General features: G+C 52.9%; 5 protein-coding genes across 7 annotated transcripts; all 5 read left to right on the top strand.

The window, feature by feature from the left end:
* Positions 1-10,988: 10,988 nt before the first annotated feature.
* Positions 10,989-33,138, top strand: NDUFS2 (NADH:ubiquinone oxidoreductase core subunit S2). The gene is made up of 14 exons (XM_074938400.1): positions 10,989-11,144; positions 12,763-12,869; positions 17,147-17,337; positions 21,050-21,170; positions 22,133-22,245; positions 23,144-23,218; positions 24,106-24,183; positions 25,077-25,162; positions 26,054-26,173; positions 26,705-26,834; positions 28,206-28,301; positions 29,082-29,165; positions 32,269-32,326; positions 32,941-33,138. Exons 1-14 carry the CDS (start codon positions 11,059-11,061, stop codon positions 32,976-32,978), a joined length of 1,383 nt encoding a protein of 460 aa, XP_074794501.1. The 5' UTR covers positions 10,989-11,058; the 3' UTR covers positions 32,979-33,138.
* Positions 33,139-37,128: 3,990 nt separating this feature from the next.
* FCER1G (Fc epsilon receptor Ig) lies at positions 37,129-58,624 on the top strand. The gene is made up of 5 exons (XM_074938414.1): positions 37,129-37,399; positions 49,582-49,673; positions 50,908-50,955; positions 54,210-54,230; positions 55,227-58,624. Exons 1-5 carry the CDS (start codon positions 37,345-37,347, stop codon positions 55,281-55,283), a joined length of 273 nt encoding a protein of 90 aa, XP_074794515.1. The 5' UTR covers positions 37,129-37,344; the 3' UTR covers positions 55,284-58,624.
* A 16,121-nt stretch (positions 58,625-74,745) lies between these two features.
* LOC141976960 (interferon-inducible GTPase 5-like) lies at positions 74,746-76,053 on the top strand. The gene has a single exon (XM_074938134.1). It carries the CDS (start codon positions 74,746-74,748, stop codon positions 76,051-76,053), a length of 1,308 nt encoding a protein of 435 aa, XP_074794235.1.
* A 4,954-nt stretch (positions 76,054-81,007) lies between these two features.
* On the top strand, positions 81,008-94,230 carry LOC141976961 (intelectin-like protein). Of its 3 annotated transcripts, XM_074938135.1 has the most exons (9): positions 81,008-81,112; positions 82,263-82,326; positions 82,789-82,938; positions 84,871-85,118; positions 85,495-85,653; positions 89,722-89,842; positions 91,018-91,155; positions 91,438-91,541; positions 93,959-94,230. In XM_074938135.1, exons 1-9 carry the CDS (start codon positions 81,062-81,064, stop codon positions 94,109-94,111), a joined length of 1,188 nt encoding a protein of 395 aa, XP_074794236.1. In that variant the 5' UTR covers positions 81,008-81,061; the 3' UTR covers positions 94,112-94,230. The 3 variants fall into 3 exon arrangements, with proteins under 3 accessions (XP_074794236.1, XP_074794237.1, XP_074794238.1); XM_074938136.1 differs by lacking the exon at positions 91,018-91,155; XM_074938137.1 differs by lacking the exons at positions 81,008-81,112; positions 82,263-82,326 and adding an exon at positions 82,428-82,581.
* Positions 94,231-113,325: 19,095 nt separating this feature from the next.
* Positions 113,326-139,479, top strand: LOC141977021 (Fc receptor-like protein 3). Its single transcript, XM_074938230.1, is given in 14 exon segments — positions 113,326-113,361; positions 113,363-113,420; positions 115,318-115,575; positions 116,958-117,224; positions 127,209-127,493; positions 128,310-128,597; positions 130,298-130,585; positions 130,978-131,280; positions 132,253-132,357; positions 132,786-132,813; positions 135,439-135,536; positions 136,366-136,434; positions 139,211-139,242; positions 139,348-139,479. Coding segments are annotated over 14 exon segments (2,247 nt in total).
* The last annotated feature ends 584 nt before the right edge of the window (positions 139,480-140,063 follow it).

Below are 140,063 nucleotides of genomic sequence, written 5' to 3'. Positions count from 1 at the left end.
TAGGCCAAGCTGCCCACGCCCTGGCCCTGACAGCTTGTATGGACCACTGTAACTGCAGGAATGGGTCTGCCGTGAGAGGAATGGACCCAGCAGCCCAGCCACTGCCTCTGGAATCATCGGACTCACCTGAACGGGCCGCCCACCGTCAGGCAGCAGGACTGGGGTGCACAGCTGACCATAGTGAACCAGCTACTCCAGAAACAAGTCGACCAGCTGCATGCAGACAGCATTGCACTCCAGGAATGCTTTGAAGTGGCCTGCCCTGAACAGGGTCCTATGTTCCCCTGCCAGAACGTTTTGATGGGTCCTGCCAGCGGTTCTGGGCTTTATGTTCCTTTTCCTGACGTGCCCCCAGACCTGTGCCTCTGATCTGTCCAAGGTGAGTTTGGGCGTCAGCCTACTGATGGGAGAAGCACTAGACGGGTCCTCCCCCATGATGGACAGACTGGTGCTGTTGAACTGGAGTCCTTTCCTCCAGTCTGTGTCTGTAACATCCAACGATCCGCACCGGGCTCCAAAAGCCAAGGCTGCTCTGCAGAAACTCCGGTAGGGCAGGGTACCTAAGCGGTGCACTTCTGCAGTCTCACAGCAGATATCGAATGGAATGGGGCAGTGCAACGGCCTCACTTTCTGTGGGGTTGGCTGGCAGAAATAAAAGGTGGCCTGTGTGGAGATGCCCGGAAGTTGAAATGCCTGTTCTTTGTATAGCTAACCAGCCGTGTGAAAGAAGGGGGGAAAAAAAAGGGGATCCCTGTAAACGCCCCATCCACGTGTTGTTCCCTTGATGCCCATAGTTCCTGCCTAACCGATGCAGTAGACGTAGCCCTGAGGAAAGGGAATGCTGCTGTCAGCACTGTCTGTGCTTCTATTGTGGGGAGTCGGACTGCTCTATTTCTGTCGGTCCCACGTGAGCCCCAAAGGGTCCAGGAAACAAGGTGGCCTAGGCCTGCTAAGGGGAAAGGGCCTAGGCTCTGAAGAAAAGAGAGTCCCCCCCACTTCAGTCCTGAGTGGGACTCGTCCTGCATTCCATCAGGACATCCTTCCCTTGCAGGTACCTGATCAGCTGCACATGCCCCAGACAGACAAATGGATTCTGCTCCAATGGGCTCTTGTCAGCAGTTCCTGAAGAGACAACTTCATGGACGTGGCAACAGCCCCGGCGCTGCAAATCCTTTGGCAATGCAAGGTCGTTCCAGCGAGACTACTGCTGGGTCTCCTCTGTCTTCAGCCCTTCTGGAAGCAGCGATCTAAGGGCTCCGCAAGACAATAAAGTTCAGCACATTTCAGTCCCTGAACTTCCCCCGATTCTTGGAATTCCCTGGCTGACCCATCATCCCCTCATCCACTTGAAAAAACAAGAAATCTGCTTTCCGGCTGCATTCTGTGTACAGAGGCTGGTAAATGCTGTTCCAGCACTTGGATCTTGTGAGGTGCAGGCAGGGGTGATGGCCCATGCAGGGGAGGCCTCAAAGCTACATCAGATCTTCCCCCAAAATACCAAGAGGTATGTAAGGTCCAGGCCATTCGTGACTGGACTACCCCCCACATGACCTTTGACTAACAGGCTTCTTAGGGTTCATCAGTTTTTATCAGCAGTTTATCCCACACTTCCCAAAACAAGGTGGGCCCCTCACTGCTCTGCTCCAGAAGAATGCCCAGTTCTCATGGTCCCCCAAAACCCAGTGTGCATTTGATCAGCTGAAAGTCGCCTTTACCACTGCACTCCTACTGGCCCACCCAGGTGCCACGTGAGCCTTTCTGGTAAAAGCCAATGCCTCTAATAAGGGAATTGGGACCCAGCGACACGGACCTGAACAAAAACTACACCCGTGTGCCTATTTGCAGAAGCTTACCCCAGTGAACGTAACTATGGGATCCTGGATAAGGAGCGCCTAGCCAATAAGGTGGGATTGGAGGAGTGGCAATGTTATTTGGAAGGGGCTCGCCATCCAGTCCAAATATACACTGACCACTGAAACTGGAGTATTTGTGCAGGGCAAAGGCATTAAACCAATGGCAGTTCTGGTGGCTCTATTCTTTTTGCAGTTCGACTTCATCATTATGTACCACCTGCAATGGCAAGGCTGAAGCCCTGTCCTGGAGCTTTGATACTGAAGCACATGGACCTAACCAGGAACCAGCCCACATCCTCAAGCCCCACAAATTCCTGAATGTTGCTCTTCCCCAGAACCTAGTCACACTGATTCATTCTGCCTTGGCCTTGGCAATTAGAATAATAGAATATTAGCGTTCGAAGAGCCCTCAGGAGGTCATCTAGTCCAACCCCCTGCTCAAAGCAGGACCAACACCAACTAAATCATCCCAGCCAAGGCTTTTTCAAGCCGGGCCTTAAAAACCTCTAAAGATGGAGATTCCACCACCTCCCTAGGTAACCCATTCCAGTGCTTCACCACCCTCCTAGTGAAATTGTGTTTCCTAATATCCAACCTAGACCTCCCCCACTGCAACTTGAGACCATTACTCCCTGTTCTGTCTTCTGCCACCACTGGGAACAGCCAAGCTCCATCCTCTTTGGAACCCTCCTTCAGGTAGTTGAAGGCTGCTATCAAATCCCCCCTCACTCTTCTCTTCTGTAAACTAAATAAGCCCAGTTCCCTCAGCCTCTCCTCATAAGTCATGTGCCCCAGCCCCCTAATCATTTTCGTTGCCCTCTGCTAGACTCTCTCCAATTTGTCCACATCCCTTCTGTAGTGTGGGAACCAAAACTGGACGCAGTACTCCAGGTGTGGCCTCACCAGTGCTGAATAGAGGAGAATAATCACTTCCCTCGATCTGCTGGCAATGCTCCTACTAATGCAGCCCAATATGCCATTGGCCTTCTTGGCAACAAGGGCACACTTCTGATTCATATCCAGCTTCTCATCCACTGTAATCCCCAGGTCCTTTTCTACAGAACCGCTGCTTAGCCACTCGGTCCCCAGCTTGTAGCGATGCATGGGATTCTGCCTTCCTTAGTGCAGGACTCTGCACTTGTCCTTGTTGAACCTGCCTGACGAACTAGCTGCCATCGACAGGAAACCACAAGACACTTGGGAGGGGGTCTGTGACATACCAGGGTACAGTCCAGACCAATGAATAGCTGTGTCACACCTGCCCTGTAACCTCAGGTGCCCTTTACACTGCTTTGCTGCTGTAGCCTCTAGCTTGGGCGACTCACAGCCTCCAGCGTGCAAGTCACTCCCAGCTATGTCTATGTGTGTGCTGCAACCAGCCAGTCACACCTTGGCTCTTACCAACCTTGGTTATACTGCAGGGTGACACCTAATCCTAGATTTCCCCCCGAAATGTCCTGTGCTGCCCAGCCCTCTCCTGGACAGTGCAAATATATTAAGTCCATTATTCCTTTAAGGGAATAGTATGGAAACAACTCGTTGCCCCAAATGGAGTTACCCAGACACTTCATCTTGAACACACTGGATTAGATAAAACAGTAAAACAAGTTTATTAACTACAGAGAGAGAGATTTTAAGTGAATACAAGTAATGGTATAAAAGTCATAAAAGGCATAAAAGTCAGAAATGGTTACAAGAAAAATAAAGATAAAACGCGCACTGGTGCTTAACTTTTAAACTAGGTTAGATTCAAAACAAAGTTTTTCTCACCACATGCTTTCAGCAGTCATTAGGTCAGGATCCCTCCCTCAGAGTCCAAAGTCTGCTTTCTTTGTCTCTTTGGGTGCAGTGAATGCAATGGACAGGGAGAAAGAGAGAGGGGTGCCTTGGGATGTTTGTCTCTCCTCTGGAAAAACATTTCTTGCTGAGACCCAGGAGACAAAGAGTCGATGTGGAAGGATGTTCCCTGCTGTTTCCCACCTGTCTGAACTTCCTTTGTTTTCTCTCCCTGCTTGATGACTGTTTACTGCTTAAATGCAAATTAAGACAAGCACGCATTCCTTCTTTTGTTTAGGACAAACCTGACTTCTGCCTGGGCAGGGCTGTGGGGTTTGGAACATGTGGTTCCCTGTCAATGGGAGCTGTGGGGGCTGGTGCTTGGGGCGGGGACAGTGTGCGGAGCCCCCTGACTGCCCCATGCATAGGAGCTGGAGGGGGGATATGCTACTGCTTCCAGGAGCCACATGGAGCAGGGCGAGCCCTGGACCTGGCTCTCCGGCGGGAGCTTGAGGGCCAGATTAAAACATCTGGAGAGCCGGATGCAGCCCCCGGGCCGTAGTTTGCCCACCCCGATCTAGACACTCCACCCCAACCTGGGACCCTATTGGATTTTATCATGGAGCTCCCAGAATCCAATGGGTTCCTGACAATCTTGACAGTGGTAGACCATCTCACCAAAATGGCCCACTATGTGCCCTGCACTGGGCTACCTTCTGTTAAAGAGATAGCCAAGCTGTGGATTAGCCATGTGGCTCTTCTCCATGGTCTACTGGATCGCATCACCTCTGACTGATGGTTACACTCTACATCCTAATTCTGGCGTAAGGCCCTATGTCTCCTGGCGGTCCAGCTGCTCCTCTCCACCACTTACCGCCCACAGTCCAACAGCCAGACGGAAAGAGATAATCAGATTTTAGAGTAATACTTACGATGTTGCATTAACCACATCTGCATGATTCGTCCTTGCTGTTACCCTGTGTGGAGTATGCATGCAATAACTCAGATCACGGTTCTTTGCCAACTTTACCATCTCCCTTTCCACCCACAATTACCTATGTCCTCTCCTAACCTGACTGTCTTGGACTTGGTGCAGAGGATTCATCAAATCCAGAAGTAAGGGCCACAACAACAAGCGACATACAGGCCTTCGTCAACCAGGCCCCATCTACTCAGTGGGACAAAAATTGTAGTTCTCGGCAGAGCATGTCCGTATTAACGTAACCTTGTATAAATTGTACTTCCAGTTCCTTGGCCCTTATCAAATCCTTTGCCAAGTTAACCTGGTCGCTGCTGAATTACGCCTACTCCGATCTCTCAAGATCTATCTGGAATTCACATATCCCTCCTGAAACCCCATACCGAATATTCGCCTCTCCCACCAATGCACGTACAAGACCACAAGGAATATGTCGTGCGTGAGGTCTTGGATTCTAAACACCAACAGGGTAAAGGTTTATACCTGACTGACTGAGAAGGCTATGGCCCTAAGGAGCGTACATGGGAGCCAGCGGAAAACATTCATGCACTCACCCTAATGCAAGCCATCCATGAGAACCACCCCGAGAAGCCTGGACCCACAGTGCCCAGAGGACACCTTTGGGGAGGGGCTGATGTCAGGCCTGTGGGTGTCAAACCTGCATCTATGGGGGTCCTGGGAATCACCACACTCCAATCCTCCACCCTGCAGCTCACAGACAGTTGCTGAGACCAGGGTCCATGAAGGCCAACTAGGTCACAAGCCCCAGCCCTGTGCTCCGATGCGGAGAGAACCAAGGATCCTGATTGGCCTGCAGCCCCTATTTAAGCCAGAGGAGGAAACAGGAAGTTTTCTATACCACTGGGCTTCACCCTGCCACGGAACCCCTGGTCTGGTTACTTGTTTCTGGTGCCTGGTTCCTGACCACCTGGTATCCTGACTCTTGGTAACTGACTCTTGACCCCTGCCCTCTGGTTTCCCTCTCGATTCTGATCTACTGGCATTCCAACCCAGTCTGATCCCTGGTAATTGGATCCTGACCTCTGGACCTTTGACTCGTGCCCGATGTGAACTGCTAGTCCAGGGCCCCCATGCCCTGGCCCTGCCAGTGGCCGAAACAGAGCACCCTTCTCCAGGGCTGTCCCTAGAGGGGTGTGGGGCCCGGGACACAGGTGCTGAGTTTCTATCTGCCATGGGGTGCTCCCCCCTTGGCTCCGCCCAGGGCCCCCACCACTCCACCCCTTCCCCAAGGTCCCATCCCTGCCCCGCCTCTTCCCACCTGCCCCGCCTCTTCCCCACCCAGTTCTGCCCCCTCCCCCAAGTGCGCTGCACCCTCGCTCCTCCCCCCAGTGCCTCCAGGTGCTGCAAAACAGCTGATTGGCGGTAGGCGCTGGGAGGGAGGGGGAGGTGCTGATTGGCAGGGTCCTCAGGTGGGCAGGAGGCGCTGGGGGGAGGAGGAGGTTGGCTTGACTCCCCCCGCCTGTCTCCTGCCTCACCTCCCTGCCCGCCTCCTCATGAAGCACAGGGCCCCCCAAAGCGCGAGGCCCAGGACGGTCGCCCCGATTTGCCATGTCCTAGGGACGGCTCTGCCCTTCTCGCAGGCTGGGCCCAGACCCAAACTCCGTCCTGACACACACACCAGCCCTGTGGCTCACCCTGCCCAGCATAGTGGGTTCAGACAAGGAAGGCCAGTGCAGCAGCGGTTCCAAGCCCCAGCGCTGTCTGCGCTAGTAACATTAGCCTGGAGCTGGGACCGCTGCCGAGAGGATTCTGAGCCAAACATGAGGAACATCTTTGCTGGGAAAAAAACCAAACCCACATTGAAGAGCTCAGCTTCTTTGGCCTGAGCTTTCCAGCCGCCTCCCCCTCGTGAAACCTGAGAGATTCTGTCTTCAGCTCAACCAAGGGGTTAGCCACCCTCCAGCTCTGCAACATGAAGAAACGTGACATCAAGAGATAAGCCCTGGAACACCTTCAGTGCAAGCCCAGGTGCAAATCGGCCTTCAGCTGTACTGGAGACAGGACGTTAAGACTCCGTTATTTATCCAGTGTACACGGTCCAGGCATGTGAAAAAGCAGGGATGAGATGGAAATCTGAGCTGGGCCTGGGAGCTCCAGCTTCAGTTGGGTGGGACGGAAAACAGGAGCTTTGTTGAGCAGGGAGATTGGCACCATGCTGACTAAAGCCTTGACCTGGGATGGACTCGGGACAGAGCAAACCCTGGGCGGATACTAGCGCTGTCTACACTGGGGGTTTGGTCAGCTTAAATACATTTGTCAGGGGGGTGGATTTTTCACAACAGAGTGTCGTCGCTGGGTTGATCTAAGTTCTTAGTGTCGACCAGGCAGCAGCGACTGTCAGTAAGAGCTGATCTCTCCTGCCCTGGGACGAAACAAAGAGGGGTGTGGCTCGGATGCCGCCTGGTTATAGCTAGGGGTTATGGCCAGGCTGAGTCCTGCTCCCCCTCCTGCTTAGCCGGCGTGATAAGAGCCCCCCCTCTCATTTCACCACTGCAAAGGGGGCCTGCAAGCCCTTTGCAAACACTCGGTGAGCTCCCAGCCCCTGGGGCAGGAGGGGGGTCACTAAACTGAAATCCCAGGCCACGCGGAATATCATGAATTCTAGGTTCAGTGATGGGGCCCCTCAGCTCCTCTGGGGGAGTCTCCAACTCCAGAGCAATGGGGATTGTCCGGGTGGGATTCTGCAAGTCTCAGCTGGATGGAGATGCCCGTGCCAACCACCCCCGGGAGGACTGTGTGCTAGGAAGGAGCTGGGAGAAGCACACTGCTTAACCAAACCCCCAGTCTCACTGTGACTGAACCCTCACTACACTGCCCTTCACTGAACCCAAACCTACAGCCAAGCCCAAGCTGGGTCAAACTGACCAAACCCACATGACCACGGGCTGGAAGCGGGGTGGTTTGGGCTTCTGCCCTGATTTCACAGGTGGGCAAACTGAGGCACAGAACATGGAAGTGGCTGGGCCAAGACCATACAGCAAGTCAATGACAGAGCCAGTATAGTGCCCAGGAGGCCTGACTGTCAGTCCTCCTCTCAATACACTGGAGAACACTTGTTCCCAGCCCCAGGAATTCTGTAGCCAGTAGCTAACACAGCTTCCAGCTAGAGAGTAGGGCCGGACCCAATGGTTGCTTCCTCTTGGAGCTTTCCAGATTATTTCCAAAACACCGTTACCAGGAGTCCGTGCCTCCTCCTGCATCAGCCTCTTTTGAGGGCATCAATCCTCTGGGGCCACCAATCATGGTGTGAGCTCAGATGCAGCCTAGTGGCATGGTTAAAAGGTGAGCAGGCCCCTCAGGTGTTCTGCAGAACACTTCCTTTAAGGCACAGCAATCAGACAGGGACCTGATGGCACCTTTCCGTGCTGGGGCTGTAGCCCCAGTGCTGCCCAGCCCAGCGGTGACAGGGCTGCACTAGTCTCAGATGCTGCGAAACACAGGGGCCAGCCTCAGTCCTGGCCAAGCAGCGGCCCCCTTGTTTGCGGTCTCAGCAAGGGTCCATGGCAACTCACGTCCCCTTCTGCCCCGGTTGCGGGTCGCTTGCCATCAGGACCAGAGCACAGTGGGCTTGACTTGGGTGCAAGGCTCCCAGCGTGAGTGGGGAATCCCCAGCTGGCGGCATTTGCCTCTTACTTTGCCCAGGTGTAAAGGCAGCCCCAGATCATGGGCATTGGGCCCAGTGGCAGCCGGCCACCCTACCGTATTTGTGGGTAAACAGAGGCTCCCTACAGGGCCCTGTCACTGGTGCTAAATTGAGCGGCAGCCACAGAGGATGTGCAAGGAAGGAAAAGGCAGAGGCAGCAGCTTCCTCTCCTGGCTGGGTCACTTGAGGCTGCCTGTGGGATTGGCTGACCAGGGCCCCCGTGCGCCAGCCCTTCCCGCATCCTACAGGAAAGCCAGGCAGCAAAGACCAGCCTGTCCCCTGGCTATCTCTGCTTCTCCCGAACGAACGGGGAGCCAGCCCCTGTCAGCGAGACCCCGGCTGGAGAGCCAGCGCTGTGGCCAGGAGGGCAGCGGGCTGAGGATGCTGGCCGGTGCGGTGTCTGTCCCAGCTGCACATGGGATGTCAGCACTTGAAGAGCGAACAGAGTCCCACAAACCACAGCCCAGGCCCCATCCCCTCCCCCCAGCCTCGTTAGGAATGTCTGCAAGGGATGAAACTGCAGCCCAGAGGGGGAGGGCAGAGGGCCTGTCTGGCACCGGTGGCTAAGGATGGGAGTAAAGATTTCCACTGACTCACCGCAGCCTCCCCAGCAACACAAGCAGCACCCCCGGCACCCCACCGCAATACAGCCCAATGACCCCGCTACACGCTACTGCAGAGTCAGACATACGTGCCACAACCTCCCAGCACATACAGCCCCCACCACAAACGGATACACACTGACACAATCTATACACAGCCCTGTGCCTGCAGATGTGCACGCCGCGCACAACCCCCATCGCGCACACTGACACAATCTACACAGAGCCCCGTGCACCACCCCCCATCACACACAGCTCTTCACAAAGCAGTTCCCCAAACCTCCTCCAAGCCATGCGCCCAGGATAAAAGGCTGCCAGGCAGGCGTTGGGTGCCCAGGGTTAAAAGCTGCAGGACAGGAGCCAGGCGCCCGGGATAGAAGGCTGCAGGGCAGGCGCCGGGAGCCTGGGGTAGACGGCTGCAGGGCAGTCGCCGGGCGCACGTAGCTGGGTAAAGACAAAGGTTAGGCGCTGGAGTCATGTCAGACGCAGCCTGAAGACCTGCTCCAGGAGCCCCCTTGTGGCCACCGGTTCCTGCAGCAGTGAGTTCCCAATGGCTGATTGAAGAACCCAACTGAAGGGACTTTTTCCTTTCCGAAGGCCTTGAGCTCACTCCACACTCAGCCCATCTCTCCATACTCAGCCCATCTCCTCACCCTGCGACTGCCTCCCTACCTGCCAGGAGAACGGCTGGGATGGCTGCTCCGTGTGCCCTCTCCAGGGCTGATTCAGTGCTTTTCCTGTAGGACAATCCCCCAGCAGCTCTGGCTCCCGGGCATCCTCGCTGACCCTCAGAAGAGCACAAGCTCGGGGTCCTGGCTGTTGCCCCGTGTGGTGTCTCAGAGGCTGCCTGCGCTGCTCCCACTGTTGAAAGCAGGGTCAGAGCAGAGCCCTTCTCCAATAAGGTCTGAGTGGTGTAAGGGCCTTGTCTTGTTGCCAGTCTCCCAGACATCTGCAGTTGGTGTCACAGCCGGTTCCAGCCCTTTGACATCCCAATCCGGGCTCTCCAGGCAGCTGACTAAATCTCCTCCTCCCAGATGCTTAGTGTGGTGGGTTTCACCCCAAGGGCAGCATCTTGACCCTGTGTCCCCCTGCACTGCCAGCTCTCCGCAGCCCCATCCCAGTGCCCAAGGGCGGCAGCAGCGCAGTTGCTGTAATCGGTGTAGATAATCTACACAAGGACAGACAAAGGGGGTTGAGCCATGAGCTGAACTGGCACTTCCCAGCTTAGCAGAAGGCCCAGTAAAGTCTGGGATCCTTTGCTGGTCTCTGTCGGTGCTGCCAGGTGGAGTCAGCAGGAACCAGCTGACAAGGATCCCTGGGAATCCCACTAGGCAGGAGCCCCTGGTCCTGCTCCTCCCACTCCGCGGGCCCAGCGCTGCACTGAGCTCCAAGCCCAGCCCTATGGCGCTCTGGTTCTGCATAGCCATGTGCCATTGGGCCTTTGAACGGACGTGTCCCAGAATCCCTGACACCAGCTGCCCCGTGACTCAGGGCTGCAGGCAGCTCGGACGGGGCGGGGGGGGAGCAGGGCTGAGAGGAGGAGGGGGGGCTGGGGGCTCTGCAGAAGGAGGGGCAGGGAGCTATGGGGGGCCATGGGAGGGGACCCAAAATCCACCTCCCACTGAGCACCCAGCTCTGGGGGAGCCGCACTCGGGGGCTGGGCCCAGCCTGTGGCTGCCCAGGCCCTGCCCTGGGGGCCAGCCCCAGGAAAGGCCCCCCCTGGTGCACTGATCATAGAGCCAGGCCAGGTCCCCCCATCCCTCCCAGGATGCCCATATCCAGCATGGCTCCTGCGGCTCTTCAGGCCGCTCCACTGGGAGGGAGACCCAGCTGGGAGGCTGCCAGTGCCCAAAGTAAAGATGGTGTCCCACCCTCACTCCGCATGGCGGGTTGTATGGGCAGTGAAGCCAGGCTAGTCTCCCGGATATTACCCATAGGAAAGATGGAGGCACCCTCAACGGAGAAGGACTCGAGCTGGTGACCCGGATGTTGCCCGTAATAAACATGGCGCCCAGCTGCGCTGTAGAGGGTGGCGGCGTCGGCCCGGTTTTCTGGCTATTTCGAAGACGCCCTCCTTTGCCCTCACTAAATATGGCGGCTCACAGCCAGCCTTTCCTACCGGGTTGAAGCTGCAGAGGGCGGCCGTGTACTTCTGTCCCGGCTCGCCGCGGCGCCGCTGGGAAGATGGCGGCGCTCAGGGCTCTGCGGAGGCTGCGGGCACCTTCAGGGTCATGGCTTCCGGGGCTCCGGCTGGGGGCACCGCCGAGCAGGTGAGACCCAGCCCGGAGCCTGCCCGCACCCTCGATCCCCCCTCTCCGGATCCCCCGCCCCCCCGCGACCCTCCCCCCGGGGGACTTCGCCTGCCCCCCCGCCACCCCTGGGGGACTTCGCCTGCCCCCCCGCGACCCTCCCCCCGAGGACTTCTCCTGCCTTCCCCCCGCCCCCCCGGGGACTTCTCCTCCCTCTCCTGGGATCTCCCCTTCTGCCCCCCTCGTGATCCTTTCCCTCTCCCCAGGGACCCTGCCCCCTTCCCCACCGGGAACCCCTCCCCTGCCTTCTCCCCCACGCCGGACCTTTCTGGGCATTTCCAAACACACACCCCCCCACGGCAGCCCCCCTTCCCTCGGGACCCCTTCCCTGCCTCCTGCACCCCACCCTCCAGATCTCTCCCCTCGGATTTGCCCTTGCCTGCCCCCATGACCCATTCCTCGGGGATCCCTCCTCTGCCTCTTGCCTCTCCCTTGGGACCCCTCTCCCATGTTCTGCACCCCCAGGATCCTCTGGACACTGTCATCTCCCCTGGTGTGGACCCCACCTTCCCTGGGATCTCCTGCTGCCCTCCCCAGGGAATCCTCCTCTGCCTCTTTGGCACCTCTCCCCTGCCTCCTGTTGTCTTGGGATCTTCCTCTTGCTCAGGGACCCTTCCCTTGCCCCCCCCAGGACCCTCCTGGGCATTGCCATCCCCTCCCTGGAGACACTGCTCTCCCCGGGGACCCATCCCCCTCCCCCTGGGCTTTGCTAGCTCCTCACATGGGGACCTGTTCTCCAGCCCCCTAGTAAGGACACTGTACTTGGATCTTGGTTCTTACCATAGATCTCTGCGTATGCTGTGGGGCTGTCCACTTTGGTACTCCTGCTGCTGCAAACTTGCCTCCTGCAGGAAACAAACTACCATGCTCCTGACTGGTTCCTGTCACTGTGTGGCTACTGGGTGGCTGTCATACAAACCCCCTAGCTTGTGGGGCAGTTGTACGCGGTGCCCTTGTGACAGAGTGGGCATACTGCGCATTGAGGCACGTTTGAGGTTTTCCTCAGACTTCCTTGCTGATGACACTTGATCTGGGGGACTAGCTAGCTCAGGCACTTGGGAATGAGCCATGAAGCTTTTCTCTGCATGGTTACCTCTTCGAATCTTGCCAGCGTAAGTCTGGACTTTGATGGTTTATGAAATGAGTGGAGAGGCTGTCTTCCTTCCACTGCAGGACTATCCATGGCACAAAAGTCACCACCCCATGGATGCTAACTGACCCCTTGGCAGAGAAGCAAAACCAAGGATTGAATGGGCCGTGGAGACTGAACTCCCCTCATCCTTAGACAGGCCCCCTTGATCGGACTTGAGAGCGGTTGGTGGGGAGCAATGTGTGGGCAGCTTGTACTGCTGCTCCCCAAACTATGGAGAAATAGGCTCCTGGGCTGCCAAACCGCTGCATTCCCAAGGATGAAGCTCACTCAGCCAAGACAGAGTCTCACTTTCAATCCCCATCTTCTCCCTTCCTCCCCCATCTGCCTGGCAACAACCCCTTTAAAACCCACAGAATCTGAGACTAGAGTCAGGCAGGTTGAATGAACTTGCCGTGTTTGACACCCTTTCCTTATCTCTGTGTCCAGAGGCTCAAAGCAGTGGCAGCCGGATGTCGAGTGGGCCCAGCAGTTTGCAGGTGCGGTCATGTACCCCACCAAGGAGACTGAGAAGTGGGTGCCTCCTCCCTGGAATGGTGAGTTCTATCGAAGGCGCCTGCCCCCTTAAATGCACTGTCATCATGCGGATGCTCTTGTATTGGTGGTTGTCATGTTTTAAGTTTGGAACCAAACCTGCCGCTAGGGTGTGCAGTCCCACCTCCGTGGACATCGCTGGACTTGCAGCTGAGTGGCCTTCTTGGGCCCCATCCTGTAGTGAGCTCTGTGTAGAGGGACCCCTGCATCTTCATGGAGCGTATTACCTTACATTGTCCAAGCTGAGATAGAGGGAAAACAAATGTGGTCAGCATGGAGGGAGCTTCCTTAGTTTAAGGTGATCTGATTAAAAAAAACAGACCCAGATCTATTTCTTTAAAGATTTTTTTTTTAAATTAGCATCTCCCTTTTTATAGAAATGATCCCATGGCTTTTATTTTAATGTAAGTGGAAACAAGATTTTGGATTTGACACATCATTTTGTTGCACCTGAAACCCAAACACAAATGCTCTGTGCATGAAGTGATGATGGGGACAGGTCACTTATACAGAGTGCTAGAGATCACCATGTAAGATGGGCTGATTTGAACCTATGTTTTAACACAGCTAAGCACAAGCAAAAACTGCAGGTCACGCTGACAGGATGGGGGGCAGTATCCTGGAGTGCAGTGACTCTGAATAGGATGTAGGAATAGAGCTGCTTGGATAACTGATGTGTGGGTTTGCTGGCCATGCTGGGGGGAAAAAATCGATTTGAATCACAAATTGTTTCAGTTGACCTGAAGCTGCATTCTCACAAAAAAAAACAAAAAAAAAAACAAAAAAAAACTTAGTTAAAAAAACTTGTGCTCAGCTCTAGTTCGGTTGGGCATTGCGTGTATGCGTATCCTGGGAGATGTGTGATGCAGTAGCTAAGAGGGCTTATGTGATCCTCTAGCTGTATAAGCAGGGGAACAACCATTACTGGGTACTGTGTGTAATACTGGTGCCCGTGCTTCAGACTGTTGACAAATTGGAAGAGTTTCAGAAAAGAGCCACAGGAATGATTCGCTGTCTGGCAAACCTGCCTGAGAGACTTAAAAAAGGTCAGTCTGATTAAGTTTAGTTTATCCACAGAAGGTTAAGGGGTCACTTGCTCAGTTACAGGCAGCTACCTGGGGAAGAGGTTTCTGATAAAAGATGGCTCTTTGGTTTGCCAGAAAAAGGCATAATTTGATCCAGTGGCTGGAAACTGAAGCTAGACTAAAGGGCTCGTCTACACTTACATTTTATAGCACTCTAACTTGCTGGCTCTGGGGGGTGAAAAATCACCCCCCTGAGCGCAGCAAGTCTGAACACTTTAAAGCGCTAGTGTGGACAGGCTCCAAGTGCTGGGAGCCACGCTCAGAGCTATTCCCCTCGTGGAGGTGGATTACCAGGAGCGCTGGGAGAGCTGTCTCCCAGCGCTCGCACGTGACCATGCTCACACTTCAAAGCGCTGCCGTGGGAGCGCTTTGAAGTTTCTAGTGTAGAGGTAGCCTAATTCAGACTACAAATAAGGCACGCATCTTTATTGGTGAGGGCAGGTAGCCACTGGAACAATGTACCGAGGGGTGTGGTGGATTCTCTGTCAGGAGAAGTCTTTAAGGTATTTTCTTTCAGAGATTTGTAGCTCCATCCCAAGATATGGGCTGGACACAGGAATCATGGAATGAAATTCTCTGGCTTGTGCCATGAGGGTCAGGCTAGAAGTTCAGAATAGTCGTTTCTGGTTTTAAAGTCCATAAAACATCCGATGAAGTGAGCTGTAGCTCACGAAAGCTTATGCTCAAATAAATTGGTTAGTCTCTAAGGTGCCACAAGTCCTCCTTTTCTTTTTGCGAATAGAGACTAAAACGGCTGCTACTCTGAAACCTCAGCTGCACTGGAACTCTCGACCCTTGTGCATTGCGTGTGAGATAAGACCCCAAACGCAGGAAGTGGGGGGAGAGCCTCAGTGGGAAGAAATCAGGATAGAAGCTTTCCCATTGCTATAATTCAGTGGTTTCCAAACTTTAACATCCTGTGAACCCCTTTCACTAAAATGTCAAGTCTCGCGAACCCCCTTCTAAAAATGAATATGTCCACGGTTTTTCTCCTTTATCTGAGTATAAATGATAAAAGCAGTGATCTTTTGAAATATAAAATTTGTTTTTGACATGCTTATTACACACTATTTATTAATTATTATGATCATTACAGTATTTTTATTACATTATGAAAACAGCAACACTCTTCGAAGATCTCACTTTCGTAGCTTGTATTACTTTGAGTAAGCCTGTTATAAGACAAGGCTCCTATGTTTCATCAGGGAGTATCAGAGGTGAAACAGCATGAAGATATTTAAGAAGCCAACTCAAAGAGTTCCCCCTACACAAGCATTCAGGTCTTGAGCAGTCCAGGCAAACAACGCACATTACAACAAAGCTTAAACTTGTTCTTCATAAGAATTTTCAAAACAATACTAGCTGCCTAGTTAAATTTAAAAACAGCAAAAAATATCTACCTTCCTTTCCATTTCTTATAAGGAGTCTTGAAGTTTAAATCTCCTCAGTGTGATAGATATGTTTGCTTTGATCTGCTTAGCTATTGGAAGTCCAGAGTCTCTGGGCTGCTGGACCCGTGCTGCCCAGGGACCCTAGCGACAACTCTGTCTGCCATTAGGAAATTTTTTCCCGAGAACCCCCTGTAATATTTCGCGAACCCCCAGGGGTTTACGAGCCGCAGTTTGGGAAGCACTGCTGTAATTTATGCTGCTGCTAGTTACAAGGAAAATGCGTTTTGTGTGAAGTACTGACTGGGATTTTTAGCTGGCCTGTCCCTTTAAGCCAAAGGTCCCAGTAGCAGGCAGACGGACCTGTGAATGCATTCGCTGTCTTTCCGGACACTGAGACATGCTGCCGATGGATTGAAAATCAATCATAGGCAGCCTAATGTATGACCTATAATATTTGTCGAAGGACAGCTGACTAGTGTGTCATGGTGTAAGCTGACTGCTACAGGGGTCAGGAAGGGATTTCTCTCCCCATGCAGAATGCATTAAGGGGCATGCTCCCCTCCTGTGAATGCTCTGGTCTTGGCAGCCGAAGGAAGAAAGAGGCAAATGCTTGTTCTGTGTGAGACATTGTTGGGGGAGGGTATTTGGGGAGGAGCTGGGTGGGCTGCGTGGCTGTGGAGTTGTCCTTAGCAGTTTGCTGCTCTTCAGGTGTGTTTGGGAGGTGGGGGGGAGTTACTGTGGTTTAGTGCTGTGTGTCCAGGTGAGCAGCTCTAGGCCTGCCGTTGTGGGAACCCCATACATGAGGTTCCCTGTGCTGAGTCACTGTGGGGCTGCCCGGGGCCTTTAACCCATCGTTGGGGCTCTGCCAGTGAGCTGGTGAAATTCCACGATGTGTGAATGCTACAGCGACTCCAACTGGCTTCACTGAGCTCCGTTACTTTGACTGTTGTGATTGTCCCCGGAGTTTATCCTCCGTCTCCAAGGGGCGGTGCATTCGGGTCACGAGTGTCCAAGAGAAACCTGAGCTAAAGAGACTCTTCTCGAGCTATCTGCAAAGGGGAAATGACTCAAGCTGGAAGAGGAAAGCCCCCAAGGACCATGTTGGGAATTCTCCCACTTCAGCAGCCCCAGGAGGCGTGCAGAGAGGGGAAATGTAGTCAATTTTTTTCATGAGACGCCTGCAAGATTTTCCTCCCTCTCCCCTGCTGGGCAGAGACCAAGTTTGGGACAGTTTGGCCCAGATGAGGCTTCCTCCTGGGTGGCCCCTCCAAGGCAAGTGCTGAGCTTCTGTGCCAAGAGCCAGCTTGCGCCCTTCGCTCCTGCTCTCCCTCCTCACCACAGCCGGGCACTCCCAGCCTCTAGACTCGTGGGGTGCTCGCTGCTCTTTAGCTTGCGCTGGGCACAGCGAATGGTGGGGTGCACTCACTTGGGCCAGCTAGAGAGCAAATGAACCCCCTGCATAATGTGAGAGAAGCAGGGAGGCCGGAGAGCAACAGGCGTGGGGCGGCAACTCCCACAGACAAGCCCAGTGCTCTGCAAGGCTGAACTGCTGGACACGTCTGCTCCTCGGCCTGTGGTTCCGCTCCTCAGTTTGCAAGGGAAGTGGCGGGAATCGCACTGGCCAGGAGGGGTGGAATAGGGCTGCCCAGCCGTGGGGCATGCGCCTTGGGGCCTGAATTCCCTTCCATCCCCAAGGTCTCGTCCTGCTCAGCCTTTCCAGTGCAGTGGGGCAGGAGGGCCGTGCATCTCCTTGGAGTGATCTGCCATCTCACGGCCTCTCTTGCTCTCCCCATGCCTGAGCAGACAAGGACCCTCCGGCAGAGAAGAAAGTCTCCAACCTGACGCTGAACTTCGGGCCCCAGCACCCAGCCGCCCATGGGGTCCTGCGGCTGGTCATGGAGCTGAGCGGAGAGACCGTGAAGAAATGTGACCCCCACGTCGGCTTGCTGCACCGTGGCACAGAGAAACTCATCGAGTACAAGACCTATCTCCAGGTAACCACGGGGGTGGGGGGCTGTGATCCCTGGGTCCCTGCCTGGACACCCCAATCCCAGGGCAGCAGTGTGGTCGGCTCCATCAGCCTGTTGCTCTCAGCCTAGTGCACTCCCGCAGTGCTCCAAGGGCTTTTGCACCCAGGCCTGCTGCTCCTCGAGGGCCCAATCCTGCAAGCCCAGCTCCCACTTTAGTCCCTGGGAATTCCCCGAAGTGGCTACATAATGGGACCCCAGGGGTTCAGCTACTTCCTGTGCTTGCTCCCTGCCTGCCCCATCCTCTGTGCCAGCCCGGATTGTGATTCTGGAAACAACTGATGTCCCAAAGGGAGGATTGTCTCAGGCCTTTAACCTCTTGCATGTGAGTGTCAAGTTCTCTCTGCCCCAGGAAGAGGTGGGGGCCAAATCAGGGCTTTGGGGTTCCCTGCTCTTCTGCCCCACAGCCCTACCCTGCAGTCAGCAATGCTGTCCCAGCTGCCCTAGTGCATTCCAACCTAGCCCCACCTGGCAGGCCGGTGGAGGCCCCTGGAGGCAGTCTGCCTTGCCATACTGCAGAGTGACCTGACCCTTTCAGCAGCAGGGGTGAACTCCCATGGCTGTCTAGTCTGTATTTGGGGGGTGTCTTGGGGAGCAGGGGGAAGCAGCAGGGAGTAGAGCGTCTCTCTTTAAAGAGAGACCGTGTTGTCCAGTGGTTTGGGTAGGTGAGCGGCAGCCAGGACTCCTGGGTTCCAGTCCCAGTTTGCTCACTGTGGGGCAAGTCCGTTTCCCTCTCTGTAAGGGGAAGTACTGCCTTATCTGACCTGGGGTCATGGACTCTGATTCCCATTTGTAAAACGCTTTGGGACCCTCAGGCGCTGTGGGCAGGGCGGTGGTAGGGAACGACAAGGTCCTGCCCCTTGGAGTAAAGAACAAGGGGTGACACAAGCAGGACAAAAAGCGCGCACGTGTGTGTGTCTTGTTTAACAAGAGACGTCAGCAGCCTCCGAGGAAGCTGGGAAGATGGAGCGGCCTGCCAGACTTTGCATTAGGACCTCGTAAATGGAGCTCCCTTGATTTACTGTCCAGATCTGATGTAACCTTTTTAGCTGCCGGGGAATCAGCACTTGAAGTAATCCAGCCCAGTAAACATGGGGTGGGAGCCAGGCAGAGTTATGGGTGCCAGAGCACTCTGGACGTACTCGGGGCTCGCAGCCAAGGCAGAGCAGCTTAGTGACATGCTCCCTTGGCGGCCCAAGCTGGCTGTAGCAGCGCACAGTGTAATGCCTGGCTGGCCTTCGGAGGCAGGCAATTCCCAGTGAGCGAGTCCCTATTCGTGCCCTGTAAATTGTGGGGGAGGCAGGCGGGAACATGCTGCCAGTTTGCCCACAGAGCGGGGGCAGGACCAGGGCGAGCGTTGAGCAACGGGGAAGCAGCGCTCCCCTCCGTCGGAGCAGGGAGGCAGCCCGCTGGGGGTGGACAGCAAAAGGTGTGAATGGTGAAGGCCTGTTGGGCTGGCGACTTGCTCTGGGGGCGCTGTTCAGCTCATCAGCGTTAGCCAGTGTTTGAGCCAGGCTCTGGGCGGGAGAGGGGCGCCTACGTCCATGGAGAGACATGCCAAGTTTCGCTTCCCTGTTCAGTTTGCTGGGGGCTGGTGCTTCCCTCATGCCAGCCTGTTCTGTTTTGCTTTCAGGTCCTCATATGCTGACTCAGTGCTGTTCGGAGGGGGTGTTTGAGGGCTAGAGGAAGATATGAGGGTCAGGATCCTGGTTCTGTCACTGACTCCTTGGGCAGGTCACTGCATACCTCTGTGTCTCAGTTTCCCTGCTTGTACACGAGGGATAATCACCATTCAGCCCTGTGGTAAAGGAGATCCCCTAAGGCAGGCTCTGCTCTGTTCTTTGCGGAGACCAGGAGGGTGACGTGTGCCAAGGACGAGCTGCTTCTGCTCTGGCAGAGCAGGTGGAGGGGACCGAGCACAGCTGGCATCCCGGGGCCGCCCAGAGGCTGAGCTGGGCAGAACGCTGGGGGTGGAGATGATCTGATAGTTCTCTTCCTCTGCATGCTACTGTTGTAGAAGCACAGGGAGCGTGTGCGGTACAGCTCTGTCTGGGGCTAGGCCAGCAGCTGGGGGCGGGAGGGATGGATTCAGATCTCACTGGTGCATCCACGTTCGCGGAGCTCCTCCTGCTTCACAGCGCAGAGCCCTGGTCAGTCGTCGGCAGCACTGAATCTGCGTGGCTTCCATAGCACCAATTCCCCCGCTTTACCTGCAGCGGTCGCCTGGTCCAGAGGAGAGGGTCAGCCGCCAGCTGTACCGTGCCAGGGATGCCGACTGCCTGCCCGAGTGACAGCAATCCGAGTGCCGCTGCCTAGGTGTGCGAGCCGTGTCCGTGCACGCCCTGTGGAGACTCAGCTCTGTGATCCGACCCCCTAGCTCCAGGCACCAGCCTTGGAAGGCTGTTCATATGGGCCTTGCAGGCAGTTCAGGGTTCGGTGGCGGGCAGGAACTTTCCTCTGCTCCAAGCTCGGCAGGTCGCTGTGGCTATTGACTTGTAAGTGAAGAGGAGGAAGTTGTAGAATGTGGAGAGCAAAGCCTTCTGGGAGTTGTAGTCATTTGTTGGACTGTAACTTCCTTTGGACTGTGAAATGTTTGGCTTCTGCGGGGAGCAGGCGTTCCTCACTGCAGTGCTGCTTTGGCCTTGGAGATTAAGGCTGAGGGAGACCTGCACCGGGGCTTTCCAGCCCCTCATGCTGATCTCGGTACAAAACCACGTACTTTGGTTCTCATCTCAACAAAGGAATTACACGTTCATGTAGAGGGGTACACGTGCCATGAGAATTTCCAACTGTCTAGGCCAGCGGTTCTCAAACTGTGGGTCGCGCCCCTGTAGGGGGACATGGAACAATGTCCAGGGGTGTGTGCACGGTGGGGCCCACACCAGCCCCCACAAGGGGGCAGGAAGGAAGTGCCACCCAGCCCCACTCTTCCCCCAGCTCTGCTCCAGCCCTGGCTGCAGCTGTGGCCCTGGCTCTGCGGCCCAGCTCCTGGGCCCCGCTGTTGGCCGCCAGGTCTGCTCCTGGTTCGGGGCAATGCGGGGTGCGAATACATTCTATTACTCGTAAGGGGGTGTGTGAGAGGAAAAGTTTGGGGACCAGTGATGTAGGCTTTAGGCTGGGCTCCTCCCTGTGCACAGTGGGGCTGCTCTCAGGCTCCCAGGGTGGCAGGCCTGCATGTATGTTACTTTGATTGTGCCAGGTCTTGTGGCTAAGCAGAGTTGGGTCTTGTCAGTCCTTGGGTGGACGACTCCCTGCTAGCCCTGGCGATGGTGAATCCACAGGGGGTGCTCTCCCCTCTCAGCGCTGAAGCAGTGCCCAAGGCACCAGGCTGCCTTTCGTCGAGCTGTGAAATTGAGTCCTGTCTGCTGGTGGTGCTCTGCGTATTTTGCGAGGCCGGGGTGCTGACTCAAGTGCTGTTGTCTGATCTCATCTCAGGGAGGCCAGAATGCCCCAGTGTCCCTGCAATTCTAGCTGGCTGCTAGGCTCCTCCTCTCCTCTGGGCAGTGGTACTGCGTGCGGTTCCTTTGCTCAGGGGTGGGTGAAGGGATCCCCGCTTTGTAACTGGCCCCACGAGGGTTGGCGTGCTCCCAGTGCCAGGCTGTGTCTGCAGGCAGTGGTCCTGCCGAGTGCAGGGTTAGCGAGTGCCAGACAGGCGTTTGCAGGCTGTTCTCTGCCGCAGGCTTTGCCGTATTTCGATCGTCTCGACTACGTGTCCATGATGTGCAATGAACAGGCCTACTCCCTGGCGGTGGAGAAGCTGCTAAACATCACTCCGCCCCTGAGGGCTCAGTGGATCCGAGGTGAGTGATCCCCTCCTCTTGACCTGCGTCCCCTTCCTGAGCTCACGTTGGTTGCCTTGGCTCTGTGGAGGCGGGTCCCAAAGACAGTCAGCTCCTCCCCAATCCTCCTCAGTATGCCCCTCCCTACCATACCTGTCCTGTGCTTTCTAGCTGGCACGCTGGCAGGGCGTCTCCAAGGCCAATGCCCGTTTGTTTGTCCAGGTAGCCAGCTGGGCACTTTCTAGGAGCATAGGAGTTGCCAGGCCCCTTTCAGTCAGTAGCTGGCTTATGCCCTGGCGCTTCTGGCCAGAGCCAATCACCCATAATGCACTGAGGGAGCAAGACACTCGAGGCTATTTTAACAACTGGGGGTCCCATGCCCAACACTGCCCTGGGGTTCCCTGGCATTTTCTCTCCCTCTGGTGGGCGTCAGGAGTGCAGGTTCGGGGGGGAGAAGCCTCTGGGCTCCCCTCTGAGCTGGGGCGAAATTCTTCCCTTCATACTGCACCCCTGCTCCCACATCACCCGGTGCCCAGCCCCTCAGAGCCCATTGGTGCTGTTCTGAATTAGGCCAGAAGAGGACACGAGGGAGAGGGAGGGAAAAAAAGGCAGGCTTCCTGCTGCAATGGGCTGGGCACCTACCTCCTGCTGCTGCGTCTTTCCTAAAGACAGATCTGCCCTGGGCCCGTGAAGGGTTTAGCCCATGGCTGGCACTGCCCCTTCCCCGTGTGCACGGGTGTGTCGGATGCACGCTGCCCGGTCCTCCCCCTCCCCTGTGTGTGTGTGTGTGTGTGTGTGTGTGTGTGAGTGAGAGAGAGAGAGAGAGAGGTGCACACTGCTCTGCCCGTCTGTGTGTTGTTGGGCACATGCTGCTCCGCCTGCCCCTTTCCACCTGTGTCTGTCAGGTGTATGCTGCTCTGTTTGCCCGTCTCTCTCTGATTGGGGCTCTCTCTTCTCCCCCTCTCTCCTGCCCCCCCCCCCAGTTCTCTTTGGGGAGATTACGCGGCTTCTGAATCACATCATGGCTCTCACTACCCACGCTCTGGACATCGGGGCCATGACCCCCTTCTTCTGGATGTTTGAGGAAAGAGAGAAGGTAAACCCCACAGCTGTCTCTAACTGGAGCCAGCAGCTCCATCACGGGAGAAGGACAGGGCAGCCAGAAGCCAACAAGTTGGTGGCCCCTCTTCTCCAGCATCCTGTCTCTGCAAATGGGCCACGGCACATGTCTCCTCAGCCAGTGCCTAGCCCCGAAATGCAGCTAATGGGCCAGTGCTGTCTAAGGAGATTTCCCTGGCCCAGCCAGGGAAGGTAGTGCCCAGTGTCACCGGGGACCCCTGGAGCTCAGTCCCAGGCAGAGCCAAAGGCCCCACATATGGAGTGGAGTGACTGGCCCAGGGAGGAATTCCCCCTCGGCCCAAGGCGCGTGCTGACAGCAGCCTGAGTCAGACGGCGCTGCCCATGAATCAGCTGCTAGCTCAGCCATTGCTGAGGATTCTGCAGCCCAGCCCAGCCCAGTGCTAAGCAACTCTGTGCCAAAGGCCAGGGGTAAATTGCACAGGCCCCATGTATCCTGCTTTGTCTTTCTCCGCTACGGTGCTTCCCCGGGCGGCTCTGCTGCCTGGCCCTGCTTGGCGCTGGCTGGGGCTCAGCTGGCAGCCTTGGAGAGACGGACTCCTTTCCCCCTTCTGTGGAACACGCTGGTGCTTCCTAGTTCACTGAAGAGGCCCTGGAATGGGGTCCTTCCAGGGTGTGACCAGTCCATGCCAGGGCGTTGGCAGGGAGAGCCGTTGGCTGTTCCCCATGTCCCTGGGAACAGTATCTCTGGGGTGCTCCGTGGGATGCATCCTGCAGGGCCGGGATCACCCCAGGGCTGGGGGGGGCGGGGGGGCACTTTAAGTCTGGCCGGCCAACCTGGTTTGCTCATGCTCGGTGCCTGGTGGGCGCGGGGTGCTGGGCGTGTGGGTGAGCAGTGCCCTTTCTGTCCCCTGCAGATGTTTGAGTTCTACGAGCGGGTCTCCGGGGCCCGGATGCATGCGGCCTACGTCCGGCCAGGCGGGGTGCACCAGGTACAGCCAGTGGCATGCAGCTCTCCTCTAGCGCTTCGCTGGCCCGGTCCATACAGAGCTGCGTCCGCCTCCCTCTGACCCCATGCGCTCAGCGTGGGGAGGCCTGGTTGGCCGCTACAGCATGAGGTCTGGGTATGGCCCCAGGCCCTTGTCTGTGGACCATGGTGCCCTCTCCCAGCCTCCTGCCTGCAGCTGCTCGGGGGAGCTGGGATGGGCGGAGCCGCAGAAGGAGCTTGTGCTGGATTGGGCATGGGCACCCAAGCGCCTCCCCCTTTCTTCAGTAGTGGCACTTCCTGCAGTGGCACCCTAAAGCCTGGGGCTCGAGGGAAGCCCCGTCTCTGCTGAGTCCCGGTCCAGTCCCGGCTGCTGAGAGCCCTGCAACGCTGGCCTCTCGGGAGGGCTTCTTGCCAGCCCTTTCCACTGCCAGGAGCTCCATTCAGGGAGGGGCTGCGTCCCCCTTCTGCCCCCTGAGAGAGAGGCCCCCGAGGGAAGATCACCTCACCCCACCATGGAGGGACTGTAAGGCAGCCAGCTGGAGATGCTCAGTGCTCAGGCAAGATGGCAAAATGAGACTCTTGGAGCTGAGTGTTTCACGCCCATGGCCCCGGGCTGGGGGAGTCGGGTCCTTCAACTCCCCCCATAAACTAGTGTCATAGGATCTGTGGCTGGTCAGGCCAAGGCCTCTTGTGAAGGCCAGTTTTGGTTTTGAATAGAAGTGGGGCTCTAGGCTGGGGTGGTAGGAAGCGGGGGAGTGACTGGGACCTCGTCAGCACCTCTCGGCTATGGCAGCAGCCCCAGGGCCCCCGCTCCTTAGGTGCTGAGAGATCCCCTGAGTTCTCCAAACTTGTGTGTGTCACTCGGATTCTGCCTGTGCTAACCCCCTACAGGACCTGCCCTTGGGGCTGATGGATGATATTTACGAGTTCACCAAGAACTTCTCCATCCGGATTGACGAGTTGGAAGAGGTGTGGCTCCCAGGATGAGTTGCCCTGTGAATTGGGGATGGAATTGTTCTCTGCAGTCAGCCCCTGCTGTTCCCCAGGGAGCGCCAGGGGTGCCTGCTTGGGACCTGGGAACGTTGGAATCCTCTGTGTCTCTTCCCCCCCCCCCCCCGCACCCCCCAATTCCCCTCCAGCCCCAGGAGTCCGCATGTCTTAAGGTTTGAGAAGGGTTTTGTGCATTCCATCCCCTCTCCCACCCTGGGTCAGGCCAGTGTAGGATTGGCCCCTGCACCCTCTGCCAGGTCTGTGTTGACTGATCCAGCCCCCAATGCGCTGCTCAGTCAGTCCAGACAAGGTTTCCTTGTAGTGAGTAGCTAATACAGCCACAAAGGGAGCACGGGGTGGGGTATGCTTTTACAGGGGAGAAGAAATCTGTGTGTGTCTGGGGGCAGAGAGGCTGATGGCAGAGCTAAATACTTAGCAGGCCCCACTGTGTGTGGAGATGCTATAACCTGGCGGCTGGGCTGCTCCGCTTGATCATCTCTTAGGTAATTTGTGGTCATTGACGACCTTATGGCACTCTTCCTTAGTCAAGGTGTTGATTCTGGTGTCCTAGGCAAGGTCAAACCTCCTGTGATTACATCACCATCAAGAGTGGGAAAAGCAGAATCCCATCTCCAACTGCAGGGGAAATTGAGGGAGGTACAGAGTGTGAAGTGAACATGGTCTGTTAACACTTGCTGTGTTCCACTCCAGAGCTAGCCGCATTCCAGCGATGGGGAGGGTGTATATGTGGGGTGAAATGCCTCCAGGTGCTTGGGTGCTGTATCGTACATGTGCCTGCGAGCAGCCAGGCTGAGTGTTCGGAATGAGCGCCGGGTGGCGTTTCCCTGTGCTCACTCCCTGTCCCCTGGCAGATGCTCACTAACAATCGGATCTGGAAGAATCGCACGGTTGACATTGGAGTCATAACCGCAGAGGAGGCTCTCAATTACGGTTTTAGGTACGGTCCTTGCCCAGGGCAACGTGTTGTAATGCAGGCTGGAATGGGGGTGGGAGCATCCCGGGACGATGAGGTCTGTACGCTCTGTCCCCTCCCCTATGGTCCGGCCTTGATGGTTTGTCAGTGGACGGTTGTCAGTGGTGTCGAAAGCAGCGAGAGACCCCAGTGCATGCGCTTGAGGAGATGCCTGTGGTCTGGGAGGGAAGCGGTCGTTGGGGCTGCTTCGGGCTTCCCCCCGGGTGCCCTGGAGTAGATACAGCATGAGGAGTGTCAGAAGCGCCCCTAGAGGTGATAGGGGGCTGCGTCTGGGGCCCATTCAGCTGGCTCTGTGCTGAGGCTGCGAGGCGGGGCTCTGCTGGGCCACTTGGGTGCTAGCTCCTGTTGTGGAGAGTCCCCTGGAGAGGAGGCCTGGCCTCAGTGTGTTGGAGCCCCCCCTCACCCCTCTCCCCCAATGTGCAGAGAGCCGGGCAGCTGGCTGGGGACAAAGGAGGTGGATGCCTCACTACTGCCGCGGTATACCTTGCTGGTGGTTTTCCCTTCGGCAGCGCCATCTAGTGACTAGACCCAGGCGAGCAGAGTCCTGAGATCTGTACCTGACTCTGCCCCTGGCCCCTTGCTGTTCCTCAGTTTCCCTAGCAATGATGGGCTAATAGCGGCCTGGCAGGGTGGGGCTTAATCAGCGTCGGAAGCTCTTACCAGGCTGATGCCAAGTGCCCAGGCTAAGGTAGAAACTTCCTCTGGGTGGCGGATTTGGGAATGGCCCCCTGGAAGGGTTACGCTTTTGTCCGCCGTGTCTGGGGCTGGCCACTGCCAGGCAAGGATCCCGGATGGGGTGGAGAGACAGCCTGGGTCCCGCTGCTCGGCTAACCCTTCCCTCTCTGCCCTTCCCAGTGGGGTGATGCTCCGTGGCTCTGGAATCCAGTGGGATCTTCGCAAAACCCAGCCCTATGACGTGTACGACCAGGTGGAGTTTGATGTTCCAATTGGATCACGGGGTGACTGCTATGACAGGTGCCTTCCACGTGTGGGGTGGTGGTTTGCTCTGGGGAGGGCCATGTCCCATGGTGAGCCCTCCAGGGAGGGGAGACTGACGCCAGGGAGGGCCGTGTGCTGTGGTGAGCTGTCTGGGGATGAGGGGCTGACCATGGGTAGAGCCGTGTCCCATGCTGAGTTCTACGGGTGGGGGCTAAACCTGGGAGGGCCGTGTCCCGTGGGAGGTGCTCATTGCTCAGGGACACGCCCAGAGGCTGCCCTTGCAGCACAGGGACCATTCTCAGGCTCACTCCTTTCCCCCTGAGGCATCTATCCGTTCTGCTGTCTCTGTGGCCTGAGCCACGTGACAGCAGCTCCCTTTGCGGGCCGATGGGGCCCAGAGCGTCCGTTCCATCGAGAGTCCAGCAGGGCTGGGCATCGCCTGCCAGGCTGTGTGTGGCTCAAGCCAAGCACCCTCCTCTGTGCGGTGCCCAGGGTTCCAGTCAGTCCTGCTGCCTGGCCCCCGGCAGGCTGGAATTGCCCGGGCTAAGCCTGATTCCGCCCCGGCAGGTACCTGTGCCGGGTGGAGGAGATGCGCCAGTCACTCCGCATCATCCTGCAGTCTCTCAACAAGATGCCCGAGGGGGAGATCAAAGTGGATGATGCCAAAGTCTCTCCTCCCAAGAGATCCGAGATGAAGGTAAAGGAACGCGGGGCCTCCTGCTCCTGGGGCCTCGACTCTCGGGGAGGGAACACACGTCTGTGACAGCCTCGGGGAGGAGGGGCTCATGTCTGAGCAGGGGACTGCGGGGCAGGGCTCCTGCCTTTGGGGTGGGTGGATGCCCTGAGGAGTCAGGACGCCTGGCTTCTAGGCTCAGCTGTGACACTTCCCTCCTGTGGGCACAGCGCTGGCCTCATGGGAGGGGGCACAGGGCTGCAGCCCAGCTGGAGAACACCGGTGCTGCTCTCTCGTGCCTTTCTCTGAGGGGGGTTCCTTTGGAAGGGGAGTGGGCCAGCAGCCCCACGGCGTGACAGCTGCCTGGATCTCTGGCTGGGTGAGTGAAGACGGCTGCAAGCCACCGGCAGCAGCTGGCCATGGGCGATTCTGGTTTCCCTTTGTCCTGTAGTGTGACTCCGCTTCGCTATGGAGCGCTGAGCCCTGTGGGTGCTGGGAGAGCAAGCAAATGAGAGGGCTGTTTGGCTATCAGATTCGAAGTTGTCCAGCACCTGGCACATCAGGGGCTGGGCTTGGCTCTCAGGTGCTGCCACAATATGAGTCACTGATGAGGATGAGAAGGAAGATGGGCTTGTGACCAGCACTCAACCTGGGAGACCTGGGTGATCTGGGCTGTCGCTAGCCCTCAGACTGCCTCAGTTTCCCTATCTGCGAAAGGGGGAGAATGGCCCTTCCTTTTTTCACCCTGAGTCTGCTGTGTGTGTTCAGCATGGGGCCTCTCACTCTGTGCAGCGACGGGGCTGCTCTCGTCCTACCGCAATACTCACAATCCAGATGGAAACTGCCTTCAGTTGGGGGCCCCTGGTAACACAGTTGCCATCTCTGGGATGGGGGCAGGTCAGGGGAGCTGTCGCCCACAGGGGAAGAAATGTCTTTGCCCGGATGGGACCCAAGATGGGGGCCCTGACCCCTTGTCACTAAAGACTGGGCTCCTGGGGATGGAGAAGGAGCAGTGCTGGTCCCGCACCCAGGCCTGGGAACTGCATTCCTGGTCACTTCCTGCCCAGAGCTGCTGGGTAGTGAGTAGTGATACGCACGGCAGTGTCCGTGCCCCTCGCAGGGCTGGGGAATCTCGGCAGCCGTGTTTCTGGAGGAGAGGAAGCAAGTTGCAGAGAAGCAAAGTGACTGGGCTAGTGTTGTGCCATGAGTCAGTGGCAGAGCCCTGGCTCCAGTCCCAGGCCTGTCCGGTGCTGCCTGTCCTTCCTGCTGGGGGTGTGTGTCCATGCTGGGGCAAGGACCCGTGGAAATGTTTTCTCCGTATATTGCTGCGTCTGTAGCTGAGGGCTGGGGCGGTCCAGGTCACCTGTCTGACGCTCTGAATTCCCTTCTGCACAGACCTCCATGGAGTCGCTGATCCACCACTTCAAGCTGTACACAGAGGGCTACCAGGTGCCACCCGGAGCCACGTACACAGCCATCGAAGCCCCCAAGGTACTCTGTCGGCAGGGTGTACAGCCCTTTTCCCTGGGCTCTCTCCTCCCTCACAGGGCAGCGGAGTCATGGCCCCCTTGGCTGTGCCCTAGTGTAGCCCTGGCTATGGGGGCAGGGGCATGTTCCGGTGCCATCACAAACCATGGGAGATGTCTGAGCTCCTGCAGCCACGTCCGGACGGCTGGGGGTGCATTAGAGCTGCTGCCCCCGCCAGTCAGCGGGAGCCTGGCTGGCCACTGCTGGCACTGCCCGGGGGAATGGGCTGGCACTAGAGGACAGCAGGAGTGTGTCGTTACTGGCTGGCAATTGCACTGGTGACATTTCATCGGCGCCCTCTGCCCCGGGGAGGGGAGGGTCGGATTCCCAGGAACGTCTCTGGGGCAGCTGTGGGTGTAGGCTGCAGATGGGGTCCTGGGGCTGTGCCAGTAGCTCACTGACAGGCCCAGCCCAAGACGCACCCCTCTGGCATGGGGCTCCTGCCCCTTTGCCCAGCATGACTCGCTGGTTCTGCTTAGTTATGTGATGAGCTGCTGGGTTTAGATGTGTCCCAGAATCCTTTGTGCCAGCTGCCTTGTGCCCATGTGGACTCCCCTGCCCCCCTCTCATGCTGCAGCTGGGACAGGCTTGCATCGCCCGACCCAGCAGGTGCAGGGGGAGGCCCTGTGGGAGGAGGGCACCAGATGCCACCCCACCTTGGGCACCTCTGCCCGGCGCAGCCATCTGGCTGTGAGGGCTGCAGAGCCTCTGCCTGCGTGGCCAACTCCCTACTCCGTCCTGCAGGGCGAGTTCGGCGTCTACCTGGTCTCCGACGGCAGCAGCCGCCCCTACCGCTGCAAGATCAAGGCGCCCGGCTTCGCTCACCTGGTAAGAGATTCCCTGGGGATGGGGGCTGCCGGGGCAGTCTGGAAAGGGGGGGGTTCTCGCTTTAGGGGTGCTGTGGGGACAGTCTGGTGGATGGGATGGGGTTCTCGCTCTAGGGGTGCTGCGGGCACAATCTGGGGGGGGAAGGGGATCGGGTGCCTCACTTAAGGGCACCGCAAGGACAGTCCTGGGCGTGTCTCGCTTTAGAATCATAGAATATCAGGGTTGGAAGGGACCTCAGGAGGTCATCTAGTTCAACCCCCTGCTCAAAGCAGGACCAATCCCCAATTTTTGCCCCAGATCCCTAAAGGGCCCCCTCAAGGATTGAACTCACAACCCTGGGTTTAGCAGGCCAATGCTCAAACCACTGGGCTATCCCGCCCCCTAGGTGTGCCGTGGGGGCAGTCTGGGGGAGGGGGTGGGGTGTCTCGCTTTAGGGGTGCCGCGGGGGCAGTCTGTGGGAGGGGGTGGGGTTTCTCACTTTAGGGGTGCTGCAGAGGCAGTCCTGGGCATGTCGCTTTATGGATCTGTGGGACTCTATGGCTCCCCATGTTGCACGGGGAGCCCCTGTGAGCAGTGACTCGGCGCTAGGTGCCCAGCACCATCTGAGCTCTGCCCATCCTTGTGGATGGCTTCCCCTGCGCTGAGCTGTGGGGTTATTCTGGGCCCCGAGCTGCTGCTAAGGCACGTGGCACAGAAAAGGGAAGTGCGGGCAGCCAAGCTCAGCCCGCCAAGGGGCTGCATTGGGCGTGGGGCCAGCCCGGGGCTAGTGGTGCTGCTGGCCAGGTTCAACCTGCAGATCTGGGTCTGTTGCTGAGCAGCTCCAGCCTGGCTCTGGGGGGCAGTGCTCACTGGGCCCCGTTGCTGTGCAGGGTAGCTGGGCCCACATGGGGGTGAGGCCAGTACGGGCTGCGACCTAGGGCTCCTGGGCTGAGGGGCGCTGATCACCGGAGTCCTGCGCAGCCTGATCTGCTCTTGGCTGAGGAGCAAGAAACGCCGGGTCCCAGCCTAGGGTTGAGATTCAGGACCTACCTGTGCAGGCCCAGTCCCACCTGCCATGAGAGGTGGTGGCTGTCGGTGGGGCTGGGGAGGCCGGTAGGGACACGCCCCAGGCAGTGGCTGTAGGGGAGGCCGGAGCACCCATCCTGGGTGCCAGCTGGAGGCGAGGGTGCTGTTGACACACACACATGGCTCAAGCTCAGAACACACTCGCCTGGTGAATTTTCATATACTGCGGGCTTGGCCCAGAAACTCTGCTCTGGGGAAGGTGCTTCCATTCAGGGACTCAGCCCAGCAGCCTGGTGTTCCTGCTGGGCCGGGTCACAGTGTGGTGCTGCCCTGCAGCTTCTAAAGCAGGATGCTTGAGAAAGGGGCCAATTGTAACTGCTGTTTTTGTAGGACCTACGCAAAAACAGTGCGCTTGAGATGTCATGTTTGTTATAACAACACAATTGGATTTAAGACCAATAACTAATACCTATGTACACACACGTACACACCAAATGTTCTGCAGCTGCTAGATAGTTACCAGTCCTGAATGTAGCTCGAGTTCGTGGCTTGGGTTCGGAGCTTGTGGCGGCTAACTGGCCAGGAAAGCCAGGCACAAGGAAGGGCTGGGTCTCTGTGGGGCATGCACCGATGCCCTTCCATGTTGGCAGCGGAATGTTACTCTCCAAAGTCTTCCCTCTCACCCATCCTTTTTGTAGGGTTGAGTTTGGATCCAGAGTCTATAGGTCTTGCTGTGTCACGCTGCCTCTGGGTCCGGTGTGATTGATCACCCGTCAATTGCAGACATGACTTTCAGCCTGGGACCTGGCTTTGATGTTCCTTCAATTGTACTTTTGCTCTCTTCTTTTGAGGGTGGACTCCTCTTACTTTGTCAGGGCTGTTGTCTGCATCTTCAGCCGCTGGTGTTTACACTTTATTTCATCAGGACGGGCTGGGGCTGGAGCTTGATTCCATCATCCACACATCCCTCATTCACACATCTAAACTACACGAATCAGATTACAGCAGGGTTTTGCGAAAATGAAGTGAGCATTTTAAAATGGAGTTTGGGACAAGTTAAAATGGAGTTTGGGTTACACCATGGACAAGTGGAAGGAATGGCAGACAGGGAACAGAAGTTACAATGTTGAAGCAGTGCAAGTTTCAGTGATTTACGCAGCAGTTAGATTGAAATTGAAACTCAATTAGCCAGTTATTGGGGTACCTGGTTTATGAATGAATGTAGTTTCATTCATAGAACTTTACTTATGAAGTTATGTTAATAAAGTGAACAATTAAAAACAATTTCATTGATCAGTTCTACGTGCCCACAGCTCGTAGCTCCACAAGCTGAGTGGGCTGGGCATGGGAGGCTTCCCAGGAGCAACCCGGGTGGCTCAGTGGAGGTCTCTTCTCTCTAAGCCAGCACAGGCCCCAGCACTGTGCTGGGGAGCTCATTAGGGGGCGCTGTTCCGTGGGAGTCAGCGCTGACCCCAGTTGCCCACCATGGCACTGGGGGAGTAGGTGGGGGGGCTAAGTGAGAAAGGAAAAGGAGCCCCCCCGCCCCAGCCCAACTCGTGAGATGAGACGGGTTGGCCTGGGTTTCCTGGCCTCATGGCAGCCTGGCCAGTGATTGTCCTGACCACAGCAGCTTGGGCTGTGTAGCTCTGCACTTCCAGACAGTTGCCTGGTTGCCTGTCTGCCAGGGGGAGGTGCCCCCCACCCCCAGCACAGGATTGTTCCCTGCAGGGTAATTCCAGGGCCTGGCCAGGCTGTTGCATCCCAAGTGCTGGCACAAGGGTGTGTCTTCCTTGGGGGAAGGGCTGTTCCGGAGCCTTGCTGGCCTGTCTCCAGAGCCCTTGCCCCGGCTGCTTTGCGGGGCCCCGAGGGAAACCAGAACGGAAAGCGGCCATTTCAGCTGGGAGGCAGCAGCTCGCAGGGCCAGCGGGCTCCGGGCTCCTGCCCCGCTCTGCAGGCAGACTGCTCTGGGAGGCTGCTGCGTGGGCAGGGGTCCAGCTGGCAGCACTTGTGTAGCTCTGCACTGGCTGGGGGCTCTGGGTAATGGAGCCAGCTGGCCTGGGTCCGGCTGCTCCTCACTTGCTGGCTCTCTCCCCCCTAGGCTGGCCTGGATAAGATGTCGAGGGGCCACATGCTGGCAGACGTGGTGGCCATCATCGGTATGTTGGGTGCTGGGGCTCCAGGGCAACGGGCACAGTGTGGGGGAGGGAGAGGGAGGTGGTGCGGGCAGCGAGCAGCAGAGAGGAGAGGGGGCCGGTGATCCAGAGTGGCTGGCATTGCTGGGCAGGCGTGTGGGTGCCAGCTGGTTGGGAGGAGCCTTCCTGAGATGCCAGGGCTAAGCAGGGAGCCAGATTTAGGGTGCTCTGGGCCTGGCACAGCCCTGCTGACTCCAAGCACCGTGCCCCCTGGCATCCTGGCTCCTCTTGAGCCAGTAGGGCAGTGCCTGCTGGTGTGCTGGGTGCCCCAGCTCCCCTGCAGGGGGCTTGAGGGAGTTTGGCTGCTGCAGGGGTGCTGTTGGCTCCCTGGCTGCTGGTGGGGGGGGCCGGCGAGAGCTCCTCTGGCCAAAGCAAGGCTGGCAGAACTGCGTGACGGGCCCTAAACCCCCAGCAATGCCCTGGCGCTGCTCCCATGCCCATCCTGCGTGACCCCCGAAGAAGGGGCTTGGCGTGGGGCAAGGGGCCTTGTGCCTGGGGCCAGGAGGGCTGGTTTTGCCTTGCTGGGTGCCAAGAGGAGTCTCTGCCCTGCCCCATCTAACAGCCCCTCTCCTCGGCAGGCACGCAGGACATCGTCTTCGGGGAGGTGGACAGATGAGCTGCTGGGCCTGCGGGCGGCTGTCTGCGAGCCCTGGTGCATCGACCTCTGCTCCCTGCCCATGTGCATGGTGCCTGTCTGAGCCGGACGTCATGCCGTGTGTGTGTGTGTGCACGCACATCTGTGTGCACTGGCTGCTCTCCGTGCATGGGGCTGCACGAATAAAGCTCTCTCTGCAGCCTGCTGCGGTTTGGTTCTTAAACTGAAACTGAATGAGGAATCGCCTTCTTCCCCCATGGCTGGAGCTGCAGGCAGCTTGCTGGTGCGGCGTGGGGAGGGGGGGTGGCTGCTTTGACACGGGGTGGGCAGCCTCCTTTCACCCGGGTCACAGCTCCAGTGCGGCTGTCCCCCTGGTGTCCCTCCTCACCCCCTGCACCTTGCCCCCTGCTCTAGCCCTCAAGTTTCCTCTTAAACCTCTCACCTCCTGTGCTTCCTACCCCCACTATCTGAACGCTGGGGAGCCGGGGGATGTGGTGAGTGTATATGTATGTCAGGGGGATCCCGGTCATAACGCAATTTGCTCTGGGCCGGGTGAAATGGGCTCTTCCCCCACCAGCTTCCTGTTGCTGTGGACGAGGAGCAGCTGTTCCCCCTGTGGGCTGAGACTGCAGCCTCGGTCCTGGCTCTTCTAGGCACGTTCTCCCCACCCCCACCTTGTTCTGAATCCCCCGGCGCAGCCTCTGGTCCCTGCGTCCCCTTGCCCAGGGCCCTCCCCTCCTGATGGAGGCAAGCTGCCCTGCAGCCCCAGCTGGAGCAAGGGGTGTTGGCGGGTCTTGAGGGAACGCTCGTTTCCCCCCGCCCCTCCAATACTCTTCCTCCAGCCTATCCCGGCCTGTAACGTCTGGCACGTTAGTGGCAGCCCAAGCAGCTCTTGCCTCTGGCCGGTGCACAGCCCGGCTCCTCGCCAACAGTCCTGCCCGCAGCGCTGCTGTGTTCTGACATCAAAGCCCTTGTCTAAGAGGAGGAGGTTGTAATGGACTTTGACGTAGTCCCTCTTGGCATCCTGGTTCAAATGTGAACGCTGCACGGTCACTGTAGCCATGGGCTGGGGGCTGGTCACTGAGAGATGTTACTTGCAGGTGAGGGTGCATCACACCAGGGGTTAGCTCTAGCATGGTCCTGCAGGGCTCTGTTCTCGGCCCCATGGGGTTTGGTATCTCAGGTGATGGGCTGTAGGAAAATAAAACACACAATCAGTGCTGGTACGACCGGCAGCTGCCCTGCAGTGGTGGAGCAGTAACCTGCGCCAGGTGCCGTACACAGCACCGGCTGGATCCCTTGCTTGGGTTGGAGCGATCCGCGTCCAAGGCCGTGCAGATAGGAACACAGCGTGGGCCACGCAGAGGCAAAGGGAAGCTGGGTTGGAATGGGCGATAGTGGAAAGGAGGTGGGGAACCAGCTGAAGATGAGCTCCCAGGGTGCTGCGAGAGCTGCTGCACTCCTCGCAGGTAGAGACGGGAGTAGGGAGGTGGTATCGCTTCTGGATACGGCAGAAGTCGCTACTTGCTTCATCCTGTGTGCAGGGCTGAGGCCCATGCTGCCAACAGGCTGGTGCCAGCTTAGAAAGGGCTCAGGAGAGAGCTGCAGGAATGATTTAGGGGCTGGGAAACCTGCCTGAGGGAGAGGGGAAGGACACTCAACCTTCCTGGGGTAAGATCAGCACTTACGAGGTGACCTGATCAGGTGGCCAGCTGCGTGTGGGCAGAGGGATGGGCTGCGTTGTGGCTCATTGCCAGCTGTCAGGTGTGGTCCTGGCTGGAGAGCTGGTGCCAGGCAGCTGGCAAATGCAAGGGGCAGGATTGTGGTGGGATGATAACGAAGACACCTGCACTTGGTGCACTGCAGTGAGACACAGGTGAGAAAGATGAGCCCTTTGTTATAGGTTCAACACCTTAGCCAGGGCCTTGTGGGAGAGCCCCCAAGCCACCCTACACCACTCCCCCCAGGAGCTCTCAAGCCATTCCTCTGCCTGGTATCTGGAAGGTAAAATCCTCATCCCAGGGTCATCTGAGGGCCCCTGGCTGGCATGCCACTGCCCGGTGCTGGGGCAGTAGAAGGACCTGAGCCTGCAACTCCCTGTCCTGGTAACACTGGGAACTGGCTGTGCTGATGGTGACTCATGGTCGGGGCCCTTCCTTCCCCTTCCCAGGCGGCATTTCATTATTATGCCATGTGTCAGAGAAGGCGTGTGAGGGGGCGGGGGGCTAACAATTCAATTGTCCCCTGGGGGCTGCAATCCTCTAGGGCTGAAGGGTGGAATCCTGCTTTACTCCCTTTTATCAGCTCCTGGCCCCCTCGGCTGGGCCACGCACTGTGGAGATGCATCCGTGGCACAGCTGGGGGCAGTAGAAGAGTGGGGAGGGGGCTTACAGCTGGGCCCTGGGCAGGAGCTCCCGGGGCCATTCCAGCACTGGGCTAGATTCAGGCTGGATTAAATCCCCTGGACACCAGTGTGGGGTGCCTGGGGCTCCCAACCAGCAAACGCCAGCTGCAGGCCTTGGCTGACTTGCTGCTCTGGTTTGAGCTGGCTCCTGTGAAACTCCTGGGGCTGGTCTCAGTCCCAGTGTGGGTACCCGGCTCTTGGGGGCAGGGGGTGGGAGCCATGAGGTTCAGTTACTGCCCTGACTCTGTTCATAAACTGGGGCGGGGTGGGAGAGGGGGACCCTGGGGTAGCGCTCCCATCAGATGTGGCTGCGCCGGTTATGTTCATGGCACGTTTGCAGTCCTGAGGGCTGGTTCCCCTTTTTAGAAGCCGAGATGCTGGTGCCTGCGGCTGCGGATGGATTGACCATTCCAGGGCCGTGCGGGCGAGCGCCCTGCACACCTAGAGGACTCGGAGGGCTGCAAACTCGTGCAAATGCCTCTGGCTGCAGATGGGCATTTCCTCCGAGCTCTGGAAACTGATGCTGAGATAAAGCCGCTCCAGGGCGTCACATGCAGAGATAATATTGTGTTTGTTGCAGCTGTGTCAGACTTGTTGTAACCAGCTGCTTCCCCAGCCTGCCCTGTGCTGGGGGGCAGCAAGGAGTGCCTGTACCCTTCTTTCTCCAATCTCCCTCTTCTCACCAGCCCCTGCATTTCTGCCCCCACCAGTCTCCCCAGGGGCGCCAGCCCTTCAGGGTGTGGCACGATTTTAACAAACTTGGAAAAAAAAAAAAAAGACTTGCTTTTTCCTTGAAAGTTGGATTTGCTGCTCAGCCCCACAGCCCCTGCTTGTCCTGCAGCCTGCTGGGCGGGAATGCCTTTAGCCTCCTCCTAGGATCCCAGGGGGAGGGTCTGCGTTGAGTCAGAACCCGACAGAGTTAAGGAGAGTCCAGCTTGGCTGGAGCTAGGGCCCCCATGCCCAGCCCAGAGTGGCCAGGCCCAGCTGCAGAGGAGAGGGCACAGGCTGGCCATGGGGCTTGGCAAAGGGTGCTCGAGGCAGCTGCAGGGAGGGAGGCAGACTGTTCCTGCCCCAGCCTGGTCCCGATTAGCAGAGAACTACCCCCTGCCAGGTTGGTACCTGCTAGGCAGGGCACCAGGGCAGGGGCACATCACTCGGGCCCTGAAGCCTAGAGGTTAGGAAGGACTTGGCCTGTGCGCTGGGTCTGGAGCCAGGGGGCAGCTGGTGCGGAGCTGGGGGCCCCGTGGGAAGGGCAGAGCACCTCAGCAAGGTGCTGACCTGGATCCGTTGCGACTCCATGGCGTGAGGTGTGAACGACTCCACCCGGGCTAGCTCAAACCCAGCCGTGGCACTCGGCTCTGGGCGCCGCCTCGCCAGGAACCTGGTGTGAAACCCAGCAGAGCGAAAAAGCAGCAGCCCCCAGCTGGGGCAGAGCGCAGTGCTTGGAGAGCGTTCTCTAGGGGGACCACACAGGGGCGATGGGATGGAGCTGGGCAAGAGCGGTGCCGGGATGGATTCAAACCAGCCTGAGTCACCAGCCCCCCATCCGAGCCCTAGCCAGCCCCCAAGGGCCCCTCAGTGGCCTGGGTCAACGACATCACCCAGCCCTTGGATACACAGTTCCACCAGCGCTTGAGCAATTACCAGTGGGCTCCCACCCTGCCCCTTCCGGGAAGGGACCTGGGCCCACGTGAACCCAGGCCAGTTCCCTAATGCAACTGCAGCCTGGAGAAAAGGGAACTGCCCAGGCTTGGGCTGTGTGAAGAGTTAAGGAGCGAGTGGGGAGTGCAGGAAGGAGTTGCTCTGTGGTTGTGGGGCGTCTTGCTGAGTCAATTGCAGCGCCCAGCCCCAGCTCACACCGGACAGTGTGTCTCCGCCGAGCAGCCGGAGTGGAGCAGTCGCTGCTGCCTTTGCCATCCCAGCCCCGGCGAGGGAGCGATCGGACTCGTGTGGCGGCTCCTTGGCTTCACCCCGCCGGCCAGGATGAAGATGTGGCTCGTGGCCGGCCTGCTGCTGCTCCTCAGGGCCGAAGGCGCAGGTAGGGGTGGGGGGGCCATTGCGGGTGGCCCCAGGGCTCTGGCCCTTCTCGCAGGGGCAGGCCTCGTGTGCAGGGCAAGCTGAGTGCACCCTCGGGGAGGCCGGGGAGCCGGCTGCTGGGGGTCCCGAGTCTTTTTAAAGCCCGAGAGCCGGAGGAGGCGGCGCCTGGCTGGGAGCAAGTCTGAGCCTGTGATTGGGCCTTGCTGGGTCCTGCCCGACCCTGCGCCTGGGGAGCCTTTCGAGGGCTGGTTCTGAACGGTCCCTGGAAGCCACTCCGTCCCCAGGGGCTCACGGCCTCGGGGGTGCAGGCTCTGTTGTGGGGATGGGGGCTGGTTCTGAACGGTCTCTGGAAGCCACTCCGTCCCCAGGGGCTCACGGCCTCGGGGGTGCGGGCTCTGTGGTGGGGATGGGGGCTGGTTCTGAACGGTCCCTGGAAGCCACTCCGTCCCCAGGGGCTCACGGCCTCGGGGGTGCGGACTCTGCGGTGGGGATGGGGGCTGCTTTCCCCTCTGGCTCTGGAGGAGCCAGCGCTGGGCCGGGCACCTCTAACAGGGCAGTGATGGTTCTTCAGACCTGGAGGAGTTGGTGACTAAGCACCTTGGAGGCTTTTAGGGGCCTGGAAAGGGGGCAGAGTGCGGGTTTGACTGGCAGGGCTGGCGTCTAAGGGGTCGCGCAGCGCTGGGGGTGGTCCTGAGGTGAAGGGGCCTGTGCCAAACCGGCCCCTCCAGGGCCGTCACACCAGGAGCACAGGGCAGCAACCTGCTTTGGCTTGAGCTTTAACTAGGGGCAGTTCTGGGGGCAGCTTCTTGCTTTGTTCTGCACCCGCCTCCCGCTGCAAGGCTGGACACCCTGTGCCGAAAGTGAAACCCCACCGAGCACCACCCAGGGCAGCCAAGGGCTGGGGCTGGGGCTAGGCAGGCTGCCTGGGGCCAGGGGCAAGCAGAAGCCAGTCACACCCAAACAAGTGATCCCCTGCCCAACAGCCCCTAATGACACCTAGCTGGTTTCACTTGGCTTGTTAATGGGAGCTCCACGAGCAGCTGTGGCCCTGGAGCGGGGCAAAGGCCCAGTGTTGTTCCCCCCCTGGCTTGGCATGGACACCTGCCCAGGCCCTGCAGGCAGCTGCTGTCCTGAGTTACGTTCCAGGGGAAGCTGGGCTGGGCTGGGGCCAGTTCCCTTGGCCCTCGTTTACACGCCCTCTGCATTTGCAGGCCACAGGCTCTCCACATACAGTCCCACTAACCATCCCGCAGACCGGCTGCTCCCTGAGGGGTCCTGTCACTCATGCACAGATGCACCCAGAGCCAGTGTGGCTCCAGCTCTAGGACTGAGGGAATCACATCCCAGCTCCCTGCCATCCTTGCTCAGCCCCATGCCACTCATCTTGACCCCCCTCTGCCCCACATGGCCCCTCTGCCAACCCCATCGTGTGTGTTATACACTCTCAGTGGAGAAGCCTCCCCTTTTCTCTAGCGTTTTCCCTTTGGGCTGAGACTCTATCCCCAGCCCTGTCCCTTCAGCCTGGACCCTACAGACCCTGGGGCACTATCCGAAAAGTCAAGGTTTGCACAGAAATCCTCCGTCCCGCATTTTCCCTCCTCCCTATCGCTGCCTGCAATGGGATTGTCGCCTGGCTGCCCCACCCCTGCAGGGCTGCTGGGACCCAGTGTGGGAAGTACTTTGGGATCTCTGAGGTCGAAGGCAGGTCATAAACGCCAGATCTTTCCCGTCCTGAGCTCCCCCCCGGGTGCCCAGTGTGTCTGGAATATGGAAGCATTCCAAGGGTGCCATCCGAAGGCAACACCTTGGGTCCTGCAACACCCCCCTTCGCTACCAGCCGATTGACTGAATCACTCCACTGTCTCCCCTTGAGATCTGGGGAATGGGTAGATGGGCCCTGGCTGGGGAATGGGAGCAAGGTGCATGGGGGGAGGGACTGGTTAAATAAGAATGGGAAGCCAGCCTGGCCAGGGGATGGGTGTAACCCCTTGCCTTGGATGTGTGTGTTCTGCCTCTGGTTTTTGAGGCTGGAAGGGTTGATAAGGGATCCTCATATGCCCCCGTTAGCCTATCTCGGGATCCAAACAAACAAACCTGGGGATGAGATTCCAGACTCAGACTTGGGAGATCGGCTGTATGGAAAGTAGATCCTGTCAAAGGAATGGGATATCTGTTTTTGATGAGATTACACGTTTGGTTGATAAAAGTAACAGTGTTGATGTAATGGACGTAATCTTCTGTGAGGCGTTTGGCGTGATACTGCATGACAGTTTGATTAAAAATCTGATAGGTCTCCAATTGTCATTGTAAATGGGGAATCGTCATCATCCGGTGTGTCAAGGTTCCTTCCCCACCCTGAACTCTAGGGTACAGATGTGGGGACCTGCATGAAAACCTCCTAAGCTTACTTTTACCAGCTTAGGTTAAAACTTCCCCATGGTACAAACTATTTTACCTTTTGCCCTTGGACTTTATCGCTGCCACCACCAAACGTCTAACAGGTATATAACTGGGAAAGACCCGTTTGGAAACATCTTTCCCCCCCAAAATCCTCCCAAACCTTACACCCCCTTTCCTGGGGAAGGTTTGATAAAAATCCTCACCAATTTGCATAGGTTACCACAGACCCAAACCCTTGGATCTTAAGAACAATGAAAAAGCAATCAGGTTCTTATAAGAAGAATTTTAATAGAAGAAAACGTAAAAAGAATCACCTCTGTAAAATCAGGATGGTAAATACCTTACAGGGTAATCAGATTCAAAACATAGAGAATCCCTCTAAGCAAAACCTTAAGTTACAAAAAGACACAAAAACAGGAAACTACAGTCCATTCAGCGCAGCTTATTTTCTCAGCCATTTAAAGAAATCATAATCTAACGCATATCTAGCTAGATTACTTACTAAGTTCTAAGGCTCCATTCCTGTTCTGTCCCCGGCAAAAGCAACACACAGACAGAGCGAGAGACTTTGTTTCTCCCTCCCCCCCAGCTTTTGAAAGTATCTTGTCTCCTCATTGGTCATGTTGGTCAGGCGCCAGAGAGGTTATCTTAGCTTCTTAACCCTTTACAGGTGAAAGGGTTTTTCCTCTGGCCGGGAGGGATTTTAAAGGTGTTTACCCTTTCCTTTATATTTATGACAGGGTGTGTTTCTAGTGAGGTCCCACAGGGATCAGTTCTTGGCCCTATGTTATTTAACATTTGTATCAATGACCTGGAAGAAAGCATAAAATCATTCCTGGTAAAGTTTGCAGATGACACAAAAATTGGGGCAGTGGTAAATGAAGAGGACGGGTCACTGACAGAGAGTGATCTGGATTGCTTGGTACTTGGGCGCAAGCAAACAATATGTTTTAATACGGCTAGGAACAAAGAGTGTAGCCGTACTCAGTGGTGAGCTGGAGCCGGTTTGCACCGGCTTATTGTTAACCGGTTGTTAAATTTAGAAGCCCTTTTAGAACCGGTAGTTCCGTGAGGGACAACCGGTTCTAAAAGGGCTTCTAAATTTAACCAGCCAAAAGTGGCGCCTTAGGCACCGACTCCACGGTGCTCCAGCCCTGGAGCACCCACGGGGAAAATTTGGTGGGTGCAGAGCACCCACCGGCAGCTCCCCGCCCCACCCCCGGCCCCAGCTCACCTCTGCTCCGCCTCCGCCTCCTCCCCTGAATGCGCCGCCCCGCTCTGCTTCTCCTCCCCGCCCCTGCCCCCCGGTGTGCAGGAACTCCTAGCTCTGTACCGGGGGAGAACAGTCATGTCTTGGCCTCTTCCTTTGGGACCTTCCGGTGCGTGCCTGTTCCTATGGTAACTCGTCCGTCCTGGGCTTGACAGCTTCCCTGGGGACTTACGCCAACACTTACTTCAGTGATTCCAAGAGGTTAAGGGATCCGTAGCACAAGTGAGCAGGGGTATATAAAATGGTGAGGCCAATTTAAGCAATATAACTGCCATTATATCACAATTATGTGCTTACTACACACCGATATACGTATGGTGCGGATAATACCTATTGGTAATGTGAGATATATAGATAGATATCTGCCGGCCCAGTGTATATTAGTCAACGACACGTACCTGTGTGCACACACTCACTCAGACACGCACAACCCCACTCACATGCACATGCGCACACACACACACTCACATGCGCACACACATAAGCAGTGTGTCAGGACCCTGCCTGGGGAAGATGCAAAGACACGGGGTTACATTTTTGAAGTTGCCTGTGTCCCTTAGCTGGTCCATTGACTCTCCCTGGGACTGTCAATGAGACTTGGGCCCTTCTGCAATGGTGACCACGCTGGGCGAAGGTGCTTCCTACACCCACCTCTGTAGAGGTCCCCTTGTGCAGGGCCCCAAAGCTGTTCGTGGCCCAGGGTCTGAGAGCCGGCAGATTTCATTACTGTTTCCCAGCAATGCGCTGTAAGGTGGCCTCTGACGGCAACACCCCGACAGCTCCCTGCAGCAGCAGATGACGCAGGCTCTGTGCGCCCCAAACCCCTCCCACCACTGCTGGAAAGCAGCTGTTCCTGGCTTATTGTTGCAAAGCAGACGGGTTCCCTCCTGGTGACTTGACATAACCAGCCCAAGGCAGTCAGTGCCCCAGAGCTGGCTGCACGGGAGGGAGCAGAGGAGTGCCTCACCCCCACAGAACCCTCGTTGGGCTGGAACAGCAACCGCAGGCCAGCCCAGCGCCTGTGTCTCCCGCCTGGCCTCGGGGCCTGCCTCTCCCCACTCGCTTCTGTGGCTGCTCCTGCCTCACCTCTCCCAGAGCTGCTCCTTCCCACTTGCTGGCCCTGCTTCTTCATGGGCTCCTGAGGCCACCCTGTGTCGGTTGACACCAGCCCTGAGTGGCCAAGTGGCCAGAGGTGCCCAGGTGCTCGTGGTGGTGGCACCGTGCCTGGGTGCTCCCTGGGGGCTGGCACTGAGTGTTTGTGCTGCATTATCCGGGAATTCGCGGAGACTTCCAGGCAGCCCCATTTAGCTGAAGTGCAGTCCGTGGTGTAACCTGCTGGCACTGGCACTGCTGCTCCTCTTTGCAATGATGCCTCCCTCCCCCCATTCGGTCCCTCCCGAGCACCCCCAGCACCCCAAGGCGGTTGCCCAAGCAGCTTCACAGGGTCCCTGCCCTGGCACATGGGTGGGATCAAAAGTTCACCTGCTTGAATGTTGGCAGAGAGACCAAACAGAAAAGGCCGCGGGCCCCGGTGATCCAGAATGTAAGTTCTGGTTACATTTCAGAGCCAGCAGAGAAAGCTCTGAGCATCCGCCAAGCCAAGCCAGTGCCCCACCAGGAAAGGCTGCAGAGGTGGGGTGAGCGATGCAGCTGGGGCTGGGACCTGAAACCAGAAGTGTGACTTTCCTCAGAGTACAATCTGGATAGGTGAATAGCGGTGTCCCCTCAATTCTCCAACCGTGAGTGCCTTTTACACTGTTTTGCTGTGAGACCACCCACTCCTGGCCTTGCTCACACACAGCCTCTAGCATGTACATTACCCCCAGCAACTTCCCAGTGCCAGACTTGTCTCCAGAAATGTGCATCTTGCACTGCTCAGCTCTTTCCTTCTGGACAATACAAGTTCCTAGAAAGTCCATCGTTTCATCCATAGAAAATTGTATGCACAGGCCCTGTTATCTCAAATGAAGTTTCCCAAACACTTCGATCCAAGCCCACACTGGTTTAGATCACACAGTAGAACAAGTTTATTAACTACAGAAAGATGGATTTTATGTGATTACAAGTAATGAGCCATAAAAGTCAGAATTGGTTATAAAGAAATAAAAGGTAAAACACAAATTAATACCTAACCTAACAAGCTAAGTGAATTCAAAGCAAAGATTTCTTTCACCACATGCTCACAGCAGTGTGGCTGGATTCCTCCCCAGCCAGGACCCTTCCCCCCATTCAATGATGCTTTCTTTGTCTTTCAAATGTTGTTGATGCTGTGAGTAGAGATGAAGGGAGAGATCATTTGGGGTGTCTGTTCCTCATTTTTATATCTTCTTTTCCGGGACTCCTTTCAGCTGCTAATCTGCTCTTCAGCTGGGGTTCAGATGACAACCAGTCTATCTACACAGTATCTCCCCCGCCAGCTGTTTGATTGCCAAGATGTAAATTTCTCACTCACACCCTTCTTCCTGCCAAAGAATGGCCACATACTCAGGTCATAGTCCCTCTGATTTTGTTGACAACTGGCTGAGGAATCTGATTGCCTTTTGTCTCTGAGGCTATGTCTACACTACAGACCTTACACTCACACAGCTGTAATGCTACAGCTGTGCAACTGTCAGGTCTCCTGTGTAGCCGCTCTATGCTGGTGGGAGAGAACTCTCCCGCCAGCATAATTAAACCACCCCCAATGAACGGCGTTAGCTATGTCGGCAGGAGAGCCGTCATAGTTCTGTCCACACTGACACTTTTGTCAGTGAAACTTATGTTGGTCAGGGGGATGTTTTTTTCAAACCCCTGGCTGACAAAAGTTTTGCTGAGAAAAGTGCTAGTGCAGACAAAGCCTCAGGAAGTGGTTTGGGCTGCTTCCCCAGATTTGAAATGTGCCTTAGCAACATCATACAGGAGAATCTTATAACTTTACATACAATGTTGCCATACATATTTTACCAGGACAATAATGATCAGCGAATTATGAGTTTTCTAGGGACATGTCACAAGGCATACTCTGTAAACAATTTATCATAGTTTTGTAAAAAGGATTGTCATAAATATAAAGGGAAGGGTAACCACCTTTCTGTATACAGTGTTATAAAATCCCTCCTGGCCAGAGGCAAAACCCTTTCACCTGTAAAGGGTTAAGAAGCTAAGGTAACCTAGCTGGCACCTGACCCAAAATGACCAATGAGAGGACAAGATACTTTTAAATCTGGAGTGGGGGGAACAAAGGGTCTGTCTTTCTGGGTGATGCTTTTGCCGGGAACAGATCAGGAATGCAGCCTCACAACCCCTGTTAGTTAGTAAGTAATCTAGCTAGAAATGCGTTAGATTTCCTTTTGTTTAATGGCTGGTAAAATAAGCTGTGCTGAATGGAATGTAGATTCCTGCTTTTGTGTAGATTCCTGCTTTTGTGTCTTTTTGTAACTTAAGGTTTTGCCTAGAGGGATTCTCTATGTTTTGAATCTGATTACCCTGTAAGGTATTTACCCTCCTGATTTTACAGAGGTGATTCTTTTACCTTTTCTTTAATTAAAATTCTTCTTTTAAGAACCTGATTGCTTTTTCATTGTTCTTAAGATCCAAGGGTTTGGGTCTGTGTTCACCTGTACAAATTGGTGAGGATCCTTATCAAGCCTTCCCCAGGAAAGGGGGTGTAGGGCTTGGGGGGATATTTTGGGGGAAGACGTCTCCAAGTGGGCTCTTCCCCTGGTCTTTGTGTAAGACGCTTGGTGGTGGCAGCATACGGTTCAAGGACAAGGCAAAGTTTGTACCTTGGGGAAGTTTTTAACCTAAGCTGGTAAGAATAAGCTTAGGGGGTCTTTCATGCAGGTCCCCACATCTGTACCCTAGTGTTCAGAGTGGGGAAGAAACCTTGACAAGGATGAACACAAGATTATAGACTGTCATAAGGCGCAACTGTGCTTCCAGGCCCCAGACTCAACCCGGGGAAAGTTGTGGTGCATAGAGGCCATGAGCCGGTGGGGGTGCGGGGCACAGCCATGCCATCTGATACATTGAAAACAAGCATCTCCTCTGCTGGCATGTCACGGGATGACCTGGGGCTGCTGGGGATGCAGCGCTCTCCTCGTGGGGCAAGCAGAGAAACCCCTCCAGATGTGTCTAGTGAACAGAGCTGTCATGAGCAAGGCCCCAGCTCAGGGCCTGCAACCACCGAAAAAACTCCCCAAACCAACTGATTAGTACTGTGACCTCATCCGCCAGGTTGCAATGCCACTCGCTCAAATGTGGCCCGGCCACCCCCTGTCCTGGCAGAGGGGCAGCCGGGCCAAACCTGAGCGGTGTGAGTGCCGGGCAGGTGATGGGAGTGAGCAGAGGCCAGTGCTGGGGAAAGCCACTGCAGTCCCGTACCAGCCCCTGGCACCCACAGCCCTGGCAGTGGCACTGCGTGCTCGCCTCTCCGGGGAAGGGCAGAGGATTCAGACCTTGTTTGTCAGCGAGGCCTGTTACCGCTCAGAGCCTCAGGTGCGATCACAGAGACAACACCCCGGCTGCAGAGACAAAACCCCGGCCGCTGCTGCTGCTTGTGGTTTCATGACGCTCTAGCGGTTGGCTAAAGCACTCGAAACAAGTTTCTGCCAAGGACGTGGTTTCCATTTCTGGCTTTGAGCTGCGAGAGGACTCTCCTGGGTGGCTTCGGGGGGGCTGGAGGGGAGTAGGGGGCCCAGGGGGGAGGGGCTTCTCATCTCAGTATCGGAGCCTCTCGTGAGACCAAGGCGGCAGGACCCTTCCTTTCTGTGCAGCTGGTTTCACAGTGGTGGGGCCGGGGGGCCTGTGTCTGTCGGGCACCTCACATAACACTTGTCTGAACCCCCGGGTGCTGCTGTGTCCTGGGGAGGGGGTGAGGGTTGGGCTACGCTGCAGCCATATTAGGTCCTCCCCCACAACGCCCCCTCCCCAAAGCTGGGTCCCGGCTCCGTGAGCCCGAATGCCCCTGCTGGAAGGACGAGCCCGAATGCCCCTGCTGGGGAGTGCACGGGCCCGGAGTGACCAGGCTCCAGCCCCATTCCAAGACTTGAAACGAGCCTGTGATCCGAGTGGCAGGCAGCGCAGGGAGCTAAGCGCTGGTACAGAGTGGCCCCCCTCCACCACTGCAGCCAGAGCCATTGGGATTTGGGGTGTTGTGTCCAGATATGAGGTGTTCCTGGAGCCCCCATCTCCCAGCATGCAGTGATGGAGGCTAGGGAGTCTCTCTGCCCTGGCCGTACGGTGCCTGCCGTACCCCAGTAAGCTCTGACCTCCCCCACTCCCCCTCTTCTCCAACTGTCTGTTCTCCGGGAAGGCCAGGCTGATTTCACCAAGGAGCCCTGCAGGACCAGCATTGTGCCCTGAGTCCCTGCCCACCCCAACATGGAAAAATAGCAGCTGACTGCCCCCAGGATCTCTCTGTGGACTATACATCAGTGCACTGGGAATCAGGACGCCTGGGTTCTGGTCTGCTCTCAGCTGGCTGGCTAAGGACCTTGGGGATGTCACTTCCCCCTCTGAGCCTCAGCACAAGGATAATGATTCTGACTTGCCTAGTGGGTGCTGGGAGGTTTCGCGGATATGTTTGCTAGGCACATGCAAAGGGCTGATAGTGCATTCAGCTCATAGATCTCTGAGCAACTGCTATAGGTGGGTGACTCAGTTTCCTGATTCCCAGTCACTCTCTAACCACTAGGCTGTGCTGCGTCCTGTAGCCTATGAAGTAGTGCTCTGAAGTGCATGTGCACCTGAACATGCTGATGAACCTCACCCCCCCCACGGACACATTTCAAGCTGTCAGCATTTTAATTCTGCAGCAAACCACACTGAGTTCCATTAATCAAAGAGTTTCAGAGTAGCAGCTGCGTTAGTCTGTATTTGAAAAAAGAAAAAAAGAAAAGGAGGACTTGTGGCACCTTAGAGACTAACCAATTTATTTGAGCATACGCTTTCGTGATGCATCCGATGAAGTGAGCTGTAGCTCATGAAAACGTATGCTCAAATAAATTGGTTAGTCTCTAAGGTGCCACAAGTCCTCCTTTTCTTTTTATTAATCAAAGAGTTAATCTACAGAATGCTTTTCCCCCCTGCCCTTCCGTCCACCAAAATAAACCCTGATATTTACCCAGAAATATTATTAATAGCTTTTTGCACCCATTTTCAGCTGTTTTTGTTGTTGTAGTAATAAACACTGATAAATTCCTGGGAAAAATTAAATAAAATAAAAACCGAAAACAAAGGGCCCTAACTAGGTCTCATGGGCCCTTCCTCTGTGGTTTATTTGTAGAGTAACTTCTCTGAAGGTTCCCAGATGCCTTAAGGCCTGAGGGGCCAATGCATTCAAATTGGTTGTTATTGCCCTGAGCTCTGCCAGCTTCCAGCATGCTGCGTTCCCCACTGTGCCCTGGACTCATGTCTGTTCTATGAAAGGAAACAGGACAAAATTCCAAGCTCCTTGTGTTGTTAATGGGAAGGTTTGAGGTTCCCACATCTCCCAGCTCCTTGTGTCAGGTGCACTTCACATCCAGAGCACAGGAGATCCAGCATCCTGGGCAGAGGGTGAGACAACTGGAGATCTCACAGCACTAGAGGGTTTGTTGCTAGGCAGGCAGAGGGTAATAATATCATTGCAGTTAGGAACAGAGGGCTGGAAACAGTGCATCAAGCACCTGTCCATCCAACCCATGATCCTGCCTCCAGCAGAGGACAGAACCTGATCTTTCCGAGGAAGGAGAAAGGCCACTTCCTTCCTGACCCCTGAGGCACAATGCCCTGAAGCATGAGATCTGATTGTCCTTATTTTAGCTAGTATAACTAGAATGTCCCTGCTGGCTAAAACATCATCCCATCTCTATTCAAACCCAGTGATACTCTTTGACTCTGCTAGGAGGATACTGTGCAAGTAAACGTATTTTTAGAGGACATGGAGGGCCAGATTTGGAGACTGTTCCCTTCACAGTGTCACTTTAAAATAACTCCAAACTTGTTAGTCTGGAGCCAAGCTCTTTAGCCATTTCTAGTAACAAAGCCAGAGCGCCAGGTTCCTCCCAGCAACATGATAGACCCACAAAGAACTTTGAGTCACTCTCTGGTTGGTTGAGCCATGAACATCTGAGGTGTAATCCTGGCTCCGCTGAAGTTAATGGCCAAACTCTCACTGACTTCAATGGGGCCAGGACTTCAGTCCTGGTATTGGTAGGGCCTAACGTGGTCCGGAAGGGGTGCCAGGTCTGTCACTGGCCAATGGGGAATTTCATTAGTTAGCACCAAACTAATGAAGGGATATGGTTTTGTCTGCGCCAGCTGTTTGGTCTAATGGCTGTAAGTCCACAGAGGCCCATTAGATTGTCCAGTCCTTCCCCAAGGGGCCAGTGTGGGATGGTTCCCCATGGGCCACTTTGTCCAGCCTGGTTTAAGTGAGGGGCTCAGGGCAGCCTGGTAACGAGAACCAGCAGTGATGGGTGTGGGGTTGCAAGGATGCGCACAAGGGTATACCGAGCTGCATCAGCAAAGGCACTGCATCACAAAGCAGGGCTATCTGTCTGACTGTGTCTGTCTATCAATCTCTCCCCATACATCCCCATCTAATCTATCTATCTATCTATCCCCATATACCCCCTCTATCTGTCTATCTATCCCCATACACCCCACCTCTCTCTCTCTCTTTCTCTCTCCCTATACACCCCCTCTATATCTATCTATCTATCTATCTATCTATCTATCTATCTATCTATCTATCTATCTATCCAGTTCCGGTGTGATCACATGTAAAGTGTGGTGTGGGCACTTCAGGGCCAGGAAGATGCAGCCAAACTGGAGGGAATTCAGAGAAAAGTGAGTTATTCAGGGGCTGGGGGGAGAGCGAAGGAGCTGACACTGTCTAGCTTCGCTCAGGGGTGCCCCGGGGTGGGGCTGGGTGGGTGGAACGGATACTCGTCTGCAGGTGTTTGAGGAGGGGAGGAGCTCCGAAGGGTGACTGAGGGGGAAGCATGAGGAAATTCAGCCCTGAGCGAAGGGTGTATCAGCCAGGGGAGAGGAGCCTCCCCAGGGAAGCGGTGGAAGCCCCATCACTTGGGACATTCAAAACTGGGCTGGCCAAATGAGGAGCGGGCTTCAGTGGCTGGGTGGGCGGCAGAAGCGGCTAGCTGCTGGGAGAGGCCTTTCCCACCTCGAGGGTCTGCGTTTCTGGTGGGGCTGGGGTACACCAAAATCCGGCTTGGATGCGACGGCTCAGTCCCTGACCCAGCAGGAAACCTCAGCCAGAGGTCCCATGTTTCCTGCCTTGAAGGCAAGCTGCCCGCTCACTCTGACGTGGGCGGCGCGAGAGCCTGGTCCTGCACCGATGCTCCAGCCTGCAAACCCTAGCGTTGGGCAGCTGCTCCACTCTCCAGCAAATGCCAGGATTGCGGTGACTCGTTCTGTGCCCTGGAATGCCCGTTCCTGCTGGGCTTGGTGGGACGATGGCGGTGCAGCCCCCCATGCAGCATTCCCTCTCCCCCTCACCAGAAAGCTAACGACACCTCTCCTCCCCGCAGAGGCGCTGACCGAACCCGGGCTGTGTTACGTCCTGGACGCCATCCTGTTCATCTATGGCATCATCCTCACAGTGCTCTACTGCCGTCTGAAGGTGAGTCCCGGGGCCTGGCCATTCTCGCCTCTCTTTAGGTGACCCCCGATGGGCCTGCTGCTCGGGGGGCGGAGGGTTACTGGGCCGGCCCTTCTGCTCCAGAAACACCATGGGGTTGGGAGGCTCCATCTCCTCAGTGGCTCGTGGTTGCTCAGGGGACAAGGGACTCTGCCGGGCAAAGCTTGGGGAGCCTCAGCAGAGCAGTGCTGCAGGGGGAGCGGCAGCTCCAGACCGAGGTGCACTGGCAGAGCCGTGGGGGAAGCTGGCCCAGGCTGTCTCACACCAGCCAGCACTGCTGGCTCTCGTGTTTAGGAGCAGCAAATTTACCTTTTGGAAAAAATGAAATGGTAGTAAAAAGAGATGAGAAAGGCCAGTTCTCAGCACTGCTCTGCTCCCCTTGCAACGAGCTGGCCCTTGGCCTCTCTGCTGGGGTTATTCTAGAGGAGCTCCCAGCCGGCACAGCTGACTCCTACGCCTCCCTTTTGTCAGCTACCAGCACAGGGGCTGGAGAAGAGGTGGGAGGGGCAGACATGAGGGGTGAGTGGCGTATGAGACACTCCAGCAATACCCAGCTGGCACAGGGGAGCATCACCCCTCCCTTTCAGAAAGAAGGGTGGCCCAATTGTTCAGGCTCTCGGGGGGAGACCTGGAGCCAGTTCCAGGCTCTGCCATAGGTGCATCTACACCGATAGGGTCGACAGGCGTGGAAAAGGCCGTGTTGCCAGGGGGACCATGGCAGCAGCTCAGGCCTTTGGCTGCCTGAGTACAAACCCACCCGGAGCCTCTGGGTTCGTCCTTGGGTGGCGAGGCCCAGCTGCTGGGGCTGCACTAGTTGGGGTGGAGCTAGTGCATGTCTGGTGGCCTGAGCTGGGAAGCACGCTCCCTGCTGCAGTGTGGACATACCCAGTGTGCCCTGAGGCAAGCCCCAGAGCCCCTGTGCCTCATCTCCCCATCTGTAAGCTGAACTGCCTCCCAGGGCTGTGTGAGGGAAACACCGCCAGGCGTGGGAGGTGCTTAGCTATGGCAGTGATGGGGACCATACCAGTCCCAGTGCTGAGGGATATAATAGCATGTGGTCCAGACTTAGCTGGTGCAGTTTAGTGCAGCCCCAGGGCTGCTCTATAATGCTGGATATTGGAAGTCCCCGCATCCCTCCCTTCAGCTGAGAATCTGCCCCCAAACTGTTTCAGAGGCTATTTGTTCTTTAATTCATGCTTTTCATTTCCTTTTTCAGCTCCAGATTCGAAATGCCTCAAAAGCCGTCCCCAGCACAGCCTATAGTGTAAGTCCTCTCTGCTTCCTGTCGGTCACTCCTTTGCCAGGGCCTTGTGGGCGTAGTAGACAGTTCAAATCATCCACTGCATCTCTTGCTTTCATCGGTGTCTCACCGACCCTCGGTCCAACAGAGCCCAGATCTGCGGGGCCCCTTTCCTTGCGCTGCACAGCACAGCTCTCCTCTTGGGGTCCACTGGGAGGAGTGGGGCCAAGGGGCTAAGGGCTTTGCTGGGGTGGGGGGTAATTTTGCATGGGCACATTGAGGATGAGTTTGTTCTGTGCTGATGTTTGGGGCCTTACACTGCAGAGCAGGGAGGCCATGTGGAGCAGTGGGAAACACTCAAGGGACCCTGAGCCTAATCCCACCTCTGCCACTAATTTGCAGTTTGACTGCAGGCAAGTCAGTTTCCCTGTCTCTGAATGTGAATGATGGCGCTGACCCACCTTTGCAAAGTCCTCTGAGATCTGTGCCTGACGTACCGGTGCTGTGTCACAATGTGTCCCGGGGGAGAGTCCCGGCTCTGTTCTAATCCTGCTGAGGTTTAGCCTGTTCCCTTCTTTTTCACCTTTGCCCTTCACGTCCATTCTTGTTTTTTTTCATTTGTTGTTCCACTTGGCTTCTGCACTTTGTAGCCACTCTTTCATTTGAGGGGATGGGGCTATTTGTCCTCAGTGGGCTTTGTGACGAAGTGGGACTGTTCTTAATGTTTCCTCTGAATAGTGTGGGGGTGCCTCAGTTTCCCCTAGGCAGTTCTTAAATATCTAGATGGTGGGATAAGGGTGTATGATCCTTGCAGAGCCCTAGAAGGCAGGTGTGTGCAGGGGTCTGGACATAGACAGTGGCCGACACCCTGTTTCCTGGCAACTGATGGCCTGGGCCCTTCCCCCCTGCCAGGTGAGAGCTAAAGGGTTGGAGAACAAAGGAATCAGGTGACCTCCTGGCCCGGGAAAGGGACAAAGCCCAGAGGAGGGGGGGCTGGAGAGAGTTTCAGTTTGAGTCTGGCTGGGGACATGGAGTGAAGTACAGACGTGGTTGTCTGGCTCACTGCCCCCCAAAATGGACCCGGCTGAGGGGTCCTGTTCTCTGCACCTACAAGCTCTGTGTTAGACCATGTTCCTGTCATCTAATAAACCTTCTGTTTTACTGGCTGGCTGAGAGTCACGTCTGACTGCGGAGTTGGGGTGCAGGACCCTCTGGCTTCCCCAGGAGCCTGCCTGGGTGGACTTGCTGGGGGAAGCGCAGGGAGGGGCAGAGGATGCTGAATGCTCCGAGGTCAGACCCAGGAAGGTGGAAGCCGGGTTAGCTGTGTGTCCTGGAGACAATCTGCTCACAGAAAGGAGACTTCCCCAGAGTCCTGCCTGGCTTCGTAGGGATCAGTTCCAGAGCATCGCCCAGGGACTCTGTGACAGGCTTATGCCCCTCCCGCCCCGTGGCACCTTTCATCAGCGTTAAACGCACACACATATAAAAAGACAGGAGCAAAGCTGGAGCGGGCAAAGCCCTGGAGGAGTTGCTGTAGTGTGTCCCGTGATGCCTGGGTGCATGGGCTAGGTGGGATATGCCTCTCCTCCTCCTCTCACCTGAGCAAGTTGAAATAGAGCCTGCAAACCCTCATTTCTATCCCCTTGGGCTGGGGAACAAGGCTCACGGTGCCTGGTGCCCGTCTGCCTAGGCATTCCCCATTCTCAGGCTGGAAGTGGTTTGTAAATGTTCAGTTAACTTGGTCGTGCCCCTGGTTTGAACCAGCTGCCCCGATATGCCTGGAGGCAGGTTGTGCTCAGGGTGTCTCCCTCTCTTTGGAAGCATGGGAAGTTTCCTGAGAAATCCGGCCGGAGATTTGAGACTCTGATCCCCCCGGAGAAGAATCTAAGCTTTTGGAGAATCCACCAAGTGATTCCAAACATCCTGAGGCTTGTGTGCCCCTTGCTGCAAAATGAGCCCCAGCCTGATTGGGGAAGCCAGAGAGACTGGCTGAGAAGAACTCAGCTGCTGGCACTGGCTGTTTGAGCTAGGAAGACAGCACAGGCCACTGCCAGGCAGCTCTGGTACAGAGCACGCACAGCAGTAGCCACCCTGTTAGCTATGTGAGAATAAACCACTGAGTACCATGAGCACCCCATACCAAAGGAAATGGAGAGGCCTCCGGGAATGGGCAGCGCAGAGGGTTTATAGCAAACACTTCATGCCAGACAAAGCTGATTGCCTTTTGCATGCAGTTATGAATTTCCTGGGTCAAGAGAATGCAGCAGAGGCTGGATTTCAGTGCAGTGTTTGACACATCCTCTGTCAAAATCTTCCTTGAAAAGGCCAGGTAAACTGGCATGGAGGTGGCACTGTCACATGGACTGAAAACTGGCTAAAGGGGTTAAAAAAGGCACATGATTAAAGCAATGGGCTGGGGGAGGTGGCAGGGATCAGCGCTGGGCATTGCCTCATTTAATACGTTCCTTAATGGTCCAGAGGAAGACGGCATAGGGCCCAGGACTGATGCATATTGATACTAAGTGGGGAGCAGCTGTGAGGCCATGGGAGGACAGAGGAAAATCACCCAACGCTCAGATAGAGTGAGTGAGAGAACGCAGGAGAGCTGCCCTGCTGTGGGGCGCCAGCCAGAGGAGTGCAGTGCCGTAGGGACACTGGTGTGATTCTGAGCTGTGTGCACAGACACATCATGTCTTGGGGGTCCTTTACGCTCTTTTACGGCCAGTGGCGAGACCAACCCCACAATATACGACATGGCAGCATTGTAAGCACCTCGGTATCGTGGAGATACTGGCAGAGGGCTAATTCAAAGAGGAGTGGGGCCTGAAAGCATTAATGGCTGAGTAAGGCTGACGGAGCTCCCTCTGTCCGGTGTGGCTAGTGGGGGGCAGGGGAACAAACAACAGGTGAAAAACACAAGACAGAAGGGGAATTCTGTGGGGGGTGGGGGAGGAATGGGATGAAATAAAAAAACTGTAGGCCCAGGATAGTTCAGAATATCCACTTCTGCATCCAGCCAAAACCACACGTGCAGAGGCAGCTGCATAGAAAGAAAGAAAAAGAAAGAAAGTTAACTTATTTTTCAAGCTTCCAAGAGTTCCAGCTTTGGGCTGAGTGTCGGAGTTGGGTGAAAGCTGGGGGTTGGTTGGTGCGGACAGGCCCCGTCTCCCCCCCAGTCTGTGTCATAACACAGTGTGGGGGAGGAAGCGGCTGTTTCTGTTATTTTGCTTCTTGTTCCTTCTGACTTATCTCTCTTTCTCTTTCTCTTTGTGCAACAGAAAGAAGAAGGGATCTATACTGTAAGTACCCAAACTTCCCCACCCTGTTTGCTGCCACATGCAATCACTTGCATAGGACTTGGTCCCTTTCACCAGCCCCCAAGGTGCCAAGAGGATGCAAGTGATATGGCACAGCTGTATTTTGAATTAATTAATCGATGTTATTCCATAATAACGCTGGTGTCTGCCTGAAAGTCATCTCCATCTGATGACTGTGGTAACAGCCACTGCAAGGGCTGTTTTCAGTCCATTGCCTATTAGGCAGGTATCCACATCACCAAACCACCGTTGGCACTAATTGGACCCCTCGCTGGTAGTCAGCACAAAGACTGAGCTTCCTGATAGTGCCCCTGTAGGGCAGGGCCATTGCCAGAGGGAGATGCTGCTGCTGCCTTGTGGGTGACCAGAGGGCACGAGTCTCGGGGGTGCCAATTTGGTCCCTCTCACCAGCATGAAAACGCTGTGTTTTGGGTATTTTTGGACGGGTCCCACAATGCAAACATCGGCTGTGCCGCTCAGACTCTGCTGCTTTGCTTATATCCGGGAGCCCTTTTCTAGGTTCTTCTAGGATATTGAGTAAGGAGCAGGAGGTTTTTCTGGGCAGCGTCACAAACTGGCCCCTGCTCTGTGCACCTGGTTCAGACGTGTATTAACATCTCGTGAGACCTGTAGGGAATGGCCGAGACAGCTGCTGATGTTCTACCTAGAGTGAAGGGCTGTCAGAGGAGTCTGAGCCCTGGGCACATAAAGCAGGGAACACTCCTGCACTGGGGGTGGGGTGGGGGTGGGATGGACAGCATGGGGCCTGGACAGGCTTTTTCAGCTCTAGTCTGACCTGGAGAGAAAACCCACCCTGCTTCTGGAGTTGGATTTGGAGCTCAGCCACCGGCTCCATCTCTCCCAAAGATTTCACTCCCCTAGCCTCAGGCTTAGTTAATTTGAATTATTTCATGAGTCCCATTTGGAACCAAAATCCTAATCCCCACCACCACTTCTGTCTCCTCTTCTTCCTTACAGGGGCTCAGCACTCAGAACCAGGAGACCTATGAAACCCTCCAGACCAAGCCCAATTAGGAGCCCAGCTGTAGCCCCAGGTGCAGCCTCTGCAGAAGGAGGTTGAAGGGGGAGCAGGTGTCCCAAGAGTGATTTATATGAGTTCCTCCCCAGTCTCAGCAAAGAAACAACTTTGTCGAAACCAGTGGTTCCCAGTTGCCCCCACATGCTGAAAAGCTGGGGGTGGGGGTGTTGCGCCCCTGCTCGTTTACATGTAAGACATCCTTCCCCTAGCTGTACATTGCTCCGAGACTCTGCAGGATCAGCCTTTCCTATCCCACCTCTCTTGTGTTTCCGGTGCTGAAGACCTGTAGATGTTCTTTCCCTTGTGCCTGTCACCAATGCCGCACAGCGAGTCTCCAGTGAGATGAAGGTGGGGTTCCATGCACGGTTCCCTTCAGCAGCAAAGCACCTTGTCTACCCTGTACAGTCAAGAACTATAATGCAAACACCTAAACCCTCCTGAGCATCTCTTGGAAACCTCTGGACCAATGGAGAATCATAGAATCGTAGGACTGGAAGGTGACCTTGAGAGGTCATCTAGTCCAGTCCCCTGCACTTATGGCAGGACTAAGTATTATCTAGACCACCCTTGACAGGTGTTTGTCTAACCAGCTCTTAAAAATCTCCAATGATGGAGATTCCACAACCTCCCTAGGCAATTTATTCCAGTATTTAATTACCCTGACAGGAAATTTTTCCTAATGTCCAACCTAAACCGCCCTTGCTGCAATTTAAGCCCATTGCTTCTTGTCTTCTCCTCAAAGGTTAAAGGAGAACAATTTAACCTCCCTCCTCCTTGTAACAACCTTTTCTGTGCTTGAAAACTGTTACGTCCCCCCTCAGTCTTCTCTTCTCCAGACTAAACAAACCCAGTTTTTTCAATCTTCCCTCATAGCTCATGTTTTCATCTTTGTCACTCTTCTCTGGACTTTCTCCAATTTGTCCACATCCTTCCTGAAATATGGCGCCCAGAACTGAACACAATACTCCAGCCGAGGCCTAATCAGTGCAGAGTAGAATGGAAGAATTACTTCTCGCTTGCTCCCTGGTAATGACAGGGTCTGTCCTGGGGAGCAGGGAATATTCCCTTCTCTGTGCTTGTAAGTCACTGGCTTTGGTCATGTGTTTTGGCTGCCTTGATGGCTTTGCCTTGGTGCACAGAGGCGGCCCACACCACAGTGTCTGTGCTTCCACAGACAGAGACTTAATACTATGCCGGCTCCCTGCTCCATGTCTGCCACATGGCCGCTATTTCCCTGGCCTGACCTCAGTGGTGGCTGCTGGTTTACCAGTGATGGAGATGTGGGTATAACATTTCCCTTAGATGGCCTGATGGCGTGGGGCTAAAGGGCGGCTCAGTTCAGACTCAGAGGAAAGGCATTTGCTAGGTTCTGCTGTCACCCTTTGGCTGGTCTTCCTTTGCACATGGGTAGGCGTAGTAACACAGGTTGATAAAGGGAGTGATGAGGCTGAGGATAGCACCTCCCTCTTTCACTGGAGATGTAAAGAGCTGAAAAGCTCTTGAAGCCAAGTGTTTGAGATCAGAAATAGAACTGGGCCAGGCTGAGATGCTACGATTAGCTTTCACCTCTAGGTTCCCAGTTCAAATCTCATCCAGGCTGGAGGTGCACAGATCATTGCCCTCTGACGGTGAATAAATACACCCTGGGAAAAGGGTTGGTAGGTTTCCGTCCAGGTCCCAGTGGAGCAGGAGGTAATGTACTTCTCCTGCTGGTACCCGCGCTGCCTCTGGCCCATCACTAGACAGAGGGCCCCCACCTCTAGGGTGGTCCTTCAGCAACCCACAGCAGTGAATTTACAGCACAATTTTTATAAATTATTGACAGGCCCAGATTTTCAGAACTGCCTGTGCATATTCGGGTGCCTGATTTGCACCTGCATTTACCGTAGCTGTGCCTGCAGTCCCTGTCGGCGCCCACACACCCATTCCCTGCTCCCTGTGTGATGGGCCATTTGTGTCCATGGAATTCTGAACCTCAGGGCTTTACATTTTAAAATTTCACCTTCCCCTGCTGAGTCCCAAGTTCAAGGCCTGGTATTTTCCCTGAAAGAACTGGTGCCATTGCTGATGGATAGGGCCGGTGGTAGGCACAGGAAAGCTCTGTGTTAGATATAAGTCATCCCATAAACTCCTGCAAAAGAAAGACAGGCCCCTGACCTCAGAGCTTCGCAGGTAAGTTGAAGAGGACCCCTTTTCAAATATTAGGTTTTCAAGTGCAATCTCATTTTGGGATCTGCCTAGCCCTGGCAGACGGGCACACAGCAATCCTGCCAAAAGGTGCAATTGCATCTGGGCATCAGTTGGAATCTTTTCATAAGAGCAACATACCTGGGTATCGCAACTAGGGTAAGCGCAGGGAATTTTTGACCATGCTGTTAGGGCTTATCAGAGCACATGATGGCAGGAGCAAATCATCCCTCTGTGTTCCTGAGCCATCAGATCAAGGCTTTCGTGTTCGTAGTTGAATGCTGCTCCCTTCCCATTGCTTCTTATCGTACATGGCTTGTTTTGGGTATTGCCTCTGGAGCACCTTTCTCCACTGGTCCAGCAACAAGCTCCAGAAACACCAGGAGAAGGTGTACATCAGTTTCTACCAATGCAAGGACAAAATGTTGAAGTGTGCAGAGCTGTTTATCCTTCTAGGAGCACCTGGATCTCTTTCTGCCAATGTAACCCTTGAAGAATAGACACCCCCTTTTTTTTTTATTGAGCTGAATGCTTAAAAATTTTATTTTTAAATAAAGCTTTAAGCAGCAGTATTATACCCCATGACATTGCAAAGCCAATCGGGTGCTTGCACTTGGAGAAGGTGGGATAAAAGCCATCCTTGGAATGTTTATGGCAAATACCGCCATGCACTGGGGACAAAGTGCCACCTCTATAGGAATTAATAAAGCAGAATAGGTCAGTGCCAGAGCTGGCTGGAGAAAGGCAATTCCCTCTCAAGACAACTTTTGAGGGTTTGAAACTTGGTTTTGTTCCGCATTGGAATGAAAACAAAACCTTTCCAACAGAATTGTGTCCAAATGTCTTTCTTCTGCTCGGAAAGGTCAGGTTTTCAATTCTGCTGTCTTGCTCTCTGACTGGATAGTCCATCCTGGACCTCAGAAACCTTCCACTCAAACTGATTTCTTCAGAATCAGTACAACTATGTGAAATGTTTCAGCTTTGACTAAACAGCATATTTGGATAAAAAAAGTTTATTTTAAAATGTTCCAGCCAGCTCTAGGCATGTCTGAATATACATAGTGCTACAGAAATTAAGATTTTTTCCTTAATGTCTTGAATGTATTGTACTATACTGGCTCATGTATTTTTTCGCTCATTAAAATGTGTATACAGGATACGGGGAGTATGCCCATCATTATTTAACCTACTTGCTATGAATTTCTTGTGCTCTCTGCCGTCTGTCTGTCTCAGTAGCCAGCTGACCTTGTGCTGACATCCTGCTAGGCTTTGGGTGGGTTTGTATGTGAGTGATAGGGATTGAGGGGGCACAGTTCAGCATGCTGTTGTGTAGAACTGTGCTGTTGGGGGTGTTTGTGTGTTGATTTGAGGTAGCCCTCTCATCTCTGCGTCAATAGCCCAGCATGTTAAGGTGGGTAAGGGTAAGGTGCAGACTTTTAGCTGAGACATACAGCAAGTGTCCTGGCCAGATGTGGTTGGCAGTGTTCCCCCTACTGATACTCACACCTTCTTGCAACTGTTTGAAATGGGCCATCTTGATTACATTGGCCTCATTACCACTACAAAAGTGATTTTTCCTTCCTTGGTGTTCACCCCTTCTTGTCAACTGTTGAGAATAGCCCACTTCCACCTTAATTTAATTGGCTCGTTAGCACTGACCCCCCACTCGGTAAGGCAACTCCCATCTTTTCATGTTCTGTATACTTATACCTGCCGATGTATTTTCCACTTCATGCATCTGATGAAGTGGGTTTTAGCCCACGAAAGCTTATGCCCAAATAAATTTGTTCGTCTCTAAGGTGCCACAAGGACTCCTCGTTGTTTTAGCTGATACAGACTAACATGGCTACCACTCTGAAACTGTTAACACTGGTGCCCAGTGCTGGCATTCAGCAAACCTTCACTTTTTGGTGCCCTTTCAGTGTCAAGGCCCACCTCAGCTATAATATTTCAAGAAAGAGTCCATTTCCAGCCCTTCTCAGTGGGAAGAAAACTTTCCTGAAGCTGATTATGAGGGAAAATTTTTTTGCAGATCATGAGTTATGCATGGTCTCAGCTACAGTCATATTAAGGGCAGCATTTGGGATCTGCAAAATCTGTGGGTCTCCCCATAATTTAATGTCTCAGCTTCCAAGCAGTATCTGAATCACATTCTACTACAGAGGTGGGCAAACTGTGGCCTGCGGGTCGCATCCGGCCCGCAGGAGCCTCCTGCCCGGCCCCTGAGCTCCTGGTCTGGGAGGCTACCCCCGGCCCCTCCCCCACTTTCCCCCTTCCCCGCAGCCTCAGGGTGTCATGCCATCGGCACAACACTCTGGGTGGCTGGGCAGCGCAGCTGCAGAGCCTTGGCCTGACCTGGTGCTCTGGGCAGCGCGGTAAGGGGGCAGGGGAGGTTGAATAGAGGGCAGGGGAGTTTGGGGGTGTGGTCGGGGGTGTGGATAGGGGTCGGGGCAGTCAGGAATAAGAGTGGGGGTTGGATGGGGCAGCAGGGGGCAGTCAAGGGTGGGGATTCCAGGGGTGGTCAGGGGACAGGGAGCAGGGGGTGGTGGATGGGGCAGGAGTCCCGGGGGAGCCGTCAGGGGGTGAGAAGTGGGGGGGTCGGATAGGAGGCAGGGGCCAGGCCACGCCTGGCTGTCTGGGGAGGCACAGCCTCCCCTAACTGGCCCTCCATACAGTTTTGGAAACCCGATGTGGCCCTCAGGCCAAAAAGTTTGCCCGCCCCTGCTCTACTACATGGCTTTCCATGAAAATGTTGAACTAGTCTCTGTAGACACGGGAATTATATATCTGATTCCCCACAGGGAATTCCCCTCTTAACTTCATTATGTTTGCCCCTCCCTCAGTGTGGAGTGGACACGCACTCGTCTTTGTAAACTGAGCCGAGATTTTCCAAGCACTTCAACCAAAACCCACTGTTTTAAGTCACATATAAAACAGGATTATTAACTACAGAAAGATCGATTTTAAGTGATTATAAGTCACAAGTGTAGAGATCAAAGTTGGTTATTTAAGAAATAAAAATAAATTCACAATCTGAGGTCTACAAACTAAGCAGGATTTGAATCAAGCAGTGTCTCACCCAGACAGATGTTACAAACAGGTCATGGATCCTCAGTACACTGGCTGGGACTCTTTCCCGACTCAGAACCACCCTCCTCCAGTTCAAAGTCTTTGTCCTCCAGGTGTGTTTCCAGGTGTTGAATTGTGGGGGGAGTGACTCCAAGTGATGATGTCACTTCCCCTCTTCTATAGTTTCTTCGCTGTGAGGTGGGTTAGTCCACCCCCAGGGCCTACACGACTCCTCCGAGAAGTCTCAAGGATAGTGGATTCTTTTCTTGATGGGTACTGATGAGTCATTAATCTACCCCATTGTTGTACCTAAAAGGCTGGTTGTGGGTTTTCCCAATCTCACAACTGTGATGGGGCAAGGTCAGATGGCTATAGAAAAGTAGTGGGAGATAGATATATTAGCTCCAGGCTAAACAAATCCCTGGTACCAGGATAAGTGAAATGGCAGCTGCTCCAGGTCAATTAAGACACCTGGGGCCAATTAAGAACTTTCCAGAAGGCAGGGAGAAGGCTAGGCTGATTGGGACACCTGAAGCCAATCAGGGGCTGGCTGAAACTAGTTAAAAGCCTCCCAGTTAGTCAGGTGGGTGTGCATGTCAGGAGCTGTGGGAGGAAGTTGCCCTGTTGGAGAGGCTGAGTAGTACACACCATATCAGGCACCAGGAAGGAGAACCTGAGGTAAGGGTGAAGTGGAGCTTGAGGAAGTGAGGGCTGCTGTGGGGGAAGTAGCCCAGGGAATTGTACATGTCATGTTTCTAAAAGGTCAGCTACCATAGCTGATACTATTAGGGTCCCTGGGCTAGAGCCCGGAGTAGAGGGTGGGCCCGGGCTCCCCCCCCTCACCTTTGCCCCCTGATTAATTACTGAGACTGGGAGACAACAGAGACTGTGCAAGGAAGGATAACTTCTCCTCACCTCCCTTGCTGGCTTATGATAAAAATGGCTCAGTAGACTGTGACCCTTGTCTCTAGAGAAAGAAGGGTTACGTGGAGGGTCACGGTGAGCCTCTGAGGCAAGCAAAATCCACCAGGAAACGTGGGACCCACGGAGGCAAGGACAGAGCTTTGTCACAACTGGTGTTAGAAGTGAGGTTTCGTTCCCAGCATGGCGGAAGAAAGAGATTTAAAAAAAAAAAAGTGCACTGGGGTTTTGGATTTTTTTTTTTGTTTTTTGTTTTTTGTTTGTTTGCTTTGTACCACAGTGGAGGAGGTGGTCAGAGCTCTGGTACAAGCCACGGCAGCCCAGCAGGAGGCCACCCGGGTTCAGGCAATGGCGCAACAGGAGTCTATACGGCTACAGCAGGAAACCAATCAATTATTGATGAGCCAGGTGACCCAAGATCGTGCCCTCTTGAGAGAGGCGGTGGACCAGCTGAAGATCCTCACCATCCAGGCCCGGGGGTCCGACGGGACACGAACCCTGAGGGCCACTGGTTGTCTGCCAAAGATGACGTCAGGAGATGACGTAGAGGCATATCTCCTCTCATGTGAAAGGACAGCTCAGTGTGAGGTGTGGCCCCAGGAGCAGTGGGCCAGCATTCTCGCCCCTTTTTTGTGTGGAGAGGCCCAGAAGGCCTACTTTGACCTGCCTTCCATGGATGCCACTGACTATACCTGGCTGAAGGCAGAGATCCTAGCACGATCAGGGGTAACGGCAGCGGTAAGGGCCCAGAGGTTCCATGAGTGGAAATACCAGGAGAACAAACCCCCAAGGTCCCAGCTATTCGACCTCATACACCTCGCGCGGAAGTGGTTACAGCCCGAGGTGTGCAGGCCAAAGGAGATTTTGTAGACCCTGGTCATAGACCATTACATGCGGGGACTGCCACCAGATCTCCGCAAATGGGTAGGCCAGAACAATCTGTCCACAGACGACGAGATGATCACACTGGTAGAAAGACGGATGACAGCCAGGGAACTGACCCGACTACCCAAGGAAGGCCTCTTTCGAAGCAAGCACCCGATCCCAACCCTGGAAGGTTGGGTAGCCAAACCCCCGGGAGTCCTAGGTGGAAGAAGGGGGGGGGCGAAAACCAGCAGGGACCCCAGAAGGAAGGGATTGGCCTGAGTGGGGGGAACCCCGGGACTAAACCCCCTAACCCCCGGGATAGGGGAGTGATTAAAAGCAATTATAGATGTTATGCATGTGGGGAGTGGGGACACATAGCAGCACAGTGTCCCAGCACCGAGGAGCTTATGCAATGTAACTTGGGGGATTGGGAGGTCCCATGCTCCCTTATCCACCTCGCGGGGGTCGCATTAGCCCCGCATAATTACACCAGGCCAGTGAGGATAAATGGCGCAGAGACTACAGCGCTTGTGGACTCTGGGAGTGCTATCACCCTCATATCGGGTAAGCTGGTAAAAAGTAGTCAGCTGCTACAAGCCAAACACGTAGCAGTGATGTGCATGCGTGGGGCTGTGAGCCGTTACCCCACCATCCCAGTGGAGACAGAGGTTCAGGGAAACCCCATTGAGGTGACCGTGGGTGTAGTTCCTAAACTCCCATATTCTATAGTCATTGGGAGGGACTATCCAGGGTTTGATAATTTACTCCCCACGGAGAGGCTGGAGGGAAGTGGGGACCCTGAGGACAGCGACTCGTCACCGGGGGAATGTCAACCTCCAATGTTCGCTGAGATTTCTCAGGATCTGTTCTCAGCCCCCTGAAAGACCCGGAAGACAAAAAAAGAGAGGAAGGCCGCAAAGGCCTTGGGAACCCGGATCCTGACCCAGGGCCAGAAGACCTCCCTAGTAGGCAGATGGATGCGAGCAGCCAACAGAGAAACTTCCACCGCAAAAGGTGAGCCAGAGGCTACCCCCAGTCATGACGGCGGCGAGCTGTTGGCAGGAGCTTGGGCAGGTTAATCCTGGGAGAGAGACTTTTGGGCGGGACCAGGCAGATGACCCCCGATATGATAACGCCAGGAAAGAGGTGGCCGAGATCGATGGGATACCCGTGGATGGGAAGGTCCGGGGTCCCAGACCTTACTTTATAGTGAAGAAAGATCTCCTGTACCGTGTGGTGCAAATGCAGGAGCAAGAGATATAACAACTTCTGGTGCCACGAAAACATCAAAAAGCCATATTGAGTCTCGCCCACAGTCACCTGTTTGGAGGACACCTAGGGGTAGAGAAAACCCAGGCACGGATCCTGCGGAGGTTCTTCTGGCCAGGAGTACATGAAGATGTCCGGCGATACTGCACCTCTTGTCCAGAATGTCAGTTACATAGCCCTCATCCACACTTGCAGGCTCCTTTGATACCTCTTCCAATAATAGAGGTTCCTTTCGAACGGATAGCCATGGATCTGGTAGGGCCCCTAGAGAAGACAGCTTGGGGCCACCAACATGTGCTTGTTGTACTGGACTATGCAACCCAGTACCCGGAAGCTGTCCCCCTACGCAACACAGCTTCCAAGGCAATAGCTAAGGAGCTAGTACAGATCTTTGCCCGGGTTGGGCTACCCAAGGAGATATTGACTGATCAAGGGACACCTTTCATGTCCAAGTTGATGAAAGATCTCTGTTCATTGCTCCATGTACAAGCCCTACGGACCTCTGCATATCACCCGCAAACAGATGGCCTTGTGGAAAGGTTCAATAGGACCCTCAAGGCCATGATCAGGAAAGTGGTGAGCCGGGATGGGAAAGACTGGGATACCCTATTGCCTTACCTCAAGTTCGCCATCTGGGAGGTTCCGCAAACCTCCACAGGTTTCTCTCCATTCGAATTACTATATGGGCACCACCCTCGGGGCATATTGGATATAGCCAGAGAAGCCTGGGAAGAGGAGCCAAATCCCAGAAGGAACATAGCTGAGCATGTACTGCAGATGAGAGATCAGATAGCCCGAGTTACGCCCATTGTATGGGAACACTTGGAGAGAGCACAGGAGACCCAACGAACCCATTATAAACACCAAGCGAAGCTTCGACGGTTCCATCCAGGGGATCAGGTGATGGTACTGGTGCCCACAGCAGAAAATAAACTGTTGGCCCAGTGGCAGGGACCCTACGAAGTAATCGAAGCCATGGGAGAGGTGAACTATAAGGTGTGGCAGCCAGGCCACCGGAAATCGGAGCAAATTTACCACATCAATCTTCTAAAACCTTGGCATGATCAAGAGGCATGCTTAGTCATGCAGGAGACCCTTCCCCAGGAGGATAACTTACACGACCAAGTGAGGATATCATCCGACTTGACGCCGATCCAAAAGATCGAGGCAGCCGACATGATTAATCGCAACCGAGATGTGTTCTCTACAAAACCAGGGTGGATGACTGAGACCTATCACCATATCCGCACGATCCCTGGAGCCAAGGTAACATTGAGACCCTACTGAATCCCAGCAGCCAAAAGAGAAGAAATCAAGGCCGAAGTAAAGAAAATGTTAGAATTAGGGTTTACTGAAGAATCTTACAGTCAGTGGTCCAGTCCAATTGTTCTAGTGCCTAAACCTGATGGTACCATGAGATTCTGTAATGACTTTCGCCGACTGAATGAAATATCCCAGTTTGATGCATACCCCATACCACGCATCGATGAACTGGTTGACCGACTGGGTAGTGCCCGATTCTTGACTACACTGGATCTGACAAAAGGGTACTGGCAGATGCCTCTGACCAAAGAAGCTAAAAAAAAGAAAGCATTCTCCACCCCAGGTGGGCTATTCCAGTACACCGTCCTCCCTTTTGGGCTACATGGGGCCCCAGCCACATTCCAGCGCCTCATGGATAAGCTGCTGCGCCCCCATACTAGTTATGCAGCTGCATACCTAGATGATGTCATCATCCATACGCCAGACTGGGGAACCCACTTGGAGAAAGTTGAGGCAGTACTGTGCACCTTAAGGCAGGTTGGCCTCACTGCTAATCCCGCTAAATGCGCCATAGGGCTAGCAGAGGCTAGGTACCTGGAATATATTGTGGGAAGGGGCATAGTGAAGCCCCAAACGAATAAGCTAGAGGCAATTCAAAACTGGCCCCGGCTGACCCGAAAGAAGCAGGTCTGTGCGTTCCTAGGCGTGGTAGGCAACTACCAACATTTTATTCCCCACTTCGCCACTAGGGCAAGTCCCCTAATGGACCTGGTGAAGGCCCAAGGTCCAGACATGGTAAAGTGGACCAAAGCAGCAGAAGGGGCATTCACAGACCTTCGGACGGCCCTCTGTAATGACCCTGTACTCATAGCTCCAGAGTTTAACAGGGAATTTATTTTACAAACAGACGCTTCTGAGATGGGGTTGGGGGCAGTTCTGTTGCAAATGGTGGGAGAAGAGGAACACCCGATTCTCTACCTAAGCAGAAAGCTGCTCCCAAGAGAACAGAAATACCCAGTAGTCGAGAGAGAATGCCTTGCTGTCAAATGGGCTATGGAGACACTGCGTTATTACCTCTTAGGCCGGCGATTTACTCTTGTGATGGACCATGCACCCCTCCAGATTTCGCTAGCGTCAGAGGCTCACTGTGACCCTGCACGTAACCCTTCTCTCTCTAGAGACAAGGTCACAGTCTACTGAGCCATTTTCATCATAAGCCAGCGAGGGAGGTGAGGAGAAGTTATCCTTCCTTGCACAGTCTCTGTTGTCTCCCAGTCTCAGTAATTAATCAGGGGGCAAAGGTGAGGGGGGGGAGCCCGGGCCCACCCTCTACTCCGGGCTCTAGCCCAGGAACCCTAATAGTATCAGCTATGGTAGCTGACCTTTTAGAAACATGACATGTACAATTCCCTGGGCTACTTCCCCCACAGCAGCCCTCACTTCCTCAAGCTCCACTTCACCCTTACCTCAGGGTCTCCTTCCTTGTGCCTGATATGGTGTGTACTACTCAGCCTCTCCAACAGCGCAACTTCCTCCCACAGCTCCTGACATGCACACCCACCTGACTGACTGGGAGGCTTTCAACTAGTTTCAGCCAGCCCCTGATTGGCTTCAGGTGTCCCAATCAGCCTAGCCTTCTCCCTGCCTTCTGGAAAGTTCTTAATTGGCCCCAGGTGTCTTAATTGACCTGGAGCAGCTGCCATTTCACTTATCCTGGTACCAGGGATTTGTTTAGCCTGGAGCTAATATATCTATCTCCCACTACTTTTCTATAGCCACTGGCCTTGCCCCATCACACCTAGGACCTTACACTGGTATAGCTACATATTTTAGGGGTGTGAAAAATCCACACCCCTGAGAGACGGAGCTACAGCGACCTAACCCCTGGAGAGAAAAGTGCTAGGTCGACAGAAGAATTCCTCCATCAACCTAGCTATCACCTCTGGGGAGCTGGGTTACCTACGCTGACAGGAGAACCCCTCCCATCTACGTAGGTAGTGTTTACACTGAAGCACAGCGGTGGTGCTGTAGCATTGTAAGTGTAGACATACCCCAAGAAAGGCAAGGGTGGTGATAGGAGGCTGCTAACCTGCCTCTGGGGTGCTGTGGGGGGTGTTCATTAATATCAGGAAGTTGAGCTATGATCACTCATTGACAGAGTCAGCGTCCAGGGAGAGGTGCGGAAAAAGCAGCATATTTTAGAGAACGGAGGAGGCTTGCAAAGGATTTATATGGCAGCCCCAGCCCTCTACACCCAGTTCACCCAAACTCCAGCCTGGTCCTATCCACCAGGGCTGTGCTGAGTATGACTCGGTGGCTGAGCCCCGCAGGTCTTTGGGGTACAGGACCGTGGAGGTCCTCGGCCCCCTTCAGGATGGAGTGGGAAGGTTCCCTACCTGCCTGGCCTTGGTGGGGGATGGGTGGTTAATGCTGGCTGCTGCGGTTTGGCGCATTGGCGCCCCCTACGTGAGACACCGAGAAGTGAAGTGACTGAACCTGCTGCCAGGCCGGGAGCCAATGGCAGAGCCAGGCACTGACCCCAGGAGTCCTGGCTCCCCGCTGTCTGTTCTTACCAATACCTATCGCCCAACCCAGACCCTGCCACCACCTCTGGTCCTCTGCATCCGCCCCTCCCACCTCCTGCTCCTTCCAACAACATGGCCCCTGACTCTTCCCCCTCCCCTGCCACCTGTCACCATCCTCCCCCCACCCCATCCTCCCTCCTCTCTAACATTGACTTCTGGCTCTCTTGGCCTCAGCCCCTCCCAGCTACTAGCCTCTCTCTGCCCCTCTCCTTTCATCGGCTGCTGCCTTTTGGCCTATTTCCCTCACAACAAGAGTGTGCTTTGTTCTCCCCACCTTAACAGCCCCCGCACGCCACCCCTGCAGTTACCAGTCCGTCCTCCTTTGCTTCACCGTTAAACACTGAACACCACAGGTACAACTGCTGCCTGGAGCTCCTCTCCTGCACCTCCACCTCCTGCCCCCTCAGCTGCCTTCCACCCCCTCTGCTCCACTGGACCTGCTCTCCCCACGGCCTCCAACAGCCGCTCCTGGCCAAACCTCAGGGCCTGGGCACACCCTGCTGGGCACACCAGGCTCTGCTGCTTTGGACGAGGACACCCTCTTGCTGGAATTCTTACTCTTCCTGGGCTTCCCTGCCTCTTTCTTCCCTGCCGCTCTGACTGGAGCATCATCGTCTCATTTGGTGCATGGCTATGCCTCCTTCTTACCCGTCTCTGGGAGACTGGCACAGGGCTCCAAGCCAGCTCCCATCTCTTCTTCCCCCTCACCCTTTCTCTGGGTGTTCTGATCTTCTCACACGATTCCATCTAGCTCCTATGTGCTGATGAACCCCTGCTCTGACTTTCCACAACTCCCTCCATCACAGGCTGACTCTGACCTCGCTCCCAGGAGATCTTGCTATCAGCTTCACCGTAACACGGCCTCAACTGAACTTCTGCTCTTTCCTCTCCAATCTCCTGGATCTCTTCCAACTAGTCCTAGCTGAGAACATCACTCTCCTCCTTGTCTCCCGTTAGCTCCTCCCTCTCTCTTGTCCCATCCATCCCAGTGTATCTGAAGCTTGGTGCTTCTTCCTCCAGAACATTTCTAAGATTTCTCCTTTTCTTTCAGACAGCCAAACCCATCATCCACTCCTGCGCCAGAGCCTGGTTGGTTTGTTATAAGAACATAGGAATGGCCATACTGGGTCAGACCAATGGTCCATCTAGCTCAGTATCCTGTCTTCCAACAGCAGCCAACGCCAGGTGCTTCAGAGGGAATGAAGAGACCAGGGAATCATCTATCTATAGCCGCCTCCTCTCCCTAAGTCCCACATCGCCCCATTTCAACCAATTCAAAACACAGCTGCTGTGATCGCCTGCCTGCTTTCTGCTCTGACCCCCTCTTTGAATATATCCACACCACGTTTCATTGCAGTCAAAATCCAGATGTCATGTGCTCGTCTTCAAGGCCCTTTGCAGACCTATGTGTTCGCTCTTGTCTCTTCTCGCAGTACCTCTGGCCTCCTCTGCTTTGCCTATGGGGCTGGGTCCATCCATCTTGTTCCCGGCTCTTTGCACAAATGTCTCCATACCTTCTGCAGAGATGCCCTGTAGGCCCGGATTACTTTCCCTGAGCTAACATGGAAAGTCACTAATGTCTCCTTTAAATCCCTCCCACAGGCACCCCTCCCACTACACCTACAAAAAATCAGTGAGGCTGAGTAGAGTGACACATGAGGGGAGGTAGCACTTAGTTAATACAGTAATAATAATGATAATTAGTGGTATCATTGCGGATTGTGGCAGCGGAGAGAAGCTCTAGTCATGGAGCAGGACTGTATTGTACAAACACAGAACAGAAAGACAGTCCCTGCCCCAAAGACCTTGCAATCTAACAGCTTGTCTACATGGGGTGGGGTTGGGGTTATGGGACAAGAGGGCAATACAAATTATGGGAGACAGAAGAGCACAAATGAGCATGACCTGTTAGCGTGACAGGCCGCAGTCTCATTCATAGAATCATAGAATCATAGAATATCAGGGTTGGAAGGGACCCCAGAAGGTCATCTAGTCCAACCCCCTGCTCGAAGCAGGACCAATTCCCAGTTAAATCATCCCAGCCAGGGCTTTGTCAAGCCTGACCTTAAAAACCTCTAAGGAAGGAGATTCTACCACCTCCCTAGGTAACGCATTCCAGTGTTTCACCACCCTCTTAGTGAAAAAGTTTTTCCTAATATCCAATCTAAACCTCCCCCATTGCAACTTGAGACCATTACTCCTCGTTCTGTCATCTGCTACCATTGAGAACAGTCTAGAGCCATCCTCTTTGGAACCCCCTTTCAGGTAGTTGAAAGCAGCTATCAAATCCCCCCTCAATCTTCTCTTCTGCAGACTAAACAATCCCAGCTCCCTCAGCCTCTCTTCATAAGTCATGTGCTCTAGACCCCTAATCATTCATGAGATGATGCTGGAATTAAAAGTAATATTGTCAAATGAAAGTTGATATACAGCTGCAATGGATGTGTGTACTGTGTCACTCAACCTTTGCTACCCTCGCTGCCTTAGACTGTAAACTCTTTGGGACAGGGATGTGTCTTCATATGTGTTTGTACACTATCTAGCTGAAGGAGGAATGTTCCTGATGGGGCCTCTGGGAGCTGCTGCACTATACAAATAACACACTCCTCCTCCCTGGTAGCCTTCCAGGACCAGGTACTCCTAATAATGATGCACTAGTACATTTCTCGAATGCCTTTTATTCCAAAGATCTTGACATACCACATTCTTATAGGCCCCCGGACATGCAGTCACCTCTGGGGTGGAGGGTGTCAACTGAGAGCAGCACAGCATGCTGCAAATCAGGGGGGAAGGGAAACGTTCCCCAAGGACAGAAGGGCTAGCACAGCTCCTCTTACACAAAAGAGCCAGGGGAGCTGTCATGTCCATGCAGAGCAGCGAGGGCCGGGACAGACTAAGATGAGTTGGTGGCCAGAGTATGAACCTGCGATTCCAGAGGATCTCAGAGTTTAGATCACTAAACCATCCTCTCCCATTTCAGCAAAGAGCATCAGATGGAAGGAAACCTTGCTCTGTCTCTTAATAAATGCATCTGAAAGCTTGGACCAGTAAATAGCAGAGGTTGGAGTTCATTTTAAAGAGGGAGGGGTGATTCACCCCGAGGAAAATCACCCATCCAAAATATCCTTCCTGAGGGCACTGAAGAGTTGCTTTTAATTGGCAGTCAGGAGGAATTTCCTGGCCTGCTTCATGTGTCTATACTCAGCTGCAGAGCAACAAAATTGACCAACACGCCAGGGCCAGAATGAGACAGGAAATCGTGGTCACTTTGCCTGCTCAAAGCTCTCTTCCGGCTTTTTCACTGCAGCCTATTTCAGGCCCTGCATTACTTTTATTTCCCCTTCATTTCTGATAACGTTACAGGAACAGGATGTTTGGCTCGGAGCTGTCAAACCAAATGCAGACCAGTGGTAATCACGAAAGACTCAGCCACCCTGGGAAAGGCTTGGCATCCTAGGTCCATTCGTCTTCTCCCCACTGCCTTTCTCCAGCCTTGCAGAGCTGCTGAGTCAGAGTAGCAGCTCCCACAGGCAGCACCTCTATAAGCCAGACTCCAGAGAACTTGCTTAGCATGTTGAGCCAGGACTGAGCGCCCATGCTCAGGGACCATTTAGCTGGTCAAGGACTAAGGGTCCAATCCTGTTGCCATTAAAGTCCATGGGAACTTTGGCACTGACTTCAAGATGAGCCAAATCAGTCCCTTAAAGAGGTCCTGCCCCTATTTGTGCTCACAGCAGTACAGCCTTGGGCTGCAGTCTCATCAGATTTCACCAGCAGAACAAAGTTAATGTGGTGGTGAGACCCCCCCGAGGGAAAACCCAGCTGGTACGGGAAACGGAAGGAGTGACTCAGGCTCCTTTCTCTGAGTCAACACTGGAGAAAAGCCCAGCATGGTGTCAGGGTTTGGTGTCATGAACCTAACGGATGAAATCAAGGTCTGGATCACTTGCAATTCCCATTAAAGAGCTAATAGGATTTTTCTCAAGAGGAGGGGATATGAAGTCAGTGTCCTGGCCGTATTCCACCTTGGGCAATTTGCAATCAGCTTCCTGAAATAGTTTAAATTGGATACAGGATCCATCATGCCTTTCTGTCCTAAGCCATTGTGCAGTGTTGCTTTGTGCTATTAAAAGCTGCTGTGTCCTACCCCAGAGTTTATGCGTGCAATCTGCAAAGTCCTTTCATACCTTTTAGGATGCAAGGTGGCGTATAAATGCAGGATATTGCTGTTAGGGACAAGTTTCAAAAGGATGCACCCCCCACCCCCAACACCCATACCCCTCTGAGTGATCGCCTTTTAGAGGGAACCTTATTAACCCTGGACAGAGCATCCTGCAGGTCCCCAGCCAGATTCATCCTATTCCCCACTGGTACATGAAGTGTGAGCAGAGTGAGGGGAAATGGGAAGTCGGCCCCCTCCCCCTTCTCCTCTTATATGCTCCCCTCTCTAATCTAACCTCCCTCTCCGCGAGTCACTGGGACTCCCCTTGCATTGCGCAGGTCCCTGTCCTGCCAGAGGCTGAGCCCAGTGCTGAGTGCTCCTGGGGGGAGGGAGGGGTTAACGCCCAGGATGCGCGTGTGTGCACTGCTCAGCATAAGGTCTCATAGGTGGTTTAATTACCTCTGGCCTGAGGCCAGGTCTGTCCACAGTTCTTGTCCTGGCACAGTAGAACCTCCGAGTTATGAACACCTTGCGAATGGAGGTGGTTCGTAACTCGGAACAAACCATTGTCCTTATTCTTTCAAAAGTTTACAGCTGAACCGTGACTGCTTCGCAACTTTGCCGTGCGGAAGAAAAATGCTGCTTTCCCTTTTTTTTAAGTAGTTTACTTTTAACACAGGACTGGACTGTACTTGCTGTCCCGGCTGCTGCCTGAGTGCATACTTCCCGTTCCAAATACGGTGTGTGGCTGACCGGTCAGTTCTTAACTCCAGTGTTGGTCACTCTGAGGTTCTACTGTATAACTCTTGGGGTAGAAGCGGCCCGCTCACCAGAAAAGTTATACAGGGACACGCCTAGTATATACTAATGTAAAGGTGCCCTCTAGTGGTCTATTTGATTCCCCTTCCCATATGGGAATAGCTATACGTACCTTTATAGAGGCCCACGCTAGGAGGGGTTCATTTGGTGGTTCAAAGGATTGAGACGATTGTGCTTTCGGGTATGTCTTGCTGGGTGATGAATGTTAAAAAGAAAGCACTGAAAGGCAGGGCTCTGGTGCCAATGAAAGAAACGCTAATAAAGAAAAGAAAAGAAAAGAAAAGAAAAGGCATTGGACTGTAGGCCAGACTTGACGTGAGCAATTAACGTGGGGGAGGCCTGTAAAACAGGATTAGGGAGGTAAGTAGATCGCCAGCCTGAACACACAATGTCTGTGCCAACTAAGGGCTTGTGTACACTCATGGGTGGCCAGTGGAGCCCCCCTTAGGGGAGGCTAGCCCCCGGCTCTGCCCCTTCCGCCCGGGCCCCTCCCCCGCAGCCGGAGCCCTGAGCCTCCCCCACACTGCCCAGAGGTGCCCCGAGGACCCCCGCCCACCTGCCTGGAGCTGCCCTGGGCCAGCCACAGCCGTGCCACACCTCCCCTCCCCAGAGCTCAAGCCGCTGCAGGAAAAGCCTCTCACTCTTGTCTGAAGAAGCTTTGAGATGCCTCATACAGGTTCTGGGGCAGCTGAGGAGTTGGTATGTGTTACTCAGCTTCTGGGGCTCAGCAGTAATCTCTCTGGAGTCCAGGGAGATGACTGATGAACCCAGGAAACTGAATAGCAGATACTGCCTCCTCAGCCACCCCGGAACCTGCATGTGGCATAATAAAGCAAAAACTCCCCTAACCTATTATACCCGCCACCCATATGTACACTTCAAATGCTACAGTCACACAGCTGCACTGCTGAAGTGCTTCAGTGTAGACACACCCTATGCCAGCAGGAGGAGGCTTGGTCAATGGCCAGGGCTCCTGGGTGCTACCGTAATACACCTAATAACTAACGTACAGCGCCTAGCTCCATGGGGTCCTGTTCCACGGCTGTGGCTCCTGGGCGCTGCCAGGCATCTTTTCACCATCCAGGGCCTGATTTCCCGTTACACCAAGGCCTCTTTGCAAATGCTGTGGCAGGGGAAAGGAGCCTTGGAGTGGGTCCCCTTTGCAGGAAACAAGCCCCGTGGGGCACAAACCCTGTTTTGCAGGTCACTTTTAATTTCACTTCTAACTCCCTGGTTAGTTAATTAAGGCTCATTAAGAGCTTGCAGATGCTCAGGTGAAATGGACGATTTAAGTCCAGCGTTATGGTTTGAAGGAGGAGAGTCACTAACTGTTTTGTTTGTACCTTCCCTGCTCTGCCCTGTCTTATGCACATATTGGGCGGAGGGATACCCATTTTATGTCGAATGGGCGAAGGGTTACCCTTTATGCAAATCAGTGATGAGTGTGGTGGCACCACAGCCCTGACATCACATAAGAAGGCACAGTCAGCCAATCAGCATGTGGCTATAAGATGTGATCCTATTCTGTGGCAGAAACCCCTGGGGATAAGACGTTGGGGGACCCTCAGGCAGAGCTGGGGACAGAGGCCGGCCCAGTGTGAATGGGAGTAACTTGCCCTAAGGTGCGGGAAGAAGCCTGTTCCCTGCTGGTGTATTAAACAACCCTCGCCAGAACCATTTCTGCACCCAGAGCTCCCTTGGGAGGGCAGGTGGGTGAGGGAACTGAGTGGCTGGGAGTGAGGACACCTGGGTTCGATGTACAGCTCTGGGAGGGGAGTGAGGTCTAGTGGTTAGATCAGGGTGGGACTTTCACCTTTGATAATGTAACTGTCAGAGTAAGGGATCCTCGCACAGTCCGAGCCTCAGTTTCCATCTTCTCTCAGCCCCACTGGGAGTCACCAACTTCCTCCTTGATGGCTCTGCCCCATTCTGTGGCACTGGCCTTGGTGAAAAGTTCCTCCTTGCTCATTACTTCACATGACCCTTTGGTGCAGCAGAAATGGCTTCACTTCTGCCCTTGCTTCAAGCCCACGCCCTTCCCCCAAGCCAGCCCATGCTGGCATCTGACGCTCTTAGAAGCCAGAGGACATGGAGGCTGGGAGGGGGGATCCCCGCTGAGCGGAGGTCTGGAAGCGAGGAAGAGGGAGGAGCTGTGATAGCCCAAGCCAGAGGAGATGGAGGCCTGGGTGGGAATCTCAGCTGAGGGGGAGCTGGATTTCTGGGAGATCAGAGGGGTGCCATTGGCTGGGCCAGAGAAGATGGAGGCTGGGATGGGGCTGGGTCTCTGGGAGGAGCTGCCCAGAGCCAAAGACCTAGATGAGGGTTTCAGCGGTTCAGCATTCCCAGGAACTCACACAAGAACTGGCCTTTCCCTCTGTGAGGCAGGGGCTGCAGCAGCTTGCCGGAGCTGACATGGCCTCACAGAGCAGTGAGGGCATCATCAAGCTGTCAAGGGAGGAGCTGGAGGCCCTTAAAGCTGCCTTTGAGGAAGGGAACCTCGCCGGAGTGGCCTCCAGGCTGCAGGAGATGCTGGAGTCGCTGGAGAGCATCCAGCTGGACGTGGGCATCACGGGTGAGACCGGCTCCGGAAAGTCGTCCTTCATCAACGCCCTGCGGGGCCTGGGTGATGAGGATGCAGGTGCCGCCTGCACCGGTGTGGTGGAGACCACCAGGGAGCCGACTCCATACCAGCATCCCCGGTACCCCAACTTGACCATCTGGGACCTGCCAGGGATCGGCACACCCGATTTCCATCCCGACGCCTACCTGGAACAGGTTGGCTTCTCACGCTACGACATCTTCTTCATCATCGCCTCGCAGCGCTTCACCGCCAGCCACGCTGCTCTGGCCCGCCACATCCAGGCCATGGACAAGAGCTTCTACTTTGTCCGCTCCAAGGTGGATGTGGACCTGGATTCCTCCCTCAGGCGCCGGCCATCCAGCTACAGTGAGGTGGGGGTGCTGCAGGAGATCCGGCAGAACTGCCTGGAGGGTCTGCAGGCCCAAGGCATCCGCTCGCCCCAGGTCTTCCTCCTCTCAGCCTTTGATCTCAGCAAGTACGACTTCCACCTCCTGGGGGAGACGCTGGAGAGGGAGTTGAGCCACCACAAGCGGCATGCCTTCCTGATGGCCCTGCCCAACATCTCCCTGCACATCCTGGAGAAGAAGAAGGCTGCCATGCTGAAGCAGATGTGGCTGGTCTCCACTGTGGCCTGCGGTGTCCACGCTGCGCCCATCCCAGGGCTCCTGATCTCCTGCGATGTGGACGTCCTCGCCAGGACCCTGCAAGGTTACTGCAAGAGCTTCGGCCTGGACGACGACTCTCTGGAGAAGCTGGCGGCAGAAGTGGGGCAGCCGGTGGGACAGATGAAGGCTGTTATCAAGGCACCACTGGCCAAGGAGATCTCCAGCAGCCTGGTGGTGCAGCTGCTGATTCAGGCAGGTGGCAAGGTGCCAAAGCTATCCAAGGAGGTGCTGTGCTCTGTCCCTGTGCTGGGCTCCATGGCATCTGGAGCACTGTCTTTTGCCACCACTTACAAGATGCTGAGGAGTTTCATGGATGAGGTGACTGCCAGTGTCCAGAGGGTGCTGATCAAAGCCTTCGAGATGGATGCTGAGCAATGAGCCAGAGAGGAGGAGAGAGAAAGATCAAGACACCTTCTATGGAGGGAAGTGGAGACAGGACCCCGACATCCCCAGGAAATCCCCTGAGCTTCCTACCAAATGTCAGAATTTCATTCCCTAGCTGGATAGAAAATACAGCAATGAATTTCTAAAGATTCTGTTGCAGTTGTTACTTTGCTTTTTAAACCTCAAATATCAGATCTGGTTCTCCTCTCACTGACACTGGTGCAAACCGTGAATCCATTGTAAATATGTTGTCATAAACTGGGGTATCGCCACTATAAGTAAACACCTAATTGTAAAATGGGCATAACTCTGTCGTAAACACTCCATTGTAAACCAGGAGGAACTCTGGTGTAAACTGGGAGGAACTCCATTGTACATACATAGTTTAAAGCTGTGAGGAGCGCCATTAGAAGAAAACCAGAGACAGATTTTAAGTGAGTACAAGCAGTGAGGCACAAAAGTCAGAAATGATTACAAGAAAAATAAAGATAAAACACTTACTAGTGTTTAATTTACCAAACTGTATTAGATTCAAGCAAAGTTTCTTGCCACATGCTCCAGCAGATTACTGACCAAACTCTCAGGTCAGGAGCTCTCCTCTGGAGTCCAACGGCTGTTCTCCTTTGTCTTCTTAGATATGATGCCAGAGACAGACAGGGAGAGAGAAGAGGGGTGTCTTGGGGTGCTTGCCCCTTCTTTTTATTGTCCTGCCCCCCCTTTGAGAAGCATTTCCAGCTGGGAGCAAGGCGATAGGCAGGCTGGTGGAGAAAGAAACTTTCATACTGTTTCTTCGCTACGCTGTAGATTTTTGTCCCTGCCCACTTCCTCGCCAAAGAATGGCCACTTAGCAGGTATGTCAGTCAGCCTTGTTGACAGATGGCTGAGGCGTCAGTTTGCCCTTTGTCTCTGAGGAATTGTTTAGCCGCTCCCTGGACTAATCTGGGAAACACACTTCACTTATGATTTCAGATTATGTCCATAACTTTACATATAATGCTGCCACGTGCATTTTGCCATGATATTACTGATCAGCAAGTTATCAGGTTTTAAATGATACTTCACAAGGCATACCTTGTACTGACACTCTTACAATAGTCTGTAGGGTGTGAACACTGGCATTTTCTGTCACAATGGGGCACTGACACAACCCACACATTGAGACACATGGGACTAAGGGATGCTGGTGAGTGGACAGAGGGGACTGGAGCAGAAAGGGTCTTGTACGGCAAAAAGGAGGCTGTGTGATCCTGTGGGGAGTGGAAGCTAGGGGATCTAGGTTCCAATCCCAACTCTACCACTGACCTGCTGGGTGACCATGGGCCAGTCCCTTCCAGTCTTTGTGCCTCAGTTTTTCTCTGTAAATTGGGATAATGATGCTGATTACTTTTGGAAAGCACAGCACTTCTGATCTGGGGATAACACGCGCTGTACAAAAGTGAACCATTCTAACTGAAAGATGAAAAATGACAAATTAAATAAATTCTTCTGATTGTTCTTAGTGGCCGGAGTCATTTCTGAATATCAAGTATGTGATGGCGTGGGAATGGTCCATAATATTTTGTATTAATATTATGTGTGCCTCAGTTTCCCCTATGTGGTGCATGGCTAACTAGGTAGTGGGAAAAGGTTGTTTGCTCTTTGCAGAGACCCAGTGATACCGGCGTGACTGATGTCTAGCTGTTTGGAGCCTGGGGCCCCAAGCCCATTGAGAGTCTGAGAAGACAATGGCCACTCCAATTGCCCAGACATTTGGAACCTAGTAATTAAAAACCATAGATGGCCCACCCTCCACAAGAAGCCAGCCAGGTGTGACCAGCTGGAGAACAAAGGGCTAAGGAGGTGAGGTCAGGTGACAATGTTTGCCCAGGAACCAGTGGTGCAAGTAGAAATCATTTCTTGCTGGTATTGCACTCATGGGAGGGACACAAGGGAGGGCATTTGACCTCCCCATGTGACCCTCCATGTGACTCCTCCCCGCCCTGCCCCCATGCTCTCCCCATCCCCTCTGACACCCCCCTTACCTGTCGAAAATTTTACAACTGTATCTCTTAAACAGATGCAGTTGTAAAATGATGCTTTGGGCCCCTGGTCCTCCCTGTACTTCCAGGAGTCATTGAGGACCCAGCAGCAACCCAAATTGAAAACTTCTTAAATGAAAGAAGGATAGGAAGGACAGTCACCCCACTTTCCCTTAACACACTATCAGTGCCTCCCTTATGTCCAAACTAAGCTTCTGCCAGCTTGCCTTTATCTAAGTCTTGCTCTCCGCCAGGCACTAGGAAAGCAAAGATGCTACGCCATCTGGGTTTGATGGAAAAGAGGCATAGAACTGTGTGTGCCATGTGCAGCGTGATAGTACGACAGCCCACATTGTTTTATCATTTTTCTCAGCATGACATACAGGAGGGGCAATCAAAATCAGCCTGGCAGAACATGCATGAGAACTGTCTCTGGACAGATAAGCAATTGATCAAAATCACATTCTCTGATCTCTTGGGGCCAAATCCTGTTCCCATTGAGATCAAAAGGAGTTTTGCTATTGAGTTCAATGGGAATAGGCTTTGACAGTTGGAGAGGAAAGAACAAAACCACTCAAGCAAGGGCTATGTTGCTTATACCGCAGGTATCAAAGGCTGCTGACTCATGTGAGAAAGTCAGCAGATATCTGATCTTTGTCCATTGCAAGGGAGAAATCAGCAATCAATCAGGCTAGAACAGTCTCTGTACCATGTCCAACTCATAAATCCTTCTGCAAAGGATCAAGGAGATATGAAGGCTCCAGACTACCTTAAAGTCCTCAGTCCCTTGGTTAGAATGCCCCCACTGGTATATGTTCATAGTCCAGAGGCTGGAGCAGGAAAGAAGCCAGAGCAGGAAAGAGGCAAAATGGATACGTTTCCAGGCCAGGGCCTTATAGTTTCTGCCAAGTGCCAAGTAAAGGGAAATCTGTTCTCACTGTGGAAGATGGTGTTTGGAGTCACATGGGCAAGTTACATGTCCATCACCCCCACCCCTATTCTTGTTAGAACATTCACAAAAAGTCCATTAAGTGTAGACAAGCGTTTTCCAGGGTCCATCGTGAGCTAAGTGTTCCTTAATGGGCCATTCAACTTGACTTGTCCCTGCATGTGCTGGCTAAATACCTTGTGGGTGTTACCACAAGAGCAAACACATAGTAAACATCGCTAATATTCATAACTTCAGATACCAAGATGAATATACATGCATAGAAATAACATAATCATAAGTACCAGCTATTTCACCTACATGACTATTCCCAAAAGAGATTCTGAAAAATCACACCACGTATCTGAGAGCCTATGTGCCAGCACCAGCCCCACTGGAGTTCTGTTGTCTGTTATGTTACAACAGAGATGGAGCCAGTGGCATGACTCCATTTGGCTTAAAAAGGCGAGGTTAATTTTTAGCTGTTCAGGTGTGACTGCACTTTTGGTCAGGTTAATGGACTGCCATGTTCCTTTGCAGTTAACTTTTTAATGTTCATAAACCTGGCATGTGCTGAGGTGGTTTAAAGCATAACACAGGCTTTTAAGTTTGCAAATCTGTGACCCTCTGCCTCTTTGAGATTTTATTAATTATTATTATTATAATTATTTGCTGGTCATAATGTGGGAGGGTCTCCTCTCTGCCCCCTGCTCATGAGGTTATGTATGCGTCTTGTAGCACTTGTCTGAACACCAACTGGAAGGATTTTTTTTTCAGTAAGTGTGGACTGATTCTTTTCTCTTAGAAGCATGTCATTTTTTCAGGTTCATACTGATTAACACAGAAAACAGGTGGGGCTGTTAAACTTTCTTCAAATTCCATAGAATATTAAGGTCAGCTAAAGGTAAGCCATTGTTTAAGTTTGTTAGCATATGCATTGTGCTGTTAAAGCCGTATAAAGAATGAATGCCCTCTCTAGCCTCATTCTGCTCCTTTAAGGAGCAGAGTGCAGCCCCACCCCTGGAGCCCCAAGTCTTTCCGGTACCCCGTACCCCCTAAAAATCTCTTGCCAGTACTGAGTACTGGAGAGTACCACCCTACTTGCACTACTGCCAGAAACAAAAACAAAGTATAGAAGAGGGGCCCAATGGGGATGTTAAGGGTGGGCTGCTAGAAGCAAGAGATGCTCCTGCACTGGGACTGAAGTGGGGTCCGAGGGCTCTGTGCTTTGGGCTGACCCAGATGGAACAGGCTGTAACTCTCTGTTCTCTGGTTAACCAAGGACTTGCCATGCTATGTTCCAGACAGCTAATAAACCCTGCTGCTTTCACCATGCTGGCTGAGAGTCACTGCACATGCTGAAGGTGGGGGTGCAGTGCTCCCTTTGGGTGTTCAAGTCTCTCTCAGGTGTTCAACTCAGGTGGACTCGCGGAACGGAGCTCACGGTGTGACAGAGGGATGCTCCGAGGTTCGGCCTAAGGTGGCGGTGAAGCCAAGTGGCTTCCCCTAGTGAGAGTGTGTCCCTAAAGTGGGTCTGGTGCACTGAAGGAGTCCTTACAGGGACTGTTCCAGAGCTATGACAAAGGGCAGAGACACTGTTTAAATGAAACCTAAATAGCAAAGTTACTGCTTTCACCTGCCTTGTTATTATAGCTGTGGAGGATCTACAGAGCTCCAGCTTCCTTCTTGGCTTCATCAGGAGCATTCAACTCCACCACCTGAATCAACACTCAGCCACAGTATGCAAATAATCAGTAATAATGCGGTAATGTCAGGCCTGTCACATACTAGTGCATCAACCCGGAGTTTCCTGGCTGGACTGGAAGAGGCTGTTTTGAAGGGCAATACATTAAGGTACCTAAAACATGAACTAGATCTGACCCTGTTTAGTGTTTTTACTGGAAACCCTCTGCCCAGCTTCTGCCTACGTGGCTGGAGAGTTCTGGTATTTGTAAGTTGTGTTTGCTTTTATTGAGTGGCTCTACTCTGTATAAATATTAGATTTGCGATTGGTGCATCAGAGGAATAGCTCTGTCTCTCTGGTCAGAAGCTTCTGATGCTGAAATCTGCAGTTAGACGCCTCAGCGACACTGGAACGAGGGACCAGGTGAGTCCTGAGCCTTCCCCTTAATATGTTCCTCAGTGATGTCACGTAGCAGTAGTTGTGATATATCTACACGACAAATAGTAGCTTTAAAAAGCCCAAGACGTTGTTGGTTTCTCTACATCTGTAAAATGAGGATAATGCTACTGAGCTGCTCTGTAAAGTGTTCTGAGATCCACTCATGAACAGCGCTGGGCATTATTATTACACAGCATCAGCATGGCTCCGTCTGGCTCCCCAGCACACATGAGCCTCAGTGGACTTATCCTCAGAGCGCCCAGTGAAGAAGGGACAGTTCTCACCCATTTTACAGCTGGGGAGCTGAGCCCAGAGAGAGCCCATCACCTGCCTGAGGAGTGAGTGACAGAAAGGGGAATTGAACCCAGCTCTCCTGATCTGAGCCTTAACTGGTTAGCTGTGCTGCAGGGCCCTTCGGCTGGGCTCATGACGGTGTGGCCGGGCTGTGTGCATTCAGCTTCCACAGCATGAGTGAAATGTGCTGGTGCCGGTTCTGCTGCAAAGCAAAGGGAGAGACTCCTAGAAAAAGGTCTGAGATGGGACTTGGGTACTGATCCCCTCGCTTCCCTTCTCTGGACCTGATCCCAGTGCTGACTGGAGCCAGTGTGAGGCATTCCATTGACTTCAATAGGCTTCAGGTCAGGCTCTATCTGCCTCAGTTTTCCCATCTGCAAAATGATATAATGAGACCTGTCCACCCTACAGGGGCGATGCGAGGCTCAGTTAGCAGAGGGAGTGCAGGGTCAGGGCTTGCTCTGTGCACATGATGAGACTTGGATTCCTCCCGGCGCCCCGTGAAGCACTCCCCTGGTGCTCCCCTCCCAGCACGGCTCCCCTGAGCTTCCCACCCCACAAGCCCATCACTGAGCCATCGCTGAGACCTCAGTGGGTTCTGAAGATGAAAACTGCTCCAAGGATGTCACTGCAAGGCCATCCCCACTCTGGCAAAACCCCACTGAACTCAGGGGCTGCAGGGTGTTAGTGCCATGGGCAGGTTATGCAGAGAGCCAACATTGCCCACAGCCCTGGGAGCAGGAGATTTGGGGAGGAGCCACCCCCGCCCTCTGTTCTGTGACACTAACTAGCACCAGCCTGGCTATTAACCAGATGATTTACTGTTTCCCCCGCTGCAAAGTCAACAATGAAGCAACTCGCTCTCCTGCTGCTCCTCATCTCAGTGACCAGGGTGGCCCCTTGCTGTAAGTGACTGTTTAGTTTTCCTCTTCTGGGAAATAATTCTCCCAAACTCTGACCCCGCCTCTCGGGTGATACGTGCAGGGGAAGAGCTGGGCGGGGTTGCTACAGGGAAGCCTTTGCTGATACACAATTGAGGCAATAACGACCCTAACTGGCAGGAAGCCTCCGTCCACCCGTAGCTCACAAGGAACCTGCTCCAGTGAATTTCTTCTGTCCATATCCTGGAGCCCAGGTTGGCAGAGGAGGGCACATAAAAGGTATTACTTTTATTACTCTGTGTTACGGTTATGCCTAGGTGCCCCAGTCCTGGACCAGGCCCCTGTGGTGCCAGGCGCTGTACAAACCCGGAACAGCCCCTAATGGCTGACAATCTAAGTATAAAACGTTTCACTCTGAAGCCGTTCTGGCCCCATACATTGTAACAGAGAAAACTCCTAACTAACCCCAAGTCACCCCCTGTGCAGCCAAGAGCGTGGGTGCTGCTGAACTGAAACTCGCCATCCGTGACCTGCTGGACAACTGGAAAGACACGTCCTGCTCCCAGAGTGGCCAGAGCTACCAGAGCCTGCCCCGCAGCTGCAAGGAAATTAAAGCCACCTGGGACGAGGCTGGAGGTGAGTGCGGAGGCGACATCCCCAGACCTGCAGAAGCTGCTTTGCCTCTGTTGGGTGCCTGCTCCAGACCCAGTGTAAAGGCCACAGCTGGGTCCAGTCAGTTCAGATGCACCCGCGCCGCTCTGTGCTGGGAGCAGGAGCACCTGTCTGCCTGTGGGCACAGTGGGGAACCGCATTACCAGGGCTGGCTGTGAGACACTCCGCTAGCCCTGCCAGCCCCAGTTGCAGCTGACAGCTCCCTCCTGCTCCAGCCTGTCTGCCTTGCCAGCAAACTCCTCAGGGCTCTCCCAGCCTAAACCTCCACAGAGCCTAGCCGGTAACTCAGTAAACTCCGGCCCCTGAGCTCTGTGGAGACGTCTCTCCGCAGTGCACAGCCCCTAGCACTGCACAGGACAGGAACTATCTTGACTGGAGCTAACAAGCACCTCAGTTCAGTCAAAGCACGGGGTCGGGTTAGATAAACAGTCAAACCAGTTGACTGGAGTAAAGCGAGAGAGGTTTTAAATGAATTCCCGTAGACGGGCTCCAGACAGAAAGGGCTCCCAACAAGCAAAAGTAAAACTACACTTTCTAACGGCAAAGACGTAACTTCACAAGGTTTGTTCCAGGTGTTTCCCGACCAAACTTCCTTTCCCAGCAGTGGTTGGCTACTTCTTAGTCAGGATCCCCACAAGTCCCAGGTTCTGCTTTTCCTTGTCTCCTCAGGTGAAGGAAACTTCACTTTATAGCCCAATAAGCCTTTGAAATGGATCCGGCCAGTGTTCCTGTTCCTGCTGGGGCGGGTGCCAGGCTGTCTTCGCCCCGCTGGTGATTTTTACAATGCAAACGAGTGACACGAGACCTCAGCTCTCTGCCAGCGCCCTGCTGCTTAGGCCCCCGCCATGCACAGCAGCTGCTGGCAGAGAAAAGCTTGTCGGGGCTCCTGCTGCCTTATCAGGGTCCAGCTGGTCTCCCCTGGCAGAGAATTTCAGAGGCACAAGTGGCACAGAGGCACCCAACTCCCATTGCCCAGCGTGTGCCTCTGAAAATCTCCCCTCCCCACCCCCATGGACCGTGGTGTGAGTCTCAGCTGGAGGAAGGGCGTGCAGGACTCCGACAGGGAGGCCAGAGGCTGCTTTTGGGGCTGAGTCCCTCCAGCGCCAGGTGACGTCCAGGCCAGGGTGGGTGCTCAGCCCCTTTGACAGTCCGAGGGTAGCCAGTGGGAGGCAGATTCTTTGCCTGGCTCAGTTCCACCCATTGTGCAGCCCCCAGATCGGGTCACGGCAGGCTCAGGCCCAAAGGAGGGACATAGCGTGGGGACACGGACAGCAGGAGGGGCAGGGGGCTCTGAATGAGGTCTGGGGCCTTTCCTTAGTACAAATTTCCCCCGGGCCTGATTCTCGGTTACACTTAGGCCTGGTCTGTGCATGGCATCTGTCCCGGTGTCACTGTGTCAGGCCGGGGGATGGTTTTTCCTGATATATTGATACCAATCCTGGCCCAGTGTGAACACAGTTATACTGGGAGAAAGATGCCTTAGACATGGATAGTCTATTTCCCTTCCCCTAGCCCAGTATAAACCCCCTTTAAGCCAGTATAAATTGTGTCCACACTAAGGAGTTGTAGCATTGTAACTACACCGATATCATTAAAGTGCTACAGCTCGTGTGTGGAAAGGCTCAGGCCCCATCACTCTGTCCTTTTGGAGTCCCTTTAATTTGCATTCACTTCCCGCTGCCAAGGGGGCTTTAGTGTCCCTGGGAGTCGGGCCGCTCTGCTCCTGGGTGCAGGGGCACGTCCTGCTCCAGTGACTCCGGGTTTGCGTCCTGCTGCAGCGCACTAGAAGCTCCTCACCTGGGCATGTTTCCCATTTAATGGCTGGCTCCGAGGGGGCCTTTCCCCGGCCCTGGCTGACCAGCTCGGTGGTCCCCCTTCCCACCCCGCTCCTTGCAGATGGGATTTACACCCTGCGCACTGAGAACGGTGAGACCTACCAGACCTTCTGCGACATGACCACCAAGGGGGGCAGCTGGACCCTGGTGGCCAGCGTGCACGAGAACAACGCCTATGGCAAGTGCACCACGGGCGATCGCTGGTCCAGCCAGCAGGGAAGCAACATCAACTACCCAGAGGGAGAGGGCAACTGGGCCAATTACAACACCTTCGGCTCCGCGGTGGGCTCCACCAGTGATGACTATAAGGTGGGATCCCCTTCTCCATGGCCAATAGCTCCCTGCTGGGGAGAGAGGGTGTGTTAGTGGTTGAATGCACATGGGGAGGTGGGGGACACAGGCATGGGGGTTATATGGAGGGATGGCCCAGTGGTCAAGGCACTAGCATAAGGCTTGGTAGCCCTGGGCTCCATTCCCTGCCCTGCCACAGGCCCCCTGTGTGACCTAGGGCAAGTCACCTAGTCTCTGTGCCTCAGTTCTCCCCTGTACAATGGGGGAAGGTGCTTCTTTGCCTCACAGGGCGGGTGTCACAATAAATATACCACAGCTGGTGATATGCCCCGGTCATGGGGGGTCTGGGTAAGTACCAGGGTTGAGAGGTTTCAACTGGGTCCTCACTTTTCAGAACCCTGGTTATTACGATCTGCAATCCCAGGACCTGTCCGTGTGGCATGTAACCAACAAGACGCCCCTGAAAGAATGGAAGAACAGGTCCATCCTGAGGTACCACACTGAGACTGGCTTCCTGTCCTCAGAGGGGGGAAACCTCTTCAAACTCTACGAGGTGATGGTACTGGGCTGGGGGCTTTGGGGGGGCGTGTGCAGGAGGGGCTGGGTGGCTCTGCTGGCCCCAGTGTAGATGGAGGAGCTGGGGTGGGGAAACCCTCAACACTCTATAAGCGCTCCATGCTGGGGGACTAGGGGCTGATAATGGGACAAGGAGCCTTCCCCTCGACACAGGCCTTTGGAATCTGACTGTGACCTTGGTGTGAGATGAGCTGGCTGGTCTCAGACAACTGCTGGTGTTCACGTCTCAAACCCGCCACCCCCTTGGCACTGACAAGCTGACAGACACAGCAGAGGCTGAACGGTCCACGGAGACTGACCTCACCTCACACCCTGGAGATGCGGGGCCAGTGAACACAGGTGCTCTGGTGCTAGACCAAGCCCTCGACCCAACCTTGAGCCCTTTGGGATTCAGGCGTCCTAGCAGGGGTATTTCCTCAGTGCCAGGGTGGTGGGCAATGGGGCTTGACAAATGGTGATTCTCACCTATTATCCTATTATTATTGGCCCACATTGTGCCAGCCCCTAGTAGACTCGCCAGAGACCAGGGCCCCACTGTGCTCGGTGCTGCACGGACCCAGAACAGAACAACAGTCCCTGCCCCAAACAGGCTGCGATAAATCCACCCCAAATGGCACCTTGACATGCCAGATTTCCCTGCCCACTGCTGGGATCACTGCTGTGCCCCAGGGCTGGTCCGTGTGAGCAGCAGCAGACGTGACAGAACAAATCACCCAGCGAGCATGTGTCAGTCAAGGCTGCCTTGTCTGTGCTGGAGCTGCCCTGACACAGGGATGGAAACTAACACTGGATGCTCACGGTGCAGGGATTTCCCTACACCCCCGCTATGGGGGTGTTTACCCCTCCTGAATTTCCCCAACACCCCCCCCACACCCCCAGTTTTGTGAACTAGTTACATGCAGTGTTGCCAATTTAGTGATTGTTTGGAAATGTGAATTGAAATTGAAACATTAATACACATTTTAAAAGCATATACAGTGTATGATAAAATACGTGTATCTGAAAAAGTATAATAGATTTGAAATGTATGAACATAGACTAGCTTCCTTATACAGCTGTTGTTTTTATGACCATGTCAGTGCATTCATTTCGGTGATGTTGGCCAACCTAATAATTTCAGATTATGATTTGTAAACAAAGTCTAAATGAGCTCTCCCTGACAGTTAGTGATGAGCTGGGCAGAAAGGCTTCCGGACCAGATTGTATTTACATTCACACTTAACCTACCCAGGTATCCAGCAAATAGAGCTGTGTTGCCCAAGTGATAGATTTTGGCTGGGGTTGGGTTACAAATCACTTGAATGAGGGGGGTAAAGAAATGTTGTTATTCTTATTGTCTGAGTAAAGGGCAGTAGAACTGTACTTAGCCTCTGCCCATTGAGGGCATCAAGAGAGAGGGTGGGGACAGGTGTTTTGCTTGTTGGTCTGCCTGAGTCACAAGTACTGTTTGATCTTCCCCTCTCCACTATTTAAAGACAGAGCTGATTAGGCTCCATAGAGAGTCTTTTGTTCTGTTAAGTGATCACTACAGCTGAAATCACTGAGAATCAGGTCTAAGTGCTTAGACCTGCTGTGGGACAGTGTTTCTGTGGAAGAGATGGCCCAGTCTGCTCTAGCAGAGAGGTTCCCCCACTGAGAGCTCAGCTGAATTCACTGAGAGCTGGGTGGAACCTCAAGAGACCAACTCGCAGAGGTCACAGTGGCAGGTGGCAGCAGAAGGTGACAGTGCAGGGCCATTGGCAAGAGAGCGATGGAGCGAACGGTGGCACAACGAACAACAGTAGCCATGGCCAGAGTGAACAGTGAGCAGCTGGAGGAACGAGCAAGGTGCCTTCTTGCCCCCAACCTGGGAGGTGAACTCATGTGAAAGCACCTCTGAATTCTGAGTCTCAACTGATCAAGGACAACACCGGTGAGTGTTAATGAGGCTGTTAAGAATGTTGGAGACACAACACAGTTCATGCGAACAAACATGGCCGTGGCATCATACTTTCTATTTAGGCAAGAAATACCACACACTGCAAACTGGAGGCCAATGTTAAGTGCATTGTCACTTGTTCATCCTGAAGTTGAACACTGGTTCTGAACAAGACCAGCAAATGCTCACTATCTTTCTGCAAGAAACTCAGCTGACTGGCTAGATGCATGTTGTACAACAGTGAAAGACTCAACAGCTGAAAAAGTGAAGAACTCTCTCACCGCATTCAAAAAATTTGCATACATGGCTGATGAATGCACCAGTGCAAATGGTCATAAAGTATTAAATCATTGTGTACGTTATCTTGATGTCAGTCATAGGCCAGTAGATGCATTTCTAGATGTTCAAGTTATAGAAGACAGATTGGGTACATCTGGGACAACCCACATCTTAGAAGAGTTAAATGCTTGTCAATTGGACCCCAAACAGATGGCTACTTGTACATTTGATGGAGCTGCAAACTTCTCTGGAAGACATGGTGGAGCACAAGCTTTGCTCAGAGAAAGGTGTAACCCTAGTCTCTCCTGTCCACGCTGCAGAGGCCATCTATTCCAAGTAGCGCTAGTACGAGCTGCAGACCCTTTAAAAGACATTTAAAAAAAAAACTATACATTTAATGTCTTTATTATATTCTTTTTTCAGCAAGAGTCCAAAAAGACTGAATATCTTGGAAAATATAGAAGATACACTGGGACTGAAGTTCAAATTAGTCCAACCTGGGAAAACCCTCTGGCTTTCTCATGAGCGATCCTTGGCTGTTGTCTTAAAATTATTCCAGCCATTGTTACTGGCTTTGGAAAGTATCTACCAAGATTGGGGAAGCGATAGCTCAGTGGTTTGAGCAGTGGCCTGCTAAACCCAGAGTTGTGAATTCAGTCCTTGAGGGGGCCATTTAGGGATCTGGGAAAAAAATTGGGGATTGATCCTGCTTTGTGCAGGGGGTTGAACTAGATGGACCTCCTGAAGTCCCTTCCAACCCTGATATTCTATGGGATGGATCTAAATAGTGAGGTTGGTGGATTACTTTTGCTTCTACGTTCAGAGAAGACTATTGCCATTCTCTCTCTTGTAAGTCTACTGTTGAAACCTCTTGGGTCATTAAACAATGCCATCCAGGCATCTGCTACAACAGTAGTAGATCTTTGTCCAGCAATAGAAGCTACCTTTGGATCAATCCGAGAGCTATCCATTGAAAAACTACTGGAAGAAGCAAAGACTTCAGTTCAGAAGTTGACTAATGAAGGCATTTATATTGAATCCTTAAGTGAAGAGGACAAGAAGTGTTTGTTAAGACAACTGAAAAAGTACACAGACTTGATTCTTAAAAATCTACAACAGCGACTTCTAGATTCTACTCAACCTCTTTGGAGCTTTTACAGATCCCTGTCCTATAAAACACGGACAGTTGAGTGGAGTGAGGCACGACCAGCAACGGGGCTGCCATGTGCTCAGGACAGAATAGAGAATTTGAACACAGAGTAGAATATCATACAAGAAATGAATGAAGATTTGACTTCAACTTCTTTTTTATCATCACTAGTGGCTTGACCCGATCTTTATGTTATGTTTCCTGGGCTGAAAGAAGTAGGAATTCATCTCTTGCCATTCCCAGTCACAACAGCTACAGCTGAGCGTTCTTTTTCATCATTGAATAGAATTTTGTGTTTTGAAAGAACTCGCCTTCTGCCTGATCACGTGAATGAAGTAATGAGCATATCAGCTGAAGGAATGGAAGTACCAGACACACGAGAAGCCACCAAAGATGAATGCATTGCATTCAAGAAGTTCATTAACAGAGTTGTGCAAAATTATAACAAGAAACCAAGAAGGATGTAGATGTCGTGCTTCACAGAAGGCTTCTCATAGCCAACTTTAATTTGTATGACGATTTTAAAATCTAATAAAATGGTCATGAAACAGTTTTTACTATGGTGCCATACAGCCCACCTTCACCCTCATGGTCTCACCCCTCATCGGCCCTGACTCCCCTCCCCCCGTACATTTGAAATGCACACCCCTAATTTCAATTCCTGGGGGAAACACTGTCACTGCGTTTGTGTCTTCCAGAAATACCCAGTGAAATACGGTGCTGGTGTCTGCAAGACCAACAATGGCCCCGCCGTGCCCGTCATCTACGACTATGGCGATGCCCAGAAAACTGCCAACTATTACTCTCCAAACGGCCAAAGTAAGTCTGGCAGTGAGCGTGCGGGTTCTGCCTCTCCCGCCGCACAGCCCTGCCCTGGGCTTAAATTCTCACTCCTGGAGGAATTCTGTGCAAAAAATTAAAAATTCCACACACAATATTTTAAAATTCTGCAAATTTTACTTATCACACCTGTTTCAATTATTTTGGCAATTTATTTCAAAAAACCTGTCAGCAAGTATGTCTGTAACAATACAGAAACACGAACATTTCCCCCAGGAGTAGAGACTCAAAGAAACCCCTATGACAACCCAGATCCTGCTTCTCTACCTCCTGTCCCCCAAAGCCCAACCGGGGGGACAGACAGTCAAACCCCCTTCCTCCCAGAGCATAGCCACAGGCCCCCCCAGCCAGTATACCCGAACCCCCTACCCCTCAGAGCCCAGCTGCAGGGCCCCCCAAGCCCAGGCACCCGCCCCTCTCCTCCTCGGAGCCCAGGGATCCAAAGGGAGACACAAGCTAATGCTGGGTCCCAGGCAGGGCTTGCACAGAGTTTCCTGCTCGCTGCCTCCTTCCCTTAGCTGCTGGGAACCCTCTAGGTCTCTCCCCGTGCCCCGGCAGTGTCTTCTATGTGCGAGCTGGGCTAGGCTGGATCCAGCAGCCCCTACTGGTGGCCAGCAGCACTGCAGCCCATTTCTGTGGGGGAAAGGAATTTTTGCTCAAAAAACATTAATTTCTGCAAAATTCTGCATTGCACAGTGCCACAGAATTCCCCCAGGAGTATTTCCTGGAGCCTCCCCCGCCACATCTCCCCGCCCACAACATGCTATAAAAGCTCCAGGGGGGTTGAAAATAATTACCAGGGCTCTGCCCTGGACAGCTCCCCTGAATTTAAGCCCTGGGCCTGTTGTTCCAGTCTGGATGATCTTCGTTTTAGAGAAGTGATACTCAGACCTCACAGATTCAGGAGTCAAATTAGCGATCAACATTACCCAAAAGAGCCACAGGGGTGTGAATTCATTGTTTTCTTTATTATACTACTATTCATATTTCAACAGTATGACAGGCAAAATATTTATATATTATTCTCACAGCAAAGAAGTTAATAATGTAGTGCCAATTGATAACTTAACTGGTTAATAACACAGTAAAAGCCTCCTGACTGGTTAATGACTCAGACGGGTTAGTAATTAAATCACACAGCTTTTTAATATCAGGTGCTGCCAAGAGCCACAGGAGATGCGTTAAAGAGCCACCGGCCACTGGCGAGCTGCAGTCTGAGTATCACCGATTTAGAGAAGGGGAAAACAATGAAACAAGAGAGAGCAAATGGAAAATCCCCAGGAGAGAGCACGGTGTGTGTTCCCCACTTTAACATGCTACATGGTAACTGCACACAAAACAACTCTTAGGAAGGTAAAGATATCCCTGCAAGTGACAGAGCTGTGACCAGCCCAGCTGAGATTGGTAATTCCTGATCATCTCTGGGTCTGGAGTTCCTGATCCTTAGTCCCCAGGCATTCCCAGTTCACACACAGGGATTTACAGAAGGGGACTGACTGAGATTGGCGCACTGTTCCTTCTCTCTGCCTCTCCATAGCAAACAATGGTCCTGACCTGCCCTTTTCTGTCACCAGCTGAATTCAACCCCGGCTACATCCAGTTCCGCGTGTTTAACACTGAGAAGGCGGCCATGGCTCTGTGTGCTGGGGTGAAAGTCACTGGCTGTAACACCGAGCATGTGAGTATCTGGCCAGCGTGGGGGTTAGCTGGGGAGCAAAGGCCCAGCTGATCAGCCTTGGGGCTGCCTAGTGTCACTGCCAGAGCTGGCTGGCTGCACAAGAACTGCTTTTAGCTCGGCACTGGCGCAGGGTAGGTCCAGTTTGTGCCCCCTGTGCCAGCAGGGACAGCTGTACCCGTGGAGGCAATCATCCCCCAGGACAGGCCAAGGGGGTGGATGATAAATCTCTCCTCTGGGGAGACTTGCTGGGAGGGAACAGCTCACAGGAGCGCTGATGTCAGAAGCTGCTGTGGGCACTTTGCACCACTGGGAAGTCTTCCCAGGTGTAATTTCTGCCAGCAGGAGCCAAAGCATCTGCCATGGGGAGCCAAGAGTGAATCAAACCCACTCACTGTCTGCTCCTGACCTGTTATACCAATAAATTAAAAACCAGCAGGATCTTATTAAAGGGGAAAAGGCAAAATACCACATTTATTGTGAATACAGAAAGAATCATAGTAAGCAATTAGTTATAGCTATAACATTCCATTCAATCTCATATTTATTCACACATTCATTCATACATACACACAGACACACACACACACACACACAGGTTCTGTAAGGTTGTTATCATAGTTACCAGCCTTAGAGTTGCTCATGCCAAGCCACTGGCCAGGTGGCCTGAACATGAGGAGGGAGCAGGGCCTTGTCAGATGCACATCTGATGCTCCTGGAAGTTGGTTTGCAGAATCAGAGCCCAAAGTTCTCACTTTCTAGAGTCCATTTTTATAGGCATTTCTTCCTATGCCAGTCTATGGGAATTGCTTCATCATGCTGTTGCTGAATCAATCAGCAGATGTCACATTCCTGACGGCTCAGTGCTGCCAGATGTTTTCTTGTTCTTTGGTTCTCCCATTCTTGAGGCTGTTGGGTGGATTCCAGTCTGCCCTCCGGGGGTCCTCTGGTTATTTCCACTTGACGCCTTCTTCAGCCGATGGACACTGCATTCTTAGGCTGGCACCTCCCTGATCATTCAGTTATTATCCACACCAAGCATCCATCCACATATATCATCTATCTCTATTTTAATCACAATTGTTAACAAAGCGAGATGAATACAACAAAAGGGTGGGGAGTCTCTGGCTGCTGTTTCTGTTGTTACAGAGTATTGCTTTGAGACTCTCTCTGTGTGAGTGGTTGTTGTTACGAAGAATTGCTTTGAGAACAGACTCTGTCTTAGAATGTACTAACACAATTAGCAGCTTGCAAGTTTCACACATAGAGGGAGAGAAACAGTACCAAAAACCAAGAGACCTCTTAATTAGTAATACCCTGGAATTTAAACTATGGGGAATCAAACTCATTTATGATTTTAATATAGAACTTCTTTAATATGATCCAACAGACCCACAGAGGTCCATGGGGCTCGGAGGTGTAGCTGGGGCCCTACCAAATTCATGCTCATGAAAAATGCATCATGGACCGTGAAATCTGATCTCCCCCGTGAAAGCTGATCTTGTGTGGGCTTTTACCCTGTACTATGCAGATTTCACGGGGGAGACCAGCATTGCTCAAATTGGGGGTCCAGACCCAAAAAGGGAGTTGCAGATGGTCACAAGGTTATTTAAGGGGGGTCCGAGTCTTGTGCTGTATCTACTCGGCCATGCTGCCTCCCCAGCTCAAGACTTGATTTCTGTTCTAGGGTGTGATACACACCAGTGCAGCCCCTTCCCCAGCAGCCCCTTCTCTGGTGCCTTCACAGATCCACAGATACAAGGCCACAAGGGTCAGTAGGATGGATCTCCTAGTCTGACCTTCTGCATAGCACATGCCAGAGAACCTCCCGCAGGGATTCTTTCATCAGGCTTTCTGGCCCTTGCCAACCTTCCCAGTGCAGGTCTCCCCCAAACTCCAATGGTAAGGGATAAATTGTGAGCAACTTGGGGAATGGGCCATGTTTTTGTTCTGTGTTTGTACAGCACCTAGCACCAGAGAGCCTACCCAGGACTGGGACTCCGAAGTAGTACTGCAATGCAAATAATAAATAACAACAACAAAACCCAATGGCCTAAACTGGCCTTGCCCCTTGTGCAAATGTTCACACCAGTACAAAGGGAGTGGCAAACGCTGGCATCTGGGAGCACTTTGAACCCACTTTGCAAAAGGGTAAATGACTCCACAAGAGTCAGGGCAATGGAGGCTCTGGTCCCAAGAGTTAGGAAGGGATTTAAACCCTCATGCTTCAAGCCATTAGCTGACCTCTGACTGCAGGGAGTCAGGAGGTAACTTTCTCTGTGGGCAGATTATTTGCCAACTGGCTATAGCAGGGTTCCTTGTACCTTCCTCTGAAGCAGCTGGCACTGGCCTGGAGACAGGAGAGCAGCTGGATGGGCCCCTGCTCTGCTCCTGCCTGGCAACTCCTGTTCTTTCCCCAGCACTGCATAGGTGGAGGAGGGTTCTTCCCAGAAGGGAACCCGATTCAGTGCGGCGATTTCCCTGCCTTTGACTGGAACGGCTACGGAACCCATCAGCACTGGAGTGTATCCAAGGAGATGATTGAATCCACAGTGCTGCTGTTCTACCGCTGAGTCCGGAAAGGCTGGCGTGACCCAGTGAAGGACGCTACTTGGCTCCAGCCGAAGCTGCTCCCTGGGAGGAGAATTATGGCCTCAGCTGTAGACATCTGTGATGCAAATAAAGAATGTGAAGTGGGCTGGGGTCTCAGCGTGATTTACTCCCCTTGAGACACAGAGAGGGCTGAGAGGTTCTGAGCTGTCACTCTTCTCGGGGCTGGATTCTGCCATCCCCTGCCTTCAGAGCGGGGCCTGAGGCTGCAATTCACAACAATCAGCTCAGCAGAGGTGAGGTCAGTTCAGCATCTGCGGCCCTGTTCTCTGCCGGGCCATGGCTGGGTTAGGCAGTGACCAGCCAGCTTTCAGAAAGCAAAGTCCCGTTTATTCACAACAAAAGCATTTCTGAGCAAACATCTCTGAACCCAGTAAACAACATATCCGAGGTCTAGTTCAGCTGGTGGTCACCACTGCCCCCAGGGTGACCATGTCAGGTTTTTAAGTACTTCAGATCCTGCCACAGGTCCTGTCTGGTCACCAATTCAAGTCAGTTCTTGGACCCTCCTTTGATCAGGCTGATCTTTTATACAGTATAGTTACTTTTTTTTTCTTATGCCTCTTGAACCAGGTCAGACCAGTCAATGATATTCCCCAGGTGGGCTAAACTTCACAAGCCTTGTTACTGGCATTGTTTCTGTGTTGGAGATTTGTATTAATTACCCACCTGATGTCTTTGTTTCCTTGGGAAAAAACTTTTATTTCATCCATGGAGCCAGGAATACAATCACTAGCCAGCCCCTACATGTACCGATCACACGGATAAAGTTGATACAAAAGTCTTTGAATAGTCCCTGTCTTTGTAGTTCTGCATCTGTCACAGACGTACTTTCTCAAGGTCATCCAGCAATCCACTGACAGAGCCAGGAATAGACCGAAAGTCTCCCAGTCCAATGCTCCATCCACTAGGCTATGCTCCCTCCCCTTGCTATAGGTGGGGCTGGTTGCGCACCCAATTATTATTGCCTCAAACTGCCCACGACAAGACCCTGTTCTCAGCTCCATCTAACTTTGCCAGACTTCAACCCTTTGGGCTGGAGTTTTCCATGCCAGCTGTCTGCCTCATGGCAGATTTTTTTTTTTTTATCATTACTATTTTCAGCCAAATGGTTCAGAGGTTTGTGAGACCAAGAACATTGTTTTCCCCACGTGATGCCATTCTAACAACATTTTAGCTGAACTGCTCTAGCCCGCCACGGCGTGGAGCTGGGATGGTCTTTGGGTCAGGGATGTGCCTTTTGCCAGCCTGGTGAAAATCAGCCCAAAGTCGGCCAGAGTATAAGCCTTTGGGAAAACTGCACTTCACAGGTGCTCAGTAGAAGCTTCTTTGATTGTGGCAACTAAATTCCCTGAAGATTCCCCTGAGGCAATCAGAGTCCAGACACTCCAAGAAGAGAAAAGAAGGTTTAAACTCCCAAAATAAGTAGTTAAATTCCTCTGATTGTATACACCGTTACTAGACTATAAAAACATACCAAGGAAGATGTGACCCGGGGTGCCTAGGGTAGCCCTCACTGAAAATGCCAAGGTCAGGGCAGGCTGCAAAAAGGAGAGCTGATTCTCCCAAAACTGGTGGGTAACACTGTAGTTATATTCACCAACCATCACAAACTGTGCTCCTGATCCCCGCCACTGGTTATCAAGAAGCTGAAAAAGAAATCACGCAGCCCCCTTTATTGCATTCCAGTTGTCTGGCTTCCTATCAGTACATGGGTCCAGCACAGTGAGAAGTTATTTCAAATCTCTGCTCACTATACAAAATGTTCTTCTGACCTACAGGGCCAGTCACATTACCAGGTCAATGTTAGTTTGGATCTTACCCAAAATACCACACTGCCAGCCAATCCTTTAGTACCTAGAACTAAAGGTTTATTATAAAGAAAAAAGAAAGAACAGGAAGAGTGTTGTTCAATAGTAAAGCAGTCACATACATACAGAGACTTCAAAGTCTATATATCAGGTTCTTAGCAGTATTGGTGTGTTTGCTGGCTTGAAAGTCCCTCTGGAATCATCCAAAACTTGGATGGGTCATTCAGTCCTTTGTTCGGAGCTTCATTTTGCAGAGAAGTGAGTCCAGAGGTGAGAAGCAGGATTGAAGACAAAATGGAGATGATGCAGCTGCCTTTTTATATCCGTTGCCACGCGGCTTGTACTTCCTTTGTCCCAAACAACAACTCATAGCACATGACATGGAAAAACCTTGGAGTCCCCTGTGTGTAAGGCATGCCCCTACAAGTCCTGCTGACTCTAAGGTGTAGCCCCTGCTTCTTTCAATGGGTTCTTTGTACAGCTGATGACCCTTGACGGGCCATTGAACAGGCTAGGCAGTGATGATGCCAATCTGTCTGGGGGTGTCACCCAGAAACACAGCACAAGTTTTGAAATACAGATATACCCCGTATATCTATAACTCACAATGCAAACGTGATACAAACATATAAACAAGCCTATCATACTTGGCAAATCGCACATTTCCACTGACATCTTACACAGCATATCTGGCATGATTCATTGCAATTTAATAATATTGGTATTAATAATAATATAAAGTGTCTCACATATTCCATACAGCATCACATAAGGTCTTTTATGAAAGCATGTAATGTTCTAAATTCAATAATTATCATGAGATATGTACATAGTCTGTGATTCTGAATCAATGTATTTGTGTCCAGAGAAAATTGCTCATAATCCGTGCTATGACTTCAACTACACCTCACAGCAGGTGGGTGAGCAGTCAAACATGAGGTGTTGATCATCGTAGTAGTGGAAATCTGGCTCCAGGTTTTGCATCTGTTGTTTGGGCTGGTGCTGCTTTGAGTTGGGGGGTCCTGGTCTGTGGGGAGTTTGCTTCTGATGATGAGCTTGGCAAAGTTGGGAATTGTTTAAAGGCAGAAGAAGGGGGTTGGGAATGATTTCTTTCAGGATGTGCTCCCCATCAAGGACAGGTTGTAACTGTTTGATGATACGCCATATACGTTTCAGTGTAGCGTGGTAGGTGACAACCCGGGGTGTGTAGTCATTGGGGCAGTTTTCTGTATTGAAGCAGGTTCTCTCAGGGTAGCTGGATGGTCCATTCCATGATGAGATCGACTTTGCTGGTGGAGTGTCCTTGTTTGGTGAAGGTGGTTTTAAGTGTGTTAAGGTGTCTATGCCGGGGTGACACAGCCCCCCACTCTGGACTGCACCCTGGTATGTCACACAGCCACACCCTAGCTCTCCACCTGGCCCCACTAAAGTCAGCAGCAGGAACAGGAAGCTGTCTGAACTGGGCTTGTTCCTGCTCCTGGCATCCCGACCCAGCTTGAATCCTAGCCTATGACTTGTGGCTCCCAACCTCCAGTTTGTCCCCTGCCTCTGATCCCCTGGTAGCCTGACCCGGCCTGACTCTGACTCCTGACTCATGGTTCTGATCTCCAGTTTGTCTCCTGCTTCTGAGCTCTTGGCATCCTGATGTAGCTGACTCTTGACTCCTGTCTTGTGACTGTGTGCTCTGGCTCTGGCCATTAGGTCTGGCTGCCCACAACTCAGCCGTGACAGCCAGACTAGATGATCAGGTCAGGATCGGGAAAATATTTTTGAACTAGTTAAAGTTGGTTATGATTCCCAACCCTCAGGTGACAGAATCTGTGTCTGTCTCTTGTAGGTGTATATCTGGCCCCTATCACTGCAGTATCTGAGCCCTCACCACTTTCAGGATATTTATAATCACAGTCTGCCTGTGAGGTAGGGGAGGGCTATTATAGGTTAGGGGAATGAGGCCCAGAGAGGCTGTGTCTTTGTCTTTTCTGCCAAACGAGGTATTTTTGTTACAGGACGATAACTAACGAGCCTCAGTTCTCATTGTAAAACCCTAGTGGAGACAAGGCACAGGCAGATTTTACTGTGACATAGCTGGGTGAGGTCAGCACTCCATGCTTCATCTGGGTTCGCCCTTGTGACGGATTGAATCACAGAAACCCCTTTGGGAGTGCCACCTGATGTGCCTGAGCCCGATTTCCCTGCCAGCTTGGGACTTCAGTACCTTGCCTTGTTTGAGCCAGACACACTAGCCTGCCGCAAACACAGATCCAAGTCTGAACCACATCCCCTTACAAGCTGCAGGCTTAACTAAAAACAGCTTAAGAAGTGCTCCTGTCTCCAGCACTCAGATACCCAGCTCCCAATGGTGTCCAAACCCCAAATAAATCCATTTTACCCAGTATAAAGCGTATACACAATAAACTCATAAATTGTTCGCCCTCCGTAACACGGATAGAGAAATATGCACAGCTGTTTGCTCCCCCAGGTATTAATATTTGCTCTGGGTTAATTAATAAGTAAAGAGTGATTTTATTAAATATAAAAAGTAGGATTTAAGTGGTTCCAAGTAATAACAGACAGAACAAAGTAAATTACCAAGCAAAATAAAATAAAACACGCAAGTCTAAGTCTAATACAGTAGAAAACTGAATACAGATAAAATCTCACCCTTAGAAATGTTTCAATAAGCTTCTTTCACAGACTGGACGCCTTCCTAGTCTGGCCCAATCCTTTCCCCTGGTACAGTCCTTGTTCCAGCTCAGGTGGTAGCTAGGGGAATTCTCATGACTGCAGCCCCTTCTGTTCTGTTCCACCCCCTTATATATCTTTTGCACAAGGCGGGAATCCTTTGTCCCTCTCTGGGTTCCCACCCCTCCTTCTAAATGGAAAAGCACCAGGTTAAAGATGAATTCCAGTTCAGGTGACATGATCACATGTCACTGTAAGACTTCATTACCCACTTGATGAGAGTGAGAGTGGCTACCCTACCTCTGCAGCCCAAGAGATGGGTGGAGGTCCCCCCTGGACTGTCTCTGAGGGAAGTCACACCTAGAGTGATCAATAGATACTTTACCAAGGTGATCAATGTTGGCTGCTTTGGATTAAAATTCACTCAAATCTTAGGTGCAAGAATAATGAAATGTTGTTATCCTTATTGTATGAGTAAATCAAAACAAAGAGGTAAAGTCCTCATGGATTATTTTGCTTTGAAATGACTTTTTGTTTAGAAATTTATTTTATTATAGTATACATTATTATATCTCAAATAGAACATTCAAAACTGAAACAAAACAATTTGATTTTATAGAAATGAAATGTTTCAATTGATCCAAAATGATTTTTTCTTTTTTTGAAAAATTTGGCTCATGGCAAACACTGGAATTGACCAGTCCACCTTGTTCTGGAACGAAACCCAATTTTGAAAGGTCAGAATTTCCTGCAAAACGGGGATTCTGGTTCTTGTGCAGCTCCACATGTTGCAGAATTCGTGGAGGTACAGCTAAGTTTGTGCTGCCACCAAGTGGCACTTTTATCACATCCCACTGAACGTCAGAGCTGGCTGGGGGTTGAGCTGTTCATAACAAATACCATTTCAAAGTATAATTTATAACCTTCAGCAACTGCTCTGAACAAATGCAACAAGAGAACCCAGATCTAGATCTCAGTTATCCTTGTTTAAATCCAGAATGACCCCACTGGAGTCCATGGAATTTTTCTGGATTTATACCTGAGTAACTGAGATCCAAACCTGACCAGCATTGGGGTGAAAATCCATTAGAGATCGGGGATCATGCAGACAACTTTCCTTCAAAAAGGTTAATTTTTTCACAAAACAAACTTGATTTTGTTTCAATTACCTCTCACTAGTCTGTCGCTCTGTTGATCTACCTAGGATTATTCAGCTGTGGAGAAGAATGTACCAAGACAGGCTGGGATCTCAGTGACACCAGCATGAATAGGGGTGATTTCTCACCTTTGCACCTGTGTAACTGAAGGCTGGGCAACTCTCAGTTTTTGTATCGATTTAATTCTTTGGTTTAGAAATTGATCAAGTTAAATCTGTGCACCTCCTGGTGCGGAGATGGACAGAGCCGTCTGAAGGTGCTTCCCAGTATGGTTTATTACTCAGAGAAGCTGATGCAAAGGTGTTTATAATGGGGTAACTGCATCCACACCAGAGGGTTGCATGCATTAAATTGCATCTGTTTCTAAATGGAACTAGTTAAAGCGATACAAATGCGGGGTGGAGCCAGCTCTGAGGTCAGACACTGGCCCAGAGAGGCTCTGTCTGAGACTTCGCACTTTTGTTCCTGGGTACCTCGTGGAGGGGCTGGGGTCAGACAGCAGAAAGCTGCTCATCTTCCCTTCCAAGGCCCTTCACAGCCACCTACCTGTTGTCTCCCACACACTGTCGAGATACGGTCTCATAGGCAGTGGGTATAAGAAGCCAGGGGAGACTAAGCCTCCCCAAACAGCCTGCCCACTGCCTTTGGAATGCGCCCCCTCTGAAAGGATTGGCGCCCTGGCCTTGGCCCCGGCCGTGCTCTGCCCCGAGGCCCTGGTCTCGCTCATCCTCTTCCCCCAAGGCGCCACCTCTTCCTGTCCCTGCTCCGCCCACATGGGAGCCTCATGGCAGCAGGTGAAGAGGTGCATGCGAGTGGTGAGTAACCAGCTGGCCGGCCAACCGGCAGGCAGGGGGGCCTGGGGTATGGGGCAAAGAGGTGTGAGCAGCAGGCGGCGGGGCCAGGGGTGTGGGAAAAGAGGGGCAAGCGATGGGTGGGGGTGAAGAGGTGCGAGTGGCAGGCGGGAGCCTCAGGGAAGGGGCCGAATAGGGCCAAAGGCGGTGCATGGGTCGGGCGTCTGGGGGAGCAGACTGAGTGGGGGTGGGCCTCGGGACGTGGCCACAGTCTCGGTGCTCTCAGCCTCCCCAAATGAAGGAGTTACATGCCATTCACATGTGGACTCCTGCCTCTCATCAGCCCGTGCTGCCAACCTCCAGAGTCCACTGGCTCCATCTTCAAACAAGCCCCTTGGTGCTTTCCCCAGCCTGCCCCTCCTGCTTGAGGGGAGGAGGAAGAGCTCCCTGAGTATCCGCACAGCCCCTTCATCATCCTCGTTCCTCTGCTTTGCCCTGATTCCTGCAGAAATCTCACCAACCCTCAGGCGGCTGGTGAGCGGAGATTGCTGCCCCTCACCCTGACCAGTTCTGTGCGCTCCCCCGTCTGTCTGTACCTACCTGTCGTCTCTTGCCCTAGACACAGACTGTGCATGGCTCAAGGCAGGGACCATCTCTCTGTTCAGCATTTGTGCAGCAACTGGCACCTTGGGGTCCAGGCCATGACTTGGGCACCTTGGCACTATGGTAATACAACAACAAGAGACTCACGTAGGGCAGAAGTCCTCAGACAGACACCTCACATAGGTGGGCTCTGCCCAAAGGACACTGCCAGCGGTGGATTCACTTGGACAGGTTGGCGGGCAGGGGGGACATGGGAGCAGAGATCACAGCCCTGGAGCCTCTGAGCTCAGGAGTGAGCTGGGGCAGGGGGAGTTGTATTGGGGAGGGGGTGATTGTTGGGGGACCACCTCCTTCTCAGCTGGGGTTTGTGCAGGGCAGGCTTTGTGCATGCTCACCAGATCCGTCCCCACAGGCAAGGTACAGCCTGGCCTGAGGGTCTCTTCGGCACCTAAGCACTGAACTGCTCAGCCGTGTCAGGGCTGCGGCAGCTGGGTACATGTCCACCAGTGTCCAGGTCTGAAGGCAGCACTGCCGCCCACCAGCAGCAGCGCAGAAGTAAGGGTAGCGTGATATTGACTGTTGAGGCACAGAAAAGGATTCTGCTTGTACTTCAGAAACTTCAGGGACACATCTTGCATCTTGCTACTTGATGAGCCATCAACCACTGCTGAGAAAGATACGCTCTACAGAGAAACATGCATGAGCCTAACAGGAAGAAGCGCAGTAGGAAAGGACTGACTGCATGTAAAAAGGTACATTTAAATTTGATTTACATTTATTTTTGAGGCCCTTACACTTGTTATTTATAAATGTTAGTGTGACTGGTTTCCTGGGGTACAACCTGGACTATGAGCCCTCTGTCTTACCAGCCTGGGCTCCCTCTCACACTGTGATGCTGTTGCTAAGTCACAAACCTCTATCAGGTACTGCCCTTATGCAACCTTTCACAGGCAAGGACACACCCAACAGAATGCTTCTCCCTGCCATTCATGAACCAGCAATAGAGAGGCTCCAGCCAATTCCCCCCAGCCTTGCACCCCAGAACTCTACCATCTTGAGCTAATCAGAAGTCTGACCAGTGTAAGTTCATTAAGTTCGCCACTTCTACAAAGGAAAGTGGGCGTGCACCAGCCTTTGAAACCTGAGCAGATCCCAAGCACGTCAACCCAAACACACTGTTTTAGGTAAAATATAAAACTAGATTTATTAACTACAAAAAGATAGATTTTAAGTGATCATAAGTAGTGAGCATAGAGATCAGAGTTGGTTACTTAAGAAATAAAATAAATTCCCAGTCTAAGTTCTATAAACTAAACAGGATTTGAATCAAGCAGTGTCACACCCGGATAGATAGTACAAGCAGGTTACAAATCTTCAGTACACATCCTGGAACTCTTCTCCACCCGGGATCACCTCCCCAGTTCAAAGTCTTTGTTCTCCAGATGTATTTCCAGGTGTTGAGTTGTGGGGGCAGTGCCAAAGAGCCACAGTAATATGTCAGCAGCCCCCCATAGGCTCCTGCTCCCAGCGCCTCCTGCCCACTGACAGCCCCGCTGATCAGCGCCTCACCCTCCCTCCCCGCATTTCCTGATCAGCTGTTTCATGGTGTGCCGGAGGATCTGGGGGGGAGGGAGAAGAACGAGGGCATGGCAGGCTCAAGGGAGGGAGTGGGAAGGGGTGAAGTGGGGTCAGGGCCTGTGGCAGAGCCAGGGGTTGAGCAGTGAGCTCCCCCCAGCACATTGGAAAGTTGGCACCTGTAGCTCCAGTCCTGGAGTTGGTGCCTATACATGGAGCTGCATATTAACTTCTGAAGAGCTGCATGTGGCTCCAGAGTCACAGGTTGGCCACCCCTGGTCTCGGTGCTCCCTCTGAGAAGTCTCCATTGTGTACTGTTCCTGGGATAGTCGTTGGGAGTGTGGATTCCCTTTCATGGGCCATCAGCACGTCTGGTTCCTCCACTGTTGCACCTCACAGGCTGTTTGTGGGTGTTCCCAACCTCACAATATATTTCACTAACACACACATAGCAAAATATCATAACTCCACATACAGTGATAGCACATACAATCCAACAGGATATTAATGTTCAACAGATCAAAACTTTTAAAATGATACCTCACAAGTCATACTTTATAAAGAACATAACATAATTGTATGACAGTGGTGAATATGGGGGTTCCAGGGTGCTGCTTCAAGGTACAGATTCCCACAGTTAGATATTCAAAATAGAAAGAAACTGTACAATAGAAACTGTACCCCTCTTCCCGTCAACTCCCCTCCTCCCCCCCGCAGTGTCCTCTATTTGGGAACTTGAAATGTGGTAACCTTAGACAGGGGGATTTCCCAGCATACTCAGCACTGGCCTCACACTGCTTCTTGGAGTATGGTGGGAGGTGGGGGAGGGTGTGGCAAATGCTGGGCACTTTGGGAAATCCCCCATGGAAAGCATGGAGGAGGGGCTGCCTTTTGCATTCCAGCTTTTAATACAAATTGCTGAGAATCCGGGTCTGGATCCAGAGTGCCCCAGCATCTGGGGTATTAGACTTGGGGCATTGGGCTGGCTGAGCCCTACTCACATGCAGGCCCTCACTTGGCGTGGGATCACTGAGATACACGCTGCACTGTGTGCGTTAGCTGCAGTAGAGTATCAGCTAGCGGGATAGGGATCTACCTCCAGCCCACACCAACGAACGTCACCTGGCCCTGGGGACCAGCCTTCATGGAACTCTGTTTAGGTCAAGGCTGAGAGGGAGGCTGGCCTTGTCCTTGGGGGGGCTGGGACATGGTAGCGCTGAGGGCAGTGCCCAGCTCTGCCACAGATGCTCTGTGTGACTTTCAGTAATTCACGTGGCCCCACTTCCCCAGCTGCAAAGTCTCTGGTGAGACTGTGAGCTCTTCAGAGAAAGGGAAGGGGAAGTGGTCAGTGGTATGTGGGGGAGAGCCTGGGTTTGAAAGAGATTTTCTGTCAGAATTGCACAGTGAGGAGTGTTGCTAGGTGCTGAAGGCTGGGATGCCATTGTCTCAGTAACACCGTTCAGACTGCTCAGTGCTTCTGTGCTAACAGCAGCGAAGGCAGCCTGCTCGTTCAGCAGACCTCGATGCTACTCATAAAGAACGACCAGCAGCACGGTCTGGTGACAAAGGCAGCTGGCCAGGTTTATTGCCCTCAAGGCACAGTCATAGCGCCCTGGCTCTGTGGTTACAGGTACACTAACACATGAGTGCCCAGTGGCAAGGAGCAGCTCAGTCAGCAGTGGGAGTCTCTGCTGTCCCCTCAGCCACAAGAAGGGTAAAGGTGAGGTACCCCCACATTTATAGACTGAGACAAACAACTGAGATAAACAACTTACTTACCACCTGAAGTATTCCATGACAGCCATTTGTTACCTCCCCTTGTTCCTGATATCTTGGACAAAACGTCCCTATTCAGTATTCTGTCGAACCATCTGATCTTGTACTAGACTGGGGTGACGCTGTACTAGCCAGAATACATTTACATAAATATCTAGTGCATAGTACACTAGCAACAACTTTGTCAAGTTCAAGTGCTGGATGCTCATCTGCTTTAATACATGGCCTGACTTGGGTTCACAGCCTCTGGTTCAGGCCTCAGATCTTGCACCAGGCTCAGCGCTCCAGGCTCGATCTCTCAACTACATCCCCTGCTCTTTGTCTTTTTATGGGGAGGATCTTTACCCATTGTGATGGGTTGTCACCCACCAGGGTGCAGTCTGGGAGCCGTGGGAACCGCTGTACCCATCTACTCACCCAGTTTTGCTGGCCCTTTGCTCACACTGCTTTGCTGGTGACACAGAGCCAGCCTCTCCAGGTCCTGTTATCACCCAACACGACAGCAGCTCAGGCCACACACCCAATTGAATTACCTGAGTCTAGGGGCTCGGGTCCTCAGGCCGGGCAGAGCACAAACAGTCTGATGTCCTAGCTCTGTCAGATGTCAGACAAACGCAAGCCTCTTGGCCTAAAGTGGAGAGGCTGGCACCCCAGGGGTGGGGTTGGCAGCAGGAGGAAGGGAGGCCCAGGCCCAGCCTACTCCACTGGGTCCCAGCCTAGTATCCTAACAGTAGTGGAGTATGCCATTGGCCTTCTTGGCAACAACGGCACACTGCTGACTCATATCCATCTTCTTGTCCTCTGTAATCCCCAGGACCTTTTCTGCAGAACTGCTGCTTAGCCAGTCGGTCCCCAGCCTGTAGTCGTGCATGGGATTCTTCCCTTCCTAAGTGCAGGACTCTGTACTTGTCCTTGTTGAAACTCATCAGATTTCTTTTGGCCCAATCCTCCAATTTGTCTAGGTCACTCTGGACCCTATCCCTACCCTCCAGCGTATCTACCTCTCCCCCCAGTTTAGTGTCATCTGTGAACTTTCTGAGGGTGCAATTAATCCCATCATCCAGATCATTAATAAAGATGTTGAACAAAACCAGCCCCAGGACCAACCCCTGGGGCACTCCACTTGATACCGGCTGCCAGCTAGACATCGAGCTGTTGATCACAACCCATTGAGCTTGACAATCTAGCCAGCTTTCTATCCACCTTATAGTCCATTCGTCCAATCCATACTTCTTTAACTTGCTGGCAAGAATACTGTGGGAGACCATATCAAAAGCTTTGCTAAAGTCAAGATATATCACATCCACCGCTTACCCCATATCCACAGAGCCAGTTATCTCATCATAGAAGGCAATCAGGTTGGTCAGGCATGACTTGCCCTTGCTGAATCCATGTTGACTGTTCCTGATCACCTTCCTCTCCTCCAAGTGCTTAAAATGGTTTCCTTGAGGACCTGCTCCATGATTTTGCTGGGGACTGAAGTGAGGCTGACTGGTCTGTAGTTCCCATGGTTCTCTTTCTTCCCTTTTTTAAATATGGGCACTATATTTGCCTTTTTCCAATCCAACCTCCCCCAATCGCCACAAATTTTCAAAGATAATGGCCAATGGCTCTGCAATCACATCAGCCAACTCCCTCAGCACCCTTGCATGCATTAGAACTGGACCATGGACTTGTTCATGTCCAGCTTTTCTAAATAGACGTTAACCTGTTCTTTCACCTCTGAGGGCTGCTCACCTCCTCCCCATACTGTGTTGCCCAGTGTAGCAGTCTGGGAGCTGACCTTGTCTGTGAAGACTGAGGCAAAAAAAGCATTGAGTACTTCAGCTTTTCCACATCATCTGTCACTATGTTGCGTCCCCCTTTCAGTAAGGGTCCCACATTTTCCCTTACCTCCTTCTTGTTGCTAACATACCTGTAGAAACCCTTCTTGTTACCCTTCACATCCCTTGCTAACTGCAACTCCAGTTGTGCCCTGGCCTTCCTGATTACACCCCTGCATACTCGAGCAATATTTTTATACTCCTCCCTAGTCATCTGTCCAAATTTCCACTTCTTGTAAGCTTCCTTTCTGAGTTTACGCTCACCGAAGATTAAGCCAAGACTGTTGAAGACTGTTAAGCCAAGCTGGTCGCCTGCCATATTTGCTATTCTTTTTGCACATTGGGATGGTTTGTTCCTGCACCCTCAATAAGGGTTCTTTACAATACAGCCAGCTCTCCTGGACTCCTTTCCCCTTCATATTAGCCTCCCAGGGGATCCTGCATATCAGTTCACTGAAGAAGTCAAAGTCTGTTTTTCTGAAGTCCAGGGTCTGTATTTTGCTACTCTCCTTTCTTCCCTTTTTCAGGATCCTGAACTTGACCATCTCATGGTTACTGCTGCCCAGGTTGCCACCCACTTCTACTTCCCCTACCAATTCTTTCCTGTTTGTGAGCAGCAGGTCAAGAGGAAGATGACCCCTAGTTGGTTCCTCCAGCACTTGTACCAGAAAGTTGTCTCCAACACTCTCCAAAAACTTCCTGAATTTACTTTGCTGAGTCAGCGGCGTATTAACGCCTAGGCTGACAAGGCCTAGGCCTAGGGTGGCAAATTTGCAGGGGCGGCAAATTTATAATAGCAACCAGAGGCTGCTTCCCCCGGTGCCGGTTTTCGCCCTCCGCCCCCGGCCTCACCCCAACTCCACCCCTTCCCCGCCCCTATTCCCCGCCCCCTCCCTGCCCCTATTGGTCCCCTTCCTCAAATCCCTGCCTTGGCCCCGCCTCCTCTCCTGAGCACACCGCGTTCCCCCCCTTCCCCCCTCCTACACGAAGCTGTTTCGCACACAAGCACTGGCAGGGAGCGGGGGGGAAGCAGGACCTGGCGGCGCACTCAGGGGAGGAGGCGGAGCGGAGGCAAGCTGGGTCGGGGGGTCGGCAATTATTTCTGAGCCTAGGGGTGGCAAAATCATTAATCTGCCACTGTGCTGAGTAATATACATTTAAACAACAGTTAAACCTAGTCCAGCTAGTGGTTTCTATAATATCTCTGTAGATGATTGCATACTCAATTGTCCATATATGGTAGACTGAAATTAGTTGACCCGTCTGTTACATATAAAGCAGTTCATTTTTCTTTCCTGATGCCTGGGCGTTTCTTTATTGTGTACTGATAGCTTCTGGTGTCTGTGGTCTGTGGGATGCGCCCTTAAGCAGCTTATGGTTAACATCATAAAGTTTTTGCTTGTTTGCTTTAATTTCTCTGGTTCTCAATAACCCACATTTGATATACAGATTAATTTAGCTTGTTTACACTGTAATAGGGACAACGTCTTCTATAACACAAGCTATGTTTTTGTTCTGATTTTTCCCAATTTTTAGCTCAAATATAATTGTTACAGATGCTTTTGCAGTTTTTGCATAGACATTCATTTTTACTTCCTTAGCATGTGCATTACTTATTTTTATACTAAATGTAGAGCTTAACTACTAAAATAGATGCTTGCACTCTTCTGTGAGAAGGTGTATTGCTTTCCCCTGCTGAGCACTGTTTTAGCAAAACAGTTACTGTAGTAACAGAAATTTTTACCCAAGCTTTTTAGAGTTAATTTGCTAGTCACACCAATTCAACTTTTGTGAACTGTTTGGAAGCATACTTTAACAACCACTACTTCCATTTAATATAACATAAAAGAAAAAAAGTATAAAAATTAAACCAAAATGAATTTTAAATGCAGGTCTATGCACACACTTTGAGGGTACTAAACTTTCATGGCATTTGGTTTTGTCTGGGAGACAAAACTGGTTGAAACTGTTTGGTTAACTTTAACATTTTGCAACATAACCAAACACAGTATATATATTGTTCTATTTTTAAACATTTTTCTATAACATTTTATAACTATATTTTAGTATTTAATAAGGGCTCAAACAAGTTTATAAAAACCCTAAAAAGAAACTGACATTTTGTTACTATTAACTTTGCATTAATATTAAGGTTTCCCCTTACATTATTTCCTTTTAAAAAAAAGGAGGACTTGTGGCACCTTAGAGACGAACAACTTTATTTGAGCATAAGCTTTCGTGAGCTACAGCTCACTTCATCGGATGCATTCATTTTTTTTTCCACTGAATGCATCCGATGAAGTGAGCTGTAGCTCACGAAAGCTCATGCTCAAATAAATTTGTTAGTCTCTAAGGTGCCACAAGTCCTCCTTTTCTTTTTGCGAATACAGACTAACACGGCTGCTACTCTGAAACCTGTCATTATTTCCTTTTGTGATGCATGGCTAGAAAGGGTTAAATAGCTTGCAGGCTGAATGACCTAAAGACCACCTTTAAAGTCATGTTAGAAAGATATGCAAATGATAATTAGGGCCATTCATGCTAAATAGGCTAGAACTTTGAAATGCAAACCTATATTGTTAGAAGTAATACAAATTGTGTGTATCTTAGATGCTACCCCTAAACAGACAGTTCCTGTCTGTCGCTATAACTATTGATTCAGAGATCAAAAGGGAATATTAACATTTGGATAAATCTTGGGTAAAATAATGTCATTGTCCATATGTCTCTTTGAAGTTTGTAATAGACTGCCTAATGGATAAATTGCCCTATGTTAATTTGTGTAACTAATTACTGGAGGTGTTTAGAAAGCAAAAGGTTACATCAAAAGCCTATTGTTTAACCAGGACTGTGTGGTTAAGTGGATGCTAGGACACTGTAAAAAAGACCCTTGGGTCCTGATCCTGTTCATCTCAGATCTGCTTAGGCTTTTTCAGGGGAAGTTTGAGTCGCAAGACTGAGGTCCCAGTTATGCTGGTACACCCTGAATATGAGATTTGGACGTTGGACTATAACCTATGAACTGAATTCTAAAGGAACTCTTTGCAACTACAAAGCTCATCATCTCTGCTGTGAATCTGAACCTCAGTGAATTGAACTCATGTCTGTCTGTATATTGATCTTTTAACTGTACTCTCTCTCTCCCTCTTTTGTTTTTTAATAAATTTTAGTTTCGTTAATAAGAACTGGCTGTAGTGTGTCTTTGGGTAAGATCTGAAACATTCATTAACCTGGGAGGTGACGTGTCCAATCCTTTGGGGTTGGTACAACCTTTTCTTTTATATGATGAAATAAGATTTACAGAAATTTTCATCATATTTGATGTGGGTAACTGGATGGAGGCCGGAGGCTGGATCACTTTAAGGGAACTGTGTTGTTTGGACTTCTGAGTAACCAGGAAGATAATAAAGAAGCTGTTTTATGCTGGCTTGGTAAATCTAAGTATTGGAATATCCACCAGCTTTATGGGAATTGTCTGCCCCGTTCTTTGCAGTTCACCCTAATTGAGTGACCATAGCTGGGTCCCCCCCCAGGTCACACCAAAAAAATAGTCACATGACACACTCAGCATACAACACAGGACAACATAATACGTACATACAAAACAAACACAATTATTTTAATAATGCTATTAAATTGCACAGAGAAAAGCCCATATGTCAAATATTAGTCAGAGGTTAGGATTAGAAGCAGAGTTAACATTTCTGTTACTTGGCTTGTCGTAACTAGAACTTTTAACTTTTAAAACAAAGAGAGAACAGAAGAAGGAGGTGTGGGGGGAAGAGCAACCTAGGAAGAGAGGGAGACCTGAGCAGAGAGAGGTGAATTTACTCTGTCAAGTTTTATCTTAAACCACAGACAGCAGCAGCAAATTTAGCAAACTGAGAAAGGATATAAAGGAAAACGTAACTGGTAGGTAAAAATATTTGAGAAAGAAGGTTACATTATTAGCTCTAAGCAGAGGAGTGGGGCTCTGTGGTTTAAGCAGTTGGGAACTCGTACCTCTGGTTTTTATCCTGGCTCTGAGAGGAGAGTGGCCGTTTTTACCTCCTCTTGCAAAACCTGAATTTGTTCCTCCAGTGTCTGTTGCTTTTGTTGCTTTTTCTAACTTTTTTGTTTGTTTCTGTTACTTGCCCTGCCCATGTTGGGATGTGTTGTCTTAACCATTTAACAGCCCTGGCCACAGTTTGCAATATTGTCCATTTCTTACTGTTGTTATTTTTCAGGATGACAGTCTTTGCCCTAGCCTTACAGATTCCAGTCCATGTTTCCCCACTTCGTTTTTTAAACTCACATGGACCTTTTTCTTTCCATTACCCAGCGTGTCTAAAACTTATTAAAATCTGTGCATTGAAGGGAGGGAAATAGGGGATTCCCTAGCTCATAATTTTCTGTCATGTTAGGTTACAATCCCTACAGAGGGCAGCTTGTCACCTACTGGCTCAGTGGTCAGGGTCACCGGTGTTGCTAAGTGCTGAAGGCTGGGATGTTGTTGCTTTGGTAACGCCGTTCAGGCTGCTCAGTGCTTTTGTGCTAACAGCAGCGAAGGCAGCCTGCTCGTTCAGCAGACCTCGATGCTACTCATAAAGAACGACCAGCAGCACGGGTCGGTGACAAAGGCAGCTGGCCAGGTTTATTGCCCTCAAGGCACAGTCATAGCGCCCTGGCTCCGTGGTTACAGGTACACTAACACGAGTGCCCAGTGGCAAGGAGCAGCTCAGTCAGCAGCGGGAGTCTCTGCTGTCCCCTCGGCCACACAAAGGGTTAAGGCGAGGTACCCCGACATTTATAGACTTAGACAAACAGCAGCGATAAACAACTAGTGTACCACCTGACGTGTTCCATGACATCTGTTTGTTACCTCCCATGGTTCCTGATGTCTTGGACAAAACCACCCTATTCAGTGTTCTGTCAAACCATCTGATCTTGTACTAGACTGGGGTGCAATATATTTACATAAATATCTAGTGCCTAGAATACTAGCAACAACTCTGCCAAGTTCATGTACTGGATGCAGATCTGCTTTAAAACATGTCCTGACTTTGGTTCACAGCCTCAGGTCTTGCACCAGGACGCGTGCACCAGGCTCTCTCTCTCTATTAGAAAGGGAGGAGTGCTCAGAGGTAGCTTGGGACCCCCTTTGGGATGCAGACCCCCGTGCTGGCTCTGCGCCCCTTAGTTCTGATGGGGAGGGGGAAGGGAGTGAATTAAAACACTCACTTTCTGCAAGTTCCTGCTAGGACCAAACAGGTGTTCACAGAGCAGCACTCCGCTCCCACAGTGGCAGTTCCGCTTCGGCCCCCAGGAAATCCCTTGATTTGCATAGTGGCGATTCACCCAGCTGTGTTATGGCCTGAACAGCACCCAGCCCCGATTGCACAGGGGCCAGCGACTTGTCACTCTTGGTGCTTAAGGTCTGTGGTGGCTGGTGATAGAGGAGGGGTGTGCATGGAGGCAGGCAGATATGTGCCTATGGAGACTGACTGGGGTTGGGCTCCAGTCTCTTTGGGGACATAGGTTTCAACCCCACAGCCGCCTAGGTAGGGAGTGTAGCCTAGCAGTTAGGCACTAGACTGGGACTCAGGAGCTGGGAGTTCAACCCCAGTTCTGCCACTGCTCTGCTGGGTGACCCTAGGCAGGCCGCTTCCCCCTCTGTGCCTCAGCTGGCCCATCTGTAAAAGGGGGGTAATGGTTTGGGATCTAGCGAGGAGACACCCTCTGTTCAAATGGGGGGCTGTTGGAAAGAAATGGGGCCAAGCTGCATTTTCAATGTTTCATTTTTAACACCATTTGCCTCTTTGTTTTGACCAGCCTCCCGTGTTTGCTCCTCACTTGAACTAGCGTGGCTGAGTGCCGCTCGCTCCCCTGGGGGTGACTCAGGAGCGACTCCACGGCCAGTCCCGGGAGCAAACCCAGCAAGAGCGAGATCGGAGTCAGGCCTGTAACGGGCTGACTGGGAACCCAGCATAGTTACTGGCATTACAGACGGGGCAGACGAGCTGGGCAGGCCGGGAGTGTCAGGGTGGGGGTGGCGGTTGGGGAGCCAGGGGGGATGCAGATCCTCTGGGGTCATGTGCAGGGTCAGCAGCTGAACGCTGGCAATGTGCAGAAAGACCAGAGGGAGATGAGTATCAGGGGATAGCCGTGTTAGTCTGTAGCCACAAAAACAACAAGGAGTCCGGTGACACCTTGAAGACTAACAGATAGAGCTTCTACATCCATGGTGGCCAGGATGGTGTTTTCAGGAAGATCACCAATGCATTGTAGTTTTCTCAGAAAGTCAATGAGCACCCTAGGCCAGATCCGCAGTGGGTGTAAATCACTCCATTGACTTCACTGGAGCAGAGACAATTTACAGCCACTGGGGTTTGGTCCTCTGTGTCTCGCCTGGTATATACAAGAGCCAGGACAAGGCTGAGCCAAGATCCCCTGCCTATGCCTGGGGGCGGCTCCACATGTGGGTCAAAGATCTCCTGGCCCCAGGAGAGGCGACGGGTAGCACCCCACCCCCGGGGCTGTGGCAGCGCCATCCCAGGCTGGCTGTGAGGGAGTGCTGAGCTCCCCTCAGCTGGCTCCGGACCCTGGGTTGGGGGTAGGGTGACCAGATACCAAGTGTGAAAAATCAGGATGCGGGTGGGGGGTAATAGGTGCCTATATCGGGGGTGGGGGGTAATAGGTGCCTATCTCGGGCCTGGGGGGTAATAGGTGCCTATATCGGGGAGTTGGGGGTAATAGATGCCTATATCGGGGGTGGGGGGTAATAGGTGCCTATATCGGGGCTGGGGGGTAATAAGTGCCCATATAAGCAAAAGCCCCAAATATCGGGACTGTCCCTATTAAATCAGGACATCTGGTCACCCTAGCTGGGCGAAAGGTGCAGCCCCTGAGGCAGCAGAAGTGGAGCAGCCCTTATGCGAAAGGGAAAGCCGCTTCCTTCCCCTTTCCCCAGCAGAGAGGTTATGCAAAGGGGAGCATGTTTTGCTGCAGTGGGTGTGTGGGTCGGCTCCTTTCACAGCGTCCAGGATGCTGGGGAGGGCAGAGCTGCTTGTGCTGGGTGAGTAGGGACTGGGGGGCTGGGTGTTGGGGGGCCATGGGGGTGGGCAGGAGGGCTGGGTGATTGTACTGCAGTCCCAGGGCGCTGACAGCCCATGCAGGCTGCACGGGAGAGCAGCTGTCCCAGAGGAGTTTAGTGAGATTCAGAGGGATTCCCCCTGCTGCGGGAACAGAGAGGGGGACTCAGTCTCCATGGCCCATTCAGTCCCTGGCCAGTCTGCAGACAGTCCCAAGGGGGCAGATAGTGCCAAGGAATGGGCCATTTTAGCTGTGGGTATGAGGTTTGGTGACAGCCAGGGAAGACATTTCACTGTCCGAGAGAAGGCGAGACATCACCCCATTCACCAAGCCGCAGAGCTGGAGACGCCAGGGGAGCAGCATGTGTCCTGCCCAGCTCAGTGTGGGCTCCCCTGGGTTTGCTGGCTTCTGAGATCTTCACACGCTGGGGAATGAAGAGAGGTGGGCTCTGGTACCAGGAGGGATCTTGGTCCTACAGAGGGATATGCCATGGCCAGTGCCAGTGAGGCAGTGGGACCGGGCACAGTGGGGTGGGGCGGGTGAGCTGCTGGGGTAGCTGGGATGTGCTGCCAGCAGGTGTCTCATGTGTGACGAACCGGGCGCAGGCCCGGCAGCGCTCTGAGTCCATGGACTCACCCTGAGCCCATCCCAGCCGGGATCTGATCTGTGCTTAGCCCCGATGGTGCAGCTCTAGGAGTCTGGATGCCTGGGCTCTCTTCCCCGCGCTCCCCCAGACTCTACAGGAGGCCTTGGAGGAGCCCCTGGCCCGGGTGGGCTCCATGTCCCCATGTGCAGGGGAGATGAGGGCTCTGACCACCTGGGGAGCAGGCTCCCTCCCTAGATTGTGATGCGAGAAGGGACCTCAGTGATCCCCGCGTCTGAGCAGCTGCTTGACACAGGCCAGAGGACTTCCCATAACAGCCCCCACGCTGGTGTTGCGGGAAACAGACTGCACTAAGCCTCACTCCTTCTCATTTCTTTTGCAGCCCTTGGCCTCGCTGGTGAGTCCTGCTCATCTCTGAATATTCCTGCTAACATAAACTGCAGGGGCCCCAACCCCTAACGTGCAGGTACCAGGGGGTGCTGCCCCTGCTCTCTAATACTAGACAGTACCTGGGTACCAGGAGGTGCTGCTGGGACATTACCCCACTGCCCCCTATCACCAGACAGTACCCGGGTACTGGGGCTGCCGTGACAGTACCCCACTGCTCTCTATCACCAGAAAGTACCCGGCTACGGGGTCTGCTGTGACATTACCCCACTGCCCCCTATCACCAGACAGTACCCGGCTATGGGGTCTGCTGTGACATTACCCCACTGCCTTCTATCACCAGACAGTACCCGGCTACGGGGTCTGCTGTGACATTACCCCACTGCCTTCTATCACCAGACAGTACTCGGCTATGGGGTCTGCTGTGACATTACCCCACTGCCTTCTATCACCAGACAGTACCCGGGTACTGGGGCTGCCGTGACAGTACCCCACTGCCCTCTATCACCAGACAGTACCCGGCTACGGGGTCTGCTGTGACATTACCCCACTGCCTTCTATCACCAGACAGTACCCGGCTATGGGGTCTGCTGTGACATTACCCCACTGCCCCCTACCACCAGACACTACCTGGGTACTGGGGGTGCGGCTGTGACACTATCCTACTGCCCTAGTACTAGACAGCACCTGGGTACCAAGGGGGCACCATTGGGACATTATCCCACTACCCCCTAATGCTAAACAGGACTTGGATGCCATGAGGCACTACCGTACCCCTGCGCAGTTCCCTGGCTCCAGCCTCCCGTGCTGAGGCCATGGGGCTCATCTCCTCCTTTACCCTGAGGTCAGCTCTGTCCTGTTGTCTCCTCCCTCTCTGCCGGCCCTACAGCGACTGCACAAAAGGCCACGCTGACCCTTAACCCTCCATGGAGCACAGTGTTTAGGGGGCAGAGCGTTACTCTGACGTGCAGCACATCCCGCTCTCCTGGATGGAGTTTCTCATGGTATCACAACGACAAGTCATTGAGAAACACAGTAAAAAACAGCTTCACAATTGAAAAGACAAAGATGAGTGATGCAGGTAGATACCAGTGCAAGGCTCCTGGCTCCGGGCAAAGCGACCCCGTTCTGCTGACCATTTCTGAAAGTGAGTCACGTAACAGCAGGTCGGAGCCTTTCTGCTCTGCTCTGACCTGTGGGGCCCTGTGGAGTTGCTGCCCACTCTGCAGTGGGGCAAACCCAGCTCCTGAAGCAGTGAGCGGAGGGAGATGCTGCCAGCTACCTGCCCACAGCTCCACTCGGGGTCTGGCAGGGATCTAGCCTGCAGGTCAGGTGGCCACTTTTGTTGGATGGAAATTAGGGAAAACCACATGAAAAATAAGGGACAATTTAAGAAAACACCATTTCCCTTAGCAGAGCATGTTCTCCCACGTGTACATTTCTCCTGCCCTCCGGAATACAGAGCAATTGTTGTAAGCTTCAATTTAATATTTCAGATGGTCAAGGGGTGTTCCTTAAAATAAGGGACGGGTGGTCACACCCTACCTGGAGGCCCCCCTGGCTGCAGGAGAAAGGCCTTGGGGCACCTGCCCCCAGCTCACTGGAGCCGGAGCAGCAGTGGGGCAGGCATGCTCCCAGAGGCTGCTTCTGGCTTGGGCTGTGGTGGGGGATCAGTCAATAGAATCTGAGTTTGCTCCCAAATTCCACGCTGCAGGCCAGCGGGCACAGCCCCCTCCTTCCCCCCTCTGGGAGCTGGTATCCCACCTCCTCTGATGCTGTTTCCCTCCCAAGCTCTCTCTCCAGAGCCCTGACCCTGTCTCCTGCCTCCCCCTCGCTCAGCCTGGACTCACCCCTCTTGCGGTTCTTTGGCTCGCCTGCCCCTCCTTACCAGGGCAAATTAATGTCTGTCTTTCTCTTGGCTAGAAAGGATTTTCCTGTGGTTCACTTTTACCTGCGGCCTGGGGAACTTTTTTGCCTGACTCTCTCTCTCCCTCCCCGCAAAGGGTGAGTGTGACTTGCAGCCCACAGCCTGCAGAACTGAGCGCACTGAGTTCCCTGGTGCCGTGATCTCCTGGAGCTGCTGCTCTCAGCAGAGGCGGATTAAGGTCTCCTGGAGCCCTGGGCTGGAGCAAGTGGGGGGGAGGAGCCCGGTGCTGGAGCTGTGGCCCAGCCCCTTCTGCCATGGCCCTGCCCCCATTCCACACCCAGCCCAGCTTTGTCCCTTCCCCCTGCAGCCCCCACCCATTCCGCCCATGGCCCTGTCCCATTCCACCCTTCCCCCATGGCGCCTCCCCCTGCTTGCTCCTTTCCACCCCTCCGCCCACCCCTCATTTCCCCCCAACCCTGCGGCCCCGAGACTGGAGAAGTTCTGTGCCTTGGGGCCACGGTGGGCAGCAAGAGCTCCTCCAGCCCCATGGCCATGGCAGGGAGAGATTTTTCTGCGGGCCCCAAATTGGCTGGGGCCCCTGGGCACGGGCCCTGTTGGGCCATGCAGTAACCCGCCATTGGCTCTCGGTGTCTCTCTTTCAGAGTGGCTGATTCTCCAGGCCCCTTACTATGCTGTGTTCGAAGGGGACCCACTGCACCTGAGGTGCTACGGATGGAAGGGAGCAGAGGTATCTGGGATAAAATATTACAGAAATGAAGCATACGTTACTCCACCCTATGTGAACTCAGAGCTGTCCATCAAACAAGCAAGGACAAGTGACAGTGGCAACTATCACTGCACAGGATCAATGAGAACTACATTCAAGATTACTGAAGAAATTTCTCCTGCGGTGTTTATTTCTGTCCAAGGTGAGGAATTTTTGTGAGTGGGGGGCTGGGCAGAGGGGGCAGTCCCAGCACACAGGACATACTCAGAGCTGAGCCTGGTGCATCTTCTGTCAGTGGTGCAAGGTGTGACCTCGCACGTACAGTGTGTGCGAGGTCATGTGGTGCAGAGGACACCGTCACTATTGCTTGAGCCCGGCACCTCTTTCTTCACAAAATAAGCAGTGGACGTCCTGCCTCAGCTTCCTTGGCGGGGAAGGCTTTGCCTTTACCTAGCTGCCGTTAGGAGAATCATAATTTGGCCAAGTGACTTTAGTCCAAAATCTGGTCTCCCCTTGCTTGGACATTGGCGTAGCTGCACTGGCTGCTACAACTGACGTCCCCAGGGGTAAGTGAGGTCAGAATTGGGCCCTTTATGTCTAGCTGTAGGAGCAGGAGCGTTACAGCGCAGCAGGCAGGGACGGGCGTCAGCGTAAAATGGATCCATTTTAGGAACGTGCCGAGGTGCCGGTTTGATTTTAAAGCTGAGATCTAACAGACTCGATTTGCCAATGTGATAAGATCTGTAGCCAGTATTGGAAAGGAAACTAAACAGGATAACCCCTTCTACAGAGTCCCATGAGCGCTTAGCTTACTCATTGTAATGCTAGGTTCTTTTCAGGTCAGCTTTTACCTGGGCCAGTATTTCTCAGAACAGGTCACTTGGTTATTCTTAACCAATCAACAGTTTATTAATTCACTCCGGACCAAACCAGTCTACCATTAACACGGCACCAGTCAAGTGTACACACAACCAGTGTTCTAGGCATGCACTGAACACACCAACAGGTTTCAGAGTAACAGTCGTGTTAGTCTGTATTCGTAAAAAGAAAAAAGAAAAGGAGTACTTGTGGCACCTTAGAGACTAACCAGTTTATTTGAGCATGAGCTTTCGTGAGCTACAGCTCACTTCATCGGATGCATAGCATATCGTGGAAACTGCAGAAGACATTATATACACACAGAGACCATGAAACAAAACTTCCTCCCACCCCACTGTCCTGCTGCTAACAGCTTATCTAAAGTGATCATCAAGTGATCATCAAGGAAGGCCATTTCCAGCACAAATCAAGGTTTTCTCACTCTTCCCCCCCCCCCCCCCCCCACACACACAGACACACATACAAACTCACTCTCCTGCTGGTAATAGCCCATCCCTCTTTGAAACCTCTCTTTATAATGCGCATGATAATCAAGGTGGGTCATTTCCAGCACTAATCCAGGTTTTCTCACCCCCCCCACACACACACCCCCCTCCAAAAACCACACACACAAACTCACTCTCCTGCTGGCAATAGCTCATCTTACGATGTGCACAGCAATAATCCAAGTTTAACCAGAACGTCTTGGGGGGGGGGGGGGGTTTGTAGGAAAAAAACAAGGGGAGATAGGCTACCTTGCATAATGACTTAGCCACTCCCAGTCTCTATTCAAGCCCAAATTAATAGTATCCAATTTGCAAATGAATTCCAATTCAGCAGTTTCTCGCTGGAGTCTGGATTTGAAGTTTTTTTGCTGTAAGATAGCGACCCTCATGTCTGTGATTGCGTGACCAGAGAATTGAAGTGTTCTCCGACTGGTTTATGAATGTTATAATTCTTAACATCTGATTTGTGTCCATTTATTCTTTTACGTAGAGACTGTCCAGTTTGACCAATGTACATGGCAGAGGGGCATTGCTGGCACATGATGGCATATATCACATTGGTGGATGTGCAGGTGAACGAGCCTCTGATAGTGTGGCTGATGTTGTTAGGCCCTGTGATGGTGTTCTCTGAATAGATATGTGGGCACAGTTGGCAACGGGCTTTGTTGCAAGGATAGGTTCCTGGGTTAGTGGTTCTGTTGTGTGGTATGTGGTTGTTGGTGAGTATTCGCTTCAGGTTGGGGGGCTGTCTGTAGGCAAGGACTGGCCTTTCTCCCAAGATTTGTGAGAGTGTTGGGTCATCCTTCAGGATAGGTTGTAGATCCTTAATAATACGTTGGAGGGGTTTTAGTTGGGGGCTGAAGGTGACGGCTAGTGGCGTTCTGTTATTTTCTTTGTTAGGCCTGTCCTGTAGTAGGTGACTTCTGGGAACTCTTCTGGCTCTATCAATCTGTTTCTTCACTTCCGCAGGTGGGTATTGTAGTTGTAAGAATGCTTGATAGAGATCTTGTAGGTGTTTGTCTCTGTCTGAGGGGTTGGAGCAAATGCGGTTGTATCGCAGAGCTTGGCTGTAGACGATGGATCGTGTGGTGTGGTCAGAGTGAAAGCTGGAGGCATGTAGGTAGGAATAGCGGTCAGTAGGTTTCCGGTATAGGGTGGTGTTGATGTGACCATCGTTTATTAGCACTGTAGTGTCCAGGAAGTGGATCTCATGTGTGGACTGGACCAGGTTGAGGTTGATGGTGGGATGGAAATTGTTGAAATCATGGTGGAATTCCTCAAGGGCTTCTTTTCCATGGGTCCAGATGATGAAGATGTCATCAATATAGCGGAAGTAAAGTAGGGGCGTTAGGGGACGAGAGCTGAGGAAGCGTTGTTCTAAATCAGCCATAAAAATGTTGGCATACTGTGGGGCCATGCGGGTACCCATAGCAGTGCCGCTGATCTGAAGGTATACATTGTCCCCAAATGTAAAATAGTTATGGGTAAGGACAAAGTCACAAAGTTCAGCCACCAGGTTAGCCGTGACATTATCGGGGATAGTGTTCTTGATGGCTTGTAGTCCATCTTTGTGTGGAATGTTGGTGTAGAGGGCTTCTACATCCATAGTGGCCAGGATGGTGTTATCAGGAAGATCACCAATGGATTGTAGTTTCCTCAGGAAGTCAGTGGTGTCTCGAAGGTAGCTGGGAGTGCTGGTAGCGTAGGACCTGAAGAGTGAGTCTACATAGCCGGACAATCCTGCTGTCAGGGTGCCAATGCCTGAGATGATGGGGCGTCCAGGATTTCCAGGTTTATGGATCATGGGTAGTAGATAGAATATCCCAGGTCGGGGTTCCAGGGGTGTGTCTGTGCGGATTTGATCTTGCGCTTTTTCAGGAAGTATCTTGAGCAAATGCTGTAGATGCTTTTGGTAACTCTCAGTGGGATCAGAGGGTAATGGCTTGTAGAAAGTGGTGTTGGAGAGCTGCCGAGCAGCCTCTTGTTCATATTCCGACCTATTCATGATGACAACAGCACCTCCTTTGTCAGCCTTTTTGATTATGATGTCAGAGTTGTTTCTGAGGCTGTGGATGGCATTGTGTTCTGCACGGCTGAGGTTATGGGGCAAGTGATGCTGCTTTTCCACAATTTCAGCCCGTGCACGTCGGCGGAAGCACTCTATGTAGAAGTCCAGTCTGCTGTTTCGACCTTCAGGAGGAGTCCACCTAGAATCCTTCTTTTTGTAATGTTGGTAGGCAGGCCTCTGTGGATCATTATGTTGTTCAGAGGTATCTTGGAAATATTCCTTGAGTCGGAGACGTCGAAAATAGGATTCTAGGTCACCACAGAACTGTATCATGTTCGAGGGGGTGGAGGGGCAGAAGGAGAGACCCCGAGATAGGACAGCTGCTTCTGCTGGGCTGAGAGTATAGTTGGATAGGTTAACAATATTGCTGGGTGGGTTGAGGGGACCATTGCTGTGGCCCCTTGTAGCCTGTAGTAGTTTAGAAAGTTTAGTGTCCTTTTTCTTTTGTAGAGAAGTAAAGTGTGCGTTGTAAATGGCTTGTCTAGTTTTAGTAAAATCCAGCCACGAGGAAGTTTGTGTGGAAGGTTGGTTTTTTATGAGAGTATCCATTTTTGAGAGCTCATTCTTAATCTTTCCCTGTTTGCTGTAGAGGATGTTGATCAGGTGATTCCGCAGTTTCTTTGAGAGCGTGTGGCACAAGCTGTCAGCATAGTCTGTGTGGTATGTAGATTGTAATGGATTTTTTACCTTCAGTCCTTTTGGTACGATGTCCATCTGTTTGCATTTGGAAAGGAAGATGATGTCTGTCTGTATCTGTACAAGTTTTTTCATGCAGTTGATAGATTTCCACTCCATGCGGCTAAATGCAGTGCCTTGCATAATGACAGGTTTCAGAGTAACAGCCGTGTTAGTCTGTATTCGTAAAAAGAAAAAAGAAAAGGAGGACTTGTGGCACCTTAGAGACTAACCAGTTTATTTGAGCATGAGCTTTCGTGAGCTACAGCTCACTTCATCGGATGCATAGCATATCGTGGAAACTGCAGAAGACATTATATACACACAGAGACCATGAAACAAAACTTCCTCCCACCCCACTGTCCTGCTGCTAACAGCTTATCTAAAGTGATCATCAAGTGATCATCAAGGAAGGCCATTTCCAGCACAAATCAAGGTTTTCTCACTCTTCCCCCCCCCCCCCCACACACACACAGACACACATACAAACTCACTCTCCTGCTGGTAATAGCCCATCCCTCTTTGAAACCTCTCTTTATAATGCGCATGATAATCAAGGTGGGTCATTTCCAGCACTAATCCAGGTTTTCTCACCCCCCCCACCCCCCCCCTCCAAAAACCACACACACAAACTCACTCTCCTGCTGGCAATAGCTCATCTTACAATGTGCACAGCAATAATCCAAGTTTAACCAGAACGTCTTGGGGGGGGGGGGGGTTTGTAGGAAAAAAACAAGGGGAGATAGGCTACCTTGCATAATGACTTAGCCACTCCCAGTCTCTATTCAAGCCCAAATTAATAGTATCCAATTTGCAAATGAATTCCAATTCAGCAGTTTCTCGCTGGAGTCTGGATTTGAAGTTTTTTTGCTGTAAGATAGCGACCCTCATGTCTGTGATTGCGTGACCAGAGAGATTGAAGTGTTCTCCGACTGGTTTATGAATGTTATAATTCTTAACATCTGATTTGTGTCCATTTATTCTTTTACGTAGAGACTGTCCAGTTTGACCAATGTACATGGCAGAGGGGCATTGCTGGCACATGATGGCATATATCACATTGGTGGATGTGCAGGTGAACGAGCCTCTGATAGTGTGGCTGATGTTGTTAGGCCCTGTGATGGTGTTCTCTGAATAGATATGTGGGCACAGTTGGCAACGGGCTTTGTTGCAAGGATAGGTTCCTGGGTTAGTGGTTCTGTTGTGTGGTATGTGGTTGTTGGTGAGTATTCGCTTCAGGTTGGGGGGCTGTCTGTAGGCAAGGACTGGCCTTTCTCCCAAGATTTGTGAGAGTGTTGGGTCATCCTTCAGGATAGGTTGTAGATCCTTAATAATGCGTTGGAGGGGTTTTAGTTGGGGGCTGAAGGTGACGGCTAGTGGCGTTCTGTTATTTTCTTTGTTAGGCCTGTCCTGTAGTAGGTGACTTCTGGGAACTCTTCTGGCTCTATCAATCTGTTTCTTCACTTCCGCAGGTGGGTATTGTAGTTGTAAGAATGCTTGATAGAGATCTTGTAGGTGTTTGTCTCTGTCTGAGGGGTTGGAGCAAATGCGGTTGTATCGCAGAGCTTGGCTGTAGACGATGGATCGTGTGGTGTGGTCAGGGTGAAAGCTGGAGGCATGTAGGTAGGAATAGCGGTCAGTAGGACACACCAATACACTCTTACAACTGTCATAGACTAGCATTGAGGCTCAGCAGGTGTACCGAGGAAGAGCACAGATCACCGAAATTTCTTATTACATTTATTTACATTCATCAGTTCTTTAGTCCCTCTGATACATTTCTCATGCTTCCAGGATTTCTCCAAGGAGGAAGGGTACGCTTGTCTCGAAGGCACCTATAAGGCTCAGCGTGTGGCCCCTGCTAGTTAAATAGTTTGGTGTGAAAGGCACAAATTTAAAATACCTAAAGCGATTGCGTAAAGGTATTGTTTTAAATCTCTCTTAGGCCAGTTTGCCTGGGCTTAGGTCAGAGACCCCTGCGCATGGCATTAGTTAGTGAGGGCTCACTAAAGAACGCAGACTCAACCAGCTAATCTGCAGTTTGTCATATTCAAGAATAGCAGGAGAAACACAATATTTGAAATGAAATCTCACCACTTCTCCTGACCCCGGTAACCCTGACATAGGGGAGAGTCCTTTCCACCCAGCTGGTCTGGGCGTCGGGTCACACTTCTGGATTCAGCAGCTTATTGTTAGGTTCAGTCAACTCTGCTTCATGCTGTGACCATGATGTGTGGGAGAGGGGAGAGAGTCTTTCCCACATGGGGGTTTAGCAAAGCTCTGAGGTCCACATGTGCTCACAGGGTATAGCCCCTCTTATTTCTATCTGGCCCTAGTAAACAGGCACTCAGATTTCAGCTCTCCATTTTTCAGCTGCTTCCATCAGTATCCAGCAGATGGTGTTGGGTCATGACAAATTTCTTGGATGCTCCTATGCAGTGGAGCCTTGTTGGTCCCTCCAGGATATTAGAGAGACAAGGAGTGTGGTGAAATAGTTGCTTTTATTGGACAAATTTCTCTTGGTGAGAAAGACAAGCTTTCGAACCACACAGAGCTCTTTGCCAGGTCTGGGAAAGGTACCGAAAGTGTCACAGCTAAATACAAGGTGGGACAGATTGTTTAGCATCAGGAATTAACACATTTCAAGGGACCATTCAAGGGGAAGTGGCCAGTTAACACCCCTCCCGTCATAGGGGGAGGAAACTGTAGGGGGGAGGTTAGGGTGTTGTAGATTCTTGTAATAAGCCATAAATCCAGTGCCTCTATCAGTCCATGATTTTTAGTGTCTAGCAAAGTTCTGAACTGAAGTTTCCAGGCTCATCTTTTGAAGGTGTTGTGCAGGTTTCCTTTGGGGACAAGGACTGAGAGGTCAGATATGCAGTGATCGTTCTGTGAAAAGTGTTCACCCACAGGTGATGGGGCTTTTTTGTCTTCTGTCATGTTTCTGTGTGAGTTCATTTGAGAGCGTAGTGCAGGGGTGGGGAACCTACAGCCCGTGGGCTGGATCTGGCCCACTGCTTAATTTCATCTGGCTTGTGGCAAGTCTCTGGCCTGTGGCAAGCTCCTGGAAGCAGCCACCATGTCCCTGTGGCCCCAAGGCAAAGGGGTGATCAGGGAAGCTCCGCGTGCTGCCCCTGCCCTCAGCACTGGTTCTGCAACTCCCTTTGGCCGGGAACTGCAGCCAATGGAGTTGTGGGGGCGGCCGCCTGGCCGTGCCTCTGCCTACAGACCGGACATGCCATCTGCTTCCTGGAGCCCCACTGCACCGCCGGCTGGGAGCCACTCGAGGTGAGTGCCGCATGGCCGGAGCCCGCAGCCCGAACTCCCTGCCCCAGCCCTGAGCCCCCTCTCGCACCCAAACTCCCTCCTGGAGCCAGCACCTCGAACCTCCTCCCATACCCCAAACCCCTACCCCAGCCCTAAGCCCCCTCCTGCACTCCAAACCCTTCATTCCCAGCCCCACCTCAGAGCCCGCACCCCCAGCCGGAGCCCTCACCCACTCCTGCACCCCAACCCCTTGCCCCAGCCCGGAGCCCCTTCCCACACCCTGAATCCCTCATTTCTAGCCCCACCCTGGAGCCTACGGGAAGCCCCAAGCCTCCGTGCTCCCCCGCGGGGCTGTGTGTGGCCCACAACTGAGTTTTTCTGTGGATCAGTGGCCCCTGATAAAAAAAAGGTTCCCCACCCCTGGTGGTGTGATTGTCTCATTTCACCCACATAGTTGTTATTGGGGAATTCAGTGCGCTGAATTGTAAGCACGAAAGCTTGTCTCTCTCAAAAACAGAAGTTGAGCCAATAAGAGATATTACCTTCCCCACCTTGTCTCTTCGATGCTCCTGTTAGTCAGAAGGTTTCATTCGTTCCATGGATTGTATTTCAGTATTAGCCTGGACTATGGACTGGGCTCCCCGCTTTTATGTGCTTATACCTCTTAACATTCCTGTCTCTTGCTTGTGCTATACAATAGTTGTCACTTCTAGAGCGCAGCAACCCATTAGAAAGGAAACGAACAACCTCTTATAGTCCTCTAAATCAGTGGACACGGGTCAGACATTCTTTGATTGTATCTAATACCTTTCACGTCACATCTTCCAGGGATTATCATTGGATATGACAGGTTTCAGAGTAGCAGCCGTGTTAGTCTGTATTCGCAAAAAGAAAAGGAGTACTTGTGGCACCTTAGAGACCAACAAATGTATTTGAGCATAAGCTTTCGTGAGCTACAGCTCACTTCATCGGAAGCAACAGACTCCAACGAGAGACTGCTGAATACGAGACATTGCATCAGAGGAACAAGACAGATTATTCACCCAGAGATAAATCAGGCAAACAAACGTGCAGTGGGGCAGGAGGTGAAGGCAGGGTAGTTTGTATTTCTTGGGGAAACAGGGGGTTTATCCCATTTGACCTTCAGTTTTCTAGGTCTCCCAGTCAGTTGGCTCTAGTTGATTTAACTCCCACAGCTTCCATCCTCCTTCTTGGCCCTTGGTTCACACATAGGAGACAGAGGGCACTCTGCATGAGGAAAGGAGTAGTTATTCCTGTCAGTCGCCTGGCAGGGGGTTTCCTTAGCTAGACTGAAAGAGATGGGAGTCAGCCACAAGTGAATGATGAGAGTCTTTGGTTTGGTTGGAAGATTCTTTATCATAGATCAGAGCTTCCTTTCCTGGGAGCTGAGTATTTTAACTTTAGCCTAATTAATGCCCCCCAGACAAGCTGTCCCACCTGTTGGGATGGGACTACTGACTCTCATTGACTTTAGCTCTGAGGGGAAGCTAAGGGTTTGGAATATGCATAAGGGTGAGTGGTGACAATCTTACTTGCTGCAGACAGAAGGGCAGAGAATCAGTGGCAGATTAGCCACTGGGCCAACGGAGCCCATGCTCAGGGACCTGGGCCAATTGGGGGGCCCCTGGAAAAATGGGTGCGCCCATGCCCTGACCCGCTCCCCCACTCGACCAGTGCTCCTGCCGGGGAGCAGGGGAAGCCCCTATGCCCCGACCCCACTCCCCAGCATGAGTGCCAGGGGGTGAGTGGGGGTGGAGTGTGACTTCAGGCAGAAGTGGTGGGGAGGGGCCCCCACTTGCTCTGGTCCAGGGCCCCACAAACCCCTAATCCACCTCTGCAAAGAAGGAGCAAGAGCCATAGCTGCTAACAATGTATGTTTGAGAAATATTTTAATATCTGTATGTCTACACAGAGCAAAGCAAGTGGGGTTGGATAAACCTACAATGAAAGACAATACCTAATAATGACCTCATAGAATCTCAGGGTTGGAAGGAACCTCTGGAGGTCATCTAGTCCAACCCACAGCTGAAAGCAGGACCAATCCCCAATTTTTGCCCCAGATCCCTAAATGGCCCCCTCAAGGATTGAACTCACAACCCTGGGTTTAGCAGGTCAATGCTCAAACCACTGAGCTCTCCCTCCCTCCCGCTCCTCACAAATGATCATCTGGCACCTGCTACCTGCCTCCCTCAGGGGGGGCCTCAGAAGACAAAGAACAAAACATGCATTCAAACGCAAACAACGTTATTTATTAAATAACGGGAGCCAATAAATAAATATCAAAGTGGGCTCAGAAATCCTGCCCTCCCCACCTCTGAAACCAGCCTTAGACCACAACAAACAACCAGCCCCCGCAAATCTCAGAGAGCTGACAGGGAGAGAGAACAGCTCGGGGTCCTGCTCTGGCATGACTTCCCCATCCATCTGCACAGAGTCCTGGCCCTACCTCCCCTTGCCCAGCATTGCAGGATCAGCAGTTCCATCTCTGGAGCTCCCAGCTGCCACGATGGGAGATAAAGCAGGAGAAGGTCCCTCCAAGGAGGCCTGTTCTGATGTGGTGAGAGGCTTTAAAAACCAACAGGAAGTCAATGACGGGCTGTTACAGGGGATCAGGACTCCAAATGAGAGTGAAATGTTCTCTCACAGGGAAACAGGTTCATTGTGATGGGAGATTTTAGGGATGGGCAGGGGGTAGATCCCTGTCTGTCGGTCTGAAATGCAGTAGTTTCCAAAGCCTACCCTGGGCTCTGGCGTTGAACACTGCTGGTGACCAAGTTTGATCTGCTTCTAGAGTTGTTTTCGTCTCCAGTGCTGAGGGCAGCAGGCTCAGGTGACCCCATGGAAGGAAGCCCGGTGACCCTGAGGTGTGTCACAGAGCTCAACCCCCAGAAATCGGACACATTGCTTCAGAGATTCTTCTACAAAGACAGCAGGGACTTGGGAGGATCTAGGAGCTCCATTGACTACCACATCCCAGTGGCAGGGCTACAGGACTCAGGATATTACCATTGTGTGGTGCGGACGGTGACCTCAAGTGTATGGAAATGGAGTCCCAAGTTAAAGATTGCTGTTAAACGTGAGTGTCTGGGGCAGGGATGGTGGGGTCAGGTTCTGAAGGTTCCCACCTACCTGGGATGGAAAGAAAACTACATGGAATCTATGCCGAGCTTTCTGTGGCTTCTGAGCCCACATGGGGCCAACCTGCCCCTGCCACAGTCCAGTGGCATTTGCAGGCTGAAATTTGAGGTGCAGTGAAGACCCTGATAAATTCCATGATGCAAAATAGAGCTTCAGACCCCAGGACACAGGAACGGCGGCTGGAGCTGAATCAGTTCTGCTCGCGTAGGGCCAAAAGAGCACAGCACGTCAGCTCGTGGGAGAACCCGAGCCCTCAGAACCAACACAGAGCCCTCTAACTCTCCAGCCTAGGCTGTCTCTCACAATGCTTTGCTAGTGACAAGCAGCAAACCCCTTCAGGTGCTGTGATCACTCAGAACAGCAACATGTGGAGCCCCGCACCCAACTAGATTGCATGAATGCTCCCAGAGCCACTCATGAATCACACAGAGAAAGGCACCAGCCAAATCCCCCCAGCTCCCAGCCTTGTACCTCAGGAATATACTGTCTTTCACTGCTCAAGACGAGCCTTTGCATTAACATTTGCAATATATACACTAGCCTTTGCAAACCTGAGCAGATTTACCACACACTTCATGTGGGCCCATGACCCATAGTGTTGTGGGCCTGGGCCCTGCATTCTGTCCCCTCCCCAAATCACAGGACCCTACATCCTTACCTGGGGGCAGAAGTGCTGATCTGTCCAGATGGCACCGAGCCCATCCCTTGGGTCACCGCAGCACGTCCTGCCCTCCTTTGTCCCCCTCTCCCACAGGAATCCCAGTGTCCCGAGTCTCCATGGAGGTCCAGCCCCTCGGGGGGCAGGTGATGGAAGGGGAGCGGCTGGTGTTGAACTGCTCTGTGTCTCTGGGCACGGGGCCAATCACCTTCTCCTGGCACCGGAAGGGCTCCAGTCAGGCTCTGAGGACAGAGACTCAGGTCTCACAGAGGCTGGTCTATGAGATCCCTGCAGCCACGGAGACTGACACGGGGGAGTATTACTGCGTGGCCTCCAACGGCAATGCCCCAGCACCAAGCCCAAGGGTGAAAGTTGCTGTGAAGGGTGAGCCAGGTCCCAGCTGAGTGATGGGGTGACGGGGGCTTTACCCCTGCCCGGGTGAGCATGAGAGACTCTCCTTAGGCATAAGGTCAGCAGAGGGGCACTGGGGGGATACTGTTGCTGGCTTGGGCCTGCTGAGAGGGGCGAGGCCCATGGCTGTAGCAGCTGGAAGCCCTAGGGAGGGATGTGGCCTCCGCACGAGGCTGTGAATGGAGCTGGTTGAAATACTTTTGTCAAACTCCCCCACAGGGCAGAGAGGCCCGTCACACGCACCCAGGGGGGTACCTCTGCCGACTTCCAGGCTCCCCGCCCTGCAGAGATGGGGCATGTTACACTGCGCCCTTGGGTGGGCTGCTGGCAACCTGGAGAACTGGGGACTGGGCTCTAAATGTGCAAGCCTCTCTTGCCTGAGGCGAAAGCCCCAGCTCGGCAGCCACGGCTGTAGCAGGCTCAGCCACCGCGAGGCGTGGCCCAGACACCACTAGAGGGGCCAGAGCGCCAAGCTGGTGGGTGTGGGGTACGCTTGTGTCCAGTGGGATCGCAGCTGGCTGGGGAGGTGGCTGGGCCTGGCTGGGCCTCCGCATTTCGCCCCCGCCAGCAGGTCCGGCTCCTAGGCGGGAGGGGCACCGGGCTCTGCACGCTGTCCCTGCCCTGAGCACTGGCTCTGCACTCCCGCGGGAACCTGCAGCCAATGGGAGATGTGGGGGCAGTGCCTGTGGGCGAGAGCAGCGTGCAGAGCCACTTGCCACACCTCCGCCTGGGAACTGGACGTGCTGGCTGCTTCCTGGGCACAGCGCAGAATCAGGACAGGCAGGAAGCCTGCCTTAGCCCCCCCCAGCGGCGCCGCTGACTGGGAGCTACCGGAGGGAAGCCTGTGTCCCAGCCCCACACCCCAACCCCCTGCCCCAACCCTGAGCCCCCATCAAACCCGGAGCCCCCTCCTGCATCCCAAACCCCACATCCCAGCCCCACCCCAGAGCCTGCACCCCTAGCCCACAGCCCTGACCTCCTCCACACTCTGAATCCCTCTGCCCCAACCCCCAGCTTGGAGTCTCCTCCTGCACCCCAAACCCCTCATCTCCGGCCCCACCCCAGAGTCCGCACCCCCATATGGAGCCCTCACATCCCTCTGCACCCCAACCCCCTGCCTCAACCTGCAGCCCCCTCCCACACCCTGAACCCCTCAGCCCCAGACCAGAGCCCACACCCCCAGATAGAGCCCTCACGTCCTTCTGCACCCCAACCCCCTGCCCCAGCCCAGTGAAAGTGAGTGAGGGTGGGGGAGAGCGAGCCACCGAGGGAGGGGGAATGTAGTGAGTGGGGGGCAGAACCTCAGGGAAGGGGCGGGGCGGGGGGCGGGGCAGGCCTCAGGGAAGGGGCAGGGCTTGGGTGTTTGGTTTTGTGTGATTAGAAAGTTGGCAACCCTAGAGCAGCCTGCTGCCTCAGTGACACGAGGAGTAAATGGGCCGAAGCGCCAGGTCCTCAGAACACGATGGTCCTTCCCTTCGAATGACCTGATATCTGTACAGGGCAGTGCCAAGGAGCCCAGCCAGGTCCCCGGCCCATGGCGCTGGGCACTACACAGACACAGAGCCAGGAGACGCTCTCGCCCAGAGAGCTCCTAATCCTAGTGAATTCCCCGCCCCTCCTCTCCGCAACCTGAGGTACAGGCTGAGCCCTGACCTGCCCCGATTCTCTGTCAGTTCCAGTGTCCCTGCCTCACCTGACTGTCAGCGCAGCCAGCGCCTGGGCCGCCATCGGGGACGTGGTGGAGATCCGGTGCGAGTCACCCCGCGGCTCGGCCCCCATCCTCTATCGGTTTCATCACGAGGGGGCTGTTCTGGGGAACAGGACGGTCAGTTCCCAAGGGCCGGGATCCCTCACTCTGAATGTGACGTCTGAGCGGGATTCTGGGACCTACTTCTGCGAGGCTGATAATGGCATGGCCAGTGGCCCCCAGCGCAGCGCCTCCTTCCACCTCTCTGTGCTCAGTACGTCGGCTCCACATGCTCTCTCTGGGGGGGTGGGAGGGCGGGATCTCTGCCTGTAGACCGGGGTGGTGGTGGGACGAGCTGTGGTGGTGACTGTGGGGAGCGGGACATGGCAGCATCCTGCCTCCCACACGTAGGGGTTCCTCAGTGCTGCCCTGGTGCTTCTGTGTGGTGGGCAGGATGGGCCGCTCGCTGGGCTGCGGGACTCTGCTCTCGATCCCCACATTGTGGTAAGGGAGCCCCCTTGGGTTGACAAGGTCCAGACACCACTACCTCTGGAGCCTGTTCTCTGCTGTGTGGCCCAGCCTGGGTTACCCCTTTCTGGTGTGTCTGTGACGGAGCATCTCTCCACCCCCAGCCTTGCTCTCAGGCCGTCTCCCTTGTGCTTGCAGTGCCCGTGTCCGGGGCCACCATCGCCATGGATCGCATGGGGCCAGAGGTCATGGTTGGAGAAAGCCTGAATCTCAGCTGCTCGGTGGAGTCCGGCACCGCCCCCCTGTTCAAGTGGCTTCACAACGCTGAGGAGCTGGCTGCAGTCTCGGGGCTTGGCCTGCCCACGGCTGTGGGGCACACGCTGCATTTCGGGTCTGTACAGCTGGGCCATGGAGGGAATTACCAGTGCATTGCCAGCAACCAGCTCAGCCCCCAGAGAGTCTTCCAAGCCCCCAGCGAGATCCTGGCCATCACCGTGAAAGGTACCTGCAAAATGTGGCTCAGGGACAGGGGAGAGAGAGGCCAGGCTGGGATATAGACTCAGGTCCAGTTCACGTTCAGGTTCGTAATTCAGATTCCAGACCCCATCGGGGCTGCCCGTCCAGGGGGAACCCCCTGGTCAGTGTGTGTTACGTGTCCCCTCTGGGCCTGGTCCACAGAGGAGCTGGGTCCAGTACAGCCCTGCTAGAGAGGCTTGGCTCAAGGTGTAGCAGCTCCTGCTCTCAGCTCTGGAGGTTCCCAGTCCAACGCCTGGTGTGTCGGCCAAGATGGTGGCCATCACAATGACACCAAAACCAGATGGGCTTGCCTCGTGCAGACTTAGACACAGGCTGCAGAGCTCTCACAAGATCAGCTGTTCCCATGAGATTCCAGCTACACTGGAATGGAAGGAAGCTGGGTTTGGATCTGACCCAGAACCAAAGCTACAGAGGCAGAGATTAAAATCTGAGCCTCCTGCACCTTAGTCCTTACCCAGAAATGGAAGGGCTCTGATTGCTGGTGGTGGCCCTGTTCTCTCTGATGATCCTTACAATAGTGACCAGAACAGAGCTTCTCATTGCTAGATCCCAAAGAGCAGATCATGGTCACTGGCCCCATGCTCTAGTTCAAACGGGAATTATTTTGGGGGGGTTCAAGGGCCTGTGCTGTACAGGAAGTCAGACTCGATCACAGAGGCCCCATCTGGCTTTGAAATCTATGATTTATATAGATGGGGAAACTGAGGCACAGAATGGGGACAGGACCTGCCCAAGGCCACACAGTGAATCAGAGGCAGAATTGAAGAGAACTCAAGTGCCTGGCTCCCGGTCTGAGGCCTGACCCATTGGACTGAGCCTTGCACCCTGTGGTCACTGGCAGAGGTGTGGTTCAACAGGCTCAGTTGGTTTCTGTCGGGAAGTCTCTTCTTCAGGAGCACTGTGTTTATCTGGGCATGTTCCCTTTGTCTTCTCCAGAGCACGCAAGCCCCCGGGTGGCTGTGCCTGTGACTGTCTCCTTCCTGTTCCTGATGGGTGTCACTGCGGCTCTGGTGTTCTACGTCAAGCGCTGGAAGAAAGCAGGTGTGTGGCTCCTTCCACGGCGTGCGGCTATCACAATCCATCGGGTGCTCGGAAACTCACGACCGTTTCTGAGTTTCTCTGGGAGTCTCGGCCATGCAGCCGCTCCCGGGGAAAGGGAGCTTGAAATGGTCAGAGCCAGGGTGGATTCCAACTTCCTGCCAAATTCACACCATGAATTCTAGACCTTTGTCCCCACGCTTGCTCTGCTGTAATTTAGGCCTTTTGCCAAACCATCCCACAGCTTTAGCCCAGGAGGCTCCTGAATGGGAAAAGGCTGATCCCTTCCGTCACATTTGGTGTCTTGTCTCCTGTAATGAATCACCCCTGTCCCCTCCCTTGCATTCACTCCCCCTGAGAGTGACCCAGACCTGATGGCCAAGGTGACACGTCTGGAGAGATTAATGCATCTTTTTTCACTTGCTTTGCAGAAGGAATGGTTTTCAGTGCCCCAGAGAGGTGAGTCGGGCACAGACGGGGTGAAGCATGTTGGGGTGTGGGGCAGGGGAAAGGATGGGTTCAGTGTTGCTTTGATTTAAATGGGTCATGATTTAATTATTAAGTGACCCACTGGTTTCAGCTCTTGGCTCTCCTGGCTGCTTCCCCTCCTTTTTATGTGGGCTCTCTGGACCTGACTCTACATAGCACGTCCACCTGAAAGCTTTGGGGCCCGATTCTCCGTTGCCTTGCACCTTGTGGGTCATTGATCCCAGTGCAATGTGGGTGTAAAGTGCCAGCACATCAGAGCAGCAGCGTTTTACAGCCACACTGTGCTGGTGCAGAAGGACACACAAGGGATAGGGCAGCAGAGAAAGGCAAACATGGCACCTACCTTTAAAAGAGGGAGCAAAGAGGACCCGGGGAATTATAAACCTATCAGCCTAACTTCGATACCTGGAAAGATACTGGAACAAATGATTAAACAACCAATCTGTAAGAAGTTAGAAGACAAAAGGATAATAAGTAATAGCCAATGTGGATTTGTCAAGAACAAGTCATGCCATGCCAACCTAATTTCCTTCTTTGACAGAGTTACTGGCCTAGTGGATAGGGGGAAGCAATAGAACATAAGAACGGTCAAAGTGGGTCAGACCAATGGCCCATCTAGCCCAATATCCTGTCTTCCGACAGTGGCCAATGCCAGGTGCCCCAGAGGGAATGAATAGAACAGGGCAGTTATTGCGTGATCCACCCCCTATCGTCCAGTCCCAGCTTCTGACAGTCAGAGGCTAGGGACATCCAGAGCATAGGGTGGCACCCCGACCATCTTGGCCAACATAGGCACCGACTCAGTGGGTGCTCCAGGGCTGGGGAATAGCTGGCTAGGCAGTAGAACTCCTGAAAAGCATCTGGGGGTTGTAGAGGATCACAAATTGAATGTGTCAACAGTGTGATGCCTTGCAAAAATGGCAAATCTCATTCCGGGAGGTATTAACAGGAGTGTTGCATGCAAAACACGCGAGGTAACTGTCCCGCTTTACTCAGCACTGGCGAGGCCTCAGCTGAAGTACTGGGTCCAATTTTGAGTGCCATGCTTTAAGAAAGATATGGACAAATTGAGAGAGTTCAGAGGACAACAAGAAACCTGGCCTATGAGGAAAGGTTAGAAAAACTAGGCATGTATAGGCTTGAAAAAAGAAGACCGAAAAGATCAGTCTTCATATATGTTAAGGGCTGTTATAAAGAGGACAGTGGTCAATTGTTCTCCATGGCCACTGAAGGCAGAACAAGATGTAATGGACTTAATCTGCAGCAAGAGAAATTTGGCTTCAATACGAGGACAACTTTTCTATCTCTAAGGGGAGTTAAACTCTGGGAGGTTTAAGAACAGGTTGGACAAGCACTTACCAGGGATGGTCTAGTTTCCTTAGTCCTGCCTCAGGGTGGTGGACTGTAGTTGACCTCTCAAGGTCCCTTCAGCCTGACATTTCTGATTCTATGATATTTTTGTCATACACAACTTGACTCACCTTGAGGCAAAAGGGGAGGCATCAAAGTGACAGATTGCTCCTGAATATTTGGGTCCCCACTTGTTCAGTGGTTGGAGACAGCACGCTCACCGCCTGCTTGTTATGCGATGTAAGAACCAGTTTTTCATTACTGAAGCTGGCTCCTTGGATTTTCCTAGCCTCTCCACTGTTCTCAGCTTCCAGCGGTAACCTTCGTCACAGGGTGGGCAGCAACAACATGTGGTCTGGTAGATTGCCTAGGAAGGTGGTGGAATCTCCATTCTTAGAGTTTTTAAGGCTTGGCTTGACAAAGCCCAGGCTGGGATGATTTAGTTGGGGTTGGTCCTGCTTTGAGCAGGGGGTTGGACTGGATGACCTCCTTAGGTCTCTTCCAACCCTGATCTTCTATGATTCTATGATTATGTCTTGGAGTCAAAATATCTGGTTCCACAGGAGCATATTGCTTGGAAACAGCTCTTCTCTGCCTGTTCCGAGACAATCTGTGCCTCTGGCTGAGCAGAGGCCAGCAGGCTGATGTCTGTTCATCCATCCCCAGAACGCTGTGGCACTCAGGAGAGGACCCTGTCCCAGAAAAAAGGGGCTACAGCACAGAATCCCAGCAGGGGAGGAGCCAAGAACGCCAATAGGCCTTTATTAAGGATGTGGTTCTACAAAGTTAGTTGGCGTTGGTCCTGCTTTGAGCAGGGGATTGGACCAGATGACCTCCTGAGGTCTCTTCCAGTCCTAATATTCTGTGATTCTATGATTCTATGAAAGGGGCATGGCTCAGTTGGCAGGGCTTATTCAGGGTTTTTGCCTGCCAGGAATGGGGTGGCCGCAGAGGGCCAGGTGCATTTCTGACACTAGATTCACACAACAGTCACATTTAGTGATAGGATGGGGAGGGCCCAGGACCCAAAAGCCGCAGGACCCCTCTCCCCTCCCCCTCTTCCCCTGGAAATGTTCAGGGCTGCATTCTCATTACGCTCAGCCCTGTCACCCCTGGCCCTGCCCTCAGTGTGTACGAGCTCTGGCCCTCTGCGTTTTCGTGCCTTCTCCATCTCGTGCGTCTCTTCCTCTCTCTGGTCTATGTCTGCCCTGTTCCACTGTGTTCACTGTGTCTTCCTATACCCAGGGACACACGGCTCCGAGCCCAGCATGAACCCCCTGGCCAGGGGCTTCCTCCACTGGGGAGCTTGGGCCTCCATGCTGAGGAGCCATCTTACGGCAATGGTAAGGGGCAATAATCCGGTGACATGACGCTGCTGGAGGCCTACTTGTGGCCGACACCAGAGAGAGGAGGTGGTGCCCCTGCCCCGAGGCGCGAGCACTGGGTGCCAAGGCTGTGGAGAGGTGCCCTGGTGCTGTGGCTGTGCAGCTGTCTCTGCTGTTGTCCCACACAGCCTTTGGCCCCGCTGGGAGGCACCGGTCAGACATGGCTCTGTGACCCTGGCCGCTGTTCCGAGGGAGCCACGGTTAATACCAGTGTGTGGTTAATACCAGGGCCTTGTTGGCCTTGTCTGCACTAGAGCAGCATTCTCTGCCTTCCCCAGGCTGGGGTCTCCATTTCCATACCGGGCCCCTCGGAGCCCCGATCCCTCCCAGCTGGGACCCTGCCCCGCAATCCAGTGAGCAATGAGCGCGTCCCTGGCTGAGAACCCTCAGCGCCAGAGAACTGAGCCGACCCCTTGGAATTGAGCCCGTTTGGGTGCAAACAGCTCAGTGTGTCCATGCTGGGTCATGCTGAGCCTTTGCAAGTCCCCACTAATGCCATCCTTTCAATCGCAACGCCCACTGAGTACCTATCCCACAATCCCTGGCATGGGGCTGTGGTGGGAAGACAGTTTGCACCATTTCAGGGAGCTGGCTCCAACCTGGCACCAGGTGGCTGTAGCCTGGTCGGATCCCAATGAAATGTGGCAAGTCGGCATGCTGCTGGGATGCCCTCCGGGAGTGGGCAGCAGGCACACTATAGCAGCTGCAGGAAGAGCAGATGGTGCCTAGCGCAGGCACTTGCTCTAGGGGCACAAGGCATACGTGAGATGTGGCTTTGTTTTCACAGTGTGTCCCCTGGAGCCGGAGAGTGGAGAGGTGGAGTATACAGTTGTCAACATCAAGAAAAGAAGTGTGGGTGAGTGGAACAAGACGGTGTCTTGCCTCAAGAGGCAACAAAGGATTTAATAGAGATGTAAGGGATGAGACAGGCAGATGCAGCTAACGTTTCACTCACTTGCTCTGCGACTCTGCAGGCCAATTAACTAGTCCCAGGTGAAAGCCCGTGCAGGTATACAGGTGTAATTCGTAAAGTGTAAAAAGCCTGAAGTAGCTGAGAACTGAAAAATGGACGGTAACAGACTGTGATTCGCAGTGATTTGACCCTGGTGAAATCCTGAAGAACAAAGAGCTCTTGCTCCTGCTTGTAGCTGTTTCCATGGCCTCACTCTGACTCAGCAGACACTCGAGGCTTCAGAGTGACACAGAAACAATCCTGGAATCTGGTTGTCTTGATTGTGCCACTGATTTCTGTCTGTGTGTGCACAGGGGCAGAATGAACACAGCAGATGATCAGCAGGGATGTGTTCCTTGAGGGAGGAATTCCCTCCACACACGGCTTGGGCACCCCAAGTTGCATTTACAACCTAAAAGGCAACACAGGGTGTATTTCACCCATACAGATCACTTCTCTCCATCCACCCTAGAAATCCATCCCCTTGGGAGTAGTGCTAGCGGTGTAAATGGCACAGCGACAGGGCAGGACAGTGAAAGACAGGAAGCCGGGGAATACCACATCCGAGTCACTTAAAGGGACGCTGTCAACTTGAATTTTTTTAAATTGACTAATTTCAAACAATTCTGTTTTGGGGGAGAGCCCCCTTTAAACAGTGCATCCCGAGTTGAAAGGAAGAGGGATTCTGTGCTCCCCTGTTGATGTTAAAGGGGGTCTGCTCAGTTAGTCATTTTCTTCTGTGCTTGACTGATTGTTCAAGGAAATTACTGTTTGAGTAACCCCAGTCATGGCTCATCAGTGTAGTTTGAACCTGAGACTTTTAGCAGTAAAAGCATGGGCCTCTATCATTTGACCTAAAAGAGTAAGTCCATAAGCTGGTAGCAGTAGTAGGCTCTTGTCCTCTGTGTGGAGCAGGCATTAGTAGGGGGGACACAGCCCATGTAGCCAGAGTATCACACTGTCAAATGATAAAATAAACACAAAAAGTGGAAAAAAGTATTTTCTCTACACTAACTTCTTACAGTTTCAGTCATCTCAGGTGTTACTCATAATGTCATAACTCCAATACCACCAGATAAATGTGATTTGCAAGTTGAACATGTCCCTTTAAACCAGCAGGAAATACTGAGCTGGGCGAATCTCACGGGCTGGAATTGGGATGCTTTTCTGAATCTGTTGGGTGGAAATTTCTCCTGAGGTTTCTGGCTCTCCTGGCATCCGGCTCAGGCCTGGAATACTGTGGGAGTGGTGTTTCCTTTGGCGTTTTGGCTCCTGTGTCTCCATTTCCCATCAGAGTCCAGAAGCACCGAGGCAAACACAAACATGAGGAATAGAATCATAGGGCTGGAAGGGACCTTGAGAGGTCATCTAGTTGAGTCCTGGGCACTCATGGCAGGACTAAGTATTATCTAGACCATCCTTGACAGGTGTTTGTCTAACCTGCTCTTAAAAATCTCCAATGATGGAGATTCCACAACCTCCCGGGGCAATTTATTCCAGTGCTTAACCACCCTGACAATTTGGAAGTTTTTCCTAATGTCCAACCTAAACGTCCCTTGCTGCAATTTAAGCTCATTACTTCTTGTTCTGTCCTCAGAGCTTAAGAAAAACAATTTTTCTCCCTCCGCCTGTGACAACCTTTTACATACTTGAAAACTGTTCTCATGTCCCCTCTCAGTCTTCTCTTTTCCAGACTAAACAAACCCAGTTTTTTCAATCTTCCCTCCTAGGTCATGTTTTCTAGACCTTTAATCATTTTTGTTGCCCTTCTCTGGACTTTCTCCAATTTGTCCACATCTTTCCTGAAATGTGGTGCCCAGAACTGGACACAATACTCGTTTGAGGCCTAATCATCGTGGAGTAGAGTGGAAGAATTACTTCTTGTGTCTTGCTTACAACATTCCTGCTAATACATCCCAGAAGGATGTTTGCTTTTTTTTGCAACAGCTTTATACTGTTGACTCATATTTACCTTATGGTCCACTATGACCCCCAGATCCCTTTCTGCAGCACTCCTTCCTAGGCAGTCATTTCCCATTTTGTGTGTGTGCAACTGATTGTTCTTTCCTAAGTGGAGTACTTTGCATTTGTCCTTATTGAATTTCATCCTATTTACTTCAGACCATTTCTCCAGTTTGTCCAGATCAGTTTGAAGTTTAATCCTATCCCCCAAAGCACTTGCAACCCCTCCCAGCTTGGTATCATCTGCAAACTTTATAAGAGTAGTCTCTATGCCATTATCTAAATCATTTATGAAGATATGGAACAGAACCAGACCCAGAACTGATCCCTGTGGGATCCCACTCATTATGCCCTTCCAGCATGACTGTGAACCACTGGATGGATGGGAAGAATGGGAAAAGTGATCTCGGCTTTAGAGACCCTTCAAAGGCTTGCTCAGAACTTGGTTCCAGAAGCAGGTGGTGGGCTGGCAGTGCAGGGCTCTGACATCTTGAACAGGTTCACCCTGCTTAGCATTTATGTCGGTGGATGTAACTCCCCAGGCTGGGATCTGGCCAGTGCCAGGGGGCAGAGTCCTGGGATCCCGAGCACCTCAGTTTTATGTCTCACACCCATCCCACAGCTGGGGCTGGTCACTGAGGGGCTGGACTGCTGGTGATGGGGGCTCAAGGGGTGAAAGTTAATGCCTAATCCTGATCCCTTCCTGTTCCTCTTGCAGATAAACCCAAGGGAACTCTGCCAAGGGACAACGTAAGTGCAACACCCTGCCCCCCGTTCTGCTGCTCCCTCCCTGCTGCTCTCTCTGGCCTTTGTCTGCCTCTGTCACCTCACTCACTGTCCATGTGCCCTTTCCAGGAGGAATACTGTGTCAGCTACTCTGTGCTTGCGGACCCCAAGCCCACCTGGGAGTCAGCCACAGGAGTGAGGTCTCCAGAAGGGGGATCCCTACCCGCCAATGACATTTATGAAAATGTTCCCCACCTGTGACCTGCGAGAGACCCCAGCCCATCCCCTGGCCCAGCCTCGGGGAGCCTGACTGCCTCGTTAACCCTTCACTCCCCTGCTTGGCATGTAGGGCATGGAATGAAGCTTGTCCCTGGCTGGTGCCCTCTGCATTGGGACTGACAAGCCAGAGCAGAGAAGGAGGCAAATGCTCTGGGTCTGCCTAGTGCTGCTGCTGCCTAGTGAGGCGTCGCGACCAGATGATTTGTTGAGGGGCCCGGGCAGCAGCCCTGATCTCTGTTAATCCCTGTGATGGGTCTGTGCCTCTCAGGTATCCATCCCAGGGGGTTGCCGGCTTGGCTGTTGTGCATGGAGGATCTGACCCAGTGGGACTTGTGACAATTGGGCTAGTCCACCCTGCCGCCAATAAAGGTTGCATTTGCTACATGGTTTGTCTTTGAGAGTCTTTCATTAAAATGGCTTTATGTACAACCCTTGTCCCCAGGGACTGACCCGCGGGAAGTGCCCTCTGCCTGTCCTGCTCGCCTAGCTCAGTGCTTCCCAGCCAGGCATGACCCTGCGCAAGGACATGCTGAATAGAAACTCATCCATGGCTTGATCCTGGAGAG

The sequence above is a fragment of the Natator depressus genome, chromosome 24 (assembly GCF_965152275.1).
Source record: "Natator depressus isolate rNatDep1 chromosome 24, rNatDep2.hap1, whole genome shotgun sequence".
Classification (NCBI taxonomy): Eukaryota; Metazoa; Chordata; order Testudines; family Cheloniidae; genus Natator; species Natator depressus.
The sequence above is the reverse complement of the archived record's forward strand: the minus strand, read 5'-3'. Positions and strand labels throughout refer to the sequence as shown.

Coding starts and splice junctions, on each gene's coding strand:
- NDUFS2 (XM_074938400.1), top strand. CDS start 11,059: ATGGCGGCGCTCAGGGCTCTGCGGAGGCTGCGGGCACCTTCAGGGTCA. Junction 12,870..17,146: donor GGTGCCTCCTCCCTGGAATG/GTGAGTTCTATC, acceptor ATGCCTGAGCAG/ACAAGGACCCTCCGGCAGAG. Junction 23,219..24,105: donor GGCCAGGCGGGGTGCACCAG/GTACAGCCAGTG, acceptor AACCCCCTACAG/GACCTGCCCTTGGGGCTGAT.
- LOC141976960 (XM_074938134.1), top strand. CDS start 74,746: ATGAGGGTTTCAGCGGTTCAGCATTCCCAGGAACTCACACAAGAACTG.
- LOC141976961 (XM_074938135.1), top strand. CDS start 81,062: ATGCTGAAATCTGCAGTTAGACGCCTCAGCGACACTGGAACGAGGGAC. Junction 85,119..85,494: donor CCACCAGTGATGACTATAAG/GTGGGATCCCCT, acceptor CTCACTTTTCAG/AACCCTGGTTATTACGATCT. Junction 91,542..93,958: donor CTGGCTGTAACACCGAGCAT/GTGAGTATCTGG, acceptor TTCTTTCCCCAG/CACTGCATAGGTGGAGGAGG.
- FCER1G (XM_074938414.1), top strand. CDS start 37,345: ATGAAGATGTGGCTCGTGGCCGGCCTGCTGCTGCTCCTCAGGGCCGAA. Junction 49,674..50,907: donor TGCTCTACTGCCGTCTGAAG/GTGAGTCCCGGG, acceptor TTCCTTTTTCAG/CTCCAGATTCGAAATGCCTC. Junction 54,231..55,226: donor AAGAAGAAGGGATCTATACT/GTAAGTACCCAA, acceptor TCTTCCTTACAG/GGGCTCAGCACTCAGAACCA.